Source organism: Bombus vosnesenskii, unplaced genomic scaffold (assembly GCF_011952255.1).
Source record: "Bombus vosnesenskii isolate JDL3184/JDL3185 unplaced genomic scaffold, Bvos_JDL3184-5_v1.1 scf7180000013273, whole genome shotgun sequence".
In the NCBI taxonomy this organism is placed as follows: domain Eukaryota; kingdom Metazoa; phylum Arthropoda; class Insecta; order Hymenoptera; family Apidae; genus Bombus; species Bombus vosnesenskii.
The window spans coordinates 3,912,247-4,038,053 of record NW_022882931.1 but is presented as its reverse complement, the minus strand read 5'-3'; the positions used below and the strand labels follow the sequence as shown (position 1 = coordinate 4,038,053).

The following is a 125,807-nucleotide window of genomic DNA, read 5'->3' as shown; positions in this document are numbered from 1 at the left end:
TTTAAATTTCCAGCAGCTGCTACAAGAAAGTACGTGACCTGGCTGCTTTTAGAACGGTTACCGAAAGTAAGTTATTCCACTACCGTACCCTTTAATCTTTATCCTTGCGATCTTGAATTCCGAATCGGTCATCGAGGTTTATCAAGACAGCGGCGCAACAATCAGAAAACGACAAGCTTTTACGACGTACTTTTTCGTAGTTCGTTAGACGTCCTTGCTTCAGGTTGCATCGACTTTCCAACACGATCCATTTCTTCCTTCTTTCGAAACGTTCCTCGAAACGCGAGACTAACATAGAGACGTTCGTTACTTCGCGGATACCCTGAAAGCGACGATTAAATCCGACGACACCTTCAATGCTGATTCCTATCATCACCTTAAAAGGCACGGGCTACGATCTAGCTGTCTGTATTTCGAATTGACTTTGAGCCAGGCTGCTGTCACCAACCCTGACGTTGCTGTCTCTCGATTTCGACGTGGCGCCACGTCGAATACACTCGTTGGCAAGCTTCAATAAGAGACTATTCGAGTGGCTATAGAACGTGTTGCGACTCCAGTGAATTATAAGTTAAATTGTCGCAAAGTGTGTAGAAACGGTGTGACAATAATTCGATGGAGAAATGGATTTTCTGCAAATTGTTGGAGGAATTTTCGGTTGCAGGCAAGTTTCTATTTATAGAAGAGTAGTACTTATTAAATAATACACAACATTTAATAATAAAGTAATAATAATAGTTTAAGAGTAAAATGACTCTAGACTTTGTAAAAAATACCTCAATTCTGATTCTTATGCATTCTCTGACAATGAAGCCATTTGGAAGGCGCATTAATTGATTCTATAAATTGGAAAAAGGAGAAAGTCATGTTGCAAACGCCTTTTTACAAATTTATGTTACGCTTTTTTTTTAATGAATGAATTGAAGGTAAATTGACTTGATTCACGATTCCAACGATATTGCGTATTTTTAAAGATTTCTCTCTTGCAACGTGACAAGTATCCGATGTAATGCAATGCATTCTAGAACTCAATATTCATTAGCTCATTCTCTGAACTCATTCTCATTCAAAGCTTTAATATAAATTTTCGTTCAATCCATGATCATTCGTCATCCATCCATCCAATTCTATGACGTCACGTTTCCAAATCTCATTGAGAGATATCGCAGTGAAACAAGATACTGTGCTTAAAAACTCGATGTAAACCAATGGAGAAATCTGGAATTCGCAGGGTTTCCTCGGATTCTACTCGTTAGATTGGAAACCGGAAGGAGAGATTCTATTGCGAGAGAGCTGAATTCCGTTAGACAAAAGGCAATTCATTAACGTTGTAATCAAATTCCCCCTTAAACCGAACTGAGGGCAGCCCGGAAGGCATATCATCCCTTCCCGCGAAATAATATCACGATATATTATACGATTGTCAGTAACAACGTGGCCGAACGTCAGCGAGGATTTCGCGCGAGTCGGAGATCCAGATCGTGTTACCATCAAGGGATTAAGCCACGAAGTTGGATTGCCGAGGATCTGAGAAGGATAAGAGAAATGGTAGAATCGGGGAATATGAACGGAAAGAGGAAGAAGGAAGAGCAATCCACCAAGGGGATGCCAGTTGCCTATTCGGCCTGATGAACGAAGCGACGCGCAAACTTAAATGGCAGTTGAGAAATATAATTTCCTCAGCTGTCAAACGTGTAAGCCGGAACTGTGCCAGGGGATCTGCACGTTTCATCCGCGTACAACAAGCATTGCCAGCTTCAACGTGCTGTTACCGCTGTTCTCTATCTTTCTCTTTCTACCTTTCGACCCTTGTTTCGTTTCCGTTTTCATCTCTCTTTCATCCCTGTCTCGTTTCTTGGAAAACCAAAACCCTCTAAACGTTTACGTGTCACGGAAAAACTGAGTTTGTTCCACTGAAAGGAAGTTATTTAGTAAATAGCGGGGTAATTTATCGAATTGATCGAGCTTAAGATCCCGAGTGTAATGGGACGGGAAATAAGTTCGCGAATTTACTTTGGGGAATTGTTGTGTGATGAGATTGATCGTTAAGCGTGATCGAAGGATAGTGACGCTCATTAAAGTAACTGTAGTTCTGATTGAAAATGTTGTACATGGTAATTAATAGGTTATTATAAGTTTTGATGACAAATTATTGGAGTACACACAACGGTTACAATAAATTAATATTAAACAGGCGAATACGAATAGAAGTTTCAGTGAGTTTGACAAATCTCCTTCGACTGACAGTAATTTAACTTCCAATTCACCTTAGTAACTTTCGATAGCTTTTATATGATTTTCAACATACACTTTATGCATACGAAAAATCTCGCCTTTACCTTCTCTATTTCCACTATCTTCTTTTTCCAGATCACAATGTCTATTCTTTAACCAGATTCATGTACGTTGAGTTGATTTCTTTTTTTCTTTCACAATCTTCGCTTAAAATTAACAATATTACAGTGGTCGAATCTTTTGACTTACAATTGGTTATATTTTCCTTTTAATACAAGTTCGCTTAAAATCTTTATGAGAAAAATTTTCTAGAAAGAAACGTCTACAACGTTGATGCTGCACGTTCCATTGCTATAATCCTCTGTAGTAATTTTTCCAAATTTCACTTAACATCATTTTACTTTTCCATCGTTCTCTACTCCGCAACAAAATCCTCCGATTCCAAGCAGGAATATTACGCGCGTCTAACCGTTACTTTCTTCACAACAAGCATCCTTCCGCTTCGTAGTTTACCAATTTTGCGCTCGAAACTCGTCTGAAAGAAGAAACGGAAAAAAGAAATTGTCTGAAACTAGCCAGATTCTCATGATTATTCCCTTTGAAATGAGCGTTGCTAGCACATGCGACGAGGTTCGCTAGCGCCCCACGCGCGTTGATTCAAATTTAAATTGCATAATTAGATCGCCGCGGTTAGCATCTCACGTGGAGCTTAAAATCTGGTCGTTTCCTACGTGCTGGGATTCGTTAACCGGCCGGCAGATCGTGTACGGGACCAGGCCGCAGGAGCTGGCTAATTGTCGCGCTACTCGTTCTCTTCGCGTATGGTTATGAATGATACATACGTGTTCGCTAATGATCATGTTTCAAGGAATTCTTCTCTTATTTTTATCAAGACTCGACCAACAGTCAAAGAGAATTAACAGCAAAGATGACATTTCAGAGACAATGTTTTCCGAACAGATTCGTCAAACTCCCTAGATTAGCTTTGGAGAATGAAGAAACGATGAAAATGAGATTTTTGCTCGCGTTATAGCTTGGCGAGTGAATTTCATCGGAAGTAAAGTATAGAGTGACGGTGAGACACCGAAGCGTTGGCATAAATATTAAGAAACTGATGAATTCCTAATGAACGCGAATCATAGAACTTAGTAAGATGCCTCGGGAATTTATGAGGATTTACTCATTCATCACATACTTCCAATTAAAGAGGCTGAATTATTCCTTTGAGAACCGAATATATTCTGCCTTGAGCAAGCTTCTCGATCTTCATCGTGATTACTGGATAACCTTAGCTGTAGTGTGCAAGAATGGTTCGATGGCTGAACCTAAGAAAAGTTGGCAAAATTCACCGCGTATCCCTCGGCTCCATAAGCGGAACCATATAAGAAGTGACAAATCAAAGTAATAACCCAATAAAGGCAAGGCAGAGGAGGTTACGTAAGAGGCGGAAGACTAAGTAGCTGTCGTTTGTATTCCAACAAACGCCGTCGAATCGATAATCTTGAGGCATGCCAGAACCAGAGCTGGCACGCGAACCATCGGTTTAGGGAACCGCTCGATCCCTCGCCGCTGATTTCATAAAGCTACTCTCCTTCTACGAAAAAAAACGTTTCTATTTATTGAAGATGCTTTCCGGTTCGCCTGTCTAAAGAGAGAGTCTACGAAAACATCAGTCGCCCGATTTTACGATGGTCTTCATTTTTACGATATACTCCGGGCTGAGGTACGACCGTCATCCGTTTCTCCAGCCGATACCTGGACCCGCGTGTAAACTCGCGCCAGTAATAATCGTTTCCCATTTATTCGTTACTTTACACCGTCCCTCGGAATCCTTTGCCGTTCGATTGTTGCGACGATTCCACTGAATATACGATCTCCTGCAAACGTACGAAACGTTTCGAATAATAGCCTCATAGATGATGAGCTATTGTTATTTCGTTTTTATCGTGCAAATAAATAAAGAGGAGTTATGGGATTTAAAAGCGCATAGAGCGCGCAGAAGCATGGCTCAGCTTAACGGTATTACGAGAGGATAATGACGCATTAACGAGTGCTATTGATAGAACGGCAAAGAAAAAGAGGGATGTTTTAAAAGATCTCGTGGAAAAATGGTCCAATTGTTTTTCAGAAACGAGACGAGTATAGAGGACGATACATAAATTTCGTATTTATTCAGAGAATTCTGTTGTCAGTTTCTCGCTTTTTATAATAATAATGTTTTAATGTCTGTAGACATATAGATTTTTCTACTGAAGTTTAATTTTACTTCCAGGTTCCTGAAATAAAAAATTTTGTAATATTTATAAAAAGTCTTATAGAGACTTCACATCTATGGTTAAATATCGGTATAATTATATTTCGCACGAAAATCATTTTCTTTTCAGGATAGAGATTTTCAATATTTGGTTTGTCTTACTACGAATATCGCTCGCCGTATGAAATTCCGTTTATACTACTTGATTGATCAGACATGTTCTGTATTATCCGTCTGACCGTTCACCCTTCTCATTCTACTTATCGAGACGTGCATTTTTCCATATAAATGATCGCTTTTAATTAATCGTAATATGTATGCGCGAAAATGTAGATTACCGAAGTATCATTTTCATTGAAAATTCGTTTCGTTGGCAGGAATATGTTTGTAAGTTTGAGAAAGGTAGTTTCCACGTGATATGTCGACAATACCACGAATTATAATGCCACGTTCGTCAAACGATTTTTGTTTTTAGATTGAGGATCGATTAAAGTACATCGATCACGGTTGCGAACAATAGCGAGCCGTTTAAACGTCGGTCCGCATAAAACAATGGAATAAAATTAAAATAATTGTTAAATGGAGCACGGTAAATGCCTGGAAAACCGTCCCGTCCCTCTTCCCTCCGTTGTTTTCCTTTCGTTCGTTTCAAATTTATCGGCCAACGTCGATAACTCGCGGAAACAGAGGCTCTGAAGTGTAGCTCCGATAAAGGGGGTGAGGTCGAAGTTGAAACAGAAATAGAAGAAAGGTGTTTCTTTTATAGAACCGAACCTTCGTCGTGGGAGGTGAGTTCGCGAACTGAGAAAGAAACGAAACAAACGGACTGGAGAGAAAAAAGAGAACGAAAAGAAAGAAAGAAGCAACGCGAGACGGTACCAGCTTCCAGATCCAGGTTGCCGCCCTCCTCCAGGCCACCTTTCGTGGCTCGTTCATTTGTTTTTTGCGTCTGGCACTCGCGACGCTACTGGTAAACCGCAAATCCCCAATTCTCGCAGGGTGAACGGCAGAGGAGAGAGGGAACGAACAGAAATAGAGCAAGGAACGATGGAACAGAAGGCTTGATAGACAGTCTAGGAAGAAAGAAGATGTCGATGCGTTGGAAGAATCCTAGATTTTCCTCTTGCTTCTCTTGAAGCTTTTACTCCTCTGAAAACGCTCGATAAAGAACTCGCTCGAGACGCCTTTCGCTGGAATCATGAGCATCATCGATCTAACTTAAGACAAACAAGAGACGTCAAGGTCGAGGTGAAGGCCAGGATAGATCATTCGGAAATACGAACGCGGAGATATTATCTGTTTCATTTGAGTCGAACGATCGCCTGTCGAGGATTGAGAAATCGACTTTGTGCCTTTTCCAGTGATTACGTCCAATTACGTTTTTCGCGAAATCACGTTGGTCGGTCCAATTAACTGACCGCCGCTGGTTACACGATCCTATAATTGTGGCGTAATTAGGGATTAATATCAACCGGTTGGCTCCACTAAACCATATATGTATATCCCATGTTCTCTAACGAATTATCTTTTGGAGGCTATTGAAACGGAATCGAATCGCAATCGAATATAATGTTGCATAGTATCGATACGCAGTATATACGTCTATAGAAATATATGTACTCGTTAATAATAATTCACAGAGGTATTATTTATTAGAAGAAGCGTCATCGATATAATTGCCACATCGTTACGACGCAAGCTGCCGCGGCACAGCTGCGCGCGTGTAACGGCCCAATAATTCGCTTAGATTTATACACACCAGTCCTTTATCGATACCTCTCTAATTATACCAATAACCGATCCGAACTAAATGAATACTACAGACATCAGATTTACAAAGTGATACCTTCCATACGTATGATTCACTGGCGTGAATCGTAACGCCCAGGTTACAAGCAGAGGTGAGCACGAGTACACCGCACCTGACTACGTCGAAAACTCGTCCATGAAATTGCTTACGGGGTTGCGCAGTTCCGGTGATCAGATTTCCCTACCATTCATCCGGAACGATCGATCGAAGACGATCAATATGTATCCTGTTCGCGGTGTATAATTCTTCGAAACGTCACCATCAACCGACCCTCGTTGTTCACCCCGCAACCCTCCTGTCTTATCGTCGAAATATCTAACGCGAATACATCATTCGCATCGAGACATCGGCGACCACTGAATAATTTACCGTGGCACAGTCATTGTAAAGTGCCTCGCGCTACCTGGCACGATCGATCGATCATCTCGGTCAGGAGAAAGAGGAACGAGAGAATCGGCTCGTGGTAAGCACGCGGCCACCCTTGGAACGTGCACACAGTGTGTATACGTGTTACGGCGGGATAAAGGGCATGCCTTGAGTCAAGTGACCACGTTTGGAATTTACTTGAAACCACACGGGCCAACGTTCGCGCTTGGTATTGTTTCTTTGTGTCGCGGGGCTCTTAACGCGTTTGCTACTCGTTGGGAAAAGGCCGGAAACCTCTTTTTCTTTTTCGTACAAATACGAACGCACGGTTTGCTTATGGCGCCGATTTGAAGAAAGAATTGCATCGAAGAGGCGTCCCGCGACGTACTCGAAGGTAATGGCTTTGAAACGGTCGAACCTTGTCCCCGTTGAGTCGTGGAAAATCGCGTGTGTGGACCTTTTCGAATAGCTCTCTTGATGGGAATCCCTAAAAAGGCGACTGTAAATGAATTGGAAACGGTTTTCTAAGGTATTGGCTTGGAAATTTTTTTATCCGACAAATTCTAACGTTAGAAACGGGTGTGTATTTGTAAGAGGATACAAAATCTATGGATTGGTTTGGTAATTCGAATGATTGCCTTGATTGGGTGGGATATTTTTTTTACGTATAGACGACGAGAGAATTAAAATTCGAGAGGGGGAAAAATAAAATCGATGTTGGAATTTCGTAAGCGATACTTTCGATCCTCGTTTTAATAACATTTTTCCAATCTCTACGTTTATCTCTTTTACATCGTTATGTTTCCCAAGTTATTCTCCAGTCTGCTGGAAAATCGGCAAATACTATCTGCATACAAATAGTATCTTGCATTTGAGGTATGCTTTTCAGCATGGCCCCTTAGCGATCCACAGACGCTTGGTATTTTCTACATAGGACTCTATGATCTTTGTACGGTCCGGAGATGTGCGAAGGAATGTGGAGAAACGGCTGGAAACTGAGAATCGCGATTGGAAAGGACCAAGCTGTAGGTGGAGTGGGCTAAAGACGAGAGAAGGCAAAGGTAGAATCTACCCGCTTTAAAGGGATGCTGAACATCAGAGTTATGTGTTCACGTTGCTCAAATGCTTAATTATTCAATGTTCAATTATTTATCATACAAAATCGGAAACTAGATTCTCCTTTTAAAAGCATATCATAATATATCTTTGGTCATCAGTATACCTTCCCATAAAACTATCCATCGACGTGTGACCAAGAAACGCTTTTACTACTGTGGCCATTTCTCTCTGGAAAATAATGACTCGCTATTTGCCGGCTGTAAAAAATTCACGCGATTCTTATCGCACATTTTCACGTGCGTTCATGTGTACGCACTACTTAGATTTATGTAAACTTACACTGTCGTGAAAATGTAAAAGATTGTTTAAGCAGTAAGGTACCTTCATCCTTTGCCTGCACTGAACTTTCTTCATACATGAAACAATCGTTATTCATCAATCGCGGCTGATAATTTTACGGAGATCGAAAAGTAAAAAGCCAGAAATTTTTATAATTTATGCAAGAATAAGTATCATACTTTGTATCGTCTAGAATTATTAATTGCAGTATGCTGAAAAACTTTCTCGTTTCCCTAATGTCATTAATAAAATAATTTAATCGTCTGGCTACGCTCCAGTCGCGAGAAAACATAATATCCTGTTAACTGTATTACTAATATATTAAAATGACGCGAGACTAATTCGAAACTATATCAGATCGTTTTAATAAGGAAGTCGTGGCACATACGATCAAACTTCACAAAGGAATAACAAAAAAAACCAGAGTTATCAAAGCTATAGCGTAGAGAATCGCAGTCGCTTGGACAAACGAATAATACGGCTAAAATACATTAAGTAATATTATTTATTTTATTCGATCGCTGGAGGCAGTAATAAATAACTTAGACCACGGACGTATCTGAATCAAGAATATATAGCTTCGACTCCATGAAATTTATTTTTCTCCTCGTGTATTCGGGAGCGTAGAGAAAATTTTGGACGAGAAAGATCGTGCATCTGAACGCGGTGAAGCTGGACGACTGATTTCCTCCGTGCGAGAACCTACGAACCGCCGATTTAATACTTCGGAAGCATCTGAGGTGTCACGTAGACCAGATGCTGACCTCGTAAAGGCGATACTATAAACTGTACCAAGACGTCGCACGAACGAACCAACGAGCCTCGTAAAATCCACGATAGCATTTCGGTCACAATTCAAATTAGAAGGTGAACGTGCTGTCTCGTACACACGCTTCGCATTATAGAGGCTGGGCATCATCAATTTCTTTTACTGCTTAAATGTTGACAGGCAAGTATCATGGAACGAATCATAAAACATATTAGGGGTAGTATCAACACTGTGTGCAGTATTTGTACTGACACTATCGCGTCGAACAGATGCATCCTATAAAATTGATCAATAAATTTCACTTACTAATCCTACAAAATTTCCAGGTTGTTGGAAAATTAATTTTATGGGGAGCAATTTTTTTTACCTGACATAAAAAGTTATTTTGCAGGAAGTTTCTGTAAACAATAATTTCTGCGAGGAAGATTATTCTCTGTCAGTTAGTTTTTCTCATTTGACCTTAATTCAAGCTAGTCATTCCGTTTATTCTTGCGAGCTAATTTTGCTGAAATATAATTTAGTGACAAAATCATGCTTTGCAAGTTAATTTTTTTTTCGCTTCTTCTTCGTTTCACAAACAGCGATTTTTTTCCTTGAGTGGAAAATTATTTTATGTACCGTTTTTCGGGGACGACAATTCTCGCTTCATGAGAAATACTACCTTTTTTACTTCTTCTCGTTTCATTTTCGGTAGATTTAACGTTATCTTTTTTCTCTATTACACGGTGCATCGTTACAAACGATGTGTTAAATACGACACCTTTGTAAGGTTAATCGTTGCGTGGAAATTGAACTCGTTAGAATGAACGTGCTTTCGCGAGATCGTTCTATACCCGTTCAAAACGTCCCGTTAATGATGTCCGTTATATCAATTCTGTATCGTCAAAGCGTGATATCTCTCAGTTCGTTCCATCGCAGCGCCGAACAGCAGACTTCCGTCACAAATTGCTATCTGGTTGAACGTCGTTGTTGACCTGTATTTTGTGCGCTTTATGCTTTGTCTTCGACATGAAGAGGCAGATAGAAACGTGAAATAAATGGCTACTGTTTCCACTGTTACACATTCTTTTTCTCCCCTAAACGATTACCGCAGTTGAACAATAAATATTCGATTTCGCATCGATCAAAATACCATACATTCCTTTCGTGGAAAACATATCAATAAAACATATCAATAAAAAATATAAAACATATCGAACTATTAATGAAAATGCCAATGTATTCGTGAAAATTCCAAAAGGATAAAAACATAAATTTGTTTGCGTATACATTTTTAGATTCATTTCAAATTTCACCAATATAATCGTGATAGCCGATATCTTTTACTAATTAAAATTAAAAAAAAAACAAAATAGTTTTATATATGTTCAGAAAAAATTTGTATAGGTGTTCAGACACTTTCATGAGTCACGAGTAACTCTCGAAAAGTAAATTTATCGCGCTGAAATATTCGAAATATCACAATCGCGGCGTCGTGTGGTACACATTTGTCGTTGCTTGGAACAAAGGTCGAACGATTTAATTAAATCTCAATTCGGTAATTGCAACTGATTGTGCAGAGTAGGCGAATTAGAGCGACACACGGTTAATGTTGAAATCGCTAATTTCATAGCGTGAGCGGAGTTAATTTATCTGGAGGGCGAGGGAGAGAACTTGATGCCGCGTATATTATAAACAAGCCGCAACGGCGTGAAACGTGTTTCTCTGAATGCACGATCAATGATACGGCCAGCGTTGCTTGCTAATTTATTACCAGCTACGATTTATTACAAGACCTCGATTCACAGAGAGAACCCGTTCCTTTCGTCAATCTATCTTCGCGTTTCGTTCGCGGAGCGACGAGTGCACGTTGTCGATACGAATTGCACCGGACTTTTTACCATCGTTAAAACGCACTATTCGTATTGATCGAATTTATCGTAAATTTTCTCCTGCGAGATAGAAAAATTACATAGAACGACTGAAAATGGTTGAAAGACATTAAAGGTTACTCCCGTTTCTTAAGTGTCTTAGAAAGTAATAGTGCTATTTTAACACTAGCTCAACGATCGTAGAAAGAGAATTGAATCTAGGTAGCGTCACGCGAGACACGATTGTCTAAGATCATAAACTTGTCTTGTCTATATTATTGTAACGTCGCTGACAAAGTTCATGCTTTCCTTACATGCTATATCTAGCGGTCCGTGTTCTAAGAAATTGCGAATTATAACGAAGCCAACAGCTAGAGGAAATTTAAGGTTGGTACCGTGCGAAGAATAATGCCGAACGCGTGGTCGAATGCAGGGAAAATTCAATTTGTTGTACACACCTGCCTTACCTTTGCGAGACTGCAGATTCGTTTAATAACATTTCCCAACGTTCTTCTTTCGTCTGCGACAGATTAAAGGAAACCAAAACTGGATATCTTAGAGCCCTTTCCGTTGTTGGGATAGAGCGAAGTGTACGAAATTTCTTTCGTGGACAGGATTAAAGAAAATAGAAAGAAGAATAGGAGAGAGAGCGAAGAAAAGGTAACGCGGAAAGAAAGGAAAGAAGGAACGAAGAAAGGGAAGCAAGGAATAGGTAAAAAGGCTGGAAAAAAGAAAATAATAAAGAACAAACGAGGGAAGATTAAGAAAAAAGTAAAAGCCAGGTGGAAGAAACCAAGGAAACAAAAGAAGAGAAGGAAGAGAAAAATAGGAAGAAAAAGAGTAGTAGCACGATTGGTAAAAAGGATAAAAAGGGTAGGAAGAATAAAAAAGAAGAGAGAAAGGGGCTCTTTATACCGGAGCCTAGATTAAATTCATTATATCTGCCGGATATACCGTCACCTGTAATGGAATTTTTAGTATCGCCAGTTCACCTCCAGGGTTAAGTCATAAGCCAAATGGCTTGTCTGGTCAATCCTACCGGTAGTTACATCATAAAATCTGAAACGCGAGCCGCCACGGCCGATCAGAATCATAAACTGTGCGTCTAGTCAAAACGTAACACTATCCAGCCCTTAACGCCGGGCATCCTCGCAGGGGTTCGCAATCCCTATTCCGACTAGAGGGTGTTCTATGGTGGCAGCAGGGGTGTTTCCGCGAATGGAAGCCGGCCAAGTCGTGTTGGCAGAGTTATAGGTCTGGTACGCGACGGGTGGATCAGGGGATCACTTACCGCACGATTTCGAAAGGATTTCGCAAAGGGTAACAGCCCCTGTCGAGGGATCCTATGGAAAACTCAATGGCCCGTGGTATTCAACCGTGTAACCGAGGACGCTTGCAAACACCGACCAACGATTGATTTTAAATTCCCCAGGATCGATTCGTGCCTCATTCTATCCTATTATCTTTTCATCCCTCCAATCTTCGTATTTCTGCCCAATTTTATTTTTGTTATTCGTGCGACATCGGTTTAATTGGAAGTAATTGAACAACACGGGCGTATATTTGTTAGGAGGATCGTGATTAACCACCATATCTTTCAACGTATTTCTGGCTTCATCGTGGTTCGCTTATCTTTCGTTATTTCATGAACGAAAATACCGTGGATCGATATACAAGCGTGCTATAGTGTGTTTTTTATTGTACTGGTTGCAAAATACATGTACATATATATATTACATATATATTTTTTGTATATATGTATAATATATATATATGCATATAACATATCGTGCTCGGAACGAACTGGGATTAAAATGTGAATAAATAACCCGCATTAAAATATATACATATATCACACAGAAAGAGAAGGCGGGCAGAGATATCGGGATGCTTTATAAAGACCGCATAAATTCATTACTAATATCAATTTCCATGATACGAATTTACAATCGATAGCGACCAGTCTCGCTTGCGCGCTCTTTCTCTCTCTCTCTCTCTTTCTCTCTCTCTCTTTCTCTCTCTCTCTCTCTCTCTTTCTCTCTCTTTCCCTCCCTTTATCCCTTTCGCAAAACTTTCGCGAAACAAATAGGATTTATTCCGCTGTCGCTATTGGTAGATACATACACATCCATTATATCGAGTGGGTATTTATCGCGGTGCGTCCAGTATCCTCTCGCCAAGATAAAAGCCCCGAAGCGGGGATGAGAGCTGGACGACTGCGGCCGTTCGTCCGACGCAGATATCAAACGTAACTTCCGTTCCGCGTATCGGTGGTTCCCGGGCTCTCTCCTGCCGTTTCCCCTTGAAACAATCCGATAAGATTTGCATTTTACCCCCCTGCATTCCATCGGATGATTGGCCAATGCTTGTCAACAGCACGAGGGGATGGATATTGAAAGGATGTGACGATCCGACTGGTTGTCTGGTATCCGGATAAAACCGGTGCTCCTGACTTGACAAACCAGAACGTTGAATGTGACGTTTCTAAAGGTTAGGAAACAAAGAGACCGTGATAGAGTTTGAATTTTTATTCCGATTTTATATTTGACGAACGTTTATATTTCTTTAAACGACACCAATAAAAATTTTCACAGCCGGAGGTAAAATGTCGCAGTTTCGATTTTAGCGAATTCTATCGATCATCGATGGGAAGCTGGTTTTTCATAGGATCCGGAGTTATTTACCGAAGTCTCGCGAGCAGGAAATAAGTAAGTTTCGAGCGTTGTTGCTACGATTGTCGTCGGATCGAGCAATCGTTGCCGAGGAATGGGCAAGGGGGGAAAAAAGTTTCTATGACTTCGATGCGAGTATCGGACACTGACGGTGGAGCAGGTAGAGACCACTGCAGGCAAGTATTGTCGTTCGCCACTTCTACACTCTATCCACGTCTCCCGGTTCCTTTTTATTGCCGGCGCACGAACCTGCGATGCCATGTGCAAAAAGGAGGACATTGACGTAGCCGATATAACGTTATATGGCCGGTGTATGTGGGTCTGGAGAACCAGGCTACAGTGCCTTTTTAGAAATCGAACGGAATTTCAATTTATCCTGCTCGGTATCGTCGTAATATAAGTCTAAAGAAGAATAACATATGAAGGATTGATAGAAACAGTCATGTAATTGCGTGTACATTCTATGAACATATAAATTCCTCTCTTAAGCTTCGTTTAATTGCCTGAATTCAAGCAGCTTGTGATTTAAAGACTTTACAAAAGTCTTTCCTTTACTTAAGTTGAAATACCTTTTTAAGTTTCTATGATTGTCTTTACCAGTCAAATTAATTGACTTCAGAGTGCATTTCACGAGTTTGAATCTGTTATTTACATGCGCTGAAATATCCTTCCAAGTTTCAAGTAAAAATAGGATTTCTTTATTAACTATTTCTTGATTCATACCACAATAATGTAATTTTTAATTTTGTGTTTATCGCTATCGTGCTTCTGAATCAAATTAGCTATGGTCTATACTATTCAGGTAAGTAATTTCTATTAAATAATTGATGTCAGGAATAATATTAAGTTGAAATTAAGTTATTCAATTCAAGGAATTTAATTAACTTGAACATCTATTAGCATTTCTAATTTTTCTATTTATTGATCTATTGCCTTCCCTTTGTTCTTTTTATCCAGATTATTTCTAAGCAGAATTTGTCAGCACCCCGCGTATCCTTTTTATTAAATCTATACTCGCCTTACAAGTAATAAAAGCTTTGAAATTTCAAACAGTTTGTAATGCTTTAATTATTGAACTTCGTCTCTTCTATGAACTTCTATGAAATCCTCAACGCCAACCAAAACAGTCTTATTCCTGTCACTATCCGAATAGGTCTTAACTTTGGCTTACAGTATCGAGTCACACTCGTAGCAGGGATTATAGCTCCAATTCGTAACAAAGTTTATCTTGAACTAATCCTCGGTTTCAATTCTTCAGACCGATGATTACTAGACGTTTCACGGTAGAAACTTTGTCAGATATAAATATTCCTATATATTTAAAATTAAAATTCATTACCCATAAAAAATTAAAACAGAAGATCGTTTCGAGTGTTACTTACTAAAAATCTCATTACTAAACTTGCAAAGAGTGATATATAATTACATTGATAAAATGTCAATTATTCCGAAATATATTACTAGTTAGTTGAGACAAGTGACGAACTTATTTAAATATACCCATTAAAGAAATTAAAAGTAAAAAGCTTAATTTTACATGAACTTAACAAATCTGCTGTCAAATTACAGCTGAGATAGTTCATCGATATTTACTAAAATAACTATTCTAACTGCTGCTAATTTTTGTATATTTCTGTACAAAGTAGCAGGCGAAATTTATATCTTATATAGGTTTATCATTTGGTAACTTCTAATACGACATAAAAAATATGAAAATTAGTAAAATTGTTTATCTTCCAATTTACAAATAGCTCGCCGAAATTAACGGAATATATAGAACGCGATTTTAACGTTGCTCAGGCTAGAGGGTTAAAGAAGCCAAATGTCGAGCGTCTGCACGATCCGTCATAGATCTTGCGAGTAAATCCCGCGACGTATCGGATGCGCGAGATCCGTTGCGAGTAGGATTGTCCGTGCACATAAAAGTGGCATAATGCACGGGAACGCGTCGAGATATGCGAGGCGGCTGGCCGGAGATGCCCGTTGCTCGATTGTATTTACGATAGCCGGTTTTACGGCAGTTCTTTTATGCCTTAACAGAGCATAAAAGCGAGGAGGGTGAACCGTGTCTTAATACCTAACGAGTTTCCGTAGAAACAACGGAAAAACAGGGGAAAAGTTAGGAATGAAGATAGACAGTGATACGAGATCGAAAGACAGAGGGAAGAAACCAAGAGAGAGAAGATTCTACGATCTTTTGTCTTTTCATTCATGATCATATTTCCTGTTTATTGCTGAAGCGAACAGGGCTTATATGATTCCGGTTGGAATAACGAGGATTACTTCATCAGCTCCTTTAAATCGGTTCCCTTGAACTTCCTGCTTTTATCCAGAAAGGAAAGATATAAAGATGTACAGATACGTAGACAAAAATATGTAAGGCACGTAATAGAAATAGATATGGAGGAAATTAAATACGACTTGTTTATACAGACACGTAATTACTACTTTCGACTATTAACTAAATAATCCATGTACTACAAAAATATATCATTTGTAAATAAATAAAACTTAAGTATATAATACTAGTACTAGTTCGATTAAACTTCATTGACACCTATATACTTCTATTACCTGTACACTTATTTTTCTCCACGACTGTATGAATAAAGTATGCAATAAAGTATAATAAAAAAATATATACGTAGCATTATCTATTCCGTATGGAATTTCTCATTTTCATTTTGTTATAAAAATAATGATCACACCCATTATCCCTAGTTTTTTCTCTAAGAGAAAATAGAGATCCTAAAAGACGATGCTCTCCGGCTGATTATGGATCAGCCGGATAAATCATTCGATTTCACGGAGCGTGTACGCGTGTAAGCACGTATCGTACCGGAGGTCTTACTCGGATGGCGCGACGCAGCCTTATGGGTTCCCATATTCTGCACGCGTGTCGCGCGACATCGTCCTCAAGGTGTACGTGTGCGCGAAACCTTGGTGATTTCTATTCATCGATCCACGCTAGGAGCCGCTCGTGCTCAGCTTATATGGAAGTAACGGCGGTTTTATGGCGCGACTCGATTCCACGTTGGCTCCCGTAATATTCTCTTTTTTATTCCTCTGCCTCCGTTTCCGCCCCCTTTTACTCGACTTTTCCCCGACGCGAGCAACCACGAAAACTCTCGTAGTGTATAGCCTGGTTTCGTTTCCAGATGAAAGAACCAACATGGTGATGGTAGATCGAACAAACCGAATTGTTACGATTCGTAGTGGAGTCTGTTTGCACAAACGTGTTATCTAATCTACTTGGAAAACCATTTAACCATAGAGCATTGAAGATTTATATCGCGTAGAATGACGAATATCGGCAATGATTATTTATTAACATGTTTGCTACGTCGTCTCTTAATTCGAAACTTTTTTAAAATAACGAGTTGGCTATTAATTTTCCAGACTAATACGTATCGTTATATTTTAAATGTTGAGGTTATTCGATGTGTAAACAGAGAAAACTCGTGGATAAATTGTAAGGCAGAAAATATATTTAAATAGAAGTGCAATTATAAGTAAGAATACAATTTGAGCTGGTCCAGATCCGCACGCTAGCTGTGTTACCCAATAACTGAAAACCCCGAAGCCAACGTCGCCTGTCTACTGTTTATGGTCTGACTTCGTCGCAGTCTTTTGTCTACGCGCTGTCGATGGCTTCAGTGCTTGATAAAACTAAAAAGACCAGATGTAGAGTTTTCTTAAAAGTGGTGACCATTTCAACATTAAATATATGTAAATATAATAATTCTGAATAATATGTTTACTTTGCTTCCTATTCATATTACTCTTTGTACTATGTAAAATTCTATTTGAACCTTATATGCTGTGGTTCTTTGAGAGGCTTAATGTTGTCTCTTCCATTACGTTATCAGCTCGTTATCTCTCTGAAAAGAGAAACCGAGGCATTTTGCTATGGGGACTAGACAGCAGATTGGTTAACCCTGTAGAAGGTTCCATTTTACCACTGAAACTGCTAGGCAATCGATCATTGTCGTATGACCCCTTAGAAACAGCGAGATTGATGATAAGGTAATTGGCTATTGATTGCGAGATACGAGAAAAGTGAAACTGAAAGTACCAATTCAATTTATCCGCAAGTTTTACATTCACTAAAAATAAATCAACGTTTTTCACCTATTGTCTTCGAATCTTGTAAAATGACTTAATAACCATTTCTATAAAAATAGAAATCTTTTCTGACCATGTTAGAAACCATATCTAACAGCACATCTTAACATGGATGTAACTTCAAGATTCCTACGACGACGACGACGGCGACGACTACGAGGTTCTCCGTAACGCGACGAGCTTCCTCTGATATACTCCTGTGAATTATGACCGACACACGGCGCGCCAACTTTATCGGTTATTTAACGTTGCGCCGACGATTTGTCGCCGTTAGATCAGTGCAAGTCGTTGTCTCGCCATTCCGGCACATCAAGATTACGACGAACTTGCCGGAATTTCGAATTAAGCCGCGAACTACCGCACTTGTCCTGTCGTTTATCCTTTTGCCGACCCTAGGGAATGAAGAAAGTAGGGAAATAGGGATATTTCCGATTCCTTGAACTTCCTACAAAGTTTTTAAGAAATATTACGAGGCCTCGTGATGTATTTAAACTGTAAATAATGATGGATATTATTGATCACGTGGCATTGTTGTAATGGAGATGGAAAATGTGAAAAAAGCAAGAAAGAATACATTTAATATGAAACTGTTAGTAAGTTCTTTAATAAGAGTGGAACCTGGCAAACTTGTGTCTTAGACGTTGAAATAATGGAAGGTAGAAAATATTTTTTTTACGGCTGTTTGTACAGAAAACATGGAATTTAAAAAAAAAAGTTCATTAAATGAAAAGTTTGAAGAAAAATGATCTTGTACGCCGTAAAATTGTTCGTTAAAATATTAATTAATAAAATTATTTATTAAAACGCACAACTACTTTTTCATACACGAATTTATTTATTGTCGACAGGAATAATAGTGAGGAAACAGCCAATATAGGCAATATATTTTGTTAATAATTAAAGGTAAGCAAAATAAAAATAATATTTTGCGAATGATAAAATAATAGTGATAAAGGTGGCATAGTTCTGAAGTTCTAAGCGTAAGCATCAGAAAAAAGCAAGCGGGCTTTGGTTGCTGTGTAAATAGAGGAGTACAGTAGAAGCCGCGCCTGACCTAATACGGACTTTTCCTACTTGGCGTCGCGGAACTCCACTGTTTGTCGCGATAGCAAAGAGTGCCAAGAAAAATCTCGAAGGTAAAGGAAGACAAAGTCCCGTTCCACGCAGGATTTATTCTTATCACCTCGCATTTTTATTTTATCCAAGCTGCTGAGCTAAAAAAAATGAAAATTTTTCTCAGTCCCGCGACTCTTTTCCACGATAATAAGATTACAGGGGTCGTTCTTAAAACATAACGTCGGCAAATTAAGCCGCGCGATTTTTAAAAGAATACTAGAGGAAAAAGGATCCAACGACAGAATAATAACAAGCATAATAATAGAGGTGAAAAACGACTTTCTAATTAAGATTAAATTTGGTCGCGCAATAAATTACAATTGTAAATAATTTAAAAGATCAGGCGGTTTGTCGCGTTTAGAAAAACCTCGCACAAATGGAGGAAAAAATATCGGGAATTGCGCGTTTTCGAACGGTTGCCGAGAAAGAAACATCCATCTAACTGGAACTACTTCGATTACTCTGTAAATATTGATTTAACACGTTGATTCAGAAAAGTGCTGCATCCTTTCAAAGAGATTCAATTTGACGCTTTTTCAAACTGTAAGATCAAAAGCTACGAACCTTCCCTATTCCTATCTGTGTTAACCATCCTTTAGTAACTTCGAAACAAAATTTCCTCATCTCACTAGATCCAGTTAAACGAAATCTTGAAAACAACATCATATTCCTCTCCGACTTTTCAGCCACCACCTTCCATCCTCAGAAAGATTATCAAACTTAGTCGATATCCAGCAAACTCCAAGCCGTTAATCGAAGCAGCAAAATCGATGTATCGCGTTGAAAACAGGGGGAAACGAGATCGCCGTGGCTTACTAAAGCCACGTTACGCGAGACAGAGAGTGTTTGAAGGGTGGAAAGATCTGCGAGCGGTGATCGTGGGTGGCGCGCATCGTTGAATAGCCGTGCACAAAGAGAGAGCGCATACGTGGTTTTGGATGAGGCGGTTCTGTGCCGGTCGGAAGGTTTCACGGGGAATGGGGAGGGTCGGTGTTTCCCTCATCCCTCGCGGTTGACGCGCGAACAGCGTGGGTAGAGGCTCATGGTCTCCGTTACATTGCGTTACAAAGAGTGCAACCCAGCGGCAAAATCCTGTCAACGGTAACGAGGGTTTCGAGGTGCGTTAAAATTCTGCGGCAGGAAACAATATTGACCGAGTTGTTTTTCTATCTCTCGCATCATCATCGTACCACGTATGTAGCTATCTTTGTCCCGTTTTCGAGAGTCACCCTTCGCTTAGCCATTCGCGTATCTATTCGCGTAACCATTCGCGTAACCATTCGCGTAACCATTCGCGTGTCCATTCGTCCAACCACCCATTTCGTTTCCCTTCGTTGTCCACTGTGTGCGAATTTTTTTCTTTCTTCTTTTTTTATTTATTTTCGTTATATAGTTTATTTGTACTCGTTCATAGAACGTCAGCATCGAAAAACGTCCTTTGCACCGAAATTTCCGTCGACAACCACCACGTTGGTCGATTTTCCAGTTATACAGGGACGAACTTCGCGAGGCTTAATTGTGGGATTAAACAGCGGCAACAGCCTCCGCGCTATCGTCGTGCCATTCTGTCGGCTCGTCCGCCCATTTAACGACCTTCGAAACGTTTCACGCCGGCTGCTAAGGATCGAACGGCTGTCTCGCATGCCATAAATTCGCAAGCCAGCCTCGATGGCCACGCGTGGAACGCACGCTCGATGAGGAACGTTGATTGAATGAACTCGGCCGATGGGTTTGAATCCTTAATCATATGTCGATCGCGTTTCATACGATCGCAGGGGGACCAATTCGATTATACGTAACAGGTTTACCTGGGAAATTGGAATGTGACGAATGAAACTATTTTCGCGAGATATGTGTAAAATATAATTACCAAATTTTCATTTAATCCTACTGTTATCAGAAATTAATCAATCGAAGATATCAATATTTTCGTTCTGAAATAATTACAAAAGAATTTACATATATGTAAATTATTTTTTCCGTAATTTCGCATTCGTTAGCTGTGGAGCGTGCTTTTCTTCTTCGCCATCCAGCATATCGTCTAAATGGAAAATGGTTCACATATTCGATCAAATAATCGAATGTTTCGCCGATCCGGCGGAATACGGCGTTTCGTGGATCACGACGAGGACGATAGCATGATCAAATTGAAATGCGATTACAGTTCATTAGCCGAAATGTTCGGTCGATCGAGAGATCCAATTACCGACGGTGAACATCGAGGACGCGGTGAAGAAGGATGGACGATATTCCCCGGACGACGTGGAAGAAGAAACGGAGAAAAAGCGAGAAACGAGACCGGGTAGCAGATTGGCTTGACAGCAGACAGGAAACGCATACGCTGCTGGTGATCCAGGTAATTCAACGATACGGTAACTGGCCTGAGTTGCAGCTAACCGTGGAAAGAACTCGAGGATAGAACTGAAGGATGGATCATCCCAGAAGCAAGCAAGCTCCACCATCTTTGTTCATCGAAGAAAAGAACGACGTGTGTCTAAGGTATAAGCCAAGATAAACTAATATTGCGAGAATTTTATCCTGTAACGATATCAATTTTCCGACACGATTGACCCTCGTACCAGCTCTATTTCAGTTACCGATACTTACATACGGTAACAATATCGTTGAATGCTGATGCTGTCATGAACGTTTTCGTTTGTAACATATAGGATTTTGATCAATCTGAATAAAGTCGAGATGAGTTTCAAACAGAATGTTAATAAGTCAGATTAGTCTTGGAGCAAAATAGCAATAGTTGAAACAGAGATTTTTTTCGTTTTTAATTTTTTGAAATTCTGTTGGCATATTGCCCAAAAATTGAAAAAGGTAGTGACTGCGAAAAAGTAAAACGAATTGCTTTGTAGCTTCGAATATTCGTGAACATTTCAGGATTCAGTGCAAAAAGGCAATAAAATGTAACATCCTGCAATAATTCAACATCCCGCAGTTAGTCAAAAACTGGTTGTTCAACAAACTTTCCTTATAATTGATTGAACTTTTAAAGAATTCTACCGTATTCCATTTCTTCTTTTGCATCTTTTATTGCCACGAGGAAATGTACTTTTTCTTTTCCCAAACATGTCTGAAACACAGCAATAGACATATCATTTTCTGGGAAACTCTACTTGCTGACCACGTGCAGATCAGCCGTGCAGGGATCTAATTCCCTCTGCAAACTATCACCAAAGCTATCGCGTTTACGACGCAATTTCATCTCCAAACCAGTTGAAATACCTCTCAAGACACCGAATTCCCAGATATTATCCTTCGTCATAGTAAATTTATCAAGGCATAAAGCGACAGTGAAAGTTGCCGACGATGTGATATTAATGAGATACGATCAAGCGTGCATGGACTATTTTCGACAATCCCACTAGAGATCACAAAGACTCCGTCGAAAGCTGAAGTTCGACTGGCTTATTAGAGGAAACTTGAAAATCGCGAAGTTGGCCGCGACGCGACGTAAGAACGGCGATGCGCTGCAGCTTACATGGGACTTGGCGAGACGACGAACGTCGTCGGCGTTGAACGTTATGTAAAGTTGACTGATTTATGCGCAACAGAGTTGGCCCACAAGGCAACACGAAGGATTCCGACGCAAGTTTAAACGCTTCTGTCACGGTACTTCTCTCTCTCTTTCTCTGTCTTGCCCTCCCTTTTCCGCCCCCTCTCGAGTCGAACGAATAGTTGCCGGTGAAGTTTCGAGCCGCGTTATGGCCGTGTGCACCTGCAACCGTGCCACGTGAAAGCGGGGATTTCGAATCTTGATTAATGCGCCGGAGAAATCTGAACGTTTCCAGAGCGGATCGGACGTTGGCAGAAAAATCGTATTCGTAACTTTATAGTCGGGATTTTTGGACGGGTTCAAACCCGTATCGGGCATCTGCGATGGGATCTGTCGTTGAATAATCGACGACGATTGCTGGATGGCATTTTTCTTCGCTCGTATCAGCAGAGGGAGGAAAAAAAGACGCCATGGAAAATTGGAATGGACGCTGGAACTTTTCGATTAAAAGTATAACACGATCCTGTACTAGAACGATCGATGTGCATTATCAGGGTAGGTATCTTTTATTATTACGTTCGTTTGTTTAAACGCTGTATTATTTCAATTGAAATGACAATAATTTTAAGAATCGTGATACACGATAGCCAAGATTCACTTATAATTATCATTTTTCAAGAAATATTTAATAAATTTCCCTCTCGTTCGCGTTTATTTAGCGAGGATACTTATTTTCATAACTTACACCTATACTATCTATTTATAAATACCACTTACGTAATTTTTTTCTCTATCTGTTCCTATTTGTAGAAATTATAATGGAAAAATTCATTATAGTAAACGTGTTGTTCGAAAGCCACATTGATCAATTCCATCAATTGGAATGTACAAAAAAGATCTTACGAACATTTGTAGCATCTTTTTACAGTAATTAAATCCAAAAGTTAGAAAGTAAAACATTAGTATCTGGAAAATCGAATACTAATGGAATTAAAAACTCGACTTGATTAGTTTGATTCGGAGAGACTCATATTCTTGAACGCTGATACCCATTTCACTCTTTCTTTCTCTTCTCTCGCATCTCTTCATCTCGAATGTAATTGTAGAAGAGTGCGCAGAAATACAGGCGTTCATCATACAGCGATTGTACCATCGGTTCTCTGAACATCCGCCTCCTTCGAGTCGTTTCCCTCATTCACAGTTGCAAAACGTACGTTCGTCCGACGGTTTATGTAAACGTTCTGTCACGTGTTTCAGTTACAATAACGCGTTCGAAACACTTTTCACCGGATATCGCTTTTATACAGATGCACATAAATCGAAAAGTGCATCCCGCCGTTGGTGTTGGAGAACGGTTTATTGACATCAAAGAACGTTTATTTGCCGCGTGCGGAGAATCAATGGTAGATGGAACGCTTACTCGACGCGAAACATATTCATCCCTGAAAGAATCCACAGTTAGCAGCTGCCGCTTGAAAATTGATCCACGCATTAAACTCTGGATTAATGTCGATTCCGCGCTGGTAATTGGTTGACACTAAATTCGGTCCCGGCTTAAATTTTAAACGACCGTACGATGATGCCAAAACAGCATTCTGCGTAGCATGCGTGCACAAACACGGTTGCAGGGATTATATCCTGGAAACTCTGGTACGCTGTATAAAATATTTCTTTTTATTTGCCAACGTCGAGCCAGCCTGACCCGGGCTACTCTTTTATTTATCACCAGGCCGATGTCAAATATTTCGTTATTTACGTCCATTCTAATTTCGCCCGTTTATACGGCGCGTTCGTGATCGTGTACCTGGGAAATCGTTGGTGCCATTAAATCTTAATCATCAAACCAAGCTTCGAACTCTTTCGTCCAATAAACACGTTTTGCCCCAATTTATTTCAAAGAGCGTAATAAAAGGTTCGCCCTGTTGACAGGTTCGAACGTCTGAATTCACGCTTCAACGTTGTATGAGCACACGATGTAACTATGAACGGTAATCGACCCATCAAAATTCAAGGAAACACGCTTGAAACGGGCTCGTGAGGCTGCTTCCGGCAGGATTTTCGATAAGGGGGGAGCACTGTCTGTGAAACGAGTCACGAAAACCCGAAGCGTCACGGTCCGAGTGAAATCGGTTCCCAATCGCGGATCTGTCCGCACGTGCGAATTACTACGACCGGAAATGAATATTTTACCATTAACTTTGCGCGATTCCATTGTAGTAATTGTGAACACTTCCGACCAGCGGGTGCCAAACCGCAGGGCGCTACAATCAATTACGATGGCGTCATGCCGCAGTCCATATATTATGCAGCACATCGAATGTCCCCTCAAATGATACCTACGTGTTTGCAGAACCGTGCTTTATGCCATCGTCCGCGTGCACATCTCTGAGGTTTCCTTGTGTGACGGCTCGTTCGACGGTTGTGTGACGATGTATGCCGGAAGCCCTGGTGCTCGCGCTGCCACGTGTGCGTCGGGATTCGCGGATGCGTGCACCTCGACAAATTGGCAGCGTTAAATTTAATGTCATTCATTTCGTCGAACGACGATCCCTGGACATACATACGTCCCGTGAAATGTTTTACACGTGTGCGAAATCGTATCCGGTCTGCGTGTCCTGGCCATCGCGTTCCACACTTTCTACGTGACAGTTCATGCTAGACGTTTTGCGCACGTTTCTCTACATTCTTCTTTAGAAATAAAAATCAACAACGAGGCCTTTTGCCTATTGTACATTTGCGTATTTTTTTTATTTTATATTATTTATTATATTTTACTTTATATATATTTTGCGTATTTGCATATTGAAATAATGTCATCAGAGAAATATTAGAAGATGCAAGTCCCACCAGCTGTATTCATTTAAAATATCTTTGTTACTTCAAGGAAGGGATGAAAGTATTGGTTATGAAAGTTGTAGGGTTGAAAAAGATAAATAATACTATGGCACTAGTTTCTGTGCAAAGTTGTAGGTACAACAGATATGCAAAGATAATTATGGATTTTTAAATAAAATGTCCAATGTCCAATAATATGTCTACTATATATATATTTGTGTTCCTGTTAGCAAAATTGTTATTTTATCAGGATATCACAATCGTTAATTTCTTATTCTATGACGCAGATATCGAGATAGTCAGATCATTCTGATACCCATAATGATTATGAACAATATTTTAAAATATGCCATTATTAACTTTTTTATAATTACTTTTTATATCAGTTCAATTTGCAAATGTTTTTCCCAAAAGCAACTTTTAACATGAACTGCTAACTCCATAATTTAATTACGCACTGCTCTTCTGTTACATAATTATAAATAATACTCCTTGTAATTCTAAAATATATCATATATGTTATGTTAAAAATGTTGAAATATATGGTAAAAATTAAATAAATTAAAATATTTTTCTAGAAGGAATATAGTAACAAGCGTAGCCTTCGTTACGCGAAACTATCCTTCAATTATCACAAAATTCTACAAGCTACAACTGTGTTAATATCATTACTTGATAAATTAACATTCTGCTAATATCTCATTGACCGAAACGTGATATTTGTCATTTCTCAAAATTTAAATAATTAAAAAATAATTCATAAATAATTCATAAACAATTGATAAATAATTCATAAGTAATTCATAAAGCAACAGAGTGTTCTTTTATTTTCGTCAAACAAATCCTTTGTCTTGTCTTTCGCAGAAAACGCCGCCCCATTTTTGGAGGAAAGATTCGCGTTACCGTCGCTGACTAAGCAGTGACCTCCTCGCCTCTTCCGGTCGGATACTCGTCTTCCGGCCTGTGGCCGAAAAAATCATATCTATGTGATTTACTACTTGACCGACTTTCATTGCATAGTCACATGTTTGCACGTGAAAATTGGCCAACGGGAAAAGAACGCATGCTGCTCCATGTAATATCTAGTGCCGCTTTCATTCGGTGTCTCTGAGACGGAAATGTGCTTACGCAATTACACGCATAACTCGTTTCTGACTAAACTGTAAGCTGCTTCTCCCTGTCATGCTCCAACTTTATATCGAATACGGTGTCGAAACTCACAGCCGTATATAACTCGTATATAATTCCCTCGTTAATACGTATTTGTCGCAGAAAAGGGCACTTGAAACTTAGAACTGGGAAAAAACCACGAGACACGTATGTCTCGAATGTAGCCAGTTATCGAGACAAATTCTTACTTCCATTCAAAAGTAACATTGATATTTCATATTCGATGCAGATTAAAGTCTTATACAGGGCTGTTCTTTCAAATACAGAAGATAACGTACAATTCCTAGATGTTTAACGAAGTTGAAATTTGAACAACGATAAATTATCTTGAAAGATCAAGATGTTATTGGCCAATGAGTTTATCACAAGGAGGATTACGTATCTACTGAAATAAAAACACATAGTTCCATTAAAGAGAAACAAATGCCACCTTGAAATTTTAATGATTTTGACGCTGTAGATAAGATTTATGACCACTATAAAATATTCTCTCCGGAACGAAGCAAATTTTACTTGAAACGTTTTCTAGAGTAATAAATATTTCGCCAGATAATTGCGTGTAAATCTTCAGGTGGGACACGCTATATAATAATGTTGCGTTTACTATTTGTCGTTATACTAACTCAGTACTCCCATGGTGAAGAAAGATACACCTCCCTTGATAACTAGCAAGATACGGTGCCGACTCGTGCCCAGTTAGCCAAGTACCACGGTATACGTGGCTGACCACGCGTCGACCTACTCTACTGAATGTATTAGGTGTAGCTTACGTAGCCACGCTACGTTGCAATCGACGATGCCGGACAAATATTTTCCCTCCGTAGGTATTAATGTTTACACGGAACAGTGCATTTGTAACTGCAAACAGAAATTCCAGCGAAGAAACGAACGATAGACGCGTTCCGCAAATTCATTCGCGATTCCTGCACGACGGCGCGGCGCGTTTCTATTCATAACTTTCTCTCCTCGTCTTTAATTTCATTCTCTCCGCTGTATGGCCAGTTTCCACGCGCGAACGAGCAAACGATCGAGGTTGTCGGCCATATGCCTGCATACTGGATGAAAAGCATTATTTTCCTCTCTTCTAACGAAGTGAGAGTGCTCTCTTTGCCGGATAAACGGACGGGTGTGCGTTGCCCAGAAGCTCGTGTTGAGAATGGCACGAATAACGCCATATTTCGCGAGAAGAAATAGAATGAAAATGAGAACGAACTTTGTTACAACGTTATTGGAGGTACACTTTCGATTTAGCTTCTAGGTTATTAGTTCATTACGTAGATAGACGTTGACAAAGGTATCGCCTTGACGAGGAGAAAACGTGATCTTAAGAGGAAATTTAGGATAGTAAAAAATTACGCGACGTCTTCTACAGACCAGCAACGGGAAATTGATTATACTTGAGATATCGAGACGTCGATTGAACGGTCGCTGTGACGACAAACTGTACCATCGACGTGTCAAATTTTGCAGGGTTATTAATCAACGACAGTCGAGGACAGAAAAAGTGAGAAAGAATGCGTTTGATCGTGAACCTCAACGTGGAGGAAGCAATCGGCTGATACTTCCATAACGGTCGCAATTACACGATAAACAGACTCGATTGATCAACCACCGACAGGCAATGGAAAGATTTAACGAACTGTCAGTCGATGTGACTGACCGCGACGATGAATTGTTTAAACGCGTTTCAACTGGCCGGATCAAGTGATACGCTCAATCGCTGTTTATTAATTATGATTCAACCGGAATACGTGTTTTTGGTCTGTCCAGGGAACCCTCGAGGGAATGATGTAATAGATAATTGTATTAAGTAATATACATGCATGATTGAATTAATGGGTCTTTAATGGATGCCCTAACGAACATCAACAATTTACATATATTACTAGTATTTAGCTAATACAGATATTGTTCAAAGTAATTGAAATGAAACGACTCGAAATTTTTAACATTTTTCATTTCTTGAGAAACGTGATCGAATATATTAGGTTATCCGAAATGTTTCTTTCGTTTCATAAGGTGATAAGAGATGAACAACAATTTCTGTTCTATATTATTTTATTGAATTAGGTATGATCCATTTCGTTCTATTTCTATTATTATGTTCGTGCATAATTCAATAAACTAATATAAAACAAAAAACATTGTGCGTCTATTATTTCCTTATAAAACGTAAGAAACTTTTCGAACAACCTAATATTTATATGAAGAACGTGATAAAACACATTTTCTATCTCTTTTATATAAGAGCAACCTAAAAGTTTGGTATATTTTCAACTAACATGGTGTAGCAATAAATCATTTACTATATGTACATAGTCGCCTAAATTTCAATAGCCGACGGTTGTAATAAAAGATAGATAATGCTATACAATCTACAGACACCGATATCCAATGAAACCACCCCATGTGTATAAAATAATTTCCAATCTTCCCAAACATCAGCGACACAATACTATTGCCCATATATGATACCATCCCTTTTCAATACTGTGAAATATCGAGGAGTTCCAATAACTATAGTCGAAAGAAGGAAATATTTCGTTGCTGGGAACGCCTTATTGTATCAACCCCCATGGAAGCAACCTCTTTCAATGTTTTCTCGTCCCTGAATATACAGAGCGGGTTCGCTTGCATACGGCGATAGGGAGATCCCCTGCAAGATCACGTCGCGTGATTCGTCTAGGAAGAACGACGCCGTGAAAAACACATAAAAGACGTTCCGGGGGCTGGGGGCAAAAATGTGGTTGGGGCCATCTTAACGCACTTTTTAGTCGACATCGAGGTCGCCGGGTATCGTGGCGCAGGCTCGTGTAGCAGCGAACATAATAGAAGCCGGCACATACCGGAATTTTCATTTTTCCGGTCGACCTCGCGGAAGATCATAACCCGTCGCCACAACCGACGAGGCAAAGAGAAGAGGAGACAGAACGCATCTCGGAGCGTCGCGACGCGAAAAATGTACGGCTGACCTGTGTCGTTCCTTGTCGTATATAACAGACTATGGTCAGCCGCGCTTTGCTCGGTTAAATGTCTGCCCTCTAGGCTCTTCCGTACACATCGTAAAAAACTTGCATACCCCCGGTGTATAATCTCCGGGAATCGGGCCACCCTGTTGGAAGAGATTCATTGTGCTGTGCTTTCGGTGCTGCCGTTCGCTCAGCCGACAGAGAATTACTGCTTTCTTCTGTTTCTTCTATGGTGCTGCAATTTGCTCTTCTCTGCTCTGTGCTTTGTTTCATACAGAACATCACAGAGAAAAGATGTGATAAATACATTTATGTTCATTCTCTGACGTTGTTAACGTCAGAATAATTTTAATGTGACATAATTACAAATGAAAATAATCCACTATGTGTTTCAAAAATAACTAATAAATAGACAAAATTTTATATATGTGTGATATATACATATATACATATATATTATATATAAATACATTTTTTATTTATTCTTTTATTTATCAGAAATCCCAGTTTTCACAAGAAAGGGGACGAACTTATTCGTTTTTGAGGCAGACCGAATCGATACACGAAATGTTGCACAATTGTTATTAAAAAGAGAAGAGCCGAGTAAGTGAAACGCGTAAAGTTACATATCGATCGGCGACACGCGTTAAAATATGAAACGTACGAGAAAGTGCAAATGACAAATCAGCACAGGGTGGCGAGGTATTATAAGCACCCGTACGTAAATCTGGCCACGATATGGCTGGCGGTAGCAATAACCGATATCCAGCCAAAGATTGCGTGGCATAATAGTGAATGGAATTTTTATGGAGCAGCATTTTTCGAACTGAATGTTTTATCGAGACTGCAGCCAGCACAGTTGCTGAACCATCCTTCCCCTCTTTGTCTGTCTACGTTTGTGTGTAACCTACCATCCCTGTGTTTGCTTTCGTACGTGTTTCTTCTTTCTTCCACGTAACCTTCGTATACCTCCCTTTTTCCATGGCTTCACCATCCTAAAACCACTCTCTCTTACCCTCTCTCTTTATCACCTCAGAAGCCGCTATCTCGGCTCGCTTCCTACTCCATCCATCGACCAGCCATTCTTCGCGAACCCGTTAAAAGCAATCCATACTTTATTCTCGCTCCGGCTGTCTCCGCGACCTTCTCTCTTTCATTATCCCGGGGAACTTCGACGGATGGCGTGTGTACCCAGCCTAATGCAGCCTGGCACGCAGACACGCTCAACCACGTGCTAGACGTCAGGCACCTCGTCGTAATTTCGGTTCCTACCACGAAAGAGAGAGAAAGAGAGGGAAGCGAATCTTCGTACGAAAGAACCGAATCCGCCGATCGACCCGAAACGAAATCTCCTTTGAGGCAGCCCAAGTCGAGAGAAAAGGATCCTCGGTGAAAATAAATCTGCCCCTGGCCCGACCCACTCGCTCGTCACCGGAGGCGGCCCTCTAGATTTTCAGATTTCGCAAAAGTGATTCCCAATCTTGGAGGGAAGGAATCGGAGAAGAATGGATCGCTGGTGTATCGCATGACGAGAATTGCAGGCAACTGTCAGATTATGTGCGTCGATAAGTGAAACGAACCAATGAGTTCTTTTCCTTATCATTCTACCCCATTTCTACGTTTAACTGTATGCGTTAGAATCGCCTTGTTATTTTGCTTAGTGTCTTCTTCTTCTAGCTACTTGCGCAACGTTTGCGCAGCGATGAATATGCAAATAGGAGATAGTTTTATACTAAATGTATCTCAATAGTTTGTAATTATTAGCTGAAATAAAAATTTAAAAACTATATTTCTATGTTCATCGCACTTCGAAATATAGCAAACTGTATATTATATAAATAAATAGAAATTAAATTTTTCACAATGAAATTAGTCGGAGTGACGAGCATTTCCTACTTATATTCCCTATCCATCTCAAACGAGTATAAGAATTACGCATTTTCCAAAAATGTACGATTGCACTGTAAAATATTATAAAATTAAAAGTATTTATAAAAGTGCTATCTAAACCTTCTAACGAAGTCGCGGCTAGAATGATTTAGAACTCGCGAAACCTGGAATGTTTAATTCCAACTCGTCCAGCTGGAACTTTCGCGCCTAGATAATCGCCGTAGCAATTCCTGGCAAATTCGTGACCATATGAACGGAGATACGCGTAGACATCCCTCGCACGCACCCTAGCGAATCTTCGTGAAAGAATTTTCATCCAGCAGCTCGTTTCCTCGACGAACGTTTCCAGAGTGCACGAAGAGCCGCAGAGAGTGGAATTCTTGACGTTGGTCGTGTTCAATTTCCTCGCTTCGTCAAATGGAACACGTATCGATCTCTGGATCTTGGTCTAGCGACTGATAGGAAGGTAGAAACTTATAGTGGATCCACGGAAATCTAGATCGATGCGTGGTGGATCACGTTGGAAAAGAGGGAAACGTTTATTCGCGGGATAAAGGGGATACGAGGGAAAGCGAAACAGGGATGGAGAAACGGATAAAAGAAGATGAGATAGAAGGGACAACAGGGGGTCAAGAGAAGAAAAAATATGGGATTATGAGTTTATACCGGCTCCCCGTGGCTGGTACAAGGGGTTGTTCGAGTATTCGATTTTCAAGCGTTCCAACCCGCCAGCCGCATAACCAACGTACTATCCGCGTTGTTTCCTCCCTCTTTCTCGACATTCTGGGTGATCATAGATGGCCACTCATGAAAGTATATTGCACTTTCTGCCACGGTTTACACATTGCATTCTCTGATGATTGGATTGAAAATCGATCCTCCGCGATTGCGTTATTGGAAACGGACGCAACAACGAAACGGATGTCTGAATCCGCGCTAGGAACCTGAAAAGATGTTTTCCATCGCCTTGTTCCTTCCCGTTTTTCACATTGCTATCGTCGTTTCCCCTGCTTTTTTTACCAGCTGCCTTCTTTTCCAGCAACCTCAATCTCCAAGCCAAACACTCGTAAGCCCGTATATCTCGTTCGATCGTCGCGCAAACGATCCTTCCTTCCCAGGGAAGGAATAAACAAATAGAAACACTTTGAAAATCCGATTATGCAAGAAGGATTCGCCAAGACTCGAAAAATCATGACTGCTGATCGATATTCGATTTTATTCGTTATGGTTGTCAATGACAGGTTGGAAAGTGATCTTGTTTGAGTTTTAGCGTTTGCACGATTTTAATTTCTTCGATATTTTAGTAATTTTCTCGTAGCTAAATATTGGATATTTTTAAAGAAGAATTTATGATTTATGGGATAGATAATGCTGGTTATAATGAAAGAAAAATGTTTAAGAATGGAATGAGATAATTCTTTAAATAGTGGCAAACAAACTGGTCGCCTTACTAACATTAATAATCTCTTGCACCACTAACGGAGTTGAATTTTTCCAGCAATGCTCACTAAACATTTTTCACTCAGCTTAGAATACTACTTATCCTATAATTCCTGAGCCCTCTTGCAAACATACTTTGCATAAAAATCCCCTTCTGCGATGCTTCCGAAATTATACGATTCCCCAGCATCGCCAATCTTTAAATTCAGTTCTCCGTATTCCACTATTTTTCGGCTTCTTGATTTTTCTAAATGCATATTTTAATCTACAAATCTCTGATACCACGGTAATATGAACTCCCCAACTCGACTTCATCGATTTACCAATTTCCCCAAGCTTAACTTCCCACGTTCTCTTCTTATCTTTCAACTTCTTGATGTTTTAAACTTATTTTTTAATTTAGAACAATTTTCTACTTTTTGATTCTCAAATATTATCGATTTCCCATTGTAGAATTCTTTAACATTATATATCAATTTTCGATTCTCAGCATTACCAATTCTCAAGCTTTCTATCCACCAGTATTATCAATTCGCAATTTATCCATTCTTCGGCACTGATAATTTCCAAGTTTCTTACTCTCCAGAATTACCAATTCCTCAAAACTTAATTGTTCGCATTCATCTACCATCTTTTATTTACTCGGTATTTGCTGATTTACCTTTTAATCCATTTCATGAACTAAAACTCGTGTCAGTAGCTAGCTGGTGCACGTACTTTCGTTTACCAACGATAGCATAAGACAATTCTATAATTAATTCTCCATGAGCTGCGACAAAGAGCAGGTGCGTTCGTGGTAAACCGATAATATATATCGCAGCGAGTAAGAACGTCTAGTTACCTCGTATCTCGAAGAACTGTACGAGGTAGGAAGAACGGAGGGCTGGTGGCCTGTGTTTCAGGATCTTCCGAGATGACGCTATACTCGCATAATATCCGGCTTGCGACCACGCGTACCATAAAATGGCTTGGAGTGGCCGGGCACGAGCGAGCAAACGCCCGGCGAGACATAAAATCCGGGGTAGAAAAATTTCCGCGTTTCTCCTCTACGTTTGCCTGGACCTTTTTCCTCTTTCTTCTTTTCGCGCATTATTTAACGTAGCTCGCGTGTCCGTTTACTCTCGTTTAACTGTGTATACTGTTATTCAGGAGCTAGGCCAGTGAACTAGTTCATGTTTAATGCGAACATCAACGCTTCTCCCCCTGGGAACGCGCTTAGAATACATGTTTCCCCATTAACGAAGGGTTGCTTGAAAAATTTAGGCGACACTGCTTTTCTCGATTCGAAAATCGATACTATGGTGAACGTCTAAAATTATACTATGTATTTTTGAAGTGATAAACAGACTCGTGACTTTTTGTTCGAGTTTTGAAACTGTTGGATACTATTTCGGTATAAGAAACTTCCGAGTGAATATTTAATTGGTAATTACTTAGTTTCGCAAAAATATTTTTAGAGCTGACCGATGCTTCTTTTAATTATTTAACAAGATACGAGGAAGATGCTCGAGCAGTACTTATAAATAAACCGATTTAAAGGAATATAATGCTGCTTTCGTGGTAAGAAATAGATCAGACCGTAACATCCATTTCCACGTTGGCCAATAGTAGATCGGAACAACTGTTGATACACGTGTAAGCTCCAATTCGGACCTCTGTTTGTATATGTCTGTCTATAGAGCAGCGATGTAACCAACGCCTAACCCAAAGCTATCTAAGACTTAACCAGGATCCAACCGATACCTAACCAAGTCCAACAAAGATCCAAACCGGAACCCTAGCCAATGATTTAATCTGCAACTACCGGGCCTCGTGTAACCGAAACTTGGTCATGTTTCGACCAATATCCGACGTCCGATTCGATTTCTAATTGGCTATCTGCTCAATGAAGCTCTACATCATCACGATACCAGATATACCTATGCTGATCATAATTCTTCTCGCATCGCCACACATCGTATAACGCTGTTATCGTTGTGCAGACACTAATCACTAATATCACAATTCATCATCAATTCATCATAATCATCGAATATTGGCACACACCTTTATTTTCTAATGCAAAATTTCTTCATCAATTTCTACATTTTATATATATAATCAAATCTTTATAATCGTGTGAAAATGTCGCCAAATAATATGAAATTTAATCTACTTGGATCTAAACAAATGTGTAGTATGTAAATGCTATAATAAAAAGAATGGTACGCCAGTATTTTTTGATATACACACGTACCACCTCAGATAAATGATAAATTGTCATTAATTGTCCAAATTATTACTAGATATACCTAGACGATACTTAAAATAGCTACAGGATCCAATAATCTTCTTAAACACGTATATATAGTTCATGTTAGTAATTAATAGATTTTCCTGCTGGAATCTATTCAGATTCCTCGATTTAATAAAAAAGCAAAAAATATTACAGCGATAGAATTTTGTGGAAAATTCAAGTTATTACACGTAGGCGACGTTACGAGATGTTAGAAGGACGCAAGTAACGCAGACTCACGAATTTCTCCAATGGTACTAAAAGTATCTCCAGCGAAACACAGACCAGGACTTCCTCTGATTTTCCATTATAAATGAGACGAGGATACAACGCCCCATGCAACCGCGAATATAAACCGCAGGAACGTAAACGATCCGCTGTTTGATATTAACACGACAGAAAGAGAGGGAGAGAGAGAGAGAGAGAGAGAGAGAGATCCAAAGCCGGGATCGACCGATAAATTATTGCAAACGGACATTCTTTATTCTTTTGTACAAAGCGAACAGTGAAGAGATCGTTGTAAAAGTACGCTCAATTATTAATCGTGTCACAATTTACGGTCGATAGCCGGCAGGCAACGGTGCTCGGTGTCTGTAACAGAGCGTATTGATATCCTGTCCATATCATTACCACTGGGGATACCGGGGTTATTTCACGGACATCAAAATTGCCAGGATTTACCGATTAAACTCGGTGCCTCTCTACCGGAAAGCTTAATGCAATCGAGCCTTGACAATCGAAAGCTTGCGAGCTACATGTGTTCGCGGTTCGCTCGATTGTTTGATAATCGTTGAAACGTTGTCGAAATAGCAGTACGTCGTTAGCAAATCTAGAAATATACATCGTATTTCAATTAAAACAGATCCGAACGAATATTTTTAGAAGAAGTATAAAGCCTCGGTTTCGAAGCAAAAGCTACGGATAAAAACTTAAGTTCACTGTATAACAAGACAAGTTGCAATTAATGGGTACAAAAACGATAAAAAGATAAATGTATAAAGCGGCTGACGGTATTGGAAAGCGAACGACCGTATCTGCGTGGTAAAAAGTACCGCGGGGATCTCGGGGGAAGGACAAACGGAGGAGCTTAATTGAATCTACCACGTCCATTCACGTTGATTAATTCGGTTCGATCACCGCAACGGGATACAATTATTTCATGCCAGAAGTGCTGGAAGGGACATTGCCATGTAACGGCTGTCCTGTACCCGTTTCTAATAATCATTTGCGAACGACTACGGCATTTCATATGCAAAACGATCTGTTTCTAGTACAGACTGACACGGTTACCAGTGCATGTTTGTACCTGTATATCAATTTCTGCTAGATACAAATACATTTACGCACGATCGCCGAAAATATACTACATTTTTAACAGTGGATATGTAATCGTATTTAATGAAATTTCACAATGTTTCTTTTCGATTACACTCGATGGTGTGAACAGAAATCATTTCAATTATTAACTTTTATCAAGTCCCCACGCTCGAACTCATTGAATATGTCATTCATCCTCTTTGTGCTAATTAATATATAGCAAATATAACCGCGTGTTATTAATAATCGTTCACCTTTCAGGATGGCTGTATTGGAAACAAACGCACGTTCGACGACAAACCTGTGTGTTCTATCGACGATTCAACGAAGGACCGCATTTTACCAAATACGCTGGATAACAATTAATTTGATGACAGACGAATAGCAACGAATCGATCACCCCTGGTAGATTGCCCTGATGTGGATGATGATGCATGGACGTAACACGCGTGCTTCATCCCTGATTATTATCCGTGACGTGTGGAGAATCGTTGTTACTGGTAACAAACATCGGGATAATAGGCAGCCGACCTGTTTTCATCGGTAAATAGAACGAACAACGAAGATAAGGGTGATTACGTTCTCTAAATCGGCCACTCGTAGGAGGGATTCCAACTCCTCTAACTCTTGGATCGCTTGCACGATTATCAGGATCGATCTGCTACCGTTTCTGATAAATGACCATTCGGCCGTCTGCTGATCGTATGCGTTTCAGTTAATACTATTCGGGAGGACTAGTTCGCTGATCCGCAGGCGCAGAGCGTAAAACGCATTAAACCATGCCACGAGATTGAAGTGGAAGATTTACCGCGAACCAATTTCATAGCTGATCGGAGCTATCAATATTGTGGAGGAAAAAGCATTCGGAATATCGCACGAAAGATTAAGGCGATGCGTTACTCGTGACATAAAAATTTTATAAGATCCATCGAAATTTCTATCGAACGAGGATCCGAAGACATTTGTGAACAGAGGTTATCCGATTTGTTATCGATCGAGAAACAACGAAAAGAATTTAATAGAATGATAGTTTCAACAACGACATCGAATTTATACAATGAAGATTATCTTGATGGGAATTCATCTATCGATCTCTATTTGGCTGTGTTTAAGCCTGCTTTTAATATTATGCTTATCGAAAGGGTAATTGGTTGCCGGCCGAATGTGACAACGTTAAAACGACAGAGAAATCGAATTTCCCGTTGGTATAAAGAGGGTGCGTCGGCCGATACATAATTTATTTCGCAGCATCGCGAAACAAATTTACGCGGCAATGTAATTTGGCACGCGCGTATCAGCGATTATTTCGTGAATCCTCGGCCTGGCTAACACGCCAGCCAGCGTGTGTTCATCAGCGAACAACTGCGGATATTACAGAAACACGTTCACAGCTTGCCGTACGTATGGACATGGAGAAGAGAGAAGCCGGGAGTCTAATTTCACGAACAGTGGATAACTTCGAGAAGACAATCTAACTATCTTGCTCACGTACGGAACAACGGTGTAACTAAGGAGATAGCCAAAGGGTTCGAAAGGGCCAACACACAAGTCGAAGTCCGTCTAAGAAGTACTTTCCCTCACGTATCACGGGTCCTTCTGTTTCCTGGGTTAAGATGAACAGATCGTGCGAAGTACAAGGCTCCCAACCTCCCTTTTCCGCTCCTCTGCGGCTATGTACTTCAGGAAATATCGTTATGACGCAGTAATAACGTTGTTACCGAAATCCATTGAACTCGAAGCGCGCTGCTACAAGTTTTAGAAACTCACAATAATTGTAATGATAAAGCATACATAAAACGATATTTGGAAAATGACATGAATGTTACGAAGTGTAAAATGTGAGATTAGTAACTAAACTAGTTATTCTTTAATATCGAATACTTCTTGCTTTTTTTTAAGCGTAATTGAATCAATCTATTTAGAATCTAAAACATCGAGTGGTAACATTGTATTTAAATATTACGCAAATCAATCTTCTGTATTTGTAACACAACGTAAAAAGATCCCTACTATTCTGATAAAATAAAAAAAGGCAATAACGTATATGGCTTGCTTTTGAAAAAAAAATCTACCTGCATTAATCTAGCTTCCAAATAGAGAATATGAATACGCCGATATTGATCTGATGCCGTTCATGTGCTGTTAAATGGGCGACAGTCCTATGTGTACGTTATAGCGTGATAGAATAAAAGTAGAAAAAGATCAAACTGTTCAGACGCACGCCTTTTCCACAATAAGTTCCAGAGCAGGCGCCAATGTGATAAAATTTCCATATCGAACGTTCGCTATCTCTTATCAAACAATTCGAGAATTCAGAATCATCGACGGACGCGTTCGTTTGCACATCTCGTGCAGAAAGAACTTCACGTAGAACTAATGCTTTATATTCTAATGCAACGATAGAAAGGAAAATTTCGCAAAATATGCATACGATCAAATTACCGTGGATATTAAGAAAAATATATCACCAACTAAAAATATAATTAGCCAACCAATATATTTTGAAACTTATTGTGGTAGAGGCGCATGTCTGAATAATACGATCCTTTCCTTTTTATTACTTATAATTACTTTTATTTTATTGCGCTGTAACGTGTTCTAAGTCATTCTAAGGTAGTCGTCCATTTAAAAAAGGCATCTTTTAATATAAAAAACTTTCGATATCATCAAGTATTTCCGCTTTAATCTTCATTCAAGGGGTCAAAACAAGAAGCGTCGTCTAAATGAAACGACGTCGTCGCCGGCGATCGACATCCCGTTTTACATGGCGGAAAACTTTTCGCCTAGTAAAGGGCGAGGAAAGTCGAGAGAGAAGGGAGCAAAAATTGTCCTGGATCACGATTAATTTGTATCCCTGTTCCCCGGGTAAGCACGACGTTGGCCCAGCGCGTACAGCTGAATAAAACATCATCGCCCGTATCCAACGGGTAACTAAATTTTAAGCAATGGCATGGCGCCGCAGCACCGACCTTTTGAAAGTTCAACGACACATCGTGGCTGGCCGCGACTTGTGGCGCTCTGCTGGGAATCTGGCATAAAAATTGTAAATCGCGGATATACCCGGTGCCCCGATACCGGAGGGAATAATCATGTATTACGATCGGCCACGAAACTTCTCCTCCATCCCCATCTTCGCCGTTTTGCTGGTTGAGTTATGCGAAAGAAAGAGAACTTGACTATGAAGAAACACGAGAAAGAAACCATGAAAGAGATCGAAGGTACAACCACAAGTGCTTCCTAAGGGCTTGGTGCTCGAACGGAACGGTAAGAGAGACAGCGAGAAGAGCCCGATGCATCGTTGACTTCTTCATTAATGGTAATGATCGCGTCCTGAAAGTCTTCGGGAAACTCGCGAAAGGAAACATCGCGATTTGTATTCAGGACACGATATGGCGTTGCTACGTACCGTGGAACCAGGGTTCGAGCCAAGCCGGGGCGGTGGGTGGATTCGCGAAATAAACTCCTGAATAAGAGGAAGAAAGAAGGAGAAAAGAGAGAAGTGGAGAGCGAGAAGAGGGTATACGGGGGTAGTAGTAGACTCTTGCGCTCCAGTTCGGCTTCCGACAATAAAAGTGAGCTAAGACCACGCACACGTTAGCATCGTGGCGTCGTTCGTTCATGAACGTATACGAGAAGTAAGTTGTGAGCGTGTCTAGGTTCCATCGCGTGGAGCACTCCAGGATGCCTTTTCGGAGACTTTATTTGGCGACGTCGTTCGCTATTCGCCGTCTCATTGCTCGTAATAATCGAACGAAATCGAGAACGAATGATAATTTTCAGTGAGAATGTCACAGTTTGGAGCAGATGAGGGAATTGGGGATGAGGGGTCGTATCAAAAACGCATAACTATAACGCATATTCGATATTCTATCGCCAACCTACATACTATTGTTATCGACTACTGTGAATGATAGACGATCATGGGGACGGTGTGCGAGGAACAAAGATAAGAGGGAACTCTCTATAGGTCAATTTAAACGCGCCGTGAAGATGCGAGTATGATCGCGCGAGAATACTGCTGGTTGCCGCGCACACGGGGTTATTTAACAGTGGCCTTATTTCAAAGGCGTGCAAAGGGTATAAAAAAATCATATATCTTGTGGTTCCTTTAAATGAAACCTCTTAACTGGAAGCGGGAATGCGGATAGCTGGCGATGCAACATTGAATGTTGTCGAGTAATTAAATAAAATATAGGAACACCTGGCGTTTTCTACGGAGAGCATCGTCCCTTTTTCCATGGACGAATCCTTTTCACTGTACTCCGGTATTGTGTTTCATCACCGTTTGTGCGAGCATAGCGTAAATGCACGCGAGTGCGTCTGTAGAATCATGGCCGCGCGTGTTATGTTTTCCAGAGAAACCGCTTTGACTTTCGAGATACCTGCCGCGTTATAAACTCTTGAGCAAACATACTTAGGTTGGTTCCTGAGGCTAAAGGCCGCTAAAGGTTAGCTCTCGCTGATGTCTTTCTTCATACTCGGTAATTGTAATTAAAAATATTTGCTTGGTTGATTTCCAAACGGGACACCTCTTTGAAAATCATGTTATCACCGAAAAATTTCATTAACAGCGAGTATGCAGGAACGACACGCTACCATCCCTGGCGAAACTTCTTACTGTGGCATTAATCGCGTTTATGGGAAAACTAACGGCAAAAGAAGGAAAGCGGAAAGCTGTTATAGCGATCTTATAACAGGAGATTATCAGCAGAGAGTCGAAGCGTCAGAATGATCTAAACCAGAAGTTTATTTGGAACTATATCGTTTAACAGAAGAAAATGTAGACCGAAGTATCGTTTGTTTTTGGAGTTTGTAATAAGAAATATTACGGGAAACCGGACGTTATTTTTGGTGGATGGCAAACAAAATACGAGACTGACGAATCGTAAAGGAACTCTGTAGCTTCATATTTGGTCCAACATGTTTCGTGTCTTATATGTGTATGTATATGAACGTGGCATCGAATATCGAATGACGTGTACGTGAGTTTGGATATTTTTCAAAAAGACGACACTTATTTGTTCGTGAGTTGGTATCGGCTAACTCAAAAGCGAGACGCTGATCATCACCATGCTGGTCCATGCCCTCTCACGGGATTAGTCAAATCCCAAAATAATACCGTGGACGAGAGCGGAGTTTGCATATACCGTGATACAAATCTCCGCGACGGTGTACATCGGATGGTTTAAGCTGTTTGTATATAAATCCGGCGCATGGCCTATTAAGTACCTGCTTTGTTCGTCATATATATTATACTCCTATTTTAGGATATGTCGTCTTTATGTCAGAGAACAGACATATGACAAAAATCTACATCCAATCGTAAAACTACGTTCGTTCAATCAACTTCTCAAAAGACAATATAATACTTGGATATGTCATAGATACACCTGTTTCACATTCTATTCTCCTGAAATCTAAAGTAAGATTGTCAATTGAAATACCGTAAAAAAGAATCGTTTCTACGAATCGTAAGAATACTCATGAACGAAAGGTTGGTGCTCGTGGTTAAAAAGCGCGCGCGTACGGCCGTATTTCTCTGTTTTGATTTCGGACAGCGAGCGCGCAGACAGCAAGAGTGGACTTGAAAATAACCCACGGCAGGAGAAGGCCCGTCTATTAATAGTGAAGAGTGAGAGTATCTTTGTCGTGCGTGTTCGGCAGCGTCCCCGACGGTTTCGCAGCGAAATTCGTCAGTCGATTTACCGTTCCGCGATACATTCCTCGCACGTACACGCCGGGGAAACGCGTAACTCGATCGGAACACGATGTTCCGCGCAAGTTTGCGTCCGTACCCGGCAGCCGTCGTTGTCTGTTGAATTTCCCTTTTGCTTGGCGTTGGAGGATAGGCGAAAAAACATCGAGAGACCAGAAAATCGGATATACAGAGAGTCAGAGGATAGGTTGAATTAAAACCAAAAGAGAACGTACTGGTTGTAACGCGAAATCGAGAGGTGTGCTGTGTCGGATGAGAACGGAAGATTCTTCGAAGGTTCCACGAGTTTGGCTTTACCTATAGAGACGAACTGGAAGGAAGTTAAAACCACATTCGAGTGATTCTAAATAAAGAACTATGCGGAGCAGTGGATGAGCAGTGGGGCGGAGCTGGCTGCGAGAGGGAATATGCGGTGAGTAAGAATGGTACAGCGAGCCGCATGCAGCATCGAGACGAACACATTCTCCAATGGCGTACGGATCAGCGACCGGGAAGGAAGAACGTCGGACGTCGTCGCGACGGAAGCGTCCGTAGACCACGAGTCGCGTAACGTTCACGAGGCAGGACGTGGCAACGCGAGATTCTCCCTGTTCAAGTGGTTCAAACGGTCCGGTAATCGCGAATCAACGGTGGACAAAAGGCGAAAAACCATCGATAAATACGGAGATAATGAAAACGGCCGGCAACGAAGCGTATCGTCGAGCGCGGAAAGCGTAGACACGTTTTATAGTACCACCACGGTACGTAGTTTCGCCTTTCACACTGGCACCTTGAGCAGTTATAATGGATTATCGTTAGACATACTAGAACAAGCGGCCGAAGTTGGCCCCTTCGCGGCTGGAGCTTCGAAGGTTGCAGTTGGCAACAAAGAGAACGAGTTAGCGGATGTTGCCTGCACGCTACCTACGAACGCTCATTCTCATAGAAGAGACATAACCGCGAGATACTCGCTACAGCCGTCGACTACCTTCAATTCTTGCGGAAATTTACCGCTTCCCGATCGACGATTGTTGGAATCGTTGAGAAGGCTAGACGATCGAAAAAATCATTATAGCGTAAACTCCACCCGTAGAAGGGTACACGTGAAGGGGAAACGACGCGCACCGAATCCTCCAGTGACTTCGATCAAAGCAACAGAGGTAGATGCACGCGAAACATCGAGGAACAGCAGCAGGCGAAAGCGACGCGCGCCGAAACCACCGGAGAAGATCGTCGATAGTAATTCGCCTGAGAAAAAGTGCGAGAATCAGATTACCGATGGCGGAATGGACGTAGAAAAACCAGCAGACACCGAAGACGCGCAAACTCTGAGCAACGACACGCTAGTCCTTCAAGGAGGCGTTCTAATGCCGAAAAGGGAATTGAAACGAAGTACGAAGGAGAAGAACACGAAGGACACGAGTGCCAGTTCGTCGGACATCGCTGTTCTTCAAGACAACCAGACTGTGGCGCCCGGTATTGGGACTCTGAGCACCGCCATGCCACGACCTTGGTATAAACGGAGCGTCTTCGAACATTCTCGGGATTCCGGAGCGTCCAGGAGGGGCGATGTCCTCCGGGGGCCAACAAGCTCGACGATCGAAATAAAAGAAGAATGTGCTGCCACGAACACGGCTTCTTCCACGAGCTACTCCGTGGACGCGTCTTTGTCTAGGCGGAGCTTCTTCCATCGTGGCGGACAAACGGAGGACAGGAAGAAGGAAGCAAAACGAAAATCCGGCCTGTCGATTTTAACGAACATCAGCGAACTTGACAAAGAAGCCGCAGCGATCGTACAAGAAGAACAAGCACGAGCGAGAGCCTCGATGCTATTGAAATCTTCGAAATTCGTAGATGCTTTCGAAAAAAGGAACGATATGAACGAGGAGCTCGTTCAAGACATCGTCACGTCTGCAATGGAAAGTTCGTCGCCCAGACGTGGCACGCGAGCTCTGATTTCCAAGTTCAACGCCATCAGTAACATAACCAAGGTCACGGTGAATGCCAATTTCTTCGCAAGGAACGCCAGGGATCAGCAGCCGGCGAAGTTTGAACGAGACGTGGTGAGAAATGCGAAGGCCTTCGAGCATGCTAATGATTGGAAGGATCATCCGAGATTTTCGGTTCAGTCTGCAAGCGGACAGGCTAGTCACATCGAGAAAGATATATCTAGATACTTTCCACCACAACAAAAGACATCTAGAAATCGGTCAGAGAATACGGAAATGGGTGAGAAAGTTTCGGGAGCAAAGGGTAGTTCGATCAAGGAGCAGAGAGATCGACTGGTCAGTGAAACTTCCAACAGAATATCGTTCTTGCAGAGTCAACTGGCTGCAAATAGAATGAACGATCAGGTCGCTCAGAAGGATAGCGCGATGTCCGTAATGGAGGAAAAAATTAGATCCAGACAGGAAGTCTCCAGTGAAAAGAAGGAAAAGGAAACAAAAGCGAGTAACGAGGACCAACGAAGACCCTTGTTCCCTCGTAGCTCCGTGGAAGCTAAGGAACACACAACTTTAAACATCTTTGAGGAACCAAAGAAGCTCGACAGACAACGTATCGATGGCGTTCAAAAAGAATTCTCGGATATATTCGACGAGATCGACAAGCAATTGCGTATGAAAGAGTTGGAGCTTATTGATCGTAGAGCGGCCCGCACAAACGCGACAGCCACTAATCAGAGAAGTAAAGTTCACGAGGAAGAAGCCGGAATATCAAGTAAGGTAACTAAAGTGCTCGATATCCTAGTCGAGGCGGAGAAAGACGCCAAGACAAAGAGCGGCATACTGCCAGAAAAATCGATAGCCGTCGAGGATACCTTTCGTCCGACCGAACCGAACGCGAAAACGAAATCGACTAAGACCAGGTCACCGTTATTGAACACCATCGAGGATCCAATTACAACGGATTTAAAGGAGATGTTGAAGGAAATGAAACACTCGTTACCAAAGCGTTCGAAGCCGGGCAAGATTGTGACACGTAACACCGACGTGACTGAGAAACTGGCTCCGGAAAAAGAGGTAGCGGCTGGCCCTAGCAAGACTACGTATTTCGTTTCCGCTGTAACGAAGGTCGAGAATATAGCGCTGCAAAATGATTACGAGCCCGACAAACAGAAGGTATCGTGTTCCGTACAAACTAGTGGAAATATACGAAGATTGAATCAGCCTTCTACATCCGCGGAACAACCGTCCACCTCGGGTTGGAAACAAGAAAACGTCCTATACAAAACATCAGGGAAGAATTTAGGTGGTTCAGGATTGGTGAAAAATACGTTCCAGCTCATACGACCACGAGATTTTGCTGAAATCGAAGCAACAAAAACGACGAGAACACCCGCGTTCAACGAAAACACTTACGCTAATGTGATCGAGCAATCGATCTACGCGAATGCACGTGTTACTCCCTCGCCCAAACATACTGGTTCCGAGCGAAATATCGTTACGAAAATTGATAATACCAGTGAAATGCCGAAAACACCGCCCGTAATTGAACGAAAATTCATTACGAAGGAAGATACATTCGAAGGTAGTGAAGAAGGTAACTTTGATTTAGTTGATTGTCCTAGATAGTTGCAGGATTTTCTGAATGAATCATTTGTCTAAATTTATTGCTTAATGTCACGCGTTTTTCCCTGCTACCATTTTAACGCTTGTGCTTTCTCTCTGTTTGCGACAGATGACAATTCAGCGGAAAAGAATATGAACACGCTGGCCATAAACCGATTACTCAGAAAGCTAGAGGCAGCTATTGCATCTGGTCATCACCAACAAGCAGCTGGTTTAGCAAAGGAACTAGCACGGCTTAAGATCCATTGTTCCGTGATTCGGCAACGATCAGCCCGTCTCAAAGATCAGTTGATTAAAGTCAATATGTACATTGAGGACAAGCTTGCTCACCAGGGACCGATACCACTTCAGGTAAATAGCGTTACCTACTCAAATCAAGATGGCCGAGGTTTGCCAATCCATATGACGATATTAAATGCTGTACTAAGCCCAAATATAATAACAGCTGCCCAGCAGAATGACGGTGGCCGAGTTGAAAGCAAAGATACACACGGAATTCGAGATACCGACGAACGTGCAACGATGGATCATTGGTAAAAATTTAGCTGATCGCGATGAGGCGACTCTAAACGAATTACAGGCCGTAAATGGCTCTCCGGTATTTTTGTACCTCGTGGCTCCAGGTAATGATAATAATAATAGGTAAGCTAATAAAATAAATAGTAATAACAATAAGCAAACCAATAAATGTATAATGGAATATTTAATAATTAATTGGTTGCAGAATTAAGACCTGAAAATATGGTACGAGTGGAGAAAGATAATGCTGCAGAAGAAGTATCAAATGTGATAAACGATGATACAAGTACGTCTGCGGAAGTGTTACAAATTGTGGAAGAAGATCCCGAAGAAGTCAAAGAACCTCAGGTACTAAACAATTTCTAGAAATTTGTTTACCTTTTTTATATAGAAATCTTTTCTATAAAGTATAACAAAAATTGCAGGGGACAGAGGAGAGGAATACGCCAGTGGAAGTGAAGATGGATAGATACGAGGAATTAATTTCCTTGGAAAACTGTGACGTCATACCGAACTCCGAACCGATCGAATGTCCCGTATGCTTCGTTACATACGGTCCTCGTGAAGGAGTGATTTTGAGGGATTGTTTACATATGTTCTGCAGGTATACTATTAACTTCTGACTAAATTTGAAATAAAGTTATAACACATTATCGGCAAGTAATTTTTCCTAGGTCATGTATTGTTAATACGATTCGATACTGCGAAGAAGCCGAAGTGAAATGTCCTTACAGAGACTCACAATACACCTGTGAGTCTACTCTCCAGGAACGTGAAATTAAAGCAGTAAGTTAACCATTCAAATTTTGGTAAAAATAAGTGCTTAGAAAAAATTTAATACGATACGATTATTTAGCTCGTTGAACCAGAAATCTATCAGCAACATTTAGCCAAATCAATCGCTCAAGCGGAGAATAATGCTGGAAACAACGCGTTCCACTGTAAAACTCCTGACTGTCCTGGTTGGTGCATCTACGACGACGATGTGAACAACTTCCTGTGCCCTGTATGCGGCGCAAACAATTGTCTCACATGTCAGGTCAGAAAACAAAACTTAATAATTATACTTCGTTCATGAAAAGTGGAATTCAAATACTATATTGCATTAAAACAAATTAGAAAGAAATCTTTTCTCCATAGGCCATTCATACTGGTAAAAACTGCAAGCAGTATCAGCAAGAACTAAGATTATCAAAAGAAACGGATCAAGAATCGCGAAGAACTGCGGAGATGCTCGAGGAAATGGTGGACAGAGGTGAAGCACTCGCGTGTCCCACGTGTGCGGTTGTTCTGATGAAGAAATGGGGTTGCGATTGGTTACGCTGCTCAATGTGCAAGACCGAGATATGCTGGGTAACAAGAGGCCCGCGTTGGGGTCCAGGAGTGAGTAGTCGATACGTGACAATATCATCATTCGATATTGAAATATTAATATATGCAGTTGCGACTCGATTGTTTTGTTTAAATATTGATCGTATTTTGGGCGATTCGCAGGGAAAGGGAGACACGTCCGGAGGCTGTAGATGCGGAGAAAATGGAGTCAAGTGTCATCCTCGTTGCAATTACTGTCACTGAGAACCATCAGAAGATACAATTACCGCAACGACGTACAAAGAACGGTGCATATAATGAAACAAAGGGACTGCAGTGCACCATTAACCAAAATATTTTTATACTATTGTCGAAGTTATTGTATCGGGGCAAACCACTAGTCAAATGGATTGATATGTATTTAATAACGAGTTTGATAACCGATAAATTTGATACTGATAAGTTACATGCGTATATGTCACACACACGCTGCTTGCTCAACGATTAACCTTATCGCGGAACCGTCCTTCATGGAACTGGAAGTAATAAGAAGTAATAAAGAGGTAGACACCTCAGTTTCCAACAATCTTTCTTATTTTTTGTAGTGATAAAGGGCATGGGAGAATAACTTGTACTTTACTTAATGCTTCGTGTGCATCATAAACATATAATAAATTATAGATACAGGTAGCTTTGCAATTATACAGGCACCGATTGTTCATTTCTTATCGTTGAAGGTTGTCTCATTTGTACCGATCTGTTCCAATCGTGTTACAAGCGTCGTCTGATGATGTGTGAGTTGTCGATTCAGGTTAAGGCCTCCTGCATTCTGTAATGTTTGAACCAAACCCAGCTGCGCCGTTATAATATCCATTTCTCCATATTTCAGAAAATCATCATAGTTCAAGACTTGTCCTTCCAATACTCCCCCTGCAAAAATATCAACTGACTAATAAAATCACTCTGCAATCATATTTCCATATTACGTACCCATTATAAACATTTTCTTGCTTTTCTTGATAATCTTTTGTAAAGTAATCATGTTTATTTCAGGACTGAACACAAACGAAGTATACTTGCTAACTAACGGGGCAAGAGCATTGTAACGTGAATTCTTAATGACATGGTTTATAATATGAGGCCCATAATACTTGTAGTGCATATTTTCCCTGAAAAGTGCAACTTGAACGTCGAATACATCCAGCTGCTTCATACTGTTTACGTGCAAGCAACCAATCATTTTAGAATTGTCAAACCAATTACGAACTTCCCTCGCTATTATTTGATCGTAAGGGCCCAACTGTTTCTCGGCTTGTACCTCTTGTGACTCTATACAAAATTGTTCCAGAGTTTTACCTTTGTTGGGATTGACAAAGAACGGCGTTAAAAGATTGTTCAATACTCTTTTCTTAAAATATATTTTCGGCTTTTTAATGTTTATCTTTCCCCTGTAACGCTTCTGTTGGTACAGTAATTGATTTGGAGTTAACTGAAGTGCTAGAACAGAAGAAACATATATTGTACTTGTAATGAAGATAAATTTCTTTGCCATCTATTTAATTAATGTACCATACTGTAACTCACCCAAGTTTGGCAACATGCTGTTTGTATCGAACATTGCTTCTCTTGGATATAAATTAAAATTTGCAAGAAAATTTTAGCGTTATAAAATTTATAATCGAATACATTTTAAGAGTCTAATGAATATCAATAATAGTTCCCGTTTCGTTAAATTATCGGTTATTCAACTTACACATTGCTTATATTACGTGCATAGTTTTATTTTAAAAATAGATACATGATCGGTACGAATTAAAGACAAATACAAAAATTATATAAGTATATATACAGAATAAATTTTTTTGTTTTGCAATGATATAAGGCACTTTGGAACAAATCATACATATTTAAGTACATAATATATATGTGTGTAAGTACATGTACGAGCGCACGTGCAATGAGTGTTAAGATGTGTATATTTCGTGTATAATATGTGTTTTCTAGGTGTTATGCACAAGTATGTTTATGTATATCTTGAATTCCGTATCTACGTTATAAATTCCCTTTTGTATATTATGCGATATAATTAATCGTTCCACTGCAATAATTACTGGATTCATGACGAGCTTCTATACTATCACCAAAATTGAGCGATTTCCTATTCTTTCCTAATCGAAGCATCGAACGTATGCCACCTTTCTTTCGCAAACGCTTATATCGATCATCTAAAGCTGAATTGAGAGATGCTTGTTTCACATCCCCCCGACTATTTGGAAAACCCTTGCGATCGTCTTTAAAATTATTGCTACTCCTTATCTCGCCATGTACATCGTCAACAAGCCAATGTTTCCTCGGTGATGTATATTTATTGTTACATCCAGGTATAGTATATACGTATTCTGACTGAGCAGGATCTACGGACTTTTCGTATCGTTTCATACTACTCTCACTGGCCGCTCTACCGTCAGTAGTGCCTTTATTTTTATTCTTATCGTAAATGTCCGATTTACACCCTCGTTTAGTTGGATCCTCTGACTCAACCGATTGATTCAAATGTTTCTGATTGGTCTGTTCCTGATTCTTATTTTCGCGCCCTTCCCGTAATTTTTTATTTCTCTTATAAGTATCTGTGTTCTTGGCATCTAAGGCGGCGTGTCGCTTCTCCGACATACTCTGTCTACCTAAAGCGTCGCGCGAAAACTTATTGGAAGAGGAATTAAATTCTTCCAAGGATAATTGACTATCGTAGGTTGGGTCTCCGGAATACTGACTATCTTTATCATCTGTGTTTCGTTTAGCTTCATTGCACTGTGGGTCATTGGAGTCTTCTAGCAATACTGGTTCCGCGCGATCGTCACGCTGTCCTATCGTAATCTTCTTCACGTTACTAGCAGATTCTATCCACGTTTTATTGGTAGCGATGCAGTAACTTTCGTTCCTTAAACTATTCTTATTATATTGTTCGGTTAATCTATCGATAACTGGATTCCATGGAGAGGCGGTCACACAAGACAATAATCCGCCGTTGTCCAAGATGTCCGACTGGGAATTCAAATTATTCTTTTCTTTTACTCTGCCTTCATTGCCTTTCGTAGAATCAGAAATATATATACTATTAGCTGATTCCAGTTTACAATGAGAAGACAAATTCTCTGATAAATTTTTATCATTTCCATCGTACGAAGATATCCTCCTGGCTATTGTAAGAGTGATCACCCCAGTTACAGAACTGTTTGTATTGAGCATCGCTCTTCTCAATGTTTCCATTGCATCTGAATTTGATAATCCTAATAATGACACCCCATTAACATTGAGCAATTGATCATTGGTCCTCAATCTCCCATCCCTTGAGGCTGCACCCCCATGAAGGACACTTTTAATAAAAATTCCTAGATCCATGTTAGTGTTTTCATCTGTGTTAGTAGTCTTTCCCTTAACACTAACACCTAGTCCTGCTTTCTCTGAATCGTGTACTGGTATGTCTAAAGTTAAAATCATGCGATTTTTACGTGGTGATAAAACAATATCTTCTGATGTAGACTTCACTGGTTTAAAAGTGCACTTATCATAGTTATGGGTATTAAGTTTATCTTGCACTTCTGTATTCTTTTTCTTCGGTGATGTATTCAATGCATTCCAATATTTTGAATTATCTGTAGCTTCTAAGGCTTGACTTGTGGAAGTACCATGAGAATGAGAGTCTGGAATACTAGAGGAGATTTCTTCCTGGCGCGATACCACCATCCTTACCTTCCCACCAGGTAGAATACTTCTGAGAAGTGAAACCACTTCTGCTTGACTTTTACCAGTCATTTCTTTATTATTTACTTCCAACAGCCTATCCCCAGATCTTAATCTACCATCTTCAACTGCAGCACCTTTTGGTAATATATTTTTAATATATATCGGACAATGACCTCCTGCAGGATTATCGCGTGTTGTGACACTAAATCCAAGACCATTGCTGCCTTTTGTTAATTCTATCTCTATCATACGTCCAATCTTACGGGTGTTAGCTGTCTGTAGCAAATTGTAATTACTGCATTGAAGTCTTTTAACATTATCATCAATTTCCTTTTCTGACCCTCCACTAGTATTGCCATGATTTTTATGCAATGATTTTTCTTGCGGCTTCTTATGTTTTACTATGGAAATTTGCAAACATGGTTCTGTCATACAGGTACGAAAGATCTCTTGCACTTTAAAAAATGGTATATGCAATAGATTGTGTCCATTTATTTTAATGATCTTATCATGCAGGTCAATTTGCCCATCTCTAGCAATTCTGCCATTAGGCTCAATACCTTCGACTCTAAGTCCTTGATCATTACCCAATAAATCATAACATGGCACCACATGAAGCCCCAGTGGTCCTGCTTCATTCTTTATCACAATTTCTCTAATTTCTCCTTGATCTCCTGGTTCTATATTAGCATTTGCATACTTAAATGACACTTTGGCATCTTGTCCCAGTGGTTCTCTACGCCGAGATTCTCTGGGAAGGGACTGAGCAGAATATGTGGTTAAACAAGGTTCTCTGGTTGACAATGCATGCATTGACAATCTTTTGGTGCTTTCCCTTTTAATACCGCTTACAGAAATGGAGGAATGTGCATCAATTGTATAAGGTGGTTCTTTACTATCTGGATGAAAAAAGTCTGGGCTATTCGTGCCAACTGAACTTGCCCCATCACCACCAGCATGCGTAACATCAGGATTAACAAAATGAGCAACAATCTGTTCTCTGTCATCAGCTACATCACATAACCTATCATCTGGATCCAGGAGACCACCTCCAGTTAAGGAGGACAAACTATTTATAGTTAATGCACTATCATTTTTTCCAGTTGCCTTTTTATATCTTAAAGTAGCCTCATGCATTAAATCTTTAACCAGTAGGGTTCCATCCCCACAAGGAACCACCACTCTAACGTTGTCGAAACACACAGTTACCTTCATGCTCGTTCCGATTTCATATTATCTTGTTATACGTTTACGGGCACGTATTGATTATTTCTAATACAATAGTGTACTTAAAATTCTCTTTGAGGGTTTAGAAGTCGAATATGATGGATGAAGTGCACGTGTTGTAAAATATATAAAATTATAAACTTTATTTCGTATAATATGATTATCTTCTATTATCTGTCGTGTACTTCCATATTCCGATAATGAATCACCGACATCACACACTGGACACTTTATTCTTTTTATTGTCGGTTATATTTCTTTAAAACCTACGTATATACACGTAAATTAAGTAGACATACTTGAAAGAAAAAAAATTGTCACGACTGATAAGGCGGACGCGTACGCCCAACTTTATCACAACATCAAATATGCGGAACAGACGCACTCGCCATTACCACATTTTATTCCACTATTCCTTCTGACAAACAAACGGAAAGTAAGAAACATGGCGATACAAGCAGTGTGGCCAACAAAATAACCCGTACCGCTTCCAGTTTCCACATTCATCTTAACCATAATAAGGAAAAAATGGCATCAATACTTACCTTTCTTCATGAAATGAGCCATTACTTAATTGTATTATTCTCGAGACAAAGGCAACAAAATGGTTCATACATAAATTTTATATCTTTTTCACTCATTAACTCGCATCCTTATTTATACACTGGTCACACTACAATGGTTCATGTCCACTGGTTCTTGTTTAACCTCTAAACTTAAAGGCTGTGTTACAATCAACAGTATTTTCATCGATTTAACAATAAGCTTACCTTCAATTTGCGAATAACTTGTCTACAATAGCGTTACGTGACACTGACTTGCATTTCACAAGGCTTATTTTTGCAAATTCACACAATATTATGGTTACAGCTATTTATATATACCTTACTGAATTAATGTAAAGACAAACGGACAATTATGCTCAATACAATGGACCAATTCATTAATACAATTCAATAGTTACCTAACCAAACCTTACGTAGATTTTGAAACGTCAAGTTCTACAGAAAATTTCTAGTGATTGAACTCACTTTTTCATTACGTCATTATCAACTGATAGCACAATAGAACACGAATATCCTTAACTTTGCAGAAAACATGAAGTGGTTTAAAGGTAGCATCAATGAAGCAGTGGCAACATCAAAATCAAGGAAAGCAATTTTTGTCGTTTTCATTGAAGGTATATATTTGTAATGTTAGGTTAAGGCATTATTTAATCTGTTATTACTTGTTTTTCGCCTAAATTGTTTTTCATTTCATTTAATTAGTAACATACTTACAGATTACCTTTTATTTTCAAATCCTATTATAATAATTATGTTTTGTTTGTATCATGAATGTTATATGATAAATAGCCTTGTCATCTATTTACAGGTAAAGATGACACATCTGCACAAGTCGCTGAAGCAATCAATGCTACAGAAGTTTCTTGCCGTTTGGAACAGGAAGATTTTGTAGCAATTCGATTGGAAAGTGGATCTGAAACCTACAGATTCTTTGCTCAGATTTGTATCCTTTGATAAAATAACTCAAGTTCAAATTTCAACAAAATTCTGTATTTTCCTAAGTATTTTTCAACAGATCAACTGGTACCTGTACCATCCCTATTCTTCATTGGTGAAAATGGTGCACCTTTGGAAATTATTGCTGGAACCACAACAGCAGCTGATTTAGCTACTAAAATTGACTTAGTTTTAACAAAAGTAGGAAAAAATAAAAATGCATCTGTCAATCTGATAGATGCAGAACAAAAAGCTATTGTGGCCAGTGGTGCTACTGATGCTAATATGAAAATTGACGTAGATAAAAATAATGATAACATACCAAAATCAAGCAGAGAAGTACCATTAACTCAAGCTACATCAGAGGATAAGGATAATAATGTAATTAAGAACGATATTAAGGAAGAACCATCCACAAGCTTAAAAACTAGCGAACCATCAGAACCAGTCAATGAAACAAAGGAGACACCTACTAAAGAACTAACACCAGAAGTATGGTTACATAAAAATTTTTTATTTAAAGCATTATGATAAAAAAAAAATTAAAATATTGTGTATCTTTAGGAAAAACTAAAAAAAGCACAACAGCTAATAGAATTACAAAGAAAACAGCGTATCGAAGAGGAGGAAAAGAAAAATAGACAAAGTGAAATAGAACGTCGTAAAATCGGTCGTGACATACAAAAAATGCGGCAAAAACAGCAGGATCTAGAAATGAAACAAGCTTACGAAGAGAGAATGAAAGAGAAAGCTGCTGATGCAGCAGCTCGGGAGAAAGTTTTACAACAAATTGCTCAGGATAAATTAGAGAGAAAACAAAAAGAATTAGCAATGCAGCAGGTTTGTATGTTCTTTTTCGGAAAAAGCTCATAAAATTAATTTTTTTATATATAGAAAAAATGTATCCTTGTCAAATGTAGCAACAAGGACAACAACAAGGACAGCAACAAAGTCAACAACAAAGTAACAACTCAGAACCATCTGAACCATCGATATCTATGGCAACTGTCAGTAGAATACAATTCCGATTGCCATCTGGCAATCCTTATATCGCGCAGTTTGAACCATCAAGTACTTTGCGCGATTTGCGTACTTACGTTGTTCAGAATATTAATTTACCATTCCGTCAATTTGCGATGTCTACCTCCTTTCCAAGACGGGAATTAATGCACGAAGATGATGATAAAACTCTTTTAGAATTGGAACTGGTTCCTACAGCAGTTATCCTAATCCTGCCTTTGAAAAACGTAATTTCAGTTTATACTTCGATGAAATATTCACATTCTTCATCGTATTCGCGACATGCTTTATTATTGTCGATTTATTATTTCAGTCGACCGTTACAACAACTGTGACATCTACACAAGATGTTGGTATTTTACCACGGTTCGTTTGGTCCACTTTTTCAATTTTCACAGCTGTGTACTATTACGTGATAGGATATTTTACCGGAGGTACACGCAATAAAACACCGAAAAAACCAAATAGCTCTACTGAAAATAACGATTCAGAAGACAAAGCAGCTGGTACAGTTAAAAATCTTCAGAATGTTGCCAGTTCATCAGGGTAGGTTTCATGTTTATGAGGATATTTATGTAAGTGAAATACGGACATAGGCGATAACGATTTATGACATTTAGTTTGGTTAGAAGATATTTGGGTAATCAAGGAAGTACAACCATCAAAACTGAAGGAAATGTACATAGACTACAATCAGGTGGGGATGATAATGATGAGAATAATACATGGAATGGTAATTCAACGCAACAAATGTAGATTATTATAAATCAATAAAGTTCTAATGAGCTTTACTTTGTTTCACTAATCAGAATTTTAGATATGCAACAGAAACGATATCTTCGATAAAAAGTATATTTTATTAAACTTTTATATCTTTCTGTTCTGTCGCACTACAATCAAGTGTTACGTCGTTACAATCACGATATCAATTATCAATTACGATAACACGTTAGGTACGAATCATTTTATTTAAACAGGAAAGTTTACTTATCACCTTATTAAATATTAAATCGATAATATACTTTAATAAGTTACAAATGATATAAGGACCAAACGCAGTTTTTCAACTACTATATGACAGATAAGCATACATCCTGAAAAGGATATGGAATATACATCCTTATATTCGTAGTACGAGTATTGAACTTATTATGGGTTTTAAGTTATATTATATATGCTTTGAGATTTCCTCTTAAAATAAAAATTATTTTGTTCTATCACATTAATCAAAGTTACGATATATTTTCGAGTAACAAGAATTGTACTAAGAATAGTGATCACGTTACGTTTTATTTTACGATAAAAGCAAAATGTATCGATTATATAGAAAGCTTTTATTCTGTTATTATATAAATAATAAAAATATATATATAAAATTTACACAAATCCTGAGTTTTCCTGTTGTTACACTCTGTCAGAAACATCTTAAGTTCATTGCTTTTCGGTTCTGTGCGGCGTGTAATTAATGGCGCCAAGTAGTTGGTAAGATGATACACGACAGTTTATTACAACGGTGAGAACATGGAATCATGACGTGTGATTTTTCGTCTGACGAAATATGATTCCAAAAATATGTTCAAGGAAACGATGGAAGACAAATGCCAGAGAAGTGTCTCGACCGTTTTATTTTGCGGTTGACACGTTCGAAGGAATCGATAATTTACACCCTTACTACCTTGATGCTATCGATTGTGGCACCAATTAAGCGTAAAATTAACAAACATTTTGGCTGACTTGTTTCTTCAAAGGTGTCAGCTTTCTGGCAACGTAACATATTGCAGAACATGCGAGAGGAGTGTCGTTTAAGTAATGTGATCTTACGGACACACCTACTAGTTCTTTCCTTTTACTGTCTACTATGTTCAATTACAATGTATTCCTCATACTTGAAGATATAAAATTCGAAGTTGTTTTATACCGTTCTTTCTTTTTTATTTTTGCACCGAATCAAAACGTAAGAAAATTAATATAAATCAAACGCGATGGATATAAATAAATTTGAATCAGAACTAACTCTAAGCCAATATCATCTGGTTCTGATTTATTCAGAAGAATCACAATTTGGCTAGCTGAAGTGCGAAACAAATTTCTGCAGTGTATTTCGTTGGTTCGCATAAACGTAGCCAAATTTCGCATCTGTCAACACTTTTTGTATCATTCTATCATCCCTATCATCGTTCTGTTAATATAAACAATTGTGCGTCTAATAATCTCATTAAATGTATGAGCGAATGTACACTGACCTTACCAAATACGTAAATGACAAACTTATCGCTTATTTCGAATTACGGGAATTCAGATTTCTAATCGTAATACAGGTCTAATAATACATTTAAGACGTTCAATTTATCATCCCGGTCATTATATGCAAATTTGCAACTATACACACGTATTACACATATTTTGCATCTACTATCTACAATTCCTCTGTTTTTCTTGTTTGAATATAACTCATCATACAGTCATCGAATTATTAGAATATTAAAAAGAAATTAATCGTTCGTATTTTTGAAATTGAAATGACGTTTGACATAATCAGGGTATTTCTAAATTCATATTCGATGCAGATGCAACAGATTGAAAATTGATATCATATTGCGTTCGCTTTCTGTCAAGACAGTTATTAAACAGCGTTTCATGGCGGTGACAGAAATTTATGGGTACCTCATTACCACCGTTTAGTGACTGCTACCGTCTCGCTGTACGAGATCATTAGGGGCTCCTTTCAGAAACGCACGTGCTTGCCAAGAACCGCCCAAACTTACATAGGATTGGTTGAACATACAATGACGTCATGAGCACGTGGCTTTTCGTCGCCGCCTCGAAGAACGAAGAATTTGACTTGGTTGCCAAAAAAAATATTGTTGGACATCGCGAGCAACCCCGACAATCAGTCGCTGGTTTCGACTCTAATCCCGCGAACGGATCACGGATATCTATGAATGATCTGAATCGATCTCGTACTTGCAACTTCATCAGTCACATCATTCTGTTTTTCATAGAATAAAATCAAAAATGTTTCGTTAATTACCGACGAATCAAATTTGAGAAGCATTGTACGAACAGGTAGTGATTGTGATGCGATGGTGATAAGCATAGTGAAGACATGTGCAGTGATTTTTAAAGGATCGGTTCTTAAAAAAGCACTAGATACGTATCTTTGAAATACTTTGAAGTGGATATCTAATCAATCGGAACATCGGACGGAGATCTAAATGATAGCGTCAGGCATTTGAGAACGATCGAAATTTAGAATGTCGGAAGAACACGTGAAAACATCAGAAACCAATAGAGAATCGATGGAATTGAATGAAAGTCCGAAAGTATGCTCGTTCAGTATCGAAAGTCTTTTAGCGCCAAGTAAGAAACCTGTCGAAGAGGAAACTCGCGTATCAATTCAGACCGAAACGTATTTGCAAGGTCACGAATGTAAGTTCGCCCAAAATTTCCGTTTCATTCTACGAAGATTAATGAAGCAAATTAAAAAAAAATGAAATTCATTTAAATAGCAAATGATTCGGAGGAACGGAAATTGATAGCGCCAGATTCCTCCATGTCCATGGCAGAAGAAATCGAATTTAACGATGTGGATCTGGTTTGCTCGACCCCTGAACCAGAAATGTGTTATGGTAAGCTGAATTGAAAATTTTATGCCCGCATTACAATTGATTTGCAATGAAAATTAATTGAAATGCATTAGAGCGATTCTACTGAAACAAAGAAGAACGTCGATTTTAACATATGCGATAAAATTAAATGTTTCCACAAACATTTATCAGTTAAACGTATCCAAATGAAATCATTATAAAATCGCGTTTGCGATACTCGATTTAATGGTAGACACTGTTTTGCAAGATTATACGGCGTAACTCAACAAATTATACAGGTGTTGCACACTTGTATTTGCTTTGTCAAATTACTTGGTTAATAAAGGCATATATATAGGTATATATATAAAGATATATATTGGTTATATATTGTATGAAAACACAGAGGTAAAAGCTCGGAAAATGTCTTAATTCAACAAACGGCAAACTATCGAGTTATTTCAGTTGAAAGTCTATTATTTAAAACATCTTATCGTATCTGTTGTGGTATTTATATTTCCTTAAATTGCACGGCCAACTAAGATATCTCAATAGTACAATAAAGAAGTCGGTATTAAAATAATACTGTGCCGATCATTCGAAAACACACGATGATTCTTTTAAAGTCTTAATCATTCGTTGCGCTGCCATCGTTTTAAGTTTTAATTGCTTCTCATTACCTAGAGATTCCTCATTAAAACTCTAAGTATGTAATCAGTAAAACATGTCGTAAAATCCGTAATATACGTTGACGCAAACATTCCGATGTCAACGCGCAACTCTAAAATTACTTTGTATCCCAACTTTACAGTTATTACACGTTGCGTAGTAATGGGTAATTGTTTCCACTTAATTCGGATATTGTTACCAACGTGAAAGGGAGTAATTGTTACAGAATCCACATGCTTCCTTCACGTGGTAACAAATTCGTAAGTTTGCGCGGACGACTGTGAGTTTGATCCATTACTTCCTGCAGGGTCCACGCCCACTCAATGTTCCTGCTCTTCGTTCACTATTTATCTGTCTCCTGCTAATTCTGCCATGGAAATGCGGCAAAATGTGTCTTCGTATCCCTACCGTACAGAATGTACAAAAAAAAAAAAAGAAAGAAATACACCATGAACGGATAACATTCGGCGATATCTTATGGGTTGATCCTATTTGGTTTCCATTTCCAGCGTTAATAAGAAATTCTTTACGTATCTTAATCTCTCGATGCATCTTTTAGTTACGACCGTATTACGATCGTTATAGCGAATCAATTCCTTAGAGTCATAGATTCAGTTCATACAGAATATCCATTTACTGGACTGGTGTTATTATATGTCCACGCCATAATGTACGAAGAAGCATCGATAGCTGGCTCAGCTCAATTCCATTTTACCAAGAGTGTTTTAGATTCTCGACGACTAATTTCTACCAAGGGCCCTTGTCTTGTGTGATTTACACAACGTAATGGTCACCGCGATAAATCCGAGATCTAAGGAAAGGACAATTCTCGTTTGCGCCGTGCTTTTCAACTGAGATATGTGGGACGTCGCGTCCAACTACAAAGCCGTCAACGCGACGCGTAAATCTTTGCAAAAGCTGCCTCGCGAACGAGTAAAGTCGTCCAAAAGATATTTTCCTTTTTTACCGGCCCACTTTTATGATTTTTAATAAACGATTTATTTGGTCGTTTTTTTAACGCATAATATATCTTGCAACTGTCTATCAGATATAGTAATTATAGTAGGGATATCACCATCGTTGAATACCAAACGTATAATGGTCTAATTCGAGACTCAAAATCATTTTCAATTCCTTGAAGAGTAAAACGAGACATCTTTCGTTGAAATCTCTGCAGTCTACGATATTAATCTAAGTGAACGATGGTTTAGATCATGACAAAAGATCTAGCCATCTGTCTATTCTGAAGCGTCCAATGGGTATGACTTACGCGTGTGGATTAATTATCCTGGTAGTTGGCCACGAGTGTGAAATCGTGCAACGCCGAACGAATGAAAATTAGCCACGTTTTATCGCACATTTCTACTCGTGCTCTCACCATTCATCACAGAATAATTAGGAGACAAGTTCACCGCAGCTCGCAGCAATTAGGTAAACTAGAGGGCGTGGTGTTCTATTTCGGCTCGCTGTGCTCCTCGTCGACTTCCACCGCACGCTTCTTCACGTTTTAAGCTCCTTTTTGCACCGTAGCCTTCCATGCCAACCCTTTCTTCCCTCTTCTTCTTCTTCTTCTTCTTCTTCTTCGTGGAGCTCGTTCGTCAATGCAACCGAGTCAGAAAGTCGACGACAAATGAGCCGCGCGAACACCCTCCGAAAATATTTTTCTTTTCCGCTTGTTCAGATCTTTTCCGGAAAAGAATGTTAGCTTTTCTTTCAACGAAAGGTGTGAAACCTCCGTTAGAAAAAAAATTCCCGAAACGTTTCGTTAGAAAAAATTACAAAAACTTTCCTATAGGTAATTCTATAAAGAGAAGAGTAAGACGGATTTAACTCTTTATTAACTGCAATGTTCACAGGCATCGTGCTAATACAACAGATATAGCCGTTCAAATCTAAAATGTAAACACGTGCTACTTGTAGCCTTTGATATTATTATCTGCGCATACTGTTTCCCAGCACTCGAGTTGGAATCTTTCCTTAATTTACACGTGCACAAGCATGCACGTCGTACGACGTGGTTCACGTCGAGTGAATTAGAGGCGGTACGGTTTTAGCCGACGACTCTGTAGTACGGGAGAGAAGAGAAGTCTCGAAAAACGCGCGAGAAACGCGACAATTACGTCGCCATCTGACAATTAGTAGCCGGTAAACGACACTCTGCGGTCCCGGTAACCACGCCGCAAATACTTTTTTCGAGATATTTATTGCACCTCTGACTGCAAGGGTTGCTCGAGCCGATCCATTCTTCTTGCAAAGGAGGAAGCTTTTGTCATCGATTTATCGATGCCAAAATAACAGGTTCTCTTCACGTTTGATACAGTGATAGATGAGGTCTAATCTCTTCAACGTGCTTGTTCCAAGACATTCAATACAGATGAGATGCTAATTATATTCTAACGACACGAACAACCGAGCAATTTGATCCTGTTATTCAAGGGATTTAAGGGATTTAAGGGATTTTGTATTAATTTTCACTATACATATATATATATAATGTATTATTTCTAAAGGTGATAAAATAGGGTACAGTATGCGTACGCTATGACACGAATGGTATCGCTGTGTCGCGAGTTATACTTTTCTTTTTTGAAGTAACAGACGTATATACATATATTCAACGATGGAGCGTCGTGCTGCCAGGGTTTTTCGTCGGATGACGAATGGGCAGATAATTAGAAGATGATCCCCGCTACTTAGAACGCGATCCTGTTACCAGTCGACTAAAAGAGACCCCAAAGACATTCCTCATGGGCGAGGCGCGACGTCTTGTACCAGCGGCTTGTAAGCCCGGGATAAATATAAATATAAACAAGTTCGACGGGGGGAAAAAAGTAACGAGATTGATGAGGAAAGAAATCTTAAAGGGGTAATTGGGTCTGGTTAAGTTAAAAAGAGACGGCGTTTTGTATCGTCTATGGTACCGATCTCATTTAAAAGCAATTAAAATGAGAACAGGTCGCGTCACGGCACATAAACCACCGCTTTACAATTAATGATAGGCCTTTGTCATCGCACCAGTTGTTTAAATCTAGTCCCGTTTATTCCTGATCAAACATCGAATACGATGTTATAGTTTATAATTCGTAGTTGTCTGCTATTTAATCTCGCATGAGCCACGTGTTATTAGAGCTCATTTAATTACGACGCGTTTTCATTCCGCTGAAGTAACATGACCAGCGTCGCGCAATTATTCGATAATAACACGATAAGGAAACGTGGCTTAATTATCATTTCTCGCCCGATGTACTTCACAATACATATAGAAATAGTATAATCCTTTCCACGATGTTACCAGAGGCGTGTACCAGCAGTAGCAGTGCCAACTCTACAACAGGTGTAGATAGAGACATTCAAGAAAAAAGTGACAGCGCTATTAGCGATGACGAAAGAAAGAAGAGGCCTCGTACGGCATTCACCGCGGCGCAAATTAAGTCATTAGAAGCAGAATTCGAGAGGAACAAATACCTAAGTGTGGCGAAAAGACTACAGCTCAGCAAAAGTCTGAAACTGACTGAAACTCAGGTACGTGTTACATAATTTATGTCGCTATTCATTTCAAAGATTTCCGGAACGGAAACTGATCTATCTAACGGTTTCACGCGGAGAAGAAAAATTACCACATTATATTTCATAATAATGAGAAGAACTGGAGCTACTAAATAAGATTTCCCTGTGATTAAAGGGAAACACATTTCGCTGAAGTTGCTTCGAACAAGATGCACACCACACAATAAATTGCGATAATGTCTGAGACTTCCGTAGCCTAAGGGCACCTGAAATAGTTTAAGTTCCATGTATCCTGAGTTTCTCAAATTCAACCAGGCATTGAATTATGGCTCTAAAGGTCACCATATGTATAGGCGCCAGATTGTGGCGCCATGGGGGAAGATCGTCCTTTAGGACCAATTAGCACTTATACGCCCTTTCTTCTCGCACGGAGAAAACGAGAACGCAAAACGATCGCCCCTTTCTTTCGCGGAAATCTTTAATTAATCATCGTGTTGCGTAGAAATTGTATTATACCTAGAAATTCGATTCTTTTTACCTACTATAGGCGCCACATTTAAGCAACCCTCTGTATTGCTCACTTTTCTACGCAATTCGGTTTCTAATATTATCCTCCCGATCCGAAGTGCTCAGCTTTCAACGAAGATTTAGCTACGTAATCCTACACAAAGTTGTAGAAATGGATTGCGACAGTTACATAATTCTTCCATTTACTTTATAGGATGCAACATGGCTTGCTGTTGCATCGCTTTAAACTAATTAATTTATGACAATACCCTGGATATTTTCTGTTCGGTCGAGTTGCAATCGTCCAGACCAGTAATGTCGCGAACTGTAATAATTGCCAAAGCGGTAGAAATATCGCGGGGTACCGCGAACGAGGCAGATAATTATCTTTGTGATCACAGCAAAAGGCAAGGATGATCAGACGACGGATCAGAGGGAAGAAGGAGACGTGTCGTGGCGCAGACATAACTGTCACAATATTTCTCGTAGTTAACGAGCCAGCTCCGGGAGTCCCCTTCTTCTTGCTCTACTGCTCCTCCGATTCGTGTGTACGTTTCCAGCATGCCACAAGAACTAAGAATCTCGGGACAACGGATGCTTCGAAGCGACGGACCGAAGAGGCGTCGATTTTTTAATTAGGATATATTACCGCTTTGAACGTTCTGAATCCGGTTTAGGCATTCCCCTTCAGAAAATTCTGTAGGAATCGTGTCCAAGATGGTGACATCATTTTTTCCCGCGCTGCCTCACATGTTTCATCTTTTTCTCATGGTCAGGCTTGACTTCTCCTGATACTTCTCCACACAAGAGCTTCAATTTGTATGTTTCCTTAAATTCATAATATCCCTTGAAGATTGTTGTATTTTCGCAATTATTTAGCATAGAACACAAAAACTTTTTTTTTTGCATAAATATATTTGAAAAGCTCAAGCTTGCGAGGTTTGCAATTTCAAAAGTGGTGGCGAAAAGCTTCTCGAATGCCTCGGTAGCGCAGTAGGCAGCGCGTAAGTCTCATAATCTTAAGGTCGTGAGTTCGATCCTCACCCGGGGCAAATATTTTTTGATTTTGGTTACGAGAAACTCTGAATTTCTTTGATCTTAACATATTATACTTCGTAGCTTATGTTATTCACTTAATGTCTTATCGAATCAATGTTTCCTTCACCTAGATCACTTCAATTCTTTATTGAACATACTACTATAAACGAATAACATTTTCTAATACTCGTATTTGTTAATGAATTTTTGTGTCGTTTCTTATATTTACAGATTAAAATTTGGTTTCAAAATAGACGTACAAAGTGGAAAAGGAAGTACACAAACGACGTGGAACTGCTGGCGCAACAATATTACTCCAGTTTAGGTATTCCTGCACCTCGACCAATTTTCGTCGAGGATCGTCTTTGGTGAGTATCGATATTCAATGAAAATGTGACTTTTTATAAAGGAAAAGCTTTTTCAGGTTTTTTAATTATCCAGCGCAACTGCAACCAGGAGCACCGATTTTTCCACAACATTTAGCGACAGTTCCTTTACCATCTGCCTTGCCTATTGTTCAACCATTGCCAAGTAATTTAACAATGGGTCAACAGACAACGATTTTCCAAAACATCCCAACAAGTAATCCGACATATCATTTAAGCCAAAGATTAGACTTTAGGCATCAAGATTCTTAAATACGAAAATATTCCGTGTTCACGTTACATTAAATTAGTTGGTAAAGCTCATATGCAATATTAATATAATTAATATCGTGCAGGATTGAGTCGTTAGAAATCTGGGTATGTGATACATATTTTTGAAAATTTTTAAATTAATAGCGTTTTTAAACATTCTAAAGAACGGTTAACATATTTGTTAATTTTTTTATTATCACAATAAATAATGATACTAAAATGGAACCAAAATTCGTACCAAGAATATATCATAGTGAAAACATAATCCCCATCTAAATTGTAAAAAATTAAACAATTTCATTTGAATAACGATAGAAGCATAGAAAATGAACAAGGTAAACAAAAAGTTTATTAATCGCATTTATTATAAAGAGACACAATATATACATTAAATAATTTTTATAACAATTTCCTGATTTTAATGAAAAACTAACAAATATATTTTTATCTCGAAAAGGTATATATTGAAATATTAATAAATATTGTAACCCTTTCCTAGATTTTATTGATATAAAGTAATCAATTATTCATTATTATGTACAATTGACAAAGGTATAAAAAATGGTATCAATGCAATGTCAGAAATTGCCTTATTATAGAGCCGAAGGAGACAAAACTTTGCTGACACCCAAGATTTTCTCATCATGAGCTGCTTGATCTTGTATAATTTTAGCATATTTTTCATTGTCCTGTAAATCTTCCTCATCTAACATTTCTTGCATTCTCTGCTTATAACTGCAATAGTACATACAAAAATCTTATCTTGTTGAAACTTATGTTACCAAATATAATTTACATTATACTTAAAGTATACTATAAAACTATGCTTAAGACTATAAATATATACTTACATTTCACTGTCAGGATTATTTTCCTGATTTCTACATTTTTCTAATTTCTTTTCCAAAGCTCTTACCACTTCTCTTGAAGGAGGTTCTACACATTTAGCCATAGATCTTATTTCTAGAATATATATTATATATGCCAATTAAAATATATTGTAGATATACAGAGAAACATAAATCAAAGAGGATATATGTACTTCTTACTGCTTCTATTATACACACTAAATGTTCTTGAGAGAACAAAATATCAGTTACATAATTATCTAAATTAGCAGAGGCTCTGGATGCAGCATGTAATGTTGCAGCCAATGCAACTTGGCTTGGCGTATATAGTAAAACACTATCAGTCAAAAATACCCTTTCTAAAAATTCATCGATATATGGCCTCAACCGTTCTGGATTTTCCAAAGATGTATACCTCGTCTAAAAATATATTAATTCTATCAAATACATCAAAACTATTGAACTTACACTGATATAAAGGTATTAAAGATGTACCTTGATATCTATCATTAATCCCTCTACAGGTCTGAATGGATTGTGCACTGTTAAGTTATAATTTAGTTGCTGCATAAGGAGCAATTCATTATTAAGTATAATATCGGATGCCTTTTCTCTATCTCCTTTAATATTAGCAACAAACTGACATATGGATACATTAAATTCTTCTACCTAAAATCAACTACTGTGACAAACTGCAGAAATGTAATGACAATATGGAGACAATATAATTACTTTACAAGCCAAGTAAACACATGTGACTAAAATCTCTTTGGGATGATAATCCATAACACTGTTTCTAAGATAAAATCGTTTGAAATAATGCAGTGCAGTAGCTACAGTGGCACGTGGCATTGAAGGTGTGAAGCGGCGGCAGAAGTCTCTCAATTGTAATTCATAGAAACGAAGTAATGTACGTTCCTCTATGTGGGATAGAAAATGTTCTTCTCTCTGCTCTGGCTTTTTAAAATATAAGTTCCATGTTATGTTTTGTGGAAATAACATGTGTATATCACAATGCAATACAAAATTATACTCCAAAAAACGAATTGAAAAATGACAAATAAAAAATTCATATAAAACAGTGTACATATGTATCGACATGTTTAGCTACAATTATCAATAGAATATACTTCAAATATCTACTTCACCAGTTTATTTGGAAATAATAATTTTATCCTTAATTATAATACGCACGATAACGATTTGGCAATTAAAATACAAAATTTCATTGTTTACTTATCACTGCAAGCAGCATAACTCACCTTCATATTCGCACCATGCCTTTGGATAAATTCTGCATTGGTTTTCTCTCTTAATGCTGTTAAATCATTTTCATCGCTAAATATCCAATACCTTCTCTGTGAACTTTGCGGGAACATTGTAATTGTTGTGCTTTTGATAAGTATATTCAAATACGCTAGGCACAATAACACAAAACCCAAACTTGACGTTTACACTGTAAAATCACACGGTAAAAACAGGCATTAAATATCCAAGATGGCGTGCGATGTTTCGACCAGTCTATCGCAGAGGGCAGCATTAGGCGCACTTTGCGCCTATTCCTATGTCGATACGGTCGCGAACTACAAGATGGACGCAACGCTAACCTCTCCGCAGGAAAAGTTTTGTTCGCTAAGGAAGCACCTGGTTCGATTCAAAAGCAGCGGCAGAGGATGAGAAGACGCACTTGTATTTTTTTAAGTGAAGAAAATAAAAGCATGTAATATTTTTTCAAAGTAGTATCGATACAATGCAACAATGTACGTAAAATTAACAAATGCGTTGCATTGTTACAGTTGGTGTTTATTTACGATGCACATGCAAAAATTGGTAGGCTGTTTGCAGAACAAGTAAGGTAACAGATAATAATTCAACTTCCATTATTTTGTGTTTTTTCAATACATCTATGTTCGTCTATATTTACTTGACTGTTTTAATGATATTGAATAATAAGGATGGTATTAAGAATAAAGAATAAGAATATATATATGTATATGTATGTATAAGAAACATATTCTTGGTATTTTGAATTTCTATTTGCTATTCGTATTTATATTTATCTATATTCATGTTTCCTTATCGACTTATCATTGTTTTCAACAAAGGTTGTCAGTATCATTTTAGTGAATGTTATTATTTTAAAGAATGTTTTAAAGAAATAGAAATTTTCTAATGCATTATAGGTTATACGTTGTGGCAAATAGTTTAACACATAATATTGCGAACTATTTATATAGGATATACGTTACATTATTTATTATTACTATAGGAAAGATATATAAATGCATAAAAATACGGAATCATTAGTATAAAAATATGGAATGGAGCAAAATACGCGAACATAATAAATAAATACAATATAGTACACATTGAAGTTCGTACACACATTTTATGAACGACAGTATGTCTTGCGAATATGATGTTAAGAAATGATGTTCAACAAAGTTACGGCACAAAGATACGAGCTGGTGAGTACAACAGAGGTTAGAGTTTTCGGTAAAAGGGATCATATTTTCTGGTAACGTGATTGTACGTGCCAGTAATAAACAAGATCGGCGAATGGTTGATACAGGGTTAGAGGTGGGGGGCCAATTTTAATATGTACGCCCCCGCAAGCGGTTGCACGTCGGATCTGAGGGGGCGTTCCTACGACCCTTTGTCAACCGACGACGCCGCTGCATCTTATCACGATCAAGGCTCGGGATCTCCCATTCTGCTCTTCCACCTCGTTCAGCCCTCGAGGCCATCCCGGTGCTGCCGCTTGTTCAAGCAAAGACGTTGCCTCAACGTCTCGGTGGCTATAACTTTTTACTTTTTGCACATTGATTTATGTTTCTTTATGCTATGCGACGATACGTTGTCGCGGGTACAGTGTGGATCTCTTAAAATTTAGCCCAAGCATCTGCATCTTGTATCGTGGTGATCTTAGATGCGAGATAAAACAACTGTGTTGGAGTGTTCTTGAATTAATTCTTACACAAATAACAAAATATAACATTGCAAACGTGCCATATATACATATATGCCATATATGAACACTAAATAATTAAAGGCAACTTTCAATTTGTATGACTGATGGACGATGATACTCGAGAAGTTTAATTTCCGACGAAATCTACGTCGGGAAACGATATGGCACCGAAAGTGAAGTACATCCGCCATTAATCTAATATTGCGGTTGCCGCCACCCTCGACTTTGCGTGCTGCACCCTTTCGCGCCGAAGCTTGCTCCCTTCGTACAAATACAAACACTAACACGTCATCATTGTGGACAAGCATCTATACGTGACCATCTATATATCAAGATATCTCGTGTATCTACGTGAACACGGAGGAAAAGGGAACCAATCGGTTCAGTTAACTGGTAACGATAATGCAAAATCAATGTCTGGCATGGTGTACGAGGTGTGACGAGTAAAGTGGATTACCATCGCACCCCAATGGTTCACCGCAATCTAGAAGAACTTTCTATCAAATTGCAGTTGTTTCTATCGTCAGATACGAAGCTCAAGAGGAATAGACGAGCAGAGGAGGAGATATCTACTTCGGAGTTTTGAAGTCGTTGCATCGAACAATGGGTATGAATGCAAAAATATTGCATATGTATGCAATTCTTTTTTGTATGCGTGACCTAGTGTATCGCATGACCGTTAGCATGCCGTGGTATCGTCGTCGGTTAACCCGCAAAAAGCGGTATCACGCCTGCTTCTAACACTCTACGTCTGATCGGCCAGGTATCTTGCACGCAAGCCTTCGGCGATCGAAACCTTCTCGTGTATTGTTCGTCATGATGGACGTACTGTTTGCATATTATATGAAGTTGGTGGTCACAATTCCTTTCTCCCGCTTAAAAATGGCCACCATATTCCTGGAGTTTCTCGTTGTGTCAGCAACGATGCTGTAATCGATTTACTTTATAAATTAATTGAAACGAGTGCATGAAATATAAGAGTAATGTAATAAGAAGAAACAGCAGAATACATCGTTAACTATAATGTCCTATTAAGAGAATATTTTTTAAAAGAATATTACAAATTTACTTTGTATCGGAATTAAATATATAAAAATGCAAAGACATATAAAATCGATATGTTTCGGCTTGTTTAATTATTTAATGGGGCCTCAGATTCGTGTTAACAGGCAGTATATCACTGTCTTCTGTATACGGCGTGCATTATCTGCTATCGAGTGTCTCGGATAATGTGCGTTCACTAGTGTGTGAAATGATTATATATACCGTGTATACGAAACTAAATTTACCAGAGAGACGTTGTTACGTAACAAACCATAAATCTCGCAGTCAGTGAGCGTACATAGCTGGAAAATCGTGGTACACTGACTCATTTCAAACGCTGATGCATTTCTACACACTTATATAGAAGATATTCACGCACGTTTATAAGCAAATAGCGTACGTAACACAGTCTCAGCGTCCAAGACTGATGCACCAACGTTATGTTCATCGATGATGTCCTGTCATATGAGTCATGGTGTTTATCTAAGATTACTACAATTTATCAAGGCTGCCACGGGCCCTAGACCATTACAAAGATTCGCAATAACTAACAATTTTATTTGGGCAAACCGGTAAAACGGATCAGCCTGGCGTACGATATTCCTTCGCAACTTCTTTCCTTTTCTGTTGTTATCGAAGTGTGCATAGTTATGATCACTTTTGACCAACAAAATGTAAGAAACTGTAATGCATGCAGATTGTAATTTATAAGATAAATACTGTGGAAAGTAGGGATAAGAAAACTTGCCGTGGAACGTGGCTCGTCCGACGGCAACCAACCACAGACGACCTGCTTTTTTCTCGAATATTAAATCGCGATACGAAATTACGATCACGCCGCGAAACACTGTTCAAGATGTGTATCTAGATATATATTGAAGTGATCGCGCGAACGGATCGCTGCTCCTGAACCAATTACAAATATCCACAGAAGCAACTGATGCTTCGGGCATCGAAGATGCAAATAACGCGTCTGCTCAAGATCCAGAGTAGCGACAATATTTGTCCGACAATATGCGTAACCATGCATTTAACAGGAACGGATCATTAATTGAAGATTCGTATTAATCGCGCATCGATAAGGTAAATAAATAATTTCGATGCTTGTAGCCGGCAACGATCCTCTTTATTCGCTCTTGAATCGTGTAAATCGTGCACTGTCTGTGAAAAAGTGACGGACCGAACGGAGCGATCATTACTAAACAATAAAAGAGCAATGTAGTAAGTAGAACAAAGCAAACGAAACGAGGAGGGTGGAGCGGAAGAGCGGAGTCTCGAAGACGGCTGCTCGAACGCAACTTTGGCCCCCGGCAGGACCATGGTCGGCGAAACACGCGTTCAACAATAAGAAGCATCCAGTGAAGACGAGGAACGGTGGAAAACGAAGGAGAAAGTGACGCCAGAAAGAAAGAGCAAGACAACGTTCGGTTGTATACGGTATAATTACAGAGGGCAGAGCAGTGGCTAGACCCACTGCAGCAACTTATCGTTGCCTAAGGGGCCAGCATACTCGAAATCGGCGGGACTCGATCCTGTTGCGACTTGGTCCTAATTCGTATTCGTGCCCCAGGTGTAGCAGATAGTATACGTCTCGAAAAACGGCGGAAGGACTGGCAGGAATCTCCTATGTTACGCCCTTCCTCCCTATCTGCGGTTTCCTTCTTATCTCCTTTTAGCAATGCAAATCTCGATGGTTATCAGTAATCCGCATGCTCTATGATTCTAACTAAATTTTAAGAAAAAAGGTCACATAATGCTTCAAAGCCTATGAGAAATGCAAGATGCGAGCATTTGTGATTTGACTGTAACGTCGATAATATTGGTATTATGATAATTACAAATGAAATATGTGGTTCTAGCTTCTTCTCTTACGTTTGCGAATATGAACTCGTTCGTGTTCATCGTTTTCTTTATGTAAAGCGTAAGAGATCAGTGGTGGTTTTATTTTTATTCTTACCACAGGAGAGGAGTAGCGACCTCGAATCCTCTAATTTCCTTTAGCCGCAACCACCGATAATTAACGACTATAATCAGGGGGCCAGTTCACGTGACGCAACGAAACGTAACACGGCGCTTCGAGAACCCCCTACGGGTGAGGCGTGTGCATTAAGATGGATATACACCTACCCAATTGCATCCATGTACATATCGCGTATATGTAGAATATATCAACGTGGGCGACGCCGGAGAAAAATGTTCGGGCTTATCAGATGTCGCTAATTAGTTTATGACGAGCTAAGTAAGGAAAATATGCAACGGTGTTTAAACTATCTAAGTGTCATTCACCGGATCGGCTAACGGCTCATAGTAAATTACAGCCGCATTAGAGTATATTAAAGTTATTAACTAATTTCAGTGGAAAAGATTCCCAGTGTTAACGAAGATAAACAACGAAGTCTAATTAGAAATTTGGAACAGATCCATGTGAATGCTGTCGTTATTTTACCGCGCGCATGAAGAATCGCTTTTACAGCAGCGTGTTAGTGCAGTCTAAATATTTTGTTCTTATAATTACATGGTGCACGGTTGCGCCATAAATGGAAGACGACAACCTTGTACCAGCCTGCGTGAGAGACTCCGAAGCGCGATTACGTTTCGCGGTCTCGGCTTGCGTGCAGTTTCTTTTTTTCGTGCACTGAACACGGAAAGGAAAGAGTTCTCTGAATGCGACAGAATAATGCAGCCGTGCTATGCAATGCTAAGTACAGAAGATTCAAAGGAAACTTAATAGAACGGATTACCATTTAAATGGAAAGAACTGACATTTGTACCTTATTCGGAATTAAGACCGTTATCTTATCTTAGCTTCGACATGTCTGTTTCTATTTCATGTGCAAATATATATATATATCGTATCGGGAGTGCAATATATAAAAGATAGCGTTATCTAGAATGTCAAAGTCAATGTAAAATTCGATAGCGTTATTAGCCAAAATCGTCTTCACTTTTTGGAACGGAACGATCGAGCAAAGGACACATACATCTTGCTGGAATAGTACGCACCACGTGAGCAAAGATTATCCACTTTTGCGGTAATTTGTGGCTGCTGATGCGCATGCTGTATCGCGCAAGATGGCCGCCAACTCGCGATCGCTGATTGGCGATGGCGGAGCGGGTTATTTGACCGGCGGTTGGTGGTTCCAGCACTGCCTGGTGCGAGTAATTTTGATCGTGATTATACTAATTTCATAGTATGCCCCTTCTCGGTGGCTTAAGCATTGGTTGAGTTCACACGAGCAGCAGTACAGGGCAAGAGTTGCCGTGCTAGCGAAATCGAACATCATTTGTAAGATTCCTTTCGACGTGTGTCAAAGTGATTTTGTGTTTTCGAATTTACGCCAGGCTATGGATAACAGTTCGCAGAAAATTTCATGTTGGTAAGTGTATTGTACTTTTTCTGATAAACCGACAGCTTTTTTAGCTATAACGATTCAGCGTGCACGCGATAACGATGTCATGATGCATAAACCACGATTACTTTTACAGGCTTACATACGTACAGCGAATTGCTTCATTTGATACAACTGTATCGTACATTAAACGTTTGCATGTAACATTTCATATATGATATGTCGCACACGCTGGCTACGTTAAAAATGCGGTATACGTTTTTAAAATATGTTTCACAATATATTTTTTTAGGAGGGAAAAAGATACGCTGAGCGTGTGAAGCCGCTTCAGCTATTGTTATTAGCCTCAGTTATATTGAACCATAATTGTTCCGTGTTGTTAGTGCGGCGTATTCACGGGCAAAAGGCCCCCGTTTTACTTTCCTCTTTTCCCGCCCCTCTTCTTCCCTTTCTGTCTCTAACATTTTCTATCTTCGTCTCTTTCTCTGTTACTTCTTCTATCTGTCTTTTACTCTCTTGTTCGCTCATTGCCTCTCTCCTCCCTGTGGCCAGCGAGTGGAGAATCGCCGCCACGGCGGTGGGGGCTAAATTACCACAATTTTGTACTTTTTATACCGCGAGGGAAAAAAAGAGGATAATTTTTGGTGGAAACGCAACAATTTTATCGGCCGTTGTTATGTGAGATCAGTTGGTGTCTACTGCCGCTACGCGTTACACCTGCCTGTCTTGTGTGCTCCGCTCTGGACTATGGATCAGCGGGTTCTGTTCCCTTTGTCACCTTATTTCCATCTAAATCCACGTTGTTTTGGTTCCGAGACGAATAACTCAGTGTCCCCCTTTCGATCTATCAAGAGTCATTTATATCGCCGCCATTTTGCTGACCTTGACTAAGGTTTCCTCGAACTCAACGTTGCCAATACCTTCTATTTTTTATTTTTCATGTATAAAAGTGACAGTTAACGATGGCAGTGCATATGTCAAAGTGTAGCTTCTAGTGTTTTCGAAAAATTGTGTATCTTTACCATCTTGACACTAATTTCTCGTATAAGTGATACACCATGTATTAAAATGCATAGTGTGATTGTGAATGGCCGCCATTTTGGTGCACACAATTCTTCCCCCCGAGGAATTCTGAATAGTGATATTGTAAGTGAACAGAAGTTCGTGTTAAAGTAGAAGATTCGTTGAAAACGATGATCTCATCAAGATGTTGGATTTTTCTTCTATTAGTACAATGATTTTCTTATAAGAAAAACGATAAAATACCGCAAGATATTTAAGTTATGAATCACGCCCGGGAAAAGTCGAATGGACAAATCTTTGATTCGATGTCTAAGTTTGATATAGTAACTTTTCTTGCGAAAAATGAACTTTGAATGGAAACAATATTGTTAACAAATATCTTAAAATAATTAATGTAGATACATTAATTGAAAGATGGCAAAATATTAACATACGCGATTTATATTCTAACCATTAACTACTGCGCAAAAAAATATTCTTCGTTTTGCTTTATCCTTCAGATAAATTCCTCTACTCCTCCAACATGCCGCTGGCCAGGCATCACTGTCACGGGAGATTTATACTCCTTGAAAACTACATGCTTGCACGTGCACACAATGCTGCTCACTTTGTGCATAAAACACTTGTTTCTTTATTTATCTAATTGTCCTTAGTCTTCTCAACGAAATATGTTTCGAACACATTTTGTACCCAGGGCTGGCGGTTACTGTTATTTAAATAAACAGATTAATTTATCCAAATATTCCTTAACGAGGTTTCTTCAAAATTCTTTTCTGTCATGTTATTTAGAAAGAATGTTCTTCGATCTACGATTGTAAACTTGCAGCTAGCATCGCAGAATAATGTTTTACCTGGTACAGAACTTGTAGATTCGCTAAGTGGAAACGGATTTTCTGTTTCTTGCGGTTCCTCATGCGGATCGTGGAATTGTTAAAGCCGTCGGATCCTTATTGATGCCGACGATATCTATCGCTCCCGGGCTTGCTGGACCAACGTTGAAAAAGGGGAAGAAAGAGGCAATAAAACTGCAAGGGCGAAAAGGACGGAGGTAAATAACGGTGGAGAAGGCGTGGTTGGCGCGATGCGGCGCCCTCAAAGCACGATCGCCCCTCGAGGGTACATCTTTTAAGAGTTCGAGGTACGAGGACCGTCGAAACTGGGAGCCCTCGAGATAAGATCCTCCTAGTTATCGAACGGACTCCCGTTCACGATCGATGTACCAAAACCCATCCACGATTTTTGATATACCCGCAGGCGAATCGATCCTTCCACCTTTTGATTTCATTGTGTCTCAGAAATGTGGCCTTCATCACCCACAAGGACGCTTCTTCCAAAAATCGTTTAGTGTGCGTCAGTAGCTTCTTCTTCGAACCTCCTTCAACATCGTCGCGTCGCGTCGAAATATTCGCAATCCAACGCAGTTCTTGTACTTATCCGACGGCTAGAAGCTACCGTGAAGTTAGTTCTCTTTCATTTCGACAACGAATTTAGCGTAGAAAGAATAGAAGAAAAGAACGAAGTAAATTATTCATCTAGTAAAGCCAGTAGGATATCTTGATGTTCCACTTCTAGGAAATCAGAAGAAACATTCGGTAATTCTTGAGGAAACATTCGTGCAAATGGGCACCTTTGAATTAGACCAGTAAGAGGGGCACTAATGACGATACGATGACCCCAAGCTGTGGAAACAAAGACCGAGATGTAAGAATGGAAGAACATACATCGTTTAAGACGTCGGTAATTACAGACTCTGTTCTATCTCGTGGGACAGCCGCGGCAGATGTGGATAATGATAGCCTAAATGTGCCGATGTGTCCCACTTCACAGAAGACGCATTCAGCTTTCTAGGATTTTGTCCTCTTCGATCAAAATTTCGATCGAATAATCGGTATAATCGCATCACGAATAGAATAATAAGAAGAACGATTCGCAACTCAAAAAAATTTAGTTTATTAAATGCATCAAGCAATACAGACAATTTTCAGAATTATAATACCAATTTGCTGGGTTGAATTCTTGGAATAAATTATTAACTTCATAAAATTTTTAATCTAGAAGCCTCATCTACATGCAGATTTATCAAACCGTTTCGTATCTCACGATGTTTCGTCGCTACTCCCAACCAATTTCTTTCCTTAAGGGTATAGATTCGTCGTTCGACGTGAACGAGACACGCTCTGCGTTCTTTCAGGTCTTTAATTACTAAAGAATTTTACGAGCCGCAGCGTCCATCTCTGTCACATGTTTGTCCAAGCCCACCTGAAGTTCCAGCTAATTGCTTATCTGCTAATTTGTAACTTTACCTATTAAGTAATATCATAGATCAGTCTTGCAATAGCTTCTTGTATGCTATATCTTCCACTCTTTAATAAATGCCGATGCAATGTCATTTTCTCCACATTTATATTCTATGTTGAAAATTGTTTAATTCCAAAGTTCAAATGGTTTCGTTTCTTTTTCCAATGTCTGACATTTCACGCTTTCTCTACTCTTGCGCCACGGGTACTGGAATTGAAACGACTAATCAAATCTGCAAGTGGCGCAAGTTTAAAGTTTTTCCTCGCTAATAGATTACATTGTGGACGTGTCGATGGTAGTTCTGTGCGAGAATAGAGGAGGTTTAATGTTTACCCTCGTCTTGTTCGCGGATTGGATAATTGTATCAAACTTGATCTGATGGGAACAACGTAATTCGAGGTTGTTGAGTGTAATCTTGACACCATACACTAATCATGACAAAACAATAGATACTATGCTTCGGTGTAATAATTATGTTATCGATTCGACAATTGCGCACGCGGGAACTTTTTATTCCTCGGCACACTTTATTCAATCGTGAAACATTCTACTTCAACACGGTAGTACAACTCATTCGCGCCTGGCGATATGTCCAAAGTAATCATAAGTATCAGGAACTAAATTCAAATTTTTCGCAAAACCTAATTTAGAGATACAACTATAATATAACAATTCAATCCTTTCTTCTTTCTAAAACAGACCTTCGATGTGGAAGATTTACCGCGTCATAGATTATTCCTATGGACCATTTCTCCAAGCAACTATCGTATCTAGATACCAAGGTGTAAAACTTAACACGTTAGAACGAACAAGGATGCTCGAGGCAGTTAGGTCAACGCGATGCTCGAACCGTGAGTGTCTCAGAGGTCCATTTTCGAGGTCACAGCCGGCTGTCTTTTTCGCGGTGGATCATGGATGGAGAGCGGATCGCATAAGCCAGCTACACGAGCCAGGACCGCGTAATAACACGGCAGCACGAAACAAACCGACGAATTAGGTACTATCGGGTTCTGCGAAAGCGGTCGACAGACGGACGTAGCAGAACGGACGGATGGACAGACAGCTAGCGCAAGGGCCCAGCGTGGCTAAGAACGAGGAACTGTTGAGGGGGGCATTCGGGGATGGGGAACGAAGGGAAGTCTCGAAAGGGCCTGGCCTCGTGCAATTACGGGGCCCCGGCAACCCCGGCATTATCCCCAATTATCCGTGTGCGTTTTGAGGTTAGGTTTTCGGGGCCCCTCCGGGCCAAGAGGCGCGCGAGAGCCACCGCGGGGCATCGCGACCCAAACGTCCATGTAAACCCCTAAAGAAACAGGAGACAAAGAGTAGTAGGGGGCGAACTCGATGGAATGAGACTTTCGGTGTGTATATACGAACCGATCTATTATATGGCGTCTGGCGTCAGACACAAATCGATCCGGCACGTTTCGGTTTTCTGGGTTGTATGCTTTCTCGCGAACTGCACGACCGCAAGGCATGCGACCAATTCGCCGTGAAGGGTTGATGCATGGTTATTTCCGTGACCGCAGATCGGATACCACCGATGCAATCACGGTGGAAGGAAGTTGAGTGGTAATGAGAGTCAAGAGAAAACCGTTAGAGACGAATTTTCATCATAGAAAGGACGAATTCGTTCTTTTTATTGTATAATTTGGATATTTTTGTTTGGCGATAAATTGGTGAAAAGAATACACCTTCCGTGTATTAAATACTTGTAATTACGATCGTAGGTGTTAGATTAAGTGAACAGTGTTCAGTGAACTTTCGCGATTAGAGTGTAAGACACACCGTCTCGGTCTTGTGTGTAATTAGAAATACCCTTCGCGGTACGTGATACCTAGCATTAACCGTTCCATCGAAGAGAAAGCGAAACCAAATAATATATTCATAACTGCCCAACCGAAACGGTCTAACCACGGTATAGTTTACCCTAGACTGACAAGAACACCTTGGTTTCGTTCGAAGGGCGTAGTTCTTCGCGGTATCTGCTAACCTTTCACTGATCGTTGTTACGATCTAAAGCACTTGGATAGTAGAAAGGGCGAGGGACGATAGAACGATGAAAATAGGGCAGTTTCGAGGACTCGGGCGGACCTCGTGTCGGTTGGCGTGCTGGAAAAGATTTACAGTCTCCGCACCGGAAAGGGTACCGAGAGGGCGGTTGATGGAAGAATGGTTTCCGGCGATAGCTTCTAGCTTTAGAAACTACACCTACACCCAGGTCGATACGCGTGCCAGCTTGAAATAGCAGTGATAACTAGCTGACGCAAATTTTAGTTCAAATTTGAACACTGTACAGATATTTTATCAATTTAGATTAGTAAATAAAAACGAAGATCTTCGAAACTTTACAAATAGATAATTCGTAGAATTTACTTTTTTGTCATAAAGAATAGATGGTAGTTTTCTTTGATTTCAGTTTTCTCCCTTTTTGTCCTTTGAATCATGTGTTAGGTACCATTAGTACGTTTCTCGCATATGCATAATAATTCGTCATTGCATTCTGAAGTTACACCTTTCGAATACAATTTTCATAATGATATGCGAAATGTCTGTGGTATTCACAGTCTGTTGCGTGGCTCCACCTGGCGTACAGAATGAAATAAGGTACCAGCTGACCAATCCACCTAATATTATATGCTTTCCACCTTATATTCTTTCTTCTCAAAGTGAATATTTTCTTTCAGAAGCGTTGAATTACGTTCTTTTACCGCAATTGCACTTGACTTTGATATCTCACGTTCGTGTCTTCCCCCCACCCCCTATCTTCTGCTTCTTGTTAAAAACAAAAGAATCGTTCTACCATGTTACTTGCTAAAAGACAAATTTCTCTTAGCAAGAAAATCACTACCTGCTCTTCTTTAGTTTCCATACTCGGCTGAGACCTAGTCTACGTTAGAAAATCATCACCATAGACAGCTTACATTTATGAATGAGGCAACGACATGCAAATTTTTCCATTACGCTTTAAAACGGAACTTCATGCCTCTAATTGAGGAAAGTACTGAGTTAGTTTGAACGTGGTTGATTTCTCACGCAAATTTCCGCATGTAGGAGTCGCGAGGCCGCGCGCATTTCTATGCAATGCATCTCGACTGGTTTCCCGAGCGCGTAAGGTCTCGAAATATCACGTTGCCCGGCTCTATAGTTCGGTGCCTATCAATCACTTGGCGCATGGTCCGGCAATAAGACTTCTCGAAGGAGGGAGCTATTATCCTGCCAGACTCTGGTGATGCACGACCTCCAAGCCGACGCTGGACCTTAAGCTGCCGCTGAACGATCGTCCGCCGCACGAAAATTCCGCGACTGCATACAAACCAGCAGAAATAAAATGGTGATCAGCCGAAGAAAATTCGTTCCTGTCACCCAGAAGCTCGCTCTATGCGCGAAGATTTACCTTCAGCGATTTAAAAATGTCCTCGTTGATTTATTTTATTAAGTTCTGCCGTTTAACGCGGTAGGGAAATAGAAAGCAAACGATCGAATACGGTCGCCGAAATGTAAAATATCAAAGAAGTACAAAGGCACGAGTATGAAAACGTAATAGCGTGTATAAATCATTGATCGATGAAAAAGTAGCATAGCCTCGACGAGGGGGAGAGAGAATTATGACGCCAGGAAGCTGTACGTCCGTGTTTTATCTCGGACAGAATGGTATAATGAAAAATCGGGCAGTACACGTAAGTTAAGGCCTACTCGAGAAAGAAAGATCGAGCTCGTTCGCCTCTTGAATATTCATTAATCGTGCCTTGGCCATAAGTATACTGACAGGGTTGAAGGATCGAGCAGGAAGAGAGATTTTCTATTAGGGAATGATTGTATGGAATAGCAATCGTTAAGGTGGACATGATTCTTCGTGTTTTGTATCATAAAAAACTATAAAAAAGAAAATTTGACGCTTCGATAAAATATAATACCGCGTGAACATAATGAAGGATATCCTGTGTTTCCTTTGTGAAATCTCTTAGAAATTCACGCCGTATGTCTTCTTCAATGAGACTAATGAAATTATCGCAAGTGTTAGAGGAGATTAACCCCGGAACGAAGTTAGATCGCGTGATTCGTGAATTCCCTGCGGTTGAGCTGAGACTTCGTTCCTTTCTCATTCGTGACAACAGAGCTGCTGCGATGCACGTGTACTCCGTGATACAGAAAAATTATCCAGGCAACGTCTGTTCGCGTTATGCGCTAAAGTATCCCCACGTAATACGCACGCTACTGTCTACATACATTCAACTTTTCCTCCCTTGTGGGTTCGTACACGTCTGGGTAACACGCGATCTCAAAGGATGAGAACAGATACTACTTTTACGATTTCAAGTTGAGATTTCATCGAAAACTTACTTTGTAGAAGTACATAAACATATGGAAATCGATATTTATCAAAGAATTATTCAGTATCTAATCGAATATGAAAAAATAGGTGACACAAAATCTTCGTATGTGGTACAGGCTGTGCGTTCTCTGAACGTGTTACAGCGGATTTGAGATGGGTGTAATCGCTTACGAAATGACATGCAAATGCAATGGGCATCCAAGGCGAGTCTGGTTTTTCAGGGCGTTACCCTCGGAAATTCTGGTCGGTTGGTTGGTCGATGGTGAACGTTGAGGGCGGCGCATCTGTCGGCGGAAGATTTATATCCCGAGGCCGAAGTTCCTCCACGGAGTTACCCGTTGCGATGTTACCTGACATTAGGCACGCCAACACGAAATACTTTCGGGTATCGTTCAGCCCCTTTACTATATCAATAATTGAAGTACCGAGTTATTAACTAATTGGAACCACTTCGTAGACAAATTAAACGTAAAACGCTTGTCCAAATATAATTACCGTAACGGTTACTCACCTTTTTTCTTATAAAATTAAAATTTAGACCTTTTTCATGTTACCAAATACTTTTCAGAAATGTATCTTTAATTGTGCCTGTATTCACTCTTGTCTGTATATCATATTTATATACTTTTATCGATGAAGGACGAAGTAAGGAATTATAAGGGATGATACTAACGACGCACGAAGGGATGAAATTCATCTATGAAGGCTTGATAGAATAGCATCGCTGATAATCAACCACTTTTATGACCATGATGCCGAGGTTACCGAGTCCAGGCTCAAAATGGAGGACCTCTCCGACACGGCGAGAAAACGATGCGCTGCGGCGCGATTATACTCGGCTGTGAGGGCCGTCCGGTCTATCAAAACCCGCTCGGCTATACATCAATGCCATCTATACGTATAATTTCGATGTCGACTGCCACTCGTTTTATTTGCCGCGTGCAAAAGCGAAGGCGTACGCAGTATGATTTGAGGTTAGGTTGACCGGCATTGATGATGCGCGTACTTTTAGCAATTCCATTCGATTGTATCTCGTTTGTCGGTTTCGACGGCGCAACATTTAGGTTTACGAAAATCTTGCTGCTAGCGAGTCTCGATGGAAAATACACGTTTCGAAAGGTTGAATATAATCTTTATCCTTTGTGTACTTAACCAACGAACGATGATGCGCTTACTTGCCTAGCACAAAGTCATCGTGCGTATGATGAAAATGCGCAACGCGTATCAAATCGGCGTATCTTTCTCTCGTTAGGCGGCGGCCAATATTGGTACACGATAAATCGTTAGTTAACGTAGCGAGACGCTAAAGAAGATGCACGGTAATATTGGCAGTTAAATGACACGGTATTATCCGAAGGTAATAAATGTCACAATGCAGTGTAATGACTCTGTAATTTTGGTCACTTAACCGACGTTATACCATCAGTTATAGACATGCGAGCGCCACGTTGTCGATCTTCATTTACTCGTGTGGTAACAGGTTGGCCAGATAACGCGCGATATTTATTGCATTTTCCACTTAGATACGAGGTGTTGCTTGATGTATCTTACTCGTCGTCGGACATTTTCGTAATCCATCATGCGCAACAGAATACGCGGACGCGTTTCATGAGTACATTCGTGGTCGGGCAGGGGGCAGGGGCTACGGAATCGCTCTTTTATTGCATGCCTTCGTATTTCTTTCTCAGCCTGCTTTCTCAAGCTGACACTTAGGAATTAACAGATCGCTCGGTGGCAATTAAACCCCCCAAAGTCTAACTCTCTACTCGCTGGTTCCCATGGTTGCACTATGCGCCTCGGCTCTTTGGACGGCGAAAAAAAGACCGCGCCGAAATGAAGGAAACATGGGGATTCGAAGAGGTTAAGGAGGGAAGGGAGGGTTGGGAGGGGAGGAAGACAGACATCATCGACAACCCTGGTGAACGGGGTACGTGAAGTTCCTCTGGTTGCGCCGGGGTCGTGAGAGCAGCGAGAAAAAAGGCCCAAGAGAAAAGAAAAAGCAGGCCAGAAAAGATACTGCTCCGTTGTGGAGGGCAATATTTACGAGAAGGGTTGGGTTCTGCGAGTTCCAACCATGGGACGTAATTGCACCGGCAGACTACTCTGATTTATTGGGTTATTACAGATCCTGCGTAAGAAAAGTTCGACCCGCGTGGTGTATGGATTTCTTCAACCGTTTCGCTATCTTTGTAGTTATTCAAGATGGCGTGGGAGTATAGAACAAGAGAAACAGATTATTTTATATGGTATCGTATGAGATAATTTTTATCTTTCTCAAGTTATAGTTAGAATACAAAAATAAAAATAGTAGGTTGTATGAGAAATGTTAAGAGTTGGCGTTAGGTTGGTTTTAGTCCGTTATCATTGATCGCGTGCTTGTTTTCAAACGCTGATTGTTTCGGGTTGTGGACGAGAAATGACGGTCGATATTTTCCGTAATACATTTATACAATGCGATTTTGCGTTTGAGCGACAGACTGCGGTTGGTAAAGTTCTGTTTCAGAACTGTAGAACTCTATCGATTAAAAAGAACACAGGAAAGATATGATAAGGTCCATTTTTTTTAGTTTCTAACATTATGTTACTTGGTAGTTAAAAAATGTTTTGATATGAAATAATTATAAAAGGGAAAACTTGATAAATTCGAAGATATAAGTCTTCTAGAAATAAATATAAAATTCACGTTGTTTCGTAAAAAACCAGTAATCTTATTTTGGTTATGTCAGTAATTTAATTAATTTTAGTGTGCACGAACAATACCATTAATATTTGCGAAATGTTTAAGAAAGTAATAAAAACACATATTCAGCCCCAAAATCAAATGAAAAGTTAACGATATATTGAATTTTGTAGTTGCTTTTCTATAAAACACAGGAAATGTATCTTGTCATGTGTTTCATCTACAGCCATTAATTTCATTACACCTATGATAGCATTTTATCTAAAACTTTGATTGTTTCGAAAAAGCCAGTTAGTGCGGATTAGAAGACAAGTTAATAATACAAAAAAATAACATCAGGCTTTCAAAAATCTATGTAGAAAGTTTGAAGCCCTAAAATTTCATTCAAGTCCATTCTAAATCGAATTCCTTTTTTGTTTTGACGTTAGGCGATAAATCTCGAAACTAGTGGGCCTTGGGGTACCAAAAAGATATGAAAAAAAAATCAGGATACGAAAACGAGAGATGCATTTTGCCAATAGATTTACGAGCCTATCCATCCTCGTAGCACGCACTTGCTGCACATATTCTCGAGAAAAGCTCGCCCTTGTGTGTGTGTGTGTGTGCATTGTACATATATAAATATATCTAGGATTCCAGAAGAACGGTTCATTATTATAAGCCAGGAGGCGTAATTGTTTCCAAGGAACCGTCATGGCGAAGACCTTGCCTGGGAACGTCGAAGTGTTGGCAACCTTCTACAGGACGTTCCATCGATAGCGCCGCTAGTCACGACCATTCTATGTCTACCGATTCTAATACTCCTTTCTATGCGGTGGTACCGCGAACTTTCAGATTTCCACCGACGGTTCTGTCGGCGTGCTATGGTATACAAAGATGGTGTATGAATAAACTTGCGGATACGTGTACCGTAGCGAGCGTGTGTCGGTGTAGATCGAGATTAGATAAATTACAATTCGCCGCTGGCTTGATAGTCTACGGTAAAATATAGAATAGAAAATTAGAAGTAACATTTTTTCCTTTTCGTGCGCGCATGAAAATCGCGTGCACGCGCGCCTACGGTCACTCAGTTTCATAAGATCACCGTTAGAACTTGTCTGATATTCTTCCTTCTGTTTCAGGTGTTCGTCATTCGTGAGCTCATGACGCGTTCTTGATGGCGTTCTTCAAGATCTGACGACGAACCAAGAGGAAATGATATCCGTATTAAATCGATGTTTTTGAATTTATCTAATAATAAACGAGTATGTCTCTGCCTTTTTCTCGTACTTACGATGTTTATCATTATCGACTGGAAGATTTTTCCGAGGTTGTCTTTTCCGGTTCTTCTAGTTACATATTCGAACAACGGAAAAGGCACAGAAAATGTGATGAATATTGGACAAAAAATTTGGCCGCGAACGCTGAATAACGGCAATCTAGTTTAATCTTGACACGCCCATTACACACTGCACCGCGAACCTATTACATCATGATCGCACTAGATAGGGAGTCTATCTATAACGAACCCTGATTCTGTGCCTACCTGTGATACGTATAAGGTACAATTAAAATTCGAAAAAATTCCTGGAAACCAGTTTCAGCCTGGTTGAAATATTTCGCTACGGGGTGGCCACCCAGCAATGTCGATTCAGGATGATCACGTTTAATTACCGATTTCTAGTTATTCATCCAAATTTTCTATTCGTCGGTGATCGATGATTTATTTGGTTTCCCAACGGATAGAATTAATCGATCGTGTGCGAATAGCGCGTAAGATATATGAGAGACACATACTCACCGACCATATGATCACGACGATTGTCAGGCTCGTGATAGTAAAGTAAACAAATTACTTGATATAGGCTGATATCCATGGAAGCGAGTACATATATGTATAAATTATTATTCAATTATTATTATTATTATTCAATTTTGCAATCAACATGAACTGACCATATTCTTACATGGATGTTTACGATTTAACTTGCTGAACGTCAATTTGTGCCTGGAAGGGTGAATTTTATTTTGTAAGTACCACGCATTTTACAATGTATATAGGTGTATGGCGTGAAACAATATGATCGCACGCGAGTGCTGAGTGCTCGTGACTGATGTCTTCATGTACCAACTCCATTGTTGCGTCCATAGTCATTGTAATTTTCGCTTCACGCCAGAAAAATCAATAATCGATAGCTTGGTAATAACGCCGTTGTGTTTCCCGGAATGGAATATTGCTCGTTCGGCTGCATTTGCAGTCGGAGAATATATTTTCCCATTTTCACATCGTAAACAGGTCTCGTTGGCAAATCGTCAGTTGAGACCACATATATAGTGGCTTGATTCCATATTGCTTCTTGGAAACCAATTTTCTCCTACGAACGCAACGTGTTACATTACGCGTGGAAATAATTTATCGATTGCTTTCGTATTTTACACTGTCGCGAATTTGAGGAACGACGGCCATACCGAACCGCGAGACACGGGGGGCATGGCCACCATTTTGAAAGATGGTGCATCCTGCAAGCCGTGCAACCTACACCCACGCAAAGGTAAGGCCGTTGAGAAAACTCAGACTACTACAACCACCCACGTTTGATTCCCATTGGCCGAGCCGTCCTCACCCATAAGATACCACACCACCCACGGCCTACGGACCCCGTGCAGGTCACTGCCAGTTCTCTACAGGGTGTCCCTAATATACAAACTTCAAATACTGTTGATGATTGATGATGAAATGATTGCCGAAATGCATCATACCCGAAGAAAGTTATCGAGAAAGTCTACGTCACAAAATGCGATCAAAAATATCCGTCAAAAAATAAAACTTGAAATTCAAGGAATTTGGCAAATTTGACGAGTACCGATTGAATTCGGCCGAATCAGTTGCCGATATGAAAATTCTAGTTGGTGAAATTTTTTTCAATACACGTGCTAGACGCACACTTAGCGAGAAGGAATAGGAAGAGAAGATCGAGAAGCCCTCGACACGACTTTGCCGGCGCTCGGATTACAGTGGGTTAGACCAGCGCTAGATTATCTCAGTGACGGTAAGTATAGGTTAGATCGGCAACTCTAGCCCATCTTGCGGCCATACCAGGAGCATTGCTTCCCCGAACACGTAAGTCCCGCACTCTCGGGGCACGTCGAGCCACGCGATAATTCATGGAACTTTATGCGCACCTCGTGTAATGCCAGTTCCTGTTTTTTTTGGCCGTCATGACGCGGCATAGTGAGCCACGGTGCTGCACGAGCCTTAAAGAATCGCATGGGTGGTACTTTTCAAGGTGAACTGCCGTTGAAAATCCGTGAGCATAAAAGACGGCTGGCCGAGTAAGTCGCTTCACGAAGCTACCATAATATAATGGAATAAATACAAGAAAATGAACGAACAAGTTCTTCATTTTATATATATTTTTATATGTTGTTTACATATGAGATCGTATTATCTACGTTTTTATTTTAATTACGCGCGCTAATGACTGTGGTTAATTTAGTATGAATATCAGGGTGAAATATCATCCGGTCTATACATTCTATATCGCTATATAGCTGTTAGAGCGCTATGAAATTGCATCACCTTTGATCGAGAGATTAAACGATTTTACTAGTTGCCAGATAAAATCGGCCAAGCTACTTTATATATACATTGTTACAGCATGATTTTGTATGTTTTAAGATTGTCAGCCGCTCGCGGAGAGATGGAATCTGTAGCGGCGCCTCGCATTAAAGACTACAATTTTTCCATTCCGGGGCCACTAAATTTTACTACAATTAACGCTGGCAGCAAATTGCTACTGCCGATCGCGGAGATAACCTAATTACTACATAATATCAGGTAGAGTTGTTGTTACGATGTACCGGTGTGGTAGGAGGGGAAATTTAAGTACAGCCGAGGCTTTAGCACCAGCGCGACGGTGGGATAATTTTTCCTCTGATTATGGGCACGTGCAATATTTCCATTAGTTGTCAATTTAGTTGTCGGCACCTGATGGACGTACGTTGGATATATGTACCTGCAACCGTTCCGGGAATAATTAACAATAAATTATCCACGGAAGCTATCATTACGGTAGCTAATCGTGACAAATTGACCGTTATATTATTAAACAGCTTACAAACGCTAATTGCGTGACTCGTGTGAATCGTTTGAACGAGAGCAAGTGGCTGATTGTAAGTGAATAATGGACACTCAGGCCGATCGTTTCGAATCATAGATCGAGTCGAGTAATTGACTTTCTTTCGATAATTCGATCCTAGGGTAAATAGCACTTAGGCCGTGATAAAATTTAATATTATAACCTTGTCCGATGAAATTCGAAGTGCGTCGAGGATCTACCGTTACTTCGTGGTCATTGGGTTCATTAACTATGTACATACATACATACATATAAGATAGAATCTCGCTTAATTAGGTGATGAACTACCAGACAGATTGCGAAGAAGCTTATATCTTATATAGCGTCTCTTCGAAAACTTCTTTTCAATTAGATTTTCTTGTAAGACATTGTTATGGAAGAAATTTTTTTCGTGCTTTATCAAAAGTCATAAAGTACTAAGGTGCTTAAGAAATTGCTGGAACAAGGTTGTTGAAAATAGTCTGAAGCACGACGTGGCCAATAATTTTCCCACCATTGGTAGCGAAGCGTTTCAGAGGGAGTCTTTCAGAGGACGCCACGATGCACGTCTAAAACGCAAAGTTAATCAACATGCTGACAGATGGCAGAGGCAGTATCGCAAATTGTGGGTAAGCCTTTACCAAGTATCGAAAAATATTAGCAAATATTTTGACGTGTTGAATACTCGATTAACTAATGATAGAAGAGCAAACGAGCAGCCATTTCGTGCATCGATAATTTAACAAGAAAATACTGTAATATCGAATAAATATACATACATATAGAAAATCACCACTTGATGGATGTCGATTACATTAAAAAGAGTAAGAAAATGAAAAACAATAATGTCTTCTATTTAGCAAATGAACGGTTCTTTTACACTTCTACCGTTATTACTTATCGTGCCGCTGTTATAGCAGAGTAACTGAAAAATTAACTCGTGTAATTTAGAGCGGCGTTTAAGTTGATCGCCACGCTCTTAACGGATCCATTACGTTATCCTTGTTAAACCAACACGTACAGAGCGAAAACGCTTGTTCGCCGGCGCAACATGCAATCTTGAATTTAGAATTTCGATAACGCCACGCAATAAAACCTGTTTTTCCCGCATCGAACTCATCGATGCAATATATATTGAGAAGCATTAGTCCGGTTCCCAAGATGGTTCGTTGAACAACCTATACCTATGTAGGAATTCACGAGGTTCATCGACGAGACACAGCAAATGAATTTTATGTTTTGAAGCGATTTCAATTTCTCTTCTTTCCTCTCTTGACACCAACGTTGCGAACGATTCCTCGTAATACGGGTCCCCGATCAAAGTGTAGAGCTGTTCACGATCTCGCACAATCGCATATCCAAGGGAGTCGAAAGTGCGAAGCGTTTACACCGGTATTTGAACTTCGCTGATGACGGTAATCACGCTCGCTCGACGCTTCAATTGCACGTTTCGTCGGGTTTCTGCGCCTCGGTTACTTTACGATCGGGAGTAACCCAGCGTGGTGGTCAGGATCGTGTCCTCTTCGTCAATCTCTATCCACAAGACCTTCTCCAACATCCTTTTACTCATTTTTCAGCTTCGCTTCTTTGACTATCCTTTCTCCACGTTTCGGTAAATTAACGATAGGCGCACGTTCCTGTCTAGTCGAGTAAATTTCTGTATTTTTTCATCAATGTTTACTATAAGACTGATTAATTGCCGATGGAATTTACCTTTGTTTGCATTTTTTTTATCCAATTTCTAGTTAATCGACTGAGTTATACTTAGCAAATGTAAATTTAATTGTAATAAATTTGTTTGATGTTTACGATACATGAGTGAAATTATAATTGCAAATTAATATAAAATGATTGGTTTCAATAATGATAGGAATTAAGTAATTTAACAAGGCGCCATATAATATTTGTATATAGTACATAATATGAAATTATGTACTCCGCGGAGAACGAACGTTTTTGTAAGATAGCAAAACGATAAGACGGTGTTAATTATAAATAAAAGAGTATGGCAGTTTGATGAGTTTATCCTGTCATTAATCGTTACCAGGGTAGAAAATGCGACGCTTCTGGTGGGATTGCGGTGCTCTTAGTGTGCCACGGAAATTCTAGGATTCTCAACAACCATGCGGCCACGGTTGGCATTATTTGAAGTGTTTCTATACGCGGATGAGTTATTACCGTAAATTACTATTGTTACGACTTCCCTGGGCGCGCGTTACCGTAATCTTTTTGACACGTAGCGCGACACACGGTGCCTTTCAATTCGCCTGAAATTCAAATTAGCCGTGCTTCAATGTATTATCCCATGGCGGTCTCTCGCGAGCGCGCGAGCGCGGACTTCCTGATACCCGCTGACAACTGTAGAAATCACGCTGTCAAAATATTTTTCAGGCCGACCGCTTTTTCCAACCGCGTGTTCAATATTCACTGATGTGACAGCGATGGCCGCGGGATTGCGCATAATTTCACCGCGCGACGATTTTCGACTCGTTACAGAATCATCGCTAAGAGCCAACGAGGACGCGATGGCTAAAAATACCAAGAATATTTCGTTCGGATTCATTGTGTTTCGGCTGAATGCCTTCTCCTTCCTGGATGTGTCTCGGCTCGTGAGTCGTGAGACTTCGCTCGATCTTCTGGTCTAAGAGGAAACAAGAAGAAGAGAAGAAGAAGAAAAAGAAAAGGAAGAGGAAGGAAAAAAAGGAAACGTTCCATGGAGACGGTGGCGCGGAGACGCGGCGACACGGTCGTTCCACGGTGTTCGGAAGGATGCTGCGACATTATCCTTTCCATGTAGCGAACGCATCGACGACGAATGCACGAGGAACGCGCTTGTATCGAAAGGCTACACGTACGTGTATAAGTATACAGACACGAGTAGCATACAAGCGGAGATCGCACGCACGCGGCCAACAGAGCGCACCGGTTCGACCGGAATCGAAGCTCCGTCGAAGCCCAGCCAGTCTCCGCGGCTCGATCTCTCACGAGAGAGCCGTGAGCGCGTGCATGAACGCACGCACACGCAAGCAGGAACACGCGCGGAAAGTCGAAGCCAAAGCCCAGCAGTCGGTGGACGCTTTGATGTGGCCGCCGCCGCCGCTACCTTCGCCACCCTGAATACCTTTATATCTCGCTCTGCTGGCTCTCTCTCTTTCTTTCGCATTGTCCTGCCGCATAGTCTCGTCCCTCTTTCGCTTTCTCTGCTACTTTGTAGCTGCACCACGCTCTCGACTTCGTTCCGCAATTCATCTCGGTGTCCTCGCGGACTGAACTTCACCCCCTGTCGAGACAACCGAGTGTGACGATGCTCTAGCCTGCCTTGTGACACGATCAATTCCTCCCTTTCGTTTTTTCCATCGCCGAGGAAATCCAGATTCGTGGATTTCTAGGAAAAAGAAATGTGCAATGCAGGAGTGATAATTTCCTAGTAATCGTTAATCCTTATGTTCTAGTAAAATATCGAAAGCTTTCGATTTTAATATTCCCTTCGCAAATTAATCTCCGCTTGAATCTTTCATCCTAATCTATATGGCAAAGGATTAAAATTCTTTACTGTCTAAAAGTACAACAAGGTTGAGACTTTAGAAAAAATGACCTGGATTTCATTCATTGTTACAGAGGATGTCCCCAATTTCTGGATGGAGATATAGTTTGGACGGGAGAGAAAACGGTTACACAGTACGTATCGACACGTCGATCAAAGGAGCACGAAAGAGTGACGGAAAGCAAAATCCTCGGCGATGCCCGACGTGGCCGGAATGTGGGATGTAGAAAAAGTGGTGACGTCCCTTTCCCCCGCTTTGGCGGTACCGATAGCAACAGCACGAGGATATCGCGGAGCTTGCGTTCCTGCGGGATCAGGAAAGAGGACGACTCTTGGCCAGCACCTGTAGCACGTAACCGTGTGTCCATCTGTCCACCCGTACCATCGGTGGGAAGGCAAGGCCTGACTTCTTGCAGCGCAATCAATCGAGCCGCCGCCGTTGCCAGTTTCTATTCCTCTTTTCGTTCCCATCTTCTCTTCAACTTCATCTTTTCCGCTCACCACCTTCGATATCCTTCTGCTATCTGCTATCTAGGTGAATTTAGAACCTCTTGGAACATAATCTGACTTCAAGTACCCAGGAATTTTGATTGCGTTGCAATTCTACTCTTGCCTTGACATTTTTTCTTTTCCTTCGGAGAAGTACGGTACTAGGGATTCGAAATACCAGGAATGTGACGTACTCGCGATTTGAGATACTAATTTTCTATAGGTTCATGAAGCCTGTCGATATTCTTGAATTTTGGTTTTTTCGCTTATTGCCATACCACTGTACCAACTGACACTAAATAGTTTATCTATGATTATCAGTTTGTAAATTTCTGGTTAAATAGAAAGATTGTGATCAGTTACAGCTGTAAACAAATTCTGATCATAAGGAGTCAAGGATTGAAATTGTACTAGAAATTTGACACAGGTGCTACGAATGCAAAATAGTAGAAATGTAAAATTACGATATCAAAAGCCGAAGGCATTAGGATTCTTTAAATTAACTTATCTTAGATTTCATACTTCGATAAGTGTGACGATTGCAAATACGACAGTCGCAACTCGCAAAGACGTAATTTCATTATGGGAAAGACACGGTCCAGCTAAAGGCGTAGTCGAATCGCGGAGCTCGTTGTTCAAGTTTTTAGCTCAAAACAGGTACCGGTGTTTTGCGGTGCGCGTAAAAGAGAGCCTCGTGCGTGCCACGTATGAAGAGAGTTACGCAAGGCTTCTTAATTTCTTTTCCTCGCAGTGAACCAGCGAAAGAACCATGGCCTTGATGATTCTACCGAATCAACGTTGAGATCTTCTCCGTTACATCATACCTTTGATCTTCCATATTCAACATTTTTTACGCCCTCAGAGGAAGCATAACGTGACAACGATGACAATAAGAGGCTGGGAACTGTGGCTCGCAGGACCAGAAATTCGCAACGGGCCAGAAATTCAAACAGGTCAAAATCTGCATACCTATCGACCGTTCCTTGGATCCTAGTTTCTATTTCTCTCGATATAGAAAACAATAGAACTAGAAGGCGACCAACGAAGACAAGACAAACGATGGGTGACAGGATCGAGAGTCACGCTTTCGACTTTTCCTATTTTAGTAACCGAATTATCGTAGCTTTTTTCTGACATGGTTCAGTGTCGAAGTCAAACTAAGATGTATATATTTTCGGCTTTTCTTCTTTATTTCAGACGCGGTATTTTTTTCAGAAGAAAAAGAAGAAGAAAAGATTCGACCATGAAGATCGTTCGTTATCTGGAAGATAACGCGACTCGTTGTTCGCAGAATAATTAAGCTGAATGTTTGAATCGTAGAGCCGAATAATAATGACGATGCTCCACGCGGCGGTACTCACAGTACCGGCACAATATAATTAACAGTAGCCGTGTACACATACGGAGCAACAATTGCCGGCTGCTCTTTGAAAGAGAGACCACCCCCGGAGGCGATAATTTATTATTTTTATAGGGAGCTATTCATCAATGGCTGCGGTCTCTGCCACGGTTCCTATGCCGTCGTCAGGTCATCCACAGTAGATGAAAGAGAGGGAACAGGTGCCCAGATTTGACGAGGAGAAGCTTAATTGTCTTCTTCCGTAGAAAAAACTATCTCTCGGTATCTTGTTATTTATGATGAGAAAGAAGAGTGTAGTAATTAAATGTTAACTTGGATCGTGTAATAGTTTAGAGGAAGATTCCTTCATATAGCATTTCGTGGAAAAAATCAGTTTAATTTTCCAGTTAGATCTTCTATAAGTCTAATATTCTCTTTGATTCTTCAAAAATAAAAGAGGAAAGAGACGAAATTAGTTCATTCATTTTTAGCGACTCCTCTAGAGAATACATCGTCTAAACACTTCATTTTTAGCTTCTAAACGATCATAATATAAATCTTTGATTTTTAAGTGTTAAGATAGGTCGTGTAATACTTTAAAGAGATACACACTTCTTTATGAAGCACATTTTACGGAAAAGAATCTTGCGAATCTTTTAGTTCGCTATTTAAGAAACTTAATATTCTTTCTGTTTTTTAAAAAATGAAGGGAGAAGGAGGAAATCCATTTTCGAAGACGCGAACAGGTTTCCTCTAAACAGTTTTCGTTTATTTACATTGACAACATTAATATTTGACTATCCAATTAACCGTTTCTAATCTTGTCTTAGAAATGACAAAATGTGACCTGCGTCTCTTTGGTTTTGAGTATCTCGTTTAATCGACGCTACATTTTTCAAATCTAGATGGCCCTAGACATTTGTGCAACTCTGTAGACGAAACGATCGGCTGCCAGGCACGATTCTAATTTCCATCCACTGTATTTTCATGGATGTTCACAGCGGTCAGATCGCTTTGCTCTATTTGCATTTAAACGGCTCGCTATGGTTGACAAATGAGGCCGATATTATCGGACAATCGATTGCCAGGCTGAAGGAATCGCTTTGCTCGCGCCCGCCAAGCCGGCAAATCTCTTAACTTCGCGAGCCCCGATTCAGGAAAGGGCCGGGAAGAGGAGAACAATCGGGCCTGCGACATGCCTCTACAAGCGGATTCCGTGTTCTCCGTGTCTGCTTGTTCTCTCTCCGTGTTCCTCATCCTCCTTCTTCGTCTCGTCCCCTATCCTTTTCCCCTTTTGTTCACTGTCTGTTTTTGTGTGACTCATTTCGTCCGAGACACCCGTGAATTTGCTGGTTCTATGGGAACCAACAAAACCAATAAAATGTATGCTTTCGCTATAGATCTAGCGAAGTTTACTGCTTCAAACCATTGAATAATAAAAAAAAAGTTATTTTTTTCTAATAGCGTCTTCATTTTTCTATTTTCTTTTTTTTTCTTTTTTTTAGATGTGACATGTGAAAGAGTTCGAAATTATATATTATACTTTGTATTCTCTCTGTTGCGGACAGTATTGCTATAATATTTTGTGAATTGATTTGGAATTTTTAAAGTTTTGGTGAATAATAAGTGAAAGTAGATGACGACGAGGATGTATTAAATAGCTATGAAGTTATTTTTGGTCAAGGCCACGAGGTTCCTGAACCCCTTGGGAATCGAATCGAATAATGTTTGGACAGCGTACTATGTCGCAGAGGAAACTCCGCACGGGCAATTACAATATTTCCTACGTTGTGAAAGAGGATGGGCTTGGCTGACACTCTGACAGCCCGTAGTCAAATGTTCCACGCTCCCTTGCGTTCTCCTCTACGCCGCCATTGTATCTGCATACGCACATGCCTGCTTCCCTAACAGTAACTTCTCGTTTTCGTCTCGTCTGGTACACGTGTCGCTGCTAAACTACCTTTCGCTCGTTTCACGCGCTGTGAATTTGATTTTACCTCGGAATCACTCATTCGATCGTTCCTTCCTTTGTTTTCATTTTATTTGTGAAAATCATCAGTTCCCTTCCTTGCTCGCCCATAAATTATAACGATATTTATTTGACTCTATCGCAAGATTATTTATTGTAATTTCCTATCCCTTGTTTTCCCTTTTCTCAATTAAATTATAGAACGATTTGATTGTTCTACCTACGTCATCCATAAAATTCAACTGTACTTCGAAATATTTCCATTATTAATCGAAATAATCAACTTTCAGATAATTGTTTCCAATATCTTATCATTCGTCCTCATTTTTAAAATCAAAATTATCTACCAGAACAATGGACCGATTTAATCATTCTCCCTCCATCGAATTCAGGACCATAAATTAATCTGCGCCTTAAAACAGTCCTTTTGTTTCCACGTTATTGACTAAAATGATGAACCCCGACAATGGGTTAGTTTAATTATTCTTCCTGGGCGATAGAACGCAGTCGCTATAAATGGTATACCGGTAAATTCACGGTCAACGAAAAGAAAGAGAGACAGAATGCCAGATCAAAGGAGAGGGTCTCACAGGTGGACGCATTGCGCAAACGAAAATCTCATTATCGCGAGACAAAGGTAGGACGATTAATCATCATCATCGGCGTATCTCTGCGGGCAGCGCGTCTGGCTCGCGGCGGAAGCGCGGGATGATAGACTCGAGGAGTCGAAACAGGAGGAGACGAAGAAAAGAGAGCAAGATGAGGAACGAGCGTCACCGTTGCGGTGCCTCGTGAAAGGTCCATGCGGAACTAAGTCGTCGTCCTTTTGTTCTCGCGTCGCTGGACCATCGTAGCCACCTACCAGACTTGTTTCTCCTTTTCCTCTTTTTTTTTTCTATCTACCTCTAAAAGACCATCCTCCCTATTTTCTCTTCTTCTTCCTTCTTTTTTCTCTTCTCTTCCTCTCGAAGCAACGATACCGCGACAGGGGGCTCGATTCTTTCACGATTCGTCGCAGTTCATTTGCGTATAGATCTCTCTGTTGGACGATTCCAAAGGAAAGAAGTCGAAGCTCGGTGCCTTAGTCTCATTCCATGGCCGTCGGCAGAACGCGTTAAATTAGTAATTGTGTTTATTACCAAGGCAGGGGTAGCCGTTTTCGATCGCTGCCACCTCGTGTCGCGTTCCTTTCGAAGTTAATCCGTGCCTCTGCAATTGCTTTTTCGCCTCGAGAAAGAAACGATTTCGTGTGTGGCGTTCGAAGGTATTGCGTTCCCTTCCGCCGTTTAAAAAGATGGAAAAATGTCAGTGTAATAGCAGCTTTTGTCCTCTTTCCTTTCGCTGTTCGTGTACAATAGTATACGCGATGGATTTTAAGAGCGAGACCACCCTTCTTGCGCTCGTGTTTCGAAATCGACAAACGAGTCGGTTATATTCTCTATTTAGGTGTGACAGCATGTAGGAATTTGCATAGAGAACTATCTATATCCGCCATGAAATTTCTATGAAACGATTTATCTTTCACTTAGTAACGTATGTATGTTTTACGATATACCATTTGCGATTCATTACAATTAGAGACCTGATTGATGAAGTCGCATTCGAAACTGTATGTAGCATTCAATCTTCTCCGATAGGCAGCGCCTTCTCGAAGTACACGTAAATTGAGATGTAGGAGAACTTGTACGTTCGAAAGATCCTGTCGCTAGAAGGATTCTAGGAAAAATTCTAGCAACGAGAGAAAAACTAAATTTCTCAGAAAAGTAACAGTGTGCGAGGATAGACTACAAGAAGAAAGAATGCAAAGATATCGGAAAAGAGAATGCAGTGATAAAAAGCAATCCAAATGCGTTAAACAAGGAAGCAAAGAATTACACTAATAGAAAGGAGCAGCATAGGAACACTAGAAGTGGAATTTAACGACAAAAAGAACAGCGACAACCTTCAACACTAATAGAAAAGCCCCAGAGTATCGGAAGAAATGACACTATTAGAACAAGAAAAAGATTCTACAACTAAAAATACAACAGACTGTAACTAGACAACAATCCAGGATGTAGCGTTCTACGTACAGGATAATAAAATGTCGTTCCGCCCAAGAACTCCTAATAAAGGAGCATTAATGACGTTTAATTACAACAATAATATTTTTTCCATGAACACGGTAGCCAGAGAAGCCTTGGAAAAACTGGACGACGCGACGGGCGAATTACGCTTCGCTCGGATTCGACCCGGCAGTTTCTCCTTTACCTGGAGTATCGTAACGCGAATCCGCGACACGATGGAGGATCGGAAAAAGGAACAAAGGATAGGAGAACGTAAAGTCTGTCGTTTGACTGGCTGGGTCGAACCGATCGAGCGCCTCGTAATTATTGGGTTACCTGAATGAGAGACGGTCGGTGTCGACAATGAAAAATTCTGGAAGGATTAATTTCCAGCCTCGCGGCACCACGATAGATAGGATCCTCGGCTTCACGTTTTCCCCTTCAGAGGGAACATGGCTCTGCAACGCGCGGAAGTCCCATCGAAATTCCGGTGTGCACGTGGAGCCCATCAATCTTATTTATGCATATTAGAAATTACGCGTATATGTAAGTACACGGCACGGTACACGATACCACCGGCGAAAAACGAAGAATTAACAACGTTGTCGGGCATCAATCTCTGCCTCTGTTCCTGTTCAATGTCGCCGACCGGTTTTTAGGCGAGGCAACAATGTTATTAAACGCTATTAGAATAGGTCGTTTAAAAAAAGATCACTCCCGATCGTTGATTTTATGTACGATATTAAAAATATCGAGAGCACCGAAGGAATACTGGTTTTAACTCGGACGTACGACTGTTCGTTCTTTCACTCGTACGAGAGATCTAATGTTAATCTGGAATGGCGACGAATGTCACCGGAGGTGGTCCACGATGATAAATGCGAGGCCTTAGGCGGACCTCACCAGTGAAATGGTAGGTAGGTAGCCGGGTAGCCGACAACACGCAGCAGGGGTCTCTTCTCACCTCTGTCCGGTGGCAGTGCAGTGAAAGAAGGAACACGCTTCCGTTTCAACGAATCCGAAGTCAATCTGCTGCTTCGATCATTCCAGAACCAATCTGTTTTACGCTGTGTTCATAAACAAAACAGTCGTGATTCTAGAAAGATTCCTGACAAATCTATCGATTTCTGTATGAATGTAAGTACGTATTTACATAATTCTTCGCTTGATACCTCTTCAAACAAGCGAAAAAGAGAGGAAAATAAATTGTCGTGCACGTTACAAAGAAGGTAATCAACATTCTTTACGTTTGCTTTTATACTCTCGGAAAGATAATTGGTAGCACGTACATTCGAGTGGAGCCGGGAAGGAGGAAGAGGAGATTTAATATCGAATCCAGCGAACAAAGAGGCAGACAAAGGGCGAGCATCTCGACGCGGAGAAAGGAAAACACTTCATTCGCTTCTGTGAAATTATAGAAGGCGGAGAACGGCGTTTGCAAACGTCGAGATGCAAAAGAGGCGGCGACCGTCAGCAACCGGGTTCAGAGGTTAAAAATGCGACCTTACTCGACAAGAGGGAACCTTCATCGTCGTGCTGCGACAGAAAGCGTCGCTTTTACAAACGCGATCTAAAGAGACGACGCGTGCTTTGTTCTTATATGAGCGTACACATCGAGCCGGCGAGGCTTGAAAAAATTGCTTGATATAAACAACAATTAAGTAGGAGTGCCGTGGATACCTTTCACAGCGTCGAGCCCCGTGGGAGAGCTGGTGCACGTCGCGACGAGAAAAAAGAAGTCGAAAGGTGCGCGGTGCGCATAGAAGAACGACTTCCTCGCGTAGGCGATCCTCGAATCCTCCATACCAAAATTGGCCAGAATAACTCTGCGAAGAGCGAGTAATTAGTTTCGGAAACGATTGCAATTGTCCTTCGATTAGGAACAATTAGGCTAAACGAAAGAGAACGTTTTCGACTGAAACGTTTATGAACGAGTTATTAAATCTGAACGATTTAATTCGGCTGTCTTTTAATTAGTTTGTCGATTCATCGTATACTCGACTGAGAATTATATTCTCGCGTGATCCGTTACGGTAGATATTGATATACGAGATTATCGAATGGACGATGGAAAATCTGCTAAAAGGAACGGAAAGCCTCTGCCGTCGATCGTTTTCAGCGTTGGTTAAGCTACGTTTTTAGACATAGATTGGCTTAGATTCTTATCTTGGGAAATCCTCGTGCGAGCGAGATCCTACAGATAGATAATCGTTAACTTTCGTGAGAAATCATTGGCAGCGTCTAAACGTGGTTGAGGAATTTTTAGAGCTTTCATTCTTCCAGTTCCCTGTCAGATTTTGTATTTTCTCTTTCGTGAAAATGACGATTGTGTCTTTTAGATTTTACGTATTTGATTGGTGGTTTCTGGTTTGTTTCGTTAGTCAAAGAGGACTATTTTCGAGACTCCATGCGCAGTTTGCATGGGGGTTGCGAGTTGGTTTAAGGGGGCGGGTCGCATCCCCATGACAACCGTTGGCCTCGCTGATAAATCGACTTCGTGCGCGGCACATCGGTACACCGTGAAATGCGATTCCAGATTACTTCGAAAGTTACGATCCTAATTAACGATCCACGAACGCACTCGTTGTTTAAATTACCGCTTTCGTGGGTTCATGGTTCGATGCACTGGGAACGAGTTCTGTAATTCAACTCTTCTGATAAAGTTTCTTAATAACCAGCCTTTAAATGACTTTATTATAAATTAATAGTTTTGACGATTCTCTAAATCGTTGGTTGCCGCGGCAACATCGTCCGACTTTTCTGATCTTTAAACACATTTTCCACCCGAACGATACAATCGTTCGTCGTCGTTGATTAAAGAACCATGACGCTGTAAAACGTTGCCTGGCAAAAACGTAACTGCTTCAGCCAGCCGTGGAATCGTTCGATCAGACACTTTCAGCAATAGTGGACCTCGACACTTCTCTCTCTTTCTTTCTCTCTCTCTCTTCATCCCCGTGATGTTCTCCTTCTTCATATACATAGCCACGACAACCAGTCGAGGTTGTGTCTGCCTTTCCAGAAAATTTTCCGCGGAGTTGGATGGAATATGAAGTCGCGTGCGCTCTTGCAAATGTATCGCAAATTGTCGTTGCGAAGTGCTTAATGCAGGAGGCGAGGTGGTGGCCGTCGAGGTGGCGGAGGACGAGGACCAGGATTGGGGCGAGGAGACGCTCTTATAGACGAAGGGAGACGAAGCCATTTCGCCCGTACCCGCCCACGCTGGAATTCGAAGCTTGGTTGACGTCAGAGGCGTAGCAAAACTGTCATCTGGGCGAGGAGTCTGACGACTAACGCGACGCTCCTCTAATGGTCCCGGTAATGTCGCCCGTAAAGATAATCGACCGTGAGATCTTCGACCGTCTCGTGGCTTTCTTCGTCGTGCGGATTTCCATGGGACCGCGAATCGCGAAACGATTTTCCGGCCTCCGATGAACGAGCTGGTACGCGGAGCGTTAGCAATTGTGTAGATGTGCAGGTGCAGGCTGTCATCAAGGGTGCACTTGGTGATGGAGCGTTCTTTGAGGTCGGTGACGTTTTCAAATGTTTTCTCTCCTTCTAGATTTTTCTCGCAAATAAAGACGGAATGGTTTCGTTCAGGATGGAGACGGAGATTTATGGGTTTTATTCGTTAATGCGGGATACGAGGATTTATATTTGATTGCGTGCTTCTTCTATTTCAGAATGTAGTCGTAGTTTTCTTTCTGTACGTGCGTGAAACGCGTGAAAAATTTGATTGCGATTTAATGGCGTGCAGGAGTTTATTAAGGTAATTTATGGGCAACTGGTAACGAACGTGGGTGTCGTTAAAATTTTAATAAATATTTGTTAGTTTGTTTTAACGTTTGTACGAGATGACAGAGAAATCTGCATCGATGCATTCGACGCGAATGTAGAGTCGCTGCGATGCAGTAACATAATGGCCCCAACAAGCCACGAGGGGTTGGGTCGGTGGCTCGGTTGCCCTCAAATCATCACGGGGGTGTGAGGCAAATGACGTTCGGCCACACGGAAGTAACGCGATAATGGCAGCTATGAAAGGCCCCACCACGATATCTGATGCTTTGATGTCCTCTCCCAAAGCTGCTCGCTTCAAAATCCATTCTTTTCACTAACACTTTAAATTCTTGAACCCACACACACTGCCTCTGTCGATTGCTTTATTACGATCCGAAGCGACGCGACGTAACGATCTCAATAAAAGTATCCTCCCTCTGCATGTAATTCCATACATTTATTCGTAGTACTTACATGAATCTGCTACTAAAATCTATGGAATAGTTTGTTGAAATACAAACTGAGATTAAAAAGTGAAATAGGGGAAACGATCTGTAAATAAAATTAATTGGCGGTTTAAAGGAGATAATACACTGTTTCTTAATTAGGGCACTAGACTCTGAAATACGCTTTGAACGGCTGGCTATTGCTTATTCCTATGTTTCTGACATCGACAATGGTGCAATTTGAGTAGGGATATAATTGGTTTAATAATGTCTACTTAACACATTCACTGTTATTTACATGCATATTTTTTTTTTTATCAAGAAGGTCTTTATTTCAAGATTATATTATACTATTTTTCGCAATCCATCGAAACGTACAATCTCAGAACACACAATACTTGCTTCAACAGTATCATTTAGATTCTAAGCTAGATATTTGAGCTGTTCACACACCACATTGATTAACTCCATAAATTGAAAAGTAGGAAAATATAACGTTACAAACACTATTTTTTAATTGTACGTTATACTTTACTATTCATTATGTCATCCTTTTATAACAACTGAACCTACGAAGTAAATCATTTGTTTCTCGACAGTTGAATATTAATCGCGTACTCGTGTCATGAGATTAATAAACTGGTCAAAGGTGCCGATTAATTTGATTCCTGAAAGGATAAACTATAAATCTTCCGTAAGATGAGTACATCGCGAACACGTTAATACAGACTAGTACAACGAAACGATAGATACGTATATAGCATCGATGTTCAGAACTAGACAAAAGAATTCTGTACCTTATAAAGCAATCAAAAACTGCAATTACATATGACAACTATAAATCAAATCTCCATATTCCAACGACCAAAATTGTAACGAAAAATTACTGAAACTTCCCAAGTTCACGAGTAACTCTTTGCCGTCGCTTTCAGCGGATGTTAAAGAAAACGAATCCGCGACATTGGCCCAGGTACCACGAAGATCGATTCCGAAAAGCAGTTTTTAGCGGCGAAAAGGAATAGCAGGAGGCAAAATTACATCTCGAACGGCCTGAGGTCGCAGTCTACCGGAACAGAGACTCGTCCGTAGTCGCAGTTTGTCGGCCAATGGGACCAGACAGAAACGCAATCGCAATGCAGGCCAATCCCTCTGCCCCGTTCGTCCACCCGCTCGCTCGCCCTCCCGTTCCCGGTAATGACAATCATTACGGGGAATGATTGCAGCGTCGGGTCCGCCAGCGCGCCAGCCGCTATTGGGGGATGGAAACCACCTTATAGAGTCTCTCCTCGGTCCTCGATGCGAGCGGTTTGTCACATGCTCCCGACGCGGCGGAGTGTTTCCTTTTCGTCGCGATTCCTTACGAATTCGTTACCACGGTGAAAAAATACCATCCTTTTCGCTGAACGATCGTGTAAGATGGACAGACGTTGAGGACGCGATCGTTCGAAGTATGGCCGACGATTTCGAGCCTCGAACACGTGGATTTCTAGAAGAGAAAGGTTTACCGAGATTGGATTGGAATTTTTGTGGCTTTTCGAGGTGTTAATTTGAGAAATGGAATTGGAGTAATGGACTGCGATGTTGGATCGAGAAAGTGACGAATGGAAGACGCGGACGATGCGACGGTCGCGTGATGGAAACGTCTCAGTGCGATATGAGTGCGTCATCGAATACTCAGGGTCAGGATGATGTAATTACTGGAAGATTTTTTGTATGGCTCGGCGAATGATGGAAAAGTCTTGTGATAAACATAGTAAAATGTATGCAAAAAGTCTGTACATGAGAATCATCGAGATGACGGAAGAACATGGCGGTCATTCGACCACGTGACTGTTTGTGCGACCATTTTCAAGGTAACTGACAATAAGAAATATGTATTCATTTCTAATAAGACATCTGTCAAGCGTTCAACATTTTTACGTCTGACCGTATAATATTTTCCAATTGATTCGCCTCTACCATGTAATTTAATCGTGACAAATAAGTAAGGCAATTATATCGTATCTCCGTTTAGCAGCATCAGTCACTGGAGATTCGCCAAGTTTGCTGAAACTTCTCTGTACAACGGAGCCACGAGGTTAATCGCTAATTGTCGTTTGAAAACCGATCGATTTCTGATGCTCGGTGAATTCCTTCGTCCGGATGCAGGTGGAAAGAAATCTCGAGCAGGCATAACGGTAAAGTGATAACGCGTCATTGATAGAATGCAACGCGTTGATTCGACGGATGCGCGTAATATTCGTCGAGATAGGAGAGAACGGACGGGTATCAATTTCAAAGTCGATAAAATATCAATGCTTGTTAACAACGATGAAATATGGTTCATGTCCTATATCGTTATGTATCGAACGTGGAGCATAATGACCGGTGATAATCGTTCGTAATAAGAGATCGAATCGAAGTCCTCGTGGTTCTAGGAAATTATGGAATCGATCACTTCGCGAGTTATCCGGATCATTCTTGCGAAACCCTGATTTCTTTGGGGGCAAAAACCGCGGTCGCGAGACCGGTTAGAGCTTTAACTGGTATCGAAAGAACAGATTGCAGGAAACGCTTGGTAAAAACGCGGCTGCGCTTCGCAAACTGAGGGATACATCGCGGGGGAAAAAGTTGAAATTGCCGTCCGTTTCAAGAGAGGAGCTTCTCAATGAACGCCGGCACACATCTCTCCCGATTGTTTCACCCTTCTTCGACGAATCCTCGATAATTGTACTCGGACATAAATAAAGATTCTCGCGAATGAATGGAGGGTTGGCGAGAAGAAAGTGCAACGCGGGTACAATGTACTTAATTGCACGTACAGTATTTGGTTATTGAGTTGGGAAAAATTTTACTTTCCTAAAGACGACGCTATAAATGGGAAGTTGCACTTGCTTGTTCATAGAATCGGTACATTCGGCAATTAATTTATTACTACACTATGTCATAGAGATTTTTTGTAAGCAAATGGTTACAAAATTGTCCTTTCGTGGTCAGACAATTTATTCAACTTGAATTTTATTGAAAATATCTGAACTCTGTTCGGATCGCCGCTGTATTTATTATCGATTATTATAATATCCGACCTGAAGACGAGGATACAAAATGTCTAGCAATATAACGAAGACATAAAATAACTGATACAGCAGTGTATACGAAATATATTAAAAAGACTACGAGCTATAACGAATACAAACGAAGAAAATAGATAAATTTTACGATCTCGGTTTAGCCGGCCTCCCAATTTTACTAAAGGTATGAAAAACATTGATTGTTTTTGGTATTCGACGAGACTGTAATCATCACGATAATCGAATAGGACAAACTTTTAATTCTAAACAGATTACAAGAGTTTGCATAATAAAGCAGACGCCACTAACTTCGCGGTGACTGGATTGCCAATCGACCGCGCAAGATTTCCGAACGTAAAATCATCGTACCGACTGCAGCCTGTCATAATACTAATCATCCCCTGGACGCAAAAAACAGATCGATTTTTCTCAGGCAAGCCCAGATACGCGTCCCTCCGCCCAATCCAGTTTTCCTCGCAGCCTGCTTAATCCAGTTTCACCGGGGCTGACTCTCGTCAAAGTATCGGTTACAAAGTATCGAATCGATGCTGGAGGTATATTTAAAGACGCAGGAAGAAATTCGACTGGATGGTGACCGGATTCACCCATACTCTGATACGTTCTCCATCTGGAAAGAGGCACGGTATTCAACGTTTGGTCGCGTGTGTGCGTATTTCTGGGCGCGTTCGCTCGTGTGCGCGTCCTTTCTCGCCGCGGAAAATATAATGATGGCGAGCGAACGGAGCTGCGAGCGTTCGTTCGGTCGAGACTCGCGTTGGAAACCGGCGATAAGGAGGGAGTGTCTACTGCCGCCATAATGATAGCCCTGAGCGGCTCTCTGACTCCGGTACACGCTGCACCGAGCTGTTCTGTGCACGTTGCATCGACTATACCGTGCGTTTGTACGCGCTATGTGCACATGCACCGAGCCGCTGCACGGCATGCAGGCACGCATGCACGCGTGCACGCACTTTACGTGTCGCCAGCCAGACAGCCAGCCAGCTAGCGAGGAGAGTCTCGAGAAGGAGGGAAACAATGAGCGTGTTCCTTGCCGTGCTATACCTCGTTTCTCCAGGAACCTTACCCTTTTCCTCTATCTTCATGCACTCACCGTAGTATGCTTGAACCTTTGTGTCTGGCTACCCACGCGGTGCATGCGCGACTCGCATGCGTTCCGGTTTCTGGGGGTGAGGATCTGTTTATTTATGAGTTGTACGAATTGTTCGCCAATTGCTGTCATTTAAAATTTAAACTCGCCTGATGAACAAGTTAAAACGGTTATTAGAAATCGAAGTATAGGGTGGAGAAGTTAATCGTAAGGGCAGAGACTTTCTCATACATTGATTAACATTGCTGGTGATATTGTTGTAGGTTTCGAAATAGAATGTGTATATATATAGATATGTCGGAGATGGAAGGACAGCGGGATTTCCCGTCCGGAATGTTGGGAGAAACCCCAGTACCCTAGTCCAGACTTTTACTATAGCTGCACTTAAGTAATAAAAATAAGAAATAGTCTTAATGTTCCATTCTGACTTTATGACGATGGGTTCGGGCTCGAAGTGACATAGCGGGTCACTAGACATAGCCACGGTCACGGGAGGGACGTGTACCTGACAGAGGTATGAAATGATTATATGGCTCTCCTTAAAAACAAAGATTGACCCGAGAAGTGGGGACAGGAGTATATAAGGGCAGTTTCGTTTGGATTACGGGAGAGTTAGTTTGTTAGTTAGTCGTTGGACGAATTGCTGATTGAGTTATCGAGAAGTTACCCGAATCGAGTAGTACGTTGATACTTGTCCTCCCGTGGACCGTGGTTATCGAATCTGAATTCCTTGTCACCATCATCTCGACCATCCTATTGCCATTACTCATAGCCTCTTGTAGTGTCCACATTCGTACTGATAAATATTAGCTACATTCGCGACGGTAAAGTAAGTAAAGGTTCATCGAACGCCCCAAAATGCCAACCTGACTCCGATAGATATATATATGTATATCTTAGGTATAGAGCATAGTGGCTGGTTTATATCGCGATACTTAAAACACGAGTAAACGATCCACCGGCTCGCAGGGGTTAATCTTTCCATGGAATCTTGTTCGGAAATATGTTCGAGTCGATAAATTAAACTAAAGGGAGGGGAGGGGGGAGTTAGGGCGTTGCGTAATAACCATTGGAAATTTCGAAAAAATCGTGCGCCGCGTGGCCTGTCGTTCGCAATTCTCCGATCGCAGAAAAAGAGGAGGATTTCTGATCGAACGGCCGCGCGCACACACCACACCCCGGGTTTCTGGTACCGCGGCATTGCCACGAGGGTTATACCGGGTTCACCAGCGGCGTATATGGGGTTCCGCCATTGGTCGGGTCGGTTCAGATTCATTAGCACGCGAACGGCGATTGGCCGGCCGCGAGGCTATCGTCTTTTTGCTTTCTGCCCGCGTAATGACGTGCTGCGCGTCTCGGCTTATATGCAACCGAGCGATCGTGCATGGCAGATAGGTTTTGCCGGTGTCTGCATGTGCATCGTCGAACCACAGGCGCACTGTTATACGCGTGTAGCCACGTATACGGTCGCACCAACCTTCGTATACGTTCACACGTACAGGAAGCGGCCGACCGAAGCTGGAAGATACCTCGAGGGGGGTGTGGAGTTACCTGCATCGCAAATGGGTCTCCGCCACGCAGCTCAGCCTCGAGTCTCGAAAAGGATACACATGTATATATACGCCCTTTCTCCTCGCACCCTCGACGAATCGTCGATCGTCGAACGGGGGAAGCCGAATCACCTGATCGAGATCCCCAGATTTAGCGAAAAAATAATTACCAGAGAATCGGTGAAAGATAGGTAGACGGTGTTGAAATTCGATTCCGAGGGGATGTGCACGCGGGCCGCCTCACCTCCATTTTGAATTCGTGTTAACCGTGGCCCAGGGGTGGTTGATGGTAGTGGTCGCGCCAGAGAACCCGTTGGTCGAGCACATTACAATAATATCGATATTAGAATGCAGATCGTTTCATGCGCGTGACTTCCACGCGGCGTCATACGGATTGCCAAGGACGTGTCTTTTTCTTCTTTATTTTGTCTCATTTTTTTGTCTCGTTCGATACTTGTCTTTTTTACCGTGATTTGCTTCTCGTAAGTATTAATTAATTCACGATGTACGTAACTGCCTGCCAGCGGAAATTAAATAAGTTTCTCGTATTCAATTTGCGGGACGAGATCGGATACGTGCGTATGCAAATCGTTCAATTACGGCAAGGTAGACACGTATGCAAAGTGTTGAACGATGTTTTTACTCCCGTGTCGTCATCGTGACACGTGATCCATACGTTTCATACTCTGCTTTCCGCTTTCGCCAGCGCAGTCGCGATTGTTCTGCTTTGCCCATTCCCTCGTTGTTTAATTACCGATCCAGACCGTTGTTTCCTCTTAACGTCATAATCGACTCGAGGGCCGTGACTCTTAAATCGGTCCTCGACGACCAATGCACAAGTGTCGCGACAGTACACCCCTATGCGTCGTTGAAAGGGCGGCTGGTTACGTGTGGAGTGAGTTTGAGTGCTCTAGGAATGTGTCGAAAGCACTTCGCGTAACATAGAGACCTTGCGACTAATGCCTTGGAAAGAATGGAAGAACTTGGAAAGAATCTTCGTCATCGAATTTGCTTTTCTGTTTGTTTATTTAATAATATCCAAAAATTTTCTTCGTCGAATCGTAGTTACCGAATTAAGTATATTTCTTTCTGCTGAAAAATGATTTCCTTTTTTTTTTTTTTGGTAAGTTTCTTAGAACATTACTTGGAACATTGTTCTAAATAAACGCTCGAATGACAGCGGATACGGTTCGTCAAGATTACGTAAACGCGGCTAATTGCACCGTGGATTGCATACAATATTGTTTCTAATCATCACTTGGTCGTTCTTTGTTTCGAAAATTCGTTCCCAGACGTCCTTGTCACGAATTATTATCCGGTCTTCGACATGTTCATTATACGCTATGGAACTATATCTTCCATGCGACGTGGTGTTTCCTTGTCGCTTCGCTATTTACATCTTCAACGATGTAATTCCCACATGAATCCATGTTTGACATAATGACAACGTGGCTTAAATACGTGTCATTATAATACGTGTCATTACGTCGAATTTTCTCTCTGTTTAGTAAATACCTTTAATTAAAGCGTAACCATCAATGGGTGGTATATCCTCTATTCTTATTTAACCAAACTCATAAATAGTCCAGAGGTTGACCAGAGTTTTTCCCTGAAAGGAAGTGAAATCAGACGAAGGCGAAGTTTTCGCGAGAAGCCGAGGACCCGTTCTTTCTTGTCACAGCACAAAATGGCCATTGAAACGTGACTTCGCGTTAGCAGATATGGATCGCGCCTTCCCCGGAGGTCGGAGGGATCGCTGTAGCGCACGGGGGAAATGGTGAACTGTCGGAGGACGGGGTTGGTGTCGCCATGGCAACAACGATCCCTCAGTAGCCGAGCCCACCTACACCCTTCATTCAACTCTACCACCCCTGTAATCCGCTCGAACTCGAAGACAGCCACTACGCAATTTTCATGAGAGGATACCGAGTTCGCGACGCTGACTTTCGGGGATCGTAAGGCAAATAGAGAATCTGTTTAAAGGAAGCGACAATCGTCACGTTTCATCGCCTATCTTACGAAATAACACGCGATATTTTGAAAAATATCAACTTCAGCATTGAACTTCGAATATCAGACCTTTTGATCGGCCATCATTGACAATCGATCGACGTCCTAATGTTCCGATTGGGAGAAGAAACTCGCGAGAAAAGACAAGTAGTCAGCTCGTTCTTTAACGACGTCTAATTAATGGAGGAAGTTAAAAAGGGCGCGGTTCACGGCGACCGTTATTCCAATCCTTTGTCGGGAATCTAACGAAGCGACAAAACGTCGCTTTAATCGGCAAGTTGGTCAAGTCTGACCCAGATAAATATTCATGAGCTTTCACGAGCGACTCCTTGCTTCCCTATCAAGAGCACCGTCTAGCGCTGCCACGTCTCACTGTGAGCTCTCGGCCGGCATTCACCACCGTGTTATTTCATCCCCTTTGTGTTCATTAATTATTTTTCGTCAACTTATAATGCATCAGCGACGAACAGCATACATATATGCATACGTGGTCGCGAATATGGGACGAGTAGGCGAAAAGTCTGGACGGGATCGGCCTCCGGGAACAGCGTGGCGATACTATATTGTAATATCGTCGGCTCGATTAACATAATATCTTTGCTCCTTTCGTATTCAAAATAGGCCACCACCAGGGCCGTATAATGGTACTCTCGATCCGTGTTTATACTAATGCTAGGTTCCCTGGGACGAGCTCTAAGATCATAATGAGGCTTCGATCGAATTAGGAAGGCGGATGACTCCTCTGCTGGTCTCCCGTTTCTTCGCTTATCCGTATCCTCTTACGTTTTCGTCTTTCCCTTTCGTTTTTTACTATTTTCTCGTTTCGGGAATCCCGATATACTTTTCACAGGCAGCATCATTACGCGAGGGCAACCACGATCTATGGCAACGCACACGGTGGACACGTTCTTTTGCTCTTCTTCTCGCTATGGATATTAAACGGCGTTTCAGGGAAGCGTCTCGAACCCTCTGATATTAGACGAGACATCGTTACGTTCGGTTTTCTAATTGGTTGAAAAAACAACCGACTAGAAAGCGGATCGTTCGACGATCTTCGATCCGATTACACCTTTTCAGGGCATTAATAGGCGTGGCGAGCGAAGCGTGTATCGAGGAGAAGGAAAAGAATCTTTCTTCGAGTATGTGATGTCGGTGTGTTTAAATTTTTCATTTCCAGTAGATCGGCATAGAAGAGAAACGCGGACGTTCTTATACACAGGCTACGTGTCTCTTCGTTTTATGCTTCGTATCAAGCTTCTTGTTAAATATCGATTCTTCGACAATACGAATGGAGAGGAGCTGGAAGGGTAGCGAACGCGAGAAAGTAATTTCTCGTTCAAGGAAAATCAACAGTTTTTCCGCGAAACGAGCTTAAAATCTCCCCCTCGTTGGTCGGAGAAGTGCCATTAGCAGCGGCGGCGAGTACTTTAGAAGCTTCCAGCTTCCCCGCTTCGTTGCATCGCCGAGCTTTCGAGTACAGCAACATGATGTTCGTCGTTGGTCGTTGTTCTCTTAGCGCTTTCGTGATATTGCATCCATTCGGGCGAGTTCCTACAGAAAAGGGTGGAACATCGATTCCTCGATTTCTCCTATTTTCGAATTGAAAATCTCACTAATTCCTCGTTTCACCCTTGAAAAAAATCTAACAATTTTTATTTCCTTGTTTTTATCGCGGATATGTCGTGCTAAAAAAAGAAAAGAAAAGAAAATTGTATTGAAAATTCACCTCGATGATTTTCACGGGAAGATAGTAATCCATTCCCCTGAAACGGAGGGGTGGTAAAAACCAGGAGAAGCAATAATGCGCGTGCAACGTGTGAAATCGCGCGCCGGGAAACCGAGCGCTTAAATCGTACGGGTCCGCACGAAGCGACCGGCCCGATCCAAGGCGAATTCAGGATTAATGCGTTTTTAATAGTGACATAACTGCACCGCTCGTCCGCCTTTTTCCCCCCTCACCTCCTCCTCTTCTACCCTCTTTCTCTCTTTTTGTTTCCCGTTCTCTTTCTCTTTTCCTCTCGGTTCGTATCGCGGTTTTTACGCGGCGAGTGTCGGTCGTGTACGTCGTTTCTATCGCGAAATACACTTCGCGGAACGCCGAAACGCGCGCTTTCGGACATTTTTAACGATCCTCCACGCGGTAAGGAGAGCAACAGACAGTGAGAGATGCAAGGAAGGAGGGTGAAGGAAACAGAACGACGAGCAGAAAATCGCGTGAATACATTACAACGAGCGCGCTCCACTTTCTTGCCGGCGGAATTGCGTTTTGCAAGAAAGTCGGCACGCCCTCCCCTCGTTTCACACAGAAACGTCCGGAATCGGCGGATTGCGCGGTCAATTTCAAGCGTGTCGAGAGAAAGCTCCATCGTACCGATCATCTGTCGCAGCGTTTTGCAAATTTTGCTCTTATACGATGCCAGTATATCGTTCTTGTATAATGTTTTCTTCGATATGAAGCTTTAGGGATGTGATAGGGACGGACAAGAGAAATCAAATTTACAGGGGGAGAGCTGTGACTCTTCCCTTTTTATCAGAAAAAGTTAATCTTAAAATAGTTGATAACAGAGTATATATCTAAATATACCATACGCTGATAGAAGTTAGAATTAAAATGATGTGAGCCAAGTTTCCATCTCAATAATTTTACCATCTCGTTAATCTTACTGAAATGGTCTGCACGTAGAAACGCAAGAAATTTGAAATCTACCACCTCGATAGATTACGTTCTACTGTTTCAATTTTAATTTTTTGTTTGTAACTGATCGTAAAATTGTAAGTGTAAAAATTGTAACTTTGGTAGTTCTACTGTTAAAGATTATGTGGTTAAAGATCCCAATATTTTATACGACACATAGATATCGAGTGTTATAGTTTCGTCCCAATCGCAACCTCCGAGCCTTTCTAAAATCCCTTCAAAAAGACATTCGAATGACTATAAAAATTACGCTAAAGATAGGTTACTTTCAACTATACCAATCTAGCTGGAAAATAAATCTAGAAAGGCGAGCACACAAAGCTGATAGCACCTATGGCTTTCTTCAACTGGCCAATTGTTGAAATAATTTTAAACCTTCTCTGAAATTGTTACACTTTCGCCACTCCTTTTCCTTTCTACGAGATTATGTTCCCGATTCGATATGAGCGTAAATTGCTTGCCGCGCCATCGGTATCTTCCGCGACGATTTTACGGGCGGCCATCAAACTTAACGCGCCCGCGTACACATTAAAAGTTGCTACGCCCAGCCCGGGTCATGAGATAATGAACCGGCCGTATGATTATTAGAATCAAGCGTGTCTGTCGCGCCTACGACTTGTTCATTTTTTTACTGCAAACGGGCAGATTCTTTTGAGGTTACGCCGATACGAGGCAGGTGGGGAACGGGCGCGATACCGATCCGTATCATAGTTTTATTCCTTCCACGGCCAAGGAAAAAATGTAATTGGCCTGACCGAAATCTATCGCATGGATAAGGGGGCCATGGGGGGAGAAAAGGAGCACCGAGGGATGCAAGGGGGATGAAGGAAGAAGAAAAAAAGCACGTGTGCGAACGGGCGACCGCTCGTAATAACAATGATTAGGACGACGAACGGAGCATGAAAAAAAGTAGAAGAGCAGCAGGTCCTGCCTTGGATCCATCTTAAGATGGCGGCCGGGGGAGCAAACCACGTGCAACCATCCTCGGTCCCATCTAAGATATACGAATTCCTTCGAAAAGTATGAGAAAATATTCTATCTGAAACTTTCTTTATTTCTTCCATAATTTAGAGTAACTAACGTATCGCGCAGAAATTTGTTTATTTGCAACATCGTGTCAGGGTGGTCGAACGTATACCATTCACCACTCGTGGGCCAACGAGCAATCCGCTCCGATCCTTTCTTATCTGCGTATCTTCGCGTCGGTTAAATCGAGGGTTAACTCCTCGTCGTCGTTGACGTCGCTGTCCTCTACGTTCATGTGCGATGCCGCCCGTGGAAAGAGTTGCTGGAGGAGAAAAAGATCGTGGCGGGGGAGGAAGAGGGTCCAGCATTGTTCGCGGACATTGTAAGCATGTCCGGAACAAAGAGCGGTAATCGACCCGTGTAACATTTATAACGTAATGGGAGGGCCTCACCGGCCCATAATAATATCAATTACGGGGCAACAGGAGAAAGTAAGAGAGAGAGTCTGAACTGTGGCGAGAAAGAGACGAGAGAGGGACGGAGGGTGAAGCAGAGGGCTTAGATCGAGGGAGCATATTCGCGACGCGGATTCGCGAATCTGTCGGCCAGAAAATTGACCAACGAAACCTTTCCAGCCGACCAGCTGTCTTGGGATAGGAAGAGAGCGTCGTGACGTTCTCGTTAAGTCTCGTAATCAAGCTCGAGGGTAACGAGATTTGTGTATCAGAGGGATGATTCGTAGATCTTTAGAAATCTTAGAACGTATAACATTCCAGGTTTTGGACTCGTTCGACTAACAGGCAGCGATTCATGAACTTAGTATTGCGTACATACTTCCTATCATTAACTTTCTCTAAGTTCACTGTATTTTAATTACGAGTTAGGAAATTTAAGTTTCATCTATTTCTGTAGTATCACTTAGCGTAGGTATACAGAAGAACTAGTATCCACGCCTAACAAGTTCTTCCTTAAAATTCTTTCTGCTCCAAACCTATTAAAACAATGACATTATTTATATTTAAATATACTTATCATCGAATAATTCTACAGCCCCTTCGAGTGCAATATGAGATCAAATTTTATTTTTGCTTTCTACGGTAGGAATCCTTATAGAATCACTTTGCGCCTCGGTTGAAGCCTAAGAGAAGACAAAGAGGAGACGAGAATAATCGAGTTGAATTGACGGGGTGCGTAAGTGAATCGACACGTCGCGAGGCAATCGCAATTGGCTTAGAGGTACCGAAACAGTGTCGGGGCAAGGTCGAGAACGTATCGAGGAGGGCCTGGGACCCTTCGTTTTTTAATTTCGCTCTCTTCTCGCAAGGTTTTGTTTAATGGCGAAGGCGGTAACCGCGCACAGACCAGTCGACCAATGAGAGCTCGACTGGAAATCATACGCGGGATCGCCGGCCGCACGGCGGCCTCCGAGAGTGGAGGTGAAGTTAGGTTAGGTGAGGTTATGTTCGCTCCCCGCGTCTCCTTAACATTCGACGGGCCTGTCCCGGCACGGCATCGCTCTCGTAAGAGGTGGGGCTCCGTCTCTTCGATCGGCGTTAGGCATTTCTTCTTCTTCTTCTACCTCCTCTTTTTTTTTTCTATCTACACTTTTTCTCCAACCTTCTCCTCCTCCTCCTTCTTCTTTTCTTCTTCATCGCCGTCGTCGTCTTCTTCTTCTTCTTCTTCGTCTGCTTCTTCTTCTTCTTCTTCTTCCTATTCTTCTTCTTTTCCTTCTCCTCCTTCTCCTTCTTCTTCTTCTTCTTCTACTTTCGTCGCTCCATCATCGACTCCTTCGCCCCTCCAATGCTGCTCGCTGTCGACGAAAGCCTGTCCACTATATACTTAGCATTGCCTTCGTTTTAGGACCACGTGAAACGCCAAGATAAACCGCTATCGCGAGTGTAAGTGGAGGTGGCAGAGCTAGTTATCGAAACTTGGTTATCTTTAAAACCGCCTCGTATGTTCATTGGAAGGTTTTGAAATATTCATTCTATTTTGTACTTTTGAAAAACCATCCTACATTTATTTATAGGTTGGTTCCAACATTTATAGTTTGCAGTATGAAGACGTTATTAGTTGATCGTTTCTGAAGATCTTCGAGGGTTCGTGATTACGTAGGAAAAATGATCGAATGTGGCTGAAAGTTCATTCTAAATTGCAACTACGCGATAACCTCGATGTAGCCACATAGTTTGATAATTCCCGAGATTCGATTGACTTGCGAGCTCGGAGGAACCGTTTCGGGTAGAAAATGTTTCTATCGATGCCTCGTTACAGGCAGCAACATCGTTGGCTTGGCTTTTCACTTCGCAGCAGCCTCTGTTGCTCCTGTCCTAATAATCGGGTTATCGGCCATCGATATGTCGAGAACTCTAATTACATTCTTCTGTGTTACTGCTTAACCGTGCTGCGCGCAATCTCCTTCTCCTCTGTCAATACCGAACAAAGCGTTTCGCAATTCCTTTCGAGTACAAGAAATTACGGGGTACGTTGAAACACGTGGGAAGTAGAAGAGCTCGTCGAAGACGAAAAAATTTGCGGGATTGTCGATACCACGGATCTAACCATTACAGATAATTATCAATAGCGAGGCTAATGATTTCACAGAAAATTTGGTCAGACAAAAAAAAAAGGGAACAAAAAAGGACCTGATCTATCTCATAGTAGCTTTACATGACGTTACGCAATTCTCCTTGTAATTCAAAGGATAATTATCAACATTCGTGAATCTTTGTTGAATTCTAGATGTAACAAAGAGGATAAAACGGAGGATTGATAAACACAAGCGACAGATTCCTCCGGCGATTGCGTGATTCTGTCGTTTACTCCGGAATAACAATCACGTGACAATGTGTTTTTCGCGTGCCCCATCCTAAGTCCGATTAATCCACACGATCTCTACATGGACGAGCGCATTGATACCGTTAATTATTAATTAGATACAACGGTATCACATTATTAATCAACGTTTCACACACTGTTACGATCCATTAAAAGAATTGATTTAACGAGAAACGGTACACATCGGAATAGCTTCGAGTACCAAGTTTCTGTTCCATTTCTGCGAAGTAGAATATGACCGCGCTCGAACGGTAACGCGAGACGTTCGTTGAGGTGATCGTCGCACCAAATGCACCAAAACGAAGCCGTGAAGGGAAGGAAAGGAACGTAGCCATTGATGCAGTCCGCGCAGGAACTTCGTTGATTCCTTTTTGCGGCTATTGATCGATGGTGACCGTAATTTTCAGATCGCGTGCCACATCAGCTGCCACCTTCCTCTTCAATGCAAACCAATGTTATCGGAGCGCGCGTTTTTCCTCAAACTCGTGCCTTTCACATTTCTTCTTTTTCCTTCTCTTTTTTTTTTTTACTTTTCACGCGGCCAACGAGCTACGTGTTTTCCTGCCGCGATATAAGACAGCGATTAGGGCTTGTTTGTAAGTTCATGACCAATTAATTTTATTTTTCACAGCATGCGGTAATGAACAGTCCTCCTCTCTGGAAGTAAAAAAGAGGAATATTCTGGAACCCTTGTTTTGCTCTTTTGTCTCGTTAAAGGATATTTCTCTTTCTATTTTATTTTTGCTTTATTCTCTCCTTTTCGTACTTCATATTCGTCGTTAGCAGACAAAAAGAAAAAATACAGAGAGAGAAAGAGAGAAAGAGACGTTGCATGTGCAGGGCGCCGACACAGCAATCACGTTTCCGTGTTCTTTCCTGTTGCAGGTGCAGCACAGGGACAGAGGAAAAAAGAGAACGAGAACCTTGAACCAATCGTAAATGGCGTGGAGTGAAAGCGGTCGGTCTCCGCGGTTTTCCCAGAAGAGCGCGAGCCACGAAATTATCGACCTGTAAATCGGAACGTAGGATCTCGTTTCTTACTTACCAACGTGGGTATGAGCTCGCTCTCTGTGCCAGAAGAAAAAGGAAATATAAAAGAGAGAACGAAGATTGAACGTAGACGTTGGTCCCGAGACGAAAATCGTGAATCCGGTGCGTGCTACGAACGACGATTCAGACGTTACAATTTGCTCCTCGCCGCGAACAGCTTTCTGCCACGTCAATCCTTGCACGTCGAAACATGGCTCGGTGTTCGCTACGATTGATTTACATCATCCATTTGACGGATTACGAATAACGATGTTTAGATGTTTCAGAAAATGACTGGCGAGCCGGGTTTGAAGATTTCTATCGAGAACATTATTGCACAACGCAACTGAGTGATTGATGGAGAGCGTGCACTATTTTCTGACATGGTTTCGATGAAAAAAAGTGTCATTTATTTCCCCCAGTGATAACTCTGGGAATCCTTCCACTTGGATTAATGACTAACCATTATCGTGCAAACTGTGTATCATTTCTTACACTTTAATTGCGAGTAACTGGAAAATAAAGCGGTAGCTTCGCCCACGAAAAACCAGAGAGAAAGAGAGAGATTTATTCTATGTCATTATAGTAATCAAAAAACGAGAAAAGGAGCTGCAATAGACGAGAAAGCGTCGTTGGGTCACACCTTACCCGATCGAAAAGGAAGATGAGATTGAACGGTGACACTCGACGGACAATACCCCGTGACTCGATTACACACGAGTACCGTTAATCATCCTAATAGCGTGCGCATAATGTCAGATACGATCTGCGTTCGCTTGCTACGGTAGATTCGTGATGCCACGCTCCTCCAACGATCGTTCGGCCCACGTGCGACTCGGCGTCGCACAGGATGAGTCGAATAGAAAATGAAATCATGCTCCGCCGCTTAGAAGTACGGCTTTAAGATCGTGAATGGGCGTACGGAGACAATCGGAGACGCTAGGCGCCTGAATTCCGATTGGACGTTGCCTTCTAATTGAGTCATCGTGTCATTAGCGTTATAATAATCACGGCTCGTAACGAAACGATCTCTCTTTGTCGACTGTACGCTGGCCTGGAACGCCACCGCCGGGAAAACACACAGATCCACCCGAAGATCGTACGTAGATCGATGGCCAATTAAGCTCAATTACCGACACGGATAATCGGCCACCGTCGGTGAAAGAATGATTATTCCGCGAATGATCGGTTAGGATATCGACCTTGGCTGATTTTGCAAGATCGATTGCAACGATAAAATAGACAGAGGGAGGAATTCTTGACCAAGTAGGAAGAATGATTGGATGGAGAAAGGAGTTTACGAGGGAGGAAAGAGAATTTCTTAAATTGAATTTGCGATTACATTTGAAGATATATTGAAATAATATTGCTAGATTTTATAGCTATATCGTACTTGTCTAATGTATTGCACAAGATAGGAATTATTCTGCAACGAATATGAACAACGATTGAAGAAAGAAGATCGAAAGGAAGGATAGTTTCCTGAATTGAATATTCTTGAACGAATATGAAAACCGATTGGACGAAGAAAGAAGTTGGAAAGAAAGGTAGAATAGTTTCCTGAACTGAATTCGCGATCATATTTAGAGGTATTAAAATAGAATTGGTATACTATATCGTATGTATTCGTCGAGCCGCCTATTTCACTGGAATCCGAACAAAGAGGGCCTCGCATTTTCGGAACGAGTTACCGGAACATCGCGTGCCACCGAAATATTCTGGAAATATGCTAATTACCAGTTAGTCAGTCAGTTTCTTGTGGCATTGCGCCCGTTTCTACGATCGCTATTGCCTCCTTTCCACGCGGTTCACCTTGTCGAGACGTTTCGTCCCTTCTTCCCTGACTCTTTGTCCCGGTTTTCAGGATTGTTCTTGTCCTTTGTCCGCCGCGTTCGATTGTCCCTTCGAACATGCGACAATTTGACGCCGTTTATCTTTCATTCTTTTCCTTTCGAACAGAAGGTTTAGTTTCTTTTTTTATGGAGAGTTTTAAAGTCATAAATATGGGTCAAAGAAAAATTGCACCTGTGTCCAAGTGGGTTCTTGGGAACTTCATGCCGACCCTTGAATTTTTTTTAATTACGCAAAGGAATACTTTACTTCTGTGAACCCTTTCTTAATAATCACGAACATTTGTCTTGAACTTTTTTGATAGATATTACGTGACAGACGAGTGATTTATTTAAAGATTTTTGAACTAGAAGCGAATCGATTGAACCTTCTCTGTAATTCTACCGTTACTGTCTGACGAAGTCCTATTCTACTTCGTACAACTTCAATCCTCCATAGCCATACATTTTACAGACTCTTTAGACGAAGTGGGTCGTATATATTCAAGTGTAAATCTTCTGCTGTTCTCGATTTTCAAAAAACGTACAAAACTTCTGGAGTACTTATCAGTGTTTCTATCTTATTATTATACAACGCTACGTTGAAGCAAATATTTGAAACCTTTTTTAATAAAAATGAAAAATCTTTTCTCAAGGAAATTGAATTGTTCTCGATGGATTGAATATGTAAGCGTACGATTCTCATAGAACCGGCAAGGTTAATAAAACTTAATTTTCTATTAGCGTGACAGGCAAAATGTTAATTTCTATTATTATGTACTATATTTTTCTTCTTATCAGAAATTGAAAGATTTACGAAGAGCTAAATATTGTGTGCAGCCACACAACTTTCGTAGAAACAAGAGGGTGAAAACATAAGTTCTTAACGCCATTGAAGGCAAGGTGCTAATTTGTAATTATCGTATACTATGTTTTCCTTTTTATAATCGAGCTTTCGACTCGTTTTTCATCGGTAGGGATCGTTGTCATTGAGGAAGGCCGGCCAACATCTCGCCAATGTGCTTTCTTGCCTCTCTGTTGTGTGCAGTACAAGCGTGCATACTTTCTGTCTTCACTCCCATTAATTAACCACACTGTGTACGCGGTTGTTCTCCTGTTTCGAGAATGAGGAGCGACCCCTGCGCTGTATCGCCGGCCTACAACATCCGCCCTGAATTAATTGAATATACGGTTCGCGTTTACACGCGATACGGAGCCAGTCTTTGTGTGTTGACTAATACGGGGCTTTGGTACGTTGGGGAAAATTAAAAATTCATCGGAAATCGCGCGTAGGACGGCCTACCTCATTCCCGCGAAACCGTAGGGTTTCGTGTGATTCGAGACCCGAGCCGTGGCACCCACACGTCCAGTCTTCCCGCGAATTCGTTCAGAAAAAACAACAACCTTCTTGGAAACCTGTATCATGCGAATATTAACAAATAGAATGCGAATTTTTATGCATTTATAAGAAATTTGAAAATACAAAATTGTACAGAGCACGCGTGATACGAAGAAAATATATAAAATATCGAAAATATAGCGCTTTGTACGATATCGATAGTTGGAATAATCTTCTACGGAGATTGGCAGAAAATGCGTATACGAATCCCAAAATATTATACGCGTCCTGTTCACTACCAACATATTTTTACGTGTCTCGTACAACAATGATTTCATTATGTTCTCAATGACGTGAATTTGCATGGAAATGCAGTCAATTAATAAACTTCGAACCACGTTTGGGAAGTGGTTCTTCCAAAGGTACGGCTCTGACTTGATGGCAAATGCGAAACGAACGAGTGAAATCAGGAAAACTGGACTACCATAGTCGTTGCAGTATTCCACCAATGTTTTTCTCCTTCGATGTCTGGTTCATACAAACTCGTCACACCATTTTCTAAACTTTGTTCTCGAGCATGTTCGAGTGGTAAAACCGTGACGTTTGCACCTTCGAGTGCAGCATCGACGGCGGCGCGTAGAGAACAACCGGAAACGAGGGCAGGTCTATTATCGCCCCGGAGGTTATACGAGCTAGCCGAAGTTTCATCGCCGTGGAGTTCCAGGTACAGCAATATGTTGTTTTATGGTGCAATCATCGGCGCGGTAATAATCATTAAATCCGTTGGCCGAAGCTGTGGGCTCCAGGGTCTCGTGGTCTTTGTCTCTTTCTCTCTTGAACGAGCTCGTCGTTAGGCTCAGATTAATTCGTTGATCCTGATGTTTCGCTGTTAAACGATCAACAAGAATAATCGTTTGTTCTATTAGCTGAAAACAAACTTTCTTACGAAAGAGAATTTGACTGAAAAAATTGCCATTCAAAGAATTTCTTAACTCTAACTAGCATTAATTCTTTTATAGAGAGGAATCGTCGGTGATACTGTACCGAAAAAATTTTCTTTCGTTCACCTTCGTATTAGGGAAAAATACGAGAGATTCCGAGATAGTTGATGGGTTAAAAACAGATTGAATTTAAAAAGTTGTAGCTCAAACACGGTTTTGCGTTTAATTCTTTCGCAAAGAAATTTCCCCAATAGGCTAAAGGCGCCGGCTATGATTGCACAAAAATCTTTTCTCGTTTATCTCTTCTATTAAGGACAGCACAGGAAGGGAGAGAAGTAGAAAATCAGTGAGTTAAAGGAGGAAAGAAGGAAGATCGTCATTCAAGTGATTATCTTACTTGATATTTTTGTGCAGAAATTTTTCATCACTCTAGAGGCGCCAGCGATGGATACCAAAAAATCCTTTTTCTATATCGAGAAAAGAAAAGAGAAGGGAGACTACGAAAGGGTTAGTTAGCGAGTTATATGATGGCCATAATTGCGGTTTATTGTCTCAATAAATATATATTATACGACACACCCCGGCTATGTATCAAGGCAGAAGCAGCTTGATCGAGCTGCTTCCCGGGATTTGAAATCAGACGGCATGTGTCGGCACATATAAGGCGCAGTTTATGAGTCTGCTTAATATGGTTTATGGTGTTTTGTCCGGCTCTTGTCGACTCCCTACGGAACCGGAAGATACCTCCTAACGATCTACCGAGAGATGATGACGAGGATCAAATAACGATGAACCATCGACAACACGTGTTCTTTATATTCAACGAAAATTATGTATGTTTTAAACGTAATTATAAATATGGAAAATATTTTACAAAGGAGGAATAATTTATTCCAAAAACATCATGTTACATTTAAGCAGACGATACATGAATTATGCTCACCTTGTGAATCGATGACTGAAATTACAGCTTTTTCCAATGATGATGTCAATTTACTAAAAAAGTAGCGCGAAGAAACAATTTAACGTCTTTATGCTTGATCGATTGTTGGCCAGGTTACTGATTCAAACGTACTTACACTCGTATATTGTTGCATAATATGCAATTAAGGAGACAGGAAGCGTGTACAATTTGCTATACGTGTTAGCTTCCGCTCTGAATTTATCGATCCTCGCCGTGTCGATTGATAATATTTACCGATGAGTTTTACATTGCATAAGTTACTATTTTCACAACGGGCATGTATCGTCACGACAGAGCTGTCTATTACGCAACGCGAAATAATTAACTAAATAAGCGACGTAAACGTTCTACTTTTCTAATCTTCTCTATAGTCGTTTTATGCCTACATTTCGTCGATGAGTGCCCATTAGAAGTTCATTATTCTTATCTTAATTACACCAACACGACGGTGGTTCAACATTGTTGTGCACTTGCTCACCGTGAACCCACGAGTCGTGGGATATCGTGTCATTCCATTGGTATAATCTAATAATAATTCATAAAACGTAGCCCGTGTCGCGGACGTGACGATCGGAAGATAACGAAAATGATAAACTATACCTGTAATATCTAGCAATGGAAGCCAGAGACGAAAGCTGAAAATTGCACAGTTGTAACAAAACTGTAGATTTTTATTCCTTTTCATCGTAGTATACTTATTCTTTTTATCTTTGCCTCTGTAGTAGCTTCGTACCGCTGCTAGCAACATGTTGAATTTTTATTTCAATCAAAGATAGATGATGTATCAGGAAATTCATAGGTATACGTAGCGAGTAGACTGTAGATATTTAGGAAAATTTATATTTTTATATAAACACGATCGAAGAAATGAAACCTAAGTAAAGATTTCTTTCGATTACTTAATATTAGAAAAGGTAGTGCACTTTGGGCATTTAATTATGTTTTTGCGTGCTCTCAAATTTTTCATAAATACATAAAAATCAACAGTTGAGTAATGAGTCTGATCTTTGTGATAATCGAACCATCGATGTGCACTATCGCGCGATGCAAATGCAACTCCTAAATATTGTTTGTTCGTTTAGCCTTTGTATACAAATTAAGACGTTGCAGGAGAATCGGAATGAGTGGTTCATTATAGTAAACGCATTCTTCCAGATAGCGTAAAAGCGTTAGTCTTGCTGCCGGCTAATTCCGCTTGAATTTAACGGCAAGGACAGCCTAATTGATCTATGCAATTACGTACCGGTGGCGTAAGTGGTGCTAAGTGAATACCGTGGTAAGCCTTGGTTTCTCGTAAATTATCGGACAGCAATTTGGTGCGCGGAAAACAGAAGTAAAAAGACACCGGTGAATCCTTTCGATCGACAGAAATACACAGCGTGCGATAAGCCTTTTTGCGCAACTTTTTCGCATCGTAAACAACAGTTTTATTATCCCCATTGGCTATCACGCTGTTATGGTTTGCCTATTTATCAGAATCTGCAATTTCAATACGATCCGCTATCTTTCATTTAACATTCGTAATTTATTTTTCTCAATTTTCTTGTTATATTCTTGTGATTTGTGTTTCGGTAGTACATGGCGTGCTTGTGACAGTCCTTTGTTCCATTGCTGAGAATTTTGGAACCGAACCAGTTCCACAGACCCCTAACATTAGAGCTCGCCTTATTTTCTCGTAATGACAGTCCATCGAGGACTGTCTTCGGGTTCGAGATTTGGAGGTTGAAATGAAAGACGCTCCTTGGATCGTCCGATGATCGTTGAGACTCTTCCTTTACCATTATTTATTCCGAGAGTTGTACTCATGTTTGGAATTTTCTTCCGTTATTATCGTGTTAAACAGACTATTTTTGTTTATTAATATTACTGGGAATATTAATTTTTCTGTTTCTTTACTACGACTATGTATTTTATTTATTCGAACGAATTAAGCTCGTGTTAATCGTATTAATGATAACCGGCGCTAAATGCAAGAACTTAGCAAGAAAACAACACCATAACGGGATGAGAAGAATAATACATTAACCATCGCCGGTCGTCGCGTCGGTTGTCTTCATTTCACGGGGCTTTTTCCAGTAAACGGCATGATGGATGCGACGGCGAGAATGCAGTCGACGGGACAAGAAGAAGTCCAGATGTACATTCTTACATAACAATTGCGAATTCAGCTAATAAATTATAACACGTCCTAAGTGTCTAAGCAGCGAGCGTCTATCACAAAACCCTTGCGATATCGCCATCCGTCGGAAAAAGGGAAACGTTCACCACATATGGAGCAAATACCATTTCCCAGTCAGAGGCCGAAGAAACGAAGAGTGAAAGGGAACTTTCTGAAATCCTTTCATTTCAGTAAAATTGCGGTTTATTGACACTGATGATCTAAAATTCGCTGCAGCGAATCGTCGCTAACAAAACGACCGATAAACGTTTTATACCTTCGCTTCGTGCTTTCTTCCAGTTTCCCCAGGAAGTAAATCCAACTTTCCATCCTCGTGTGGAGGAACCTAGTTCATAAAATTCGATAACCAGAACATTTGCATAGACGCACGATAGAAATGGTCTCTCAATAACGCAACCGAATAACACACTGCAAATTCCGATCTGATTTAAACGAATCAGTCTCTCGGAATCAGAATCAGAGCGAACATAAAAGGACGAAGAGCGGACGAGTGCATCGCGAGATACCGCTACGTCGAGTTTTAGCACTATCCCGCGTACCGGGATTACTTTCCTTTCCCCCGAACGATCTTTTTCGCGAACGGTGAACGGCACGATCGATGGCAACGGAAAAAATGCGGTCGATGCAGCAGGAAGGACGCAAGGTGGACACGGTCGAAGAGAGGGTGCAGCAGGGTCGCTGCTTTCCGTGAATGCCGGCGGCTTCGTTTGATGGTTTTTACCGAGAGTCCTGGATACCGCGCGTTCCTATAGCACGATTGGCTCCTTCCATGGGCCCCCGTTCGGTCATTGGTCCTTTCCAACAGGATCGTAGGTGCCCGTGGGACGACTTTAAACAGACGTCGTCGCCTTCTAAGTTGCTCTCCGCCGCGATTCTTTTATACACGCCAGCTCCGCGATGTCGCCTATACGTGCACGGAGAAAACGACCGTCGACATTCTTCGGACCTCTCGTCGCGACCAATCTTTACCAAGTTCGACTATGGCGAAAATGAAATAGTGACTGCGTCACGTTAAGCTTTTGACTTTTATGGGACACGGATTTTCTCATCGACGCTGAGAGAGACACTCGAGCGTGGTCCCTGCTTTCGACGATTTTGGTCAATGAGCATGTGGACATTTATTCGTAGTGATCTAAATCGACGATAAATTTCATTCTTGGAGTATTTATTTAACGGTGGAGTAATTTGAGCCTTGGGCGAGGCTAGCAATTTCTCTATGGAGATATGAATTACTTTCGTTGGTGATGTGATTTGGATCTATTCGAATATATTCTTTGTATCCTTTCGAAATACTTGTACGGTGAAGTGATCTGGATCTTGGCTGTTGTTGGGTGAAATAGAAATTTCTTTGTAAATATATACATATGATTTTATCGAAGTATTCATTCGATGGAATAATTTAAATCTTTGGTGCTGCTAAGGAGGCGCAGAGATTTTTCCGTAAACATATAATCGGGTTTTCTTGAAATATTTATTCTATGGTATACGCAATTTGGATGATATTGGGTGAGGCTGAGAATTTTAGAAATATATGAATGTCATTTTTAACTTTCTCTATTTATATTAATATACCAGACTTTATGCTTTAAATTAAAGTTTTCGAACGTAAAGTCTCTCGCGTAATTAAAATTATCGATGGAAAATTTGATAGTCGAAAAGTACGATATTTGTTTCATGGAAGTTGATTATATTCGGAATAAGCGTTCGAGCGGTTCTGGTAAATTGTAAACCGCTTGATATTATGAAAAGGAAGTACATAATGAGGGTTATTGCTAGCAATCGACTACTCGATATTCCGTTCTGCATTAAGATACGGAATTATGTTTAAAATCGAGGACCCAATTAGCCGAGGTACATGCCATTAGGTCCATTCTGACGAATCAGGCGAACATCCTTCGATTCTGAGTGTATAAATCGTAACGTTAGAGGTTTTTTCGCGATATTTAAAATGCAGTTTCGTTAACGAAACTTCGATCAAAATCTCAGACGCGAATATGACTCGTATACGCGGGCCATGGTACTTGGAGGTTTTATGAAGTGCCGTATAAAGTGGGATAAAGCCTCTGTTCCGCCGGCACGAACCGATTCTGGTATGCACGAGAGTTTGGTTCGCCACTTCCTGAAGAGATGGCGCCACCATAGCGGTCGATACGTCTTTCATAGTTCTTCGTGTACCAAGGTTAAAGAAACGGAACTGCCTATGATGAAGACATCGACGAAAATGCTACGATCGTTTAAAAATAACGAGAATTAATAGTCGTAAGTGGTTGTTCCACGTCAAAGAAATAATTTGTTACATTTTAATCGCGATATAATAAATATTACAAGTCGTACGATACTTTAACATTATTACATTATATGCATAAAGAAAGTCGATGTGAACGGATCGCGTTTGATGTTTTCAGTTTCCATGTTGTTTATTTGTTTTCGCGTGTGTTCAGCTAATGGCTGGATACACGCTTGATAATGCCTTTATATGGCCCGATAAAGCTCATATAGCTTTTAGCAATGAAATCATAATCGCGCG

General features: G+C 40.7%; 7 protein-coding genes and 1 non-coding gene across 14 annotated transcripts; 5 read left to right on the top strand and 3 right to left on the bottom strand.

The window, feature by feature from the left end:
• The first annotated feature begins 41,358 nt into the window (after positions 1-41,358).
• LOC117231778 lies at positions 41,359-47,673 on the top strand. Of its 2 annotated transcripts, none has more exons than XM_033490520.1 (9): positions 41,359-45,216; positions 45,367-45,608; positions 45,703-45,880; positions 45,982-46,124; positions 46,202-46,380; positions 46,451-46,562; positions 46,633-46,815; positions 46,917-47,159; positions 47,271-47,673. In XM_033490520.1, the coding sequence occupies exons 1-9, from the start codon at positions 42,132-42,134 to the stop codon at positions 47,349-47,351; spliced, it is 4,446 nt and encodes a 1,481-aa protein (XP_033346411.1). In that variant the 5' UTR covers positions 41,359-42,131; the 3' UTR covers positions 47,352-47,673. The 2 variants fall into 2 exon arrangements, with proteins under 2 accessions (XP_033346411.1, XP_033346410.1); XM_033490519.1 differs by having other exon boundaries at positions 41,395-45,228.
• Positions 47,674-47,805: 132 nt separating this feature from the next.
• Positions 47,806-48,687, bottom strand: LOC117231741 (39S ribosomal protein L10, mitochondrial). Its single transcript, XM_033490444.1, has 3 exons — positions 48,672-48,687; positions 48,078-48,584; positions 47,806-48,017 (listed from the first exon to the last, which is right to left on the bottom strand). Exons 1-3 carry the CDS (start codon positions 48,685-48,687, stop codon positions 47,806-47,808), a joined length of 735 nt encoding a protein of 244 aa, XP_033346335.1.
• LOC117231779 (partitioning defective 3 homolog) lies at positions 48,503-52,589 on the bottom strand. Its single transcript, XM_033490521.1, has 2 exons — positions 48,672-52,589; positions 48,503-48,584 (listed from the first exon to the last, which is right to left on the bottom strand). Exon 1 carries the CDS (start codon positions 52,044-52,046, stop codon positions 49,161-49,163), a length of 2,886 nt encoding a protein of 961 aa, XP_033346412.1. The 5' UTR covers positions 52,047-52,589; the 3' UTR covers positions 48,503-48,584; positions 48,672-49,160.
• A 242-nt stretch (positions 52,590-52,831) lies between these two features.
• On the top strand, positions 52,832-55,769 carry LOC117231780 (UBX domain-containing protein 4). 3 transcript variants are annotated; one of them, XM_033490525.1, is made up of 7 exons: positions 52,832-53,238; positions 53,433-53,567; positions 53,640-54,052; positions 54,125-54,400; positions 54,481-54,807; positions 54,894-55,126; positions 55,213-55,769. In XM_033490525.1, the coding sequence occupies exons 1-7, from the start codon at positions 53,157-53,159 to the stop codon at positions 55,334-55,336; spliced, it is 1,590 nt and encodes a 529-aa protein (XP_033346416.1). In that variant the 5' UTR covers positions 52,832-53,156; the 3' UTR covers positions 55,337-55,769. The 3 variants fall into 3 exon arrangements, with proteins under 3 accessions (XP_033346416.1, XP_033346415.1, XP_033346414.1); XM_033490524.1 differs by having other exon boundaries at positions 55,210-55,769; XM_033490523.1 differs by having other exon boundaries at positions 55,201-55,769.
• A 1,414-nt stretch (positions 55,770-57,183) lies between these two features.
• On the top strand, positions 57,184-64,798 carry LOC117231574 (homeobox protein ceh-19-like). Its single transcript, XM_033490135.1, has 5 exons — positions 57,184-58,009; positions 58,090-58,209; positions 62,132-62,358; positions 64,120-64,256; positions 64,313-64,798. The coding sequence occupies exons 1-5, from the start codon at positions 57,835-57,837 to the stop codon at positions 64,524-64,526; spliced, it is 873 nt and encodes a 290-aa protein (XP_033346026.1). The 5' UTR covers positions 57,184-57,834; the 3' UTR covers positions 64,527-64,798.
• Positions 63,830-63,902, top strand: Trnam-cau. Its single transcript has one exon. It is a non-coding gene; the product is annotated as a tRNA-Met (tRNA).
• Positions 64,799-64,853: 55 nt separating the features above from the next.
• LOC117231573 (cyclin-H) lies at positions 64,854-66,872 on the bottom strand. The gene is made up of 6 exons (XM_033490134.1): positions 66,637-66,872; positions 66,107-66,331; positions 65,870-66,043; positions 65,569-65,794; positions 65,378-65,489; positions 64,854-65,261 (listed from the first exon to the last, which is right to left on the bottom strand). The coding sequence occupies exons 1-6, from the start codon at positions 66,751-66,753 to the stop codon at positions 65,120-65,122; spliced, it is 996 nt and encodes a 331-aa protein (XP_033346025.1). The 5' UTR covers positions 66,754-66,872; the 3' UTR covers positions 64,854-65,119.
• A 67-nt stretch (positions 66,873-66,939) lies between these two features.
• LOC117231575 lies at positions 66,940-125,488 on the top strand. Of its 4 annotated transcripts, none has more exons than XR_004492995.1 (4): positions 66,940-67,094; positions 67,171-67,229; positions 90,792-91,252; positions 115,885-118,231. XR_004492995.1 is itself a non-coding variant. In XM_033490136.1 (4 exons), exons 1-4 carry the CDS (start codon positions 67,048-67,050, stop codon positions 115,950-115,952), a joined length of 630 nt encoding a protein of 209 aa, XP_033346027.1. In that variant the 5' UTR covers positions 66,941-67,047; the 3' UTR covers positions 115,953-118,231. The 4 variants fall into 4 exon arrangements, 2 of the variants coding, with proteins under 2 accessions (XP_033346027.1, XP_033346028.1); XM_033490136.1 differs by having other exon boundaries at positions 66,941-67,094; positions 67,171-67,224; XM_033490137.1 differs by having other exon boundaries at positions 66,946-67,090; positions 67,171-67,224.
• The last annotated feature ends 319 nt before the right edge of the window (positions 125,489-125,807 follow it).

What these genes read in the sequence shown, in the direction of transcription:
- LOC117231779 (XM_033490521.1), bottom strand. Translation starts at nt 52,046, where the DNA reads ATGAAGGTAACTGTGTGTTTCGACAACGTTAGAGTGGTGGTTCCTTGT.
- LOC117231741 (XM_033490444.1), bottom strand. An exon ending in CAAGAAAATGTTTATAATGG is followed by an intron (nt 48,018 to 48,077) that starts GTACGTAATATG and finishes ATATTTTTGCAG; the next exon opens with GGGGAGTATTGGAAGGACAA.
- LOC117231575 (XM_033490136.1), top strand. Translation starts at nt 67,048, where the DNA reads ATGAGAAGACGCACTTGTATTTTTTTAAGTGAAGAAAATAAAAGCAT. An exon ending in AGTGAAGAAAATAAAAGCAT is followed by an intron (nt 67,095 to 67,170) that starts GTAATATTTTTT and finishes GCATTGTTACAG; the next exon opens with TTGGTGTTTATTTACGATGC. An exon ending in TTCTGCTATCTGCTATCTAG is followed by an intron (nt 91,253 to 115,884) that starts GTGAATTTAGAA and finishes TTCCTGTTGCAG; the next exon opens with GTGCAGCACAGGGACAGAGG.
- LOC117231778 (XM_033490519.1), top strand. Translation starts at nt 42,132, where the DNA reads ATGGTACAGCGAGCCGCATGCAGCATCGAGACGAACACATTCTCCAAT. An exon ending in ATTCGAAGGTAGTGAAGAAG is followed by an intron (nt 45,229 to 45,366) that starts GTAACTTTGATT and finishes TGTTTGCGACAG; the next exon opens with ATGACAATTCAGCGGAAAAG. An exon ending in AAGAAGTCAAAGAACCTCAG is followed by an intron (nt 46,125 to 46,201) that starts GTACTAAACAAT and finishes CAAAAATTGCAG; the next exon opens with GGGACAGAGGAGAGGAATAC.
- LOC117231780 (XM_033490523.1), top strand. Translation starts at nt 53,157, where the DNA reads ATGAAGTGGTTTAAAGGTAGCATCAATGAAGCAGTGGCAACATCAAAA. An exon ending in AAGAATTAGCAATGCAGCAG is followed by an intron (nt 54,401 to 54,480) that starts GTTTGTATGTTC and finishes TGTCAAATGTAG; the next exon opens with CAACAAGGACAACAACAAGG. An exon ending in TAATCCTGCCTTTGAAAAAC is followed by an intron (nt 54,808 to 54,893) that starts GTAATTTCAGTT and finishes TTATTATTTCAG; the next exon opens with TCGACCGTTACAACAACTGT.
- LOC117231573 (XM_033490134.1), bottom strand. Translation starts at nt 66,753, where the DNA reads ATGTTCCCGCAAAGTTCACAGAGAAGGTATTGGATATTTAGCGATGAA. An exon ending in GGCATGGTGCGAATATGAAG is followed by an intron (nt 66,332 to 66,636) that starts GTGAGTTATGCT and finishes TATTTTAAAAAG; the next exon opens with CCAGAGCAGAGAGAAGAACA. An exon ending in AATAATCCTGACAGTGAAAT is followed by an intron (nt 65,262 to 65,377) that starts GTAAGTATATAT and finishes GTACTATTGCAG; the next exon opens with TTATAAGCAGAGAATGCAAG.
- LOC117231574 (XM_033490135.1), top strand. Translation starts at nt 57,835, where the DNA reads ATGTCGGAAGAACACGTGAAAACATCAGAAACCAATAGAGAATCGATG. An exon ending in GTATTTGCAAGGTCACGAAT is followed by an intron (nt 58,010 to 58,089) that starts GTAAGTTCGCCC and finishes TCATTTAAATAG; the next exon opens with CAAATGATTCGGAGGAACGG. An exon ending in TGAACCAGAAATGTGTTATG is followed by an intron (nt 58,210 to 62,131) that starts GTAAGCTGAATT and finishes CGATGTTACCAG; the next exon opens with AGGCGTGTACCAGCAGTAGC.